The sequence below is a fragment of the Diplotaxodon limnothrissa genome, linkage group LG23 (genome assembly GCF_057381915.1).
Source record: "Diplotaxodon limnothrissa isolate DT_005_m linkage group LG23, D_limnothrissa_male_GT1.1, whole genome shotgun sequence".
Taxonomy (NCBI): Eukaryota; Metazoa; Chordata; class Actinopteri; order Cichliformes; family Cichlidae; genus Diplotaxodon; species Diplotaxodon limnothrissa.
The window spans coordinates 48,207,048-48,338,502 of record NC_140617.1 but is presented as its reverse complement, the minus strand read 5'-3'; the positions used below and the strand labels follow the sequence as shown (position 1 = coordinate 48,338,502).

General features: G+C 42.7%; 2 protein-coding genes across 2 annotated transcripts in view; both read right to left on the bottom strand.

The window, feature by feature from the left end:
• Positions 1-13,878: 13,878 nt before the first annotated feature.
• On the bottom strand, positions 13,879-68,387 carry chrm4a (cholinergic receptor, muscarinic 4a). Its single transcript, XM_085347487.1, has 7 exons — positions 68,333-68,387; positions 34,839-35,437; positions 32,778-32,932; positions 32,190-32,385; positions 32,001-32,090; positions 14,878-15,144; positions 13,879-14,124 (listed from the first exon to the last, which is right to left on the bottom strand). Exons 1-7 carry the CDS (start codon positions 68,385-68,387, stop codon positions 13,879-13,881), a joined length of 1,608 nt encoding a protein of 535 aa, XP_085203613.1.
• A 51,939-nt stretch (positions 68,388-120,326) lies between these two features.
• sonb (SON DNA and RNA binding protein b) overlaps positions 120,327-131,455 on the bottom strand; it is a 29,271-nt gene continuing 18,142 nt past the window's right edge. Inside the window, exons 13-20 of the mRNA XM_085347688.1 lie at positions 130,722-130,940; positions 127,218-127,328; positions 125,949-126,065; positions 124,756-124,903; positions 124,444-124,512; positions 123,329-123,444; positions 122,000-122,101; positions 120,327-121,295 (exon numbers count right to left, since the gene is read on the bottom strand). Of these exons, the coding sequence (XP_085203814.1) occupies positions 121,218-121,295; positions 122,000-122,101; positions 123,329-123,444; positions 124,444-124,512; positions 124,756-124,903; positions 125,949-126,065; positions 127,218-127,328; positions 130,722-130,940 (960 nt within the window). The 3' untranslated portion in view covers positions 120,327-121,217. The remainder of the gene's footprint in view (positions 121,296-121,999; positions 122,102-123,328; positions 123,445-124,443; positions 124,513-124,755; positions 124,904-125,948; positions 126,066-127,217; positions 127,329-130,721; positions 130,941-131,455) is intronic.

The following is a 131,455-nucleotide window of genomic DNA, read 5'->3' as shown; positions in this document are numbered from 1 at the left end:
AGAAAATACAGGATGACAGAAATGAAATGAAGTGAAATGAATACCACAGAATGTACATAAGGTCAGTTTCAGTCTGGCAGTGGGAGCAGTGTGACAGTTCAGCAGTATAGGAGGGAGATGGCGAGGGTCCTGTGTCGGGTGGTCCTGGTCTGCAGGCTTCTATACCTCAACTTCCTGCCGGTATGCAGACTCATCACCATCCTGAATGAGTCCAATGACGGTGGTGTCGTCTGCAAACTTTAGGAGTTTAACAGCCGAGTTCTTGGAGGTGCAGTCGTTAGTGTAGAGTTAGTGTACCATGGTTTGTTGTTGTTGTATGTGCAAAAGGTCTTTGTTGGCACACACACGTCTTCACAAAAACTGATGTATGATGTCACAGTGTCCGTGAGCTCATCCAGGATCTCAGATGCAGCTTCAAAAACAGTCCAATCAGTGCAGTCAAAACAGTCCTGCAGTTCCTGCTTTGCTGCGTTGGTCCACTTCTTCACAGTTTTGACTTCAGTTCGCGTTGGCCTGAGGAGGGATGTAAACACCGACCAACTCAATCCACAACTCACTCAGATAGTCCACTCCAAAATGCTCATGCTCACTCACACATCCACAGGAATCCAGACAGCAGGGAAGACGGGCAGGGAATCTAGAAGGCCTGTACACAGGAAAACAACGTTAGGAGGAAACTCTAGGAAATCACAAGGAATGCTCAAAAGGCTAGGCTACACTGGACTAGGTAGTGTGACGATCCAGCGAGGAAGCAGCCTCTCTTACCATCTTAAGTAGTCTGCCAGCATCAGTGTGAATGAGCCATAGGTGTGTTTTCAGGGCGGGTTCAGAGGCGAGGAATCAAGGTTCAGTTCTGCCCAGGTGGGAGAGGCGAAGACCAAAACACACACCACGACCTCTCCAGGTCTTGAGAACCATGACAGTATCTTATTTGAAGAGTTTCTATGTGCAGAAATCTCTGCCATCAGAAACTGAATTTGAATAAGTTAAATTTGAATTTGAATTGTAACTTGAATAAATGCTTTTACAAACTGAATATGAATTAGCCTAATTTGAAATTCAATTTATTGGTTTGAAAATGATCATCACTGAATTGAAATTGAATTTTATATTTTGAAAATGAATTCATTTACTTTGAAACCGTATTTTATCCTTTAAAAATTTAGCTCTCGAATAATTTCAGATTCACTTCTCACCGTTCAGTTTCAGTTCCAAAATTCAGTTTTTTGGGACTTACATCCGGTTCTGGTTCAAGAGTAATCGAGGGCAGATTAATAGAACTACATTTTACTGGCGGACTGGCGGGAATCTACAGCGTCTTGAGCTGAATTAAGACTTCAGAAGTCATTCGTCATGTCGAATGACCAGCGGATGAACTCTCAGGTTGGTAATAAATGTATTACATGTATAAGAACAAGCGTCATGTTAACAAATGATAGCCGTACGGTAACTTTTATGCTTATTGTAGCTGTTAGCTAAAAACGCTAATTCAGCTTTGACAAACAAACATGATCGACTGTTTCTAGAATTCCAAAAAAAGAAAAAAGTTACATTGAAACCAAGCACACCATTGTTTTTCTTGTGACATTACCAATAAGTTTGATGTGTCACATGGCCCTCTTCCTATTGAAAAAACAAAAGTTGTATCCAAGATGGCCAACTTCTAAATGGCCACCGTGGTCACCGCCCATCTTGAGGAGTTTGCCCCCTCACATATACTAATGTGCCACAAACAGGACTTTAATATCACCAACCATTCCCATGTTATTACGGAGTATCCATATAAATGGCCCACCCTGTAGAGCATTCAGATAATAAGGAGATTCATTTATGTTTTATAATTTAGAGATTTCTGTTAGTCATTATTATACCTCAGATTCATCGACCAACAAGTCTGAGGTAGAAATTCTTTTAAATGAAAAGTCCCTCTGTGGATGTTGACTTGGGTACTAAGTTGGAGTGGGACCGCTCAAACACAGAAATAACATCAGCGATCAGAGACATGCATAATGGAAAATTGCTGCTTTCAGGCAGAATTTTTCAAAATATTTCCAGGTCTACTCTCCTTTGTTGCTGTCTGTGTTTGTAAAATCCCTCACTGCAAAAATGATTCCCCCGTCTGTTATTTCTCTGTTGCCTAAAAAGGATACGGACCCTCTTGAATGCCCCGTTTCTCTTCTGACACAGATGTCAAAATCCTTGCAAAGGTGTTGGCACGTCATCTAGAAACGGTGGCTCCGGAAATGATCTTAAGTACGTATTTAAGTTTGAGCAATTGAGCCACTTGCAATAGACAGAGCAGAAGGAAGCATGCAGATCACATGTTGTTTTATATCAGACCCTTGTTTGAGCGCCCCTAAATTGTTGATTATTGTTTTGAAATTTGGAGAAATATTGGGTCATAAAGTTAATATTCAGAAAAGTGAGTGAATGCCCATCTCTGCATACGAGGCACATATTGTATCTAACCTTTTCAAGATTAGCCATGGAAAATGAAAATATGTAGGTACAAGGGTAGCTTTATAAGGCCAATTATCAGCATCTGCTGTCAAGGCTAAAGCAAGATTTGGACCACTGGAATAGAATTTAAGTCTGAGCTCATTTTATTGAGCTTTACTTATTACTGTTTAATGCCCAGCATCAAATTGTATAAGTCACATGTTTGTAGTGAATGTCCCCTGAACACTAATTGTTCATGAGCTGAGAAACACAGGCCTACATCTCGATTTTTCAAAAAGCATATTCAAATATTAATAACAACCATCTGAAATAAAAGGGTTGAGGTGTGTGTTATGCAGACTCTTTATTGTAATTGCACAGTCATACCTAGTGAAATGAATGGAATCGTCCCCTGTCCATAGTCGTCACTGCTTTCCTTACTAATGCATTAAACGAGTTATTAACAGCTTTTTCAAACGTCGGTACATCACACATTTTGACCAAGGGTGGTTAGCAAGAGGAAACTCATGTGTTTCAATTGGTTTACTTGCTAATGCTATGACTGCTGTCTGGTATGACAGAGAGAGAGAGATCGCTTTTGTTTTGGTACGTTTTAATTAATGTCGGTTTTTGATGATGGAACACCACTTCCCTGATGTATATACACAACCAGAAAATACCATGGCACAGTTTTAACCTATAGCTACCCTTGAAATTGAGCTGAAGTGGAGCTGACCATGTGGTACCTAATGCACTCAATGGCAGTGCAAGTGTAGCAGTTCAGGGTTTTGGGCTAAAAAGGCTTTTTTCCTAGAGCTTTGTTTGTGGTTTTTCCCTGAATGGTGTACCCCTCCCTTCCCCCCTACTCAGGTGACACTCCTGTCTCCTTTGGTGTCAGCTGGCTCCACTCAGCAAAAAGGAAAAGCTGGGGAGAAGCACTGCCCAGCCCCAGTGAGTCTTCTCTGGCAGTTTTAAGTGTCTCTTTATGATGAAAAGTATTTATTTATATAGTTTTACATTTTGTAATTATGATGTTTTTCTACAGTTTTGCTTCTTTCCGCCTGAGGATTTACTGTCAACTTTCCTTTGGTGATGGCTTTGATGAACCTAATAGCTTAGCTGTCTCTGCTTCATAACGTTTTAATAAAATCTTCTTTCCCCTTTATTTTGTTTGCTTTTTCAATCCACAGCCCGGATTCATTTTTGATAAATTGTGGTTTAGATTGAAAAAACAAACAAACAAACAAAGCTTTTTCAGTATTGTTAAGATCTTTTGTTGGGGACGTTCTCCGCCAATATAAATGTTGTCATCAGTGGTTGAGTGACCGGCGTTTTTTGTTTTCTTTTGTTTTTTGTGACACTGCAATTATTCTGTGAGACACAACACTAATATACTAGATCACACCTGTCATCTGTCAAGGCATTGACATAAAAGAAAGAAAATACGAGTCGACTTTTCGTGACTGTCGTGACTTGTAGGGTCTACCTTACAATATAAAGTAACTTCAGGCGATTGTTGTTGTTATTTAGTGCTGCGGTGAAATAAAGTGAATGGTTTGGGCTGACTGCATTTACATACAACTAAAGCCTCAGGGAGCACGTTTTAAAATCAGCCATTAAGCAGTAGCAATAAGTCCAACAGTAAGATGATGTTCCACTGAATATATTGCTCTCATTTCTAGTGCAGACCAATGAGCACATCAGAAGCCCATGTGCATCAGTTTTCTCCTCAGTATTAGTGTCTGTGACCACTAAATAAAATCATCTTTGTTTTATACTTTTGTTGTCCATAAACACAAGAAGTAGCAGAAAAATAAAAGCCATACAGTTTCAGTGTGTCCCTGAATGTTTACATGCTTTATGATGATTTGTGAATGTTAAATGACTTTATGGGTAACAATCAACTTTATGTCCATTGGATTCACTGTTTTCCTTCTGTTAACAACCTGCTCCTCCCGATCTAGGTCAGCTCTCATGTTCTGATCTCTGTGCTCCATTTCATTGAAAACAGCACTGGAATAAATTATGTGTGCAGTTTTATATGTGTGTTGCCATGGCTACAGTTTGACGTTGGCATTTTAGTGCCAGTGGGAGGGGCTAGTGCTTGTCTCCATCCTAGATGCTTGCTTAAAATGGAGGAAAGAAAATTGCATTAAAATATCACAATGCCATTTACGCGTGTAAGAAAAATGACACGTTTGTAACATCTTTGTTTTCCTTTGTCTCTGATTTGTTTTTCGTCATTGCAGCTTATAAGTACCCCTGTTTTTCTCAGCTGAGTAATGCAGGATTTTGCAGGATTTTGCAGGATTTTGCAGGATTTTGCACAACTAGTTTGGATCAGTGGTTTTCCATTGTTCAATAAGAAATGACATTATGATTGCATCAGTGAAACAGGTTTTTAGTCAGACAACGTTTGCAAATGTTCTTTGACTAATGTTCTTCTCCCTGTGTGTGTGTGTGTGTGTGTGTGTTTTGTAGTCTGGAGGAACACTTGAAAAAAACAAACACACCTCACACACAAACTGACGGATTCCACTTTTCTCTCTTTTTCCTTCTCATGACAAGCTTCACCTCAGACAGTACACATAATACAAGCTTTTCCACACCAAATGTTTATTTGCATTACAGTTCTGTATCAGCACAAATTCTTTTCCACATATATTACAGTACATTAAAAAAAAATAATGCCAACTGTGTTTTTTGCCAGATGTTACTCGACTGCTTTGAAAATGATATGGCTGTTTAAATAGAGTTGTACATGAAAAAGTAGTAAGAGAAATTACACACAGCCATAAAGCATTGTGCAGACAAAGGTTTTCCCATCACCACTAGAAACCAAGGTAACCAAAGTACTGTACATACATGTTCAGTGTGCCATTACATTATGAAGTGCTTTCATTTTCAGGACCACATACTTACCTGGTACCAATTACAAAAGGAAATACATTTCTATAGGTTCAAAGGATTTCAAAAACCAAAAAGGCAAAAGTAGGTCACTGTAGCAGTGCAAGAACACAAAACGTTTACACGTAAAAACATCCAGATTAACAGATGGAAGTAGCACGTAATAGAGAACATGATGAGACTAGCCAACCCTGGTGACAGTCTGTCCTTCAGTCTCTCTCCTTCTCCTTACTGTAAAAAGCTGGGTGCTTGATTGTCTCTTGAATCTCAGGCAAAGAGGTGAAGTGAAAAATCAGAGAGAATCAACTACCTGACGCAGCACGATCTTTAAAAAAGAAGATGTTTCTGTATCTGGTTTAAGCTTACTGGGAGAAAAACGTCATTACTGGAAACACAGCGTGACTCGTGGTCAGTTCCATCGTCCCTTTAAGAGTCATTATGTTAACAGTGTTTTTGGGAACACGGTTCTAGTTTAGCTGCAGACATAGAGAATATAAACGATGGACATGACGTCAACATCTCAGCTTCCTGGCTGTAAATACTTTTATGATGACATCATCATGGGTTCCAGGTGACAGTGAAAAACACAAGAAATTCAGCTGGTAAATTATGTTCAGAGACTCACAGGACTGTGAGCATCACAGTCAGATACACCCCTCACCCATCATGTCCAGTTTCATCACTCAGTTCAAGCTCTTCACAAACTGGTGACTAACATCAGTGTTTCCACATCCATCTTTTATACTGTTTGCAGATTGAAAGCATGTACAGTACATATACAGATGGTTACCAGCACAAAGGAAACATCATACTAAGAATTTGCACCTGCGTGTTTCCTTTGCTTTGGCGTCTATATTACATGCTCAGCTAAAAACGTAACACTGGCTGTCTTAATGCAGGTATGTATTTATTCATTTATCTATTTTTATTACATTAAAAAACAAATGTATTTGTTGATCTTCAAAATGATAGAATGTCTGCTGTCACTTAACTGATGCCACAGAGTAGAAGTTTTATAGCATTAATTTAACAAAGATAGGACAACAATTCACAATGCCTATATAGATTACATAGGTACATGCTCTGTACATTAGGAGCTAAATACAGTTAATATATTTTAACATTAAGATCATGTCTCTTTGGAATGATTCAGTATGTGAGTACGTTGTGTATTTACAGCAATGCACTGTTTTATTGTAGTCACCTTTTACTACGTTTATATTATATAGTACATTTATATGTTATTTGTATGTATATATGTAGATCTCTGAAATGTGTGAAATTAAACAAAGTATTACATTAAGTTGTTTAGCCTTCAGGTAGTTGTAGTTACATTGTACAGGATTCTTCGTGAAGTGTAAAACAGAGAATATGATCTTTAACTGTCATGGCACAATTTTTCTGTCTTGTTTGGAAAAAAAATGCTTTTGGTGAATTTTTCTAATTCAGAGGAAAGAAACAGTCACCACACAAAAACTCATTAGTCATGAAGTTAAACTTAAACATGAGACAGGCCACACGGGGCTACTACCTGAGTCTTTCTTTGGCTATTTATTGGCTAATGGCTGATAAACTAAAATCATTACAAAGCATTTGACTGCAGATCAGATAAGATGGAGAGCGAAGGTGAAAGTACAGACAGCACAAACTGTAAACACACACAAAGTTCCTTTTATCCTCACTGTGGTTGCTTGAAAAAGACTGTAATGTTGTTAAATTACAGACTTTGATATTACACATGTTGTTGTGCTTTTAGCCCATGAAGTATGAGAGAGAGGACCTCATTTCTTTATATGGGGTAAACTGCTTTCACAAATGCAACTCTGAACTGTCCTCAACACTAAATCAGAGAAGCTGATTGGTTCATATATATATATATATATATATATATATATATATATATATATATATATATATATATATATATATATATATATATATTGCAGTCACCTGGATGGAGAAATACCTGACAGGAGAGAATAGGAGATGGCATAAACAGGGTAAATATGATTAAAGACAAATGTCTGAGTTGTATTTATGGCCACAACAAAAGCATTTAACTAAATAAGGTCAATGTTTGGCACTATTATAGCCTAATTGTGTCATTTAGGTTGTCATAAAGGATGCTCAGTGAAGCAGTCAGGCTTTCAGTATAACTCCACTGTAGATATGTCAGATAACCACCCGCAGTCCTTTATGCCAGTACTTTCTGCAGGTGAGCTGTCCTTGCCAACTATTTGAATATTAATCTTTTCCCCTGTTCTCTCTCCCTACTCCGTTTCTGTGTCAGAACTCTTATGTTTTCATAACATATAAAATACAGACTCTATGCAGTCCAGTGAAAATCAAAGTACAAAGAGGGTAAGTAGCAGCCAGGTGCTGCTATTCAAATGGACGTGATAATCCGATCAACAGCAAGTGTGAGTACGTCTGTAAAAGCAAACATTTAGGCAGTTTGGAGGTCCGGATCATTCAGCTGTGTGTTAGCACAATGCCACACTGTTACCAGGAGAGCACGTACCAGCAAATTCACCCCCATCAGACCGTGCGATACTCTAAGAAACTGCAAAAAAACCCTATCTCTAAGGGAGAGGCCAGCCACCCTTCGGAGGAAGCTCATTTCCGCCACATGTATCCGCGACCTCGTTCTTTCGGTCACTACCCACAGCTCGTGGCCATAGGTGAGGGTAGGGACGTAGATGGACCGGTAAATTGAGAGCTTCGCTTTAAAACTCAGCTCCCTCTTCACCACGACGGACCGGTGCAGCGTCCGCATCACTGCGGCCGCAGCACCAATCCGTCTGTCGATCTCCGGCTCCCTTCTCCCATCACTCGTGAACAAGGCCCCGAGATACTTGAACTCCTCCACTTGGGGCAGGAACTCGTAATGACAGAACAATTAGAAAAATACTGAACAAGTATGGTTTGTTTGCCAGTTTTTCCCAGGAGAAAGCCTCCCGTCTCACAGAAAGAACAGCACAGGTTTGCAAACCAGCAAACTTGGAACAATGCATAAATGTTTGGTCATAATGCACATGTCTACCACACTGGTGCTAAACGTAGCTCTACAAGCTATTGAATCATCGTGGGTGTACTTGGGTTTTCATACAGCTGCATAGATTTATGACTGCTCGTTGTATTGCCAATTTGCTGAAGAGTGGATTGAAAAGAAACACCCCCCACACCCCTCATGAAGCTCCAAACATGGCGATAGAGTTCTGCACGTGATCTACTAACAATATGATCATTCATAAACACAAAAGCAGCCGAGTCATTCACCATAAAGTGAAGCACAAACAACGAATAACAAACAAATAAAAAACGACACAGCTGATGAAGAAATGGGTAATACAACTGCCAATGAAATAATACTCTTCAAGAGCAGGTTTTCTGCTAGTGTTTCGCTACGGGAACAGCATGCCCGTTCAGAGAGGCACCTGAAGGAAATCATTAGGATATTTGATATAAGGGGGAGTCCTTTTGTTAGAAATTGCTGGGGATTGTGTGGCCTGTGTGTTATACCTAACCTGTACAATGCATAGAAAAACACAACGTATTTATTTACTGTCACATCCTGCCCCCCCCCCCCCCCCCCCCCGTGCCTGGAGAAGGTGATGATAGACACAAAGCAAGTCTGAAGACAGTTTGTTAAAGATTTGATATGTTATATCTATAAAATCATGTTCATGAACACAGAAAGTTGTGCTTTGATTTATGAAAGCAAAAACGTACACTCTGAAAAGCAGAAGACTGTGTAAAATAAACCCAATTCAATTTCTTATTCTTTCTTCATGCTTTTGTATAGTGCCAGTTAACAACAACAGTTGTCTCAAAGCGCTGTACAACAATAGTCCACCAATTAAAAAATCTGTCATGAGCATGCACGTGGCAAAAGTAGGAAGGAAAACCTCCATTTTAACAGGAAGAGGCCACTGGCAGAAACAAGGCCAGGGAGAAGGAACCATGTACTGGAGGATTGGAGAGGAGAGGAGAGGAGAGAGACAAATGCATCAGAAGTGAGTGGAGAAGAAATGCCTAGTGTGTCATGGGAGGCCTGAAACTAAAGCCATTCTTGAGGGATGGTGGATGATCTCCGGAGCCAATCTTAGCTGGTTCCACAGGAAAGCGGCCTGAAAACTGAAGGCTCTGCCTCCCATTTTACTTTTAGAAACTTTAGAAGCTACAAGTTAATCATCAGTCTGAGAGCAAAGTGCTCTCTGGGGATAATATATCTGCTTCTTCTTGGTTCTGTACTGAGAAAGCACGGCATTGCTTTCCACTTTTAGGCTGATGACTGTCAGATCTATGTCCCTCTAAAGAAAAAACGCAGATACTTCAGACACATCTAAGCCCTGCAGAACACTGGCCCTTGAGGCCTGGAGTTTCCCACCCCTGCTGTACATGGACTCTACACCATAACACTTACCAGCACGTTTTACTGGCAGAACCTGATATCAACCATACACAGCAGAGATTTACTGGATACAAAAGATAATAAAAGTATCAACCACTTGTACAAGAAGGAGCAAAGCAAGGGCAACCGTTAACTTATAAAAGGCAAATGTACACTTTAGCTTCCTGTATGGTGGCAAAGCAAAATTGTTGTGACCTAACGTTTACATTCCAAAAGCTCCGCTGCACCTTGATTCAAAGTGATAGCACTTTTTACTGCATATCAAATTATCTCCAGTTTGCAAACACTAGCTTTCTGGTCTTTTATTTTCAGATAGTTGATAGAGGTCTTTGGGATATCATTATGTGTACTGTGGGTGCTCCTGTTGACTGATGTTCACTGAGTTTTCTCAACCAGAACTTACTGGTTGATGACTATATAGCAATTTTTGGTGCTATTGAATGCCTTCCGTGGTGACCATGCTGAGGCTACGATGGGCATTTGGCATGCAGACTGGAGCAGACTGGGATCAAACCTCTTTACTACGTGTGGAGTTTGATATAAGAAAGCAGAGTCCCTCTTTGTCCCTGGGTCGATTAATGCTTTGTCATGATTTTCTTTTTATATCCCCATATGAGCCATTTTTCTAGTTTCCCTTTATCACCACTAGGGGGTTGTATTTCATTTTATGTACTGGTTATGGTTATTTAAGGTGAAGGGCAGTGTTGGGAGGGTTACTTTTAAAATGTATCCCACTACAGATTACAGAATACATGGCCCAAAATGTATTTTGTAACATATTCCGATAAGTTACTCAATGAGAGTAACGTATTCTGAATACTTTGGATTACTTACAGTAATCTAATGTCAGTTGGTCTAATGTCTGACAGGTTCCTGAGCTATGCTAAGCTGGGACAGCCACATTATAAAAAGACACAAGTCCTTCTGAGCCAACAAGGATTTCATGCAGCTGCCTGAGCAGTCACTTGATTTCTCAGATGGGATAATGACATTTGAATTAGGCCGAGTCTTACAAAACCTAAACCTTGTGTGAAATTCTGACCCAAATTCCCTCTTCATTTTTGAAAACTCACTATCAAACACCTTTATGACTCACAAGTAAAACTCACTGTGAAATATCACAAACACATAAGTGTTACTACATTAAATAGAGTTAAAATGTATCCTAATAATATGGTGATAAATGACAGAGGTAACATCCTTACTTTTGATGAATTGTTGTGCTTCAGCCTGTGTTTCTTATTTTGTCTCCAGCATGAGAATTAGGGTTGGGAGACCAGGACTAAATCAGGGAATGAGTCCCTCTGTTCTCCTCCTATCATGCCCTACTTTTCTCCCACAAGCTCAGGATTGCTTTCTCTAATACTCTTTTCCCCATTTCTACCAGTCTCTCATTTTCATTTCCTCATATCCATGTCATATGTCTTTTCTCTCTCCTCTCTCAACCTGTACTCCTTTTTATCTCTCCTGTTATTTCAGCCATCTGCACATTGCACTGCCTTCTAAACATGGCTCTTGTTTTACCTCTGTGTGTGTGAATGTGTGAATGTGTGAATGACTGAATGTAGTGTAAAATGCCACACTACACTGAGTAAAGCGCTATACAAATGCAGGCCGTTTACCATTCACCTCTCAGTCGACCTGCTAACTGGCAAGATTTTTAGAAATTCACAAATAGTTCTGTGAAGTGTTAATTCTAAAGAAGCTGTATGTGATGACTCGTAGACACAAGACAAATCTGCAAAACTGCAGGTCAATGTGAAGCAAACAGGCGCAGTAACTGCTCGCTCTTGCTCCATAATATGGAAAATCATTAGGGGCTCTCACAGAACAAATCCTCAATCTGAGCAAACTAACTGAAATAAAGTGAATAAAATGGGGGGTAAACAGACTTAGGGATACAAAGTTGTGCAAAGTTGTTAGTGCAGTTTATTGCAAGGAGCACTTGATCATCTGTGCACTTTCTGTGTGGATTTTTTTCCACCAAGTTTCTTGTCTAAGGACATGACCAGGTAAAGTGGTGATTCTAACCTGGCCATGGGTGTGGATACAAGTACATGTACACCGGAGAGGACTAATGTCAATTAGTCTTCTGACTCTGTCTTCTGACTGGCAGCCAAGGTGCAGCAGCGAGAGTACTGACAGGGACTAGAAAGAAAGAGTGAAGTTCTCTTTATTGGCTCCATGATAAATCCAGAGCACTTCGCTCTCAGACTGTTGACTAACTTGTTGTTCCTTGGATAAAGGAAGTATGGGAGGCAGAGCCTTCAGTTTTCAGGCCCCTCTTCTGTGGAACCAGCTTCCAGTTTGGATTCAGGAGACAGACACTATCTCTACTTTCAAGATTAGGCTTCAAACTTTCCTTTTTGCTAAAGCATATAGTTAGGGCTGGACCAGGTGACCCTGAATCCTCCCTTAGTTATGCTGCAATAGGTGTAGGCAGCTGGGGATTCCCATGATGCTCTGGGAGTTTCTACTTCACTCACTCGTATCATTCACTATGTGTTTACTCTGTCACTCTGTATTTAATCATCCGTTATTATTACTCTGTCTCTCTTTCACAGCACGCCACTTTCACATAGCCCCAGCTGGCAGATGAGCCTGAGGTTTATTCCTGTTTATTCCAGGAAGTTTTTCCTTCTCGCTGTTGCAAAGTGCTCGGTCATAGGGGGTCATGTGATTGTCTAGATTTCTCTGTATCATCATAGAGTTTACTTTACCTTCCAGTATAAAGCACCTTGAGGTGATTGTTGCTGTCATTTGGTGCTATATAAATAAAGCTGCATTGAATTGCATCATTGTTTAGTGTTAAATTATCAGTGTGAGTCTGGAAGCTATTTCTGGACTCCAGTAGTTTTACTGTATCTGAAAGACGTCTGGTGTTTTGGTGCATCTTAGTTTAAGCAGGTTGGGTATGTTAAGTAAAACTCTGTTTTATGCTATATGAACAAACTGTTGTTGCTAATCTCCTGTAGCCTCCATTTGAAAGGCACCGTCCAATGAATCTCTGGTATTCATTTGTTTAATCAGTCTTGGTTACTGGCAATAATAACAGTATTTCTTCCTTCCCATTCTTCTTTTCTCCGTCCATCTGATATTTTGTGTTGTTGTGACTGTTGCTGTGTAACATCCCAGACTGATAGCAGAGTTAATAACACAGCCAGTAGCCAACTGCTCATGCCATGTCAGGGACTCAGAACTGACAGTAGGTTGAGCTCAAACTCTAGAGAATAGAGTCTAGTTTAACATTGCTTTCTTAGATATGTTAATGGTAAATGGCCTGTATTTATATAGCGCTTTTCTAGTCCCTAAGGACCCCAAAGCGCTTTACATATCCAGTCATCCACCCATTCACACACACATTCACACACTGGTGATGGCAGCTACATTGTAGCCACAGCCACCCTGGGGCGCACTGACAGAGGCGAGGCTGCCGGACACTGGCGCCACCGGGCCCTCTGACCACCACCAGTAGGCAACAGGTGAAGTGTCTTGCCCAAGGACACAACGACCGAGACTGTCCAAGCTGGGGCTCGAACCGGCAACCTTCCGATTACAAGGCGAACTGCCAACTCTTGAGCCACGATCGCCCCTTGTGTTAATACATCAAGAGATCCACCAGTCTATTTATACATCTAGCTATACATACATACATACATACATACATACGTACATACATACATACATACATATGTACATACACACAGCACAGATCAGGCAAAGCCACTTTCTCGGCCACATTCTCACGCATCACCACGCAGATCCAATCACTGACCTCTCCTTTTATAGCATCTACATCTTCATTTGAAATTAATTTCTGTGTTAGCGAAACCAAATTTCTACTCACAGTGCAATTTTGGGTAGCTTGACAGGTAAAAGAATAAAAGAATCTCTGGTTTACACTCACGTGTTGCTTGGACTGTATGAATAGGGAGCACTCATTCATTTGTAGAATAAATACATTTACTAATCTGCTCCAAGTTTCTGGTCTCTTCAGAAGGCACCCATCACCCAGTTCTGCTATTCTTCATTCAGTTCCTTCATTTTTCTTTCGCACAACTTCTTGCAATGATTTACAGCTTTGCCTTCCATCCTATCTCAAATATCCTCCTTCTATCTTATCTTGTTCCTATATTTTTATATTGGCATAGCAACAGGTTCTTGAAAGTCTTTTTAAATGTGGCATTGCACAGTGCATAACAAGCTGGGTTGATAGTAGAGTTGACATAACACAGCCAGTAGCCAATTGCCCACACTGTATCAGGGACACAGGACTGGCAGAAGGTTGAGATCAACACCATCACATTATACGGTGTCCATGTTATGATGAAAGCCAGCAGGATGGCAAAGATAGTCTTGGTTACCTATGAAGAATGGAAGAAAGGAGAGATGAAGAATAAATAAACCGGAACATGTAGACACAAAGTCCAAAGATAGATAATCTGTGAACTCTGTCAGCTCTTTGTTTCTCACACACTGCAGTGAGATGACAGTCACATAACTCACAGACGAGCTGACCATGTTAAGTATGCATAATGTGTATTATGTAAAAAACGACAGTGCCAAACCTTTTAGTATGAGCTACGTTAAAAACATGTCCAAACGTGCTAAATTGCCCTGCACCTCAATTAATATTTGCACACACAGGAAAACAGCCGCTCACTGTTAGCTTTAGATAAAACATATCTGCTCTCTGTGTCTCGGGTAATCTCAAGGGTGAGACAGCATTAAAGCGACTTAAAGCTGAGATCCCAAAAGGTTGATTCTGTTCATCTGGACGTAGCGTTTCCAGTGAAAACGCTACGTCCAGATGAACAGAATCAACCTTTTGGGATTTCCTTACCTGGATGATTGAGCGTGCACCAGGACATTAAAGCTGAGATAATAGTGACATCTGCTTAACAACTCTTCCTATGACTGTTAGAACCACTGACTTACATACGCTGGGTTTTAGCTTGAAACAAAGTGAGTGAGGGTCTTCCTGTCATATTTTATTTATTCTCCAAGACTTCTGTTCTTTGCTTGTGCAGAGGCTGAGTCCGATAATCAAATCTAAATAACGAGTTCCTCTATTATTTCCATTATATGTCTTAAACTTATGTCGTGTATTAACCTACTTTCTTTTCTCTGGCAGCCATCTGTCTTTTCTTTCTCACTTGGCTTCTAGCAATGCTTGCAAATTTTCTTGCCACAGTTCGAGGACGGCTGATTGGGATTGAATGCCTCTCGGCTCCATCTACAGGTGGAACGATCTCTAAAGCTGTGATGCATTCATCCCCAGACTGCTTTGTCACAATCTTTAACTTGGACCACCTTGAAGAGGGATTGATCTTGTGGATGGCAGAATTGGTTGTTGTCGGTACTGGAGTGGGGTTTGCTAGCACCTGTAACAAAACAGAGTACTGTTAGGACATTTCACAGCAAGTTTGACCTGTGACTTGCACAGTATCCTGTCTTCCTCCCCTTAACCCCAACCAGTTGAGGCAAATGGCTTCCCCTCCCTGAACCTGCCTTTGGTGGAGATTTCTTTCTGTTAAAAGGGAGTTATTCAATATTTAAATGTTGATTGTATTATGTAAGGTTCCCCGGCAGCTGCAGCCCAACAATGATAATAGTCCAGCGTCACCTGATAGATGCCAAAAAAAAAAGCTACATCAAAAAGTAAAGTTTTAAGCCTAATTTAAAAATGAACTGTTTCACCCATATTCATAAGGAAAGCAATATAATAACAACCACAACTTGAAGCAAAAGTTCACAGTCCTGGCAAAATTTGAGGAAAAAAGAAATCCACGCAACAAAAAATACTCCACTCCGGGTTTTCCAATGAATCCTATGACTTTTCATGACATGGTGTCAGAAGTAGTCAGTAGGGATAGGAATCGGTAAGAATTTAGCGATTCCCATGCCATTATCAATATAACTTGATTTGATTCCTTGTCGATTCTTATTGGCTCCACTTTGAGAGTCACCACCATGTCTAAGCAGCATATCATGACATTACATTCATGCAAAGTAATTTCATGCGTGTGGTCTAATGCGTGTGCATTTTAGAGGTATTTCCCCTCTTTTTTGTGTTCAGTGTTGGGGTCATTATTTAAAAGTAAAGTAAAAACGTTATTACCCGTATTACACAGAACACTTTTCCTAAAAGTAACGCAGTATTTTATTGCATACTGTCTTTGAATGTCTTTGAACAAAGACATTCATTACTCATTATGTTACCTTCATGTTACTCTGCAAAATGATCTGAAAAGCACTGTCTCATAATGGCCATTTAACAATATAAAGCTACAGTCCCACACACCAACACAAATCCCTATCCCAGTGAGGACACATGTCATCTTTGTCTTAGTATTTAGGTATGAAAACAAAGCTGACAACACAAAGCAAAGATGAAAACCAGCACAAGCAATCATTGCCGTGATTCTACTGTAGAAACATGAACAGGTAGAAATAGAAGCTGCAGCCTGACTGATCATCAGTTTGTTACAGGCTGGCTTCACCACAAATGATGGCTCACTTTATCACTATATACAGTAAGAGCAATGTCAGCATTTACTGAGCTTTAACACCACTCTGGGGTTCTTGGCTACCTTAGCGTTAGCATGCAGTTTTGCAAAAGGCGAAGTTGTGTTAACATTATAACGCAGTTGTTTCTGTCCTGGAGCAGTCGTCACTTTGCCATCTCACTCTCCATCCCTTTGTGCATTAATGATAAAAGTAATGTCCATGTCTATGGTGAAGAATGCACCATTATTTTTACTTCCGACACACGAACTGAAATCAGCTGATCTTAGTGAGAGGGCAAGAACCGATAAGCGGGATCAGTAGGCAGGCAGACTAACCATTCCAAGGAACTGGACTACTAGGAACCTATTCTTGATTCCATCCCTAGCAGTCGATCATCACGTCTCAGAAATGTAGCAGGAGAGGGAGGAAGTCTGTAGTGTTGCAGAATGTGGCATGGTGGAATAACTGAAAGAATCTCCCACTAAACATCGGGTTGGCGTTTTTGTCATTTTAATAATTGCATGCTTTGGTGTTTTTGTTTTGTGTGAGATGTGGGCCACACCCATGTAGGAGTGGTGATTCTACTTTAGAGCAGCTGCAAGCTATTTGGAGTTGAGTACAGGGAGCCGTTGAATGGTAATGATTTGAGACCTTCTCTATAAAGGAGAGAGAAAACAGGAAGGAGGAGTTGTTTTTTTGTAGGACACAGTTGCAGCAGGGAAGCCAGTTGACACTGAAGACTCCAGTATGAGAAGTGCACATTTTAAAGGAAAATAGTTTTAACCTTTTTAAATAGCAAATGGGGTGATATGATATAGTACCATATCACCCTATTAGAGCACTTCACTCTCACACTGCAGGCCTACTTGTTGATCCCAGAGTATTTAACCCTTTAAGTCCTACCATAGAACCAAGTCCGCCAGAGCTTACTTTATATTTTTACATGCTGTGGAGCCATTTTTGGGAGCATTTCAAGTTGCTATACATCAATACAACTGTTATAGCCCAAATTTTAACAATATGTATGCATTAAGTCCATAGTAATTACATAAATTGCAAAAAATTGCAATAAACTACAAAAAAAATTGAAAATCATTTTTGTTTTTTGTTTTTTACATATATTTCTACTTAGAGATATTTAAAAGGTTTGTCCCTCAAAACTTTAAATACAAAAAAGTTGCAAAAAATAGTTTCCAACCACAGGAAATTTATTTTGAGCTGGAGCCTATCCCAGCTGTCATAGGGCGAGAGGCAGGGTACACCCTGGACAGGTCGCCAGTCTGTCGCAGGGCCAACACACAGGGACAGACAACCATTCACGCTCACATTCACACCTAGTGACAATTTGGATTATCCAATTAACCTATCCCCACAAGCTGCATGTCTTTGGACGGTGGGAGGAAGCCGGAGTACCCGGAGGGAACCCACGCAAACACGGAGAGAACATGCAAACTCCACACAGAAAGACCCCGGCCTGATGGTGGAATTGAACTCAGGACCTTCTTGCTGTGCGGCAACAGTGCTAACCACCGTGCCACCGTGCTGCCTCCACTGTTCAAGCCATCATTCAGAAATGGAAGGAGTATGGCACAACTGTAAACCTACCAAGACAAGGCCGTCCACCTAAACTCACAGGCCGAACAAGGAGAGCGCTGATCAGAAATGCAGCCAAGAGGCCCATGGTGACTCTGGACGAGCTGCAGAGATCTACAGCTCAGGTGGGGAATCTGTCCACAGGACAACTATTAGTCGTGCACTGCACAAAGTTGGCCTTTATGGCAGAGTGGCAAGAAGAAAGCCATTGTTAACAGAAAACCATAAGAAGTCCTGTTTGCAGTTTGCCACAAGCCATGTGGGGAACACAGCAAACATGTGGAAGAAGGTGCTCTGGTCAGATGAGACCAAAATGCAAAACGCTATGTGTGGAAAACTAACACTGCACATCACTCTGAACACACCATCCCCACTGTCAGATATGGTGGTGGCAGCATCATGCTCTGGGGGGGCTTCTCTTCAGCAGGGACAGGGAAGCTGGTCAGAGTTGATGGGAAGAAGGATGGAGCCAAATACAGGCAACCTTGGAAGAAAACCTCTTGGAGTCTGCAAAAGACTTGAGACTGGGGCGGAGCTTCACCTTCCAGCAGGACAACGACCCTAAAATTGAGCTTAGACCTGATGCAGAACCCTACAGCATAACCACACCACGTTGTATTCCTTTTCCTATTCTACCACAAGTGGAGAAGGAAATTAAAAGGATGATGGCACTCGACATTATTGAGGAGGTAACCGAAGCCACAGACTGGTGTGCCCCAATGGTGCCAGTTATTGAGAAGAAAAGAAAGCCAAGGATATGTGTGGACCTCATGAAACTCAATAAAGAAGTAAAAAGAGAGAGATTCATTTTGCCCAATCTGGAGGATTTTGCACCAAATAAAACATACGGCACCACTATATTTTCAATCTAAGGAGCTTCGAAAGAAAAGCATCTGTAATTCTTGAAGACGTTTCACCTCTCATCCGAGAAGCTTCTTCAGTTCTAAGAGTAAATAATTAATAATTGAGTGCTCAAAGAAAGTCAGGGATCAGTGATCACTTTGTCTGTTCAAGAGATTCTCTGCGAATGTGGGAGGCCATCCAAACCATAAGAATTATAAGGCCCCACCACGTTTGTGTGTTACCGACACTGCTCTGCCAGACGCACCTAACACATTCAATGCCAAGTTTGAGACCCAAAACAACGAGCCGGCACTGAAAACCTCCCCCTCACCAGACATATGTTTATATTTTAAATATAACGAGGGTTTTTATAGACAAAAACATGGATGCAAAACATGGGCTCCCCGGTGTCACCTTTTGTAGACCAAAAGGTGACACCGGGGAGCCAAATGTGGTGGAGTGTGGCTTGGGCGCAGCTGCAAGGGAGGCTGAGACACACCGGAGCTCCATCAGCTCATCACACCTCCCCTGTTTAAAAGAGTGTACCGGGACCTAAGGTGAGCTGATAGTGAGTCTGGTAGCTCGGGTTGGTTCCTGGCCGACACCGCCGTTGGGCCCACCCGTGTCCTTCGACTGCATGGGGGAGGGAGGCAACCCCCACGCCTCCCTTCCCATGAAGGTCAGCCTGGTCAGCACTAGGCCAGCCCGAGTTCGGGGGCAGCATAACGGAGGTGCCCTTCCTACCCGAGTTGGAGGTCGCCGTGCTGTCTGGTCCAGCGGTGTCCATGCCAGAGGCAGGTGCGCCATCTGGACCTGGCTTGTCTTCGCTGCAGGTCAGCGTGCTGGCTGGACCTGCCACGCCCATACTAGAGGTCGCAATGCAGCCTGGTGCAGTGGCATCTTCGCTGGAGGTCAGTGCGGCATCTGGTCCTGCACGCTGGCCACCTGTCAAGCCACCCGTGAGCCACGGGTCATGTCCACGCCTGCTGATGCGCTGCTGCGCCGCTGCTGCCTGCCATGCGGTTGGGCTCCAGATCAGCTCCGTCACCGCCGCTGGGCACGCAGTCAGCCACTGAACACGTGGTCAGCCGATCGACCCACCTCGGCACTGCGGCTGCTGGACACGCGGTAAGCCACTGGATCCAACTCACCCCTGCTGCTAATCCATAGGCCAGGGACGCTGATGGCCATCGCCGATTTCCCCTTCCGTTTGCGAGGGGGAGGGAGAGTAGGCTAGGCCAGATTGCTCCCCGGCCTAGGTCGGGCGATATGGGTATGTGGTGGGATGTGGCTTGGGCTCATCACACCTCCCCTGTTTAAAAGAGTGTACCAGGATCTGAGGTGTTGTTGTGCGTGGGGTTGTGGCTGAAAAGCTGAAACTGAGTCTCATAAAAGAGCAACCAAAATAATAGTGTTAAAAGTGTAAACTATGTGGTTGAGTCCATCATTCCCATTAAACCAACCTTTACATGGAGGAAGTGGAAAGAATGGCTCTTGGCTCTTTTAAAGGGACAGTACCTAGCCACTGGTACAGAAATGTTGATGACACCTGGGTCAAAATCAAAACCAAAGAAGTGGAATCCTTCAGTGCTCACATCAACTCAGTGGATAAAAACAAAGTTCACCAGGGTAGACCCAAAGGATAGCTGTTTGCCATTTCCTTTTTCCTTTCCAGTCATCTTTCTCACTCACTATGTGTTAACAGACCTCTCTGCATTGAATCATATCTGTTATTAATCTCTGTCTCTCTTCCACAGCATGTCTTTATCCTGTCTTCCTTCTCTCACCCCAACTGGTCGCAGCAGATGGCCCCTCCCCACCTGAGCCTGGTTCTGCTGGAGGTTTCTTCCTGTTAAAAGGGAGTTTTTCCTTCCCACTGTCGCCAAAGTGCTTGCTCATAGGGGGTCATATGATTGTTGGGTTTTTCTCTGCATCTACTGTACAATATAAAGCGCCTTGAGGTGACTTTTGTTGTGATTTGGCGCTATATAAATAAAAGTGAATTGAATTGAATTTCTGGACTTTTCTGAATGCATTGAAGAGAATGGAAATCTCTACATTGAAGTTTACCAGAAGCCCACACACCAGGACCAATACCTATTCTTTGCCTCCCACAAGATGCATGGAGAGAAGGTCAGACACCAACTAAGGAGGATCAGAAGGACAAATGAAACAATACTGTCATCCCCTATGTAGCAGGTTTGTTAGAGAAACTCAGGAGAGTCTTCTCCAAGCATGACATCCCAGTGAACTTCAGACCCAGCCACACACTGAGACAAAAACCTCTACACTGGAGAAGCCAAACAGCCACTTCATAAACGCAAGGCACAACATAGAAGAGCCACCTCGACGGGACAAGACTCAGCAGTCCATCTGCATCTAATGGTCAAAGGTCACTCTTTCGAGGATGCCAATGTTCACATTTTGGACAGAGAAGACAGATGGTTTGGAAGGGAGTGAAAGAAGCCATCTATCTTTTGGCTCTCAGCGAAGGCGGTCGCACTTTTCTCCTCTCCTGCCCTTAGCTTCCCTGCTTAGCTTCTTATGTCCTTGTCTTGTCTTGTGTTTTTACTTTTCCCTGGAACATTCTCTCACAGTCTGTTCTCTAAAACCTAAAAGAGGAATTATGGATTGGATCAACTGGTCCCTAAATGCAATTGACACCCCTTAACGAGAGGTTTGGGCTTGGGTGAGCCTGAGTGCTGAAGATATCTACCTATTCGGAACCATGGTAACAGGGTTCTGGCTGATCGGAGCTGGCTTGGCCCTGACTTATCAAAGAATTAAGGAAGCGGAACCGGCTGTTCAAACCCCCACAAGGCTGCCCGCTGGGATTGGAATGATGGGAGAGGCGTGAGTTTCTCAAAATGGGCTCATTGAGTGCAGCACGGATAAGATCTTGGAGAGGCTACGGCTGCTGTGAATACTCAGAATAAGATCTCTGACTGCAGACTGGATACATCTCGGAAGGGCTAGCTCGGAATAACATCTCTGGGCGCAAATTGGATGACATCTCGGGGAGGCTCACTGCTGTGTGTTCTCAGAAATTGGCTCCTTGAGCACAAGAAATGACAACATCACAGAACGCAAGTATGGCGAAGCTCGCGGCTCTCCAACGGGAGATTGAGAGACCAGTGTTGGACTGTAGAACTGCTTTGAAATTCATATGAGTTGTTCGCACTAAAGTAAAAAAATACCATCACTTATGCAGATACCCCTTTGGCGCCATCAGCCTACCTTTCTGACATGTCTCCCCAATGTGATGTTTGTGTAAAGTTGGTCAGAAGGTTTCTTTGTAAGTGCGCATGCACCATTAGCGTGCTGCCTGCTGTAACCCTAATTTCCTTCGGGATTAATAAAGTATTCTGAAGGAAATTCTAATTCTGATTCTATTTCCACTGTAAACGACCATCTTTGAACAGAGGGAATAGCTTATGACACCAACTGTCTGCCATCTATAATCCAGTTTTGAGATCCCAGACGCCTTAATGCCCACTCACACCCTGGACTATTTGCCCTCGTTAAATCGCATGAAACCCCGAAACCCTGGCTGATTGTGACCTACACCTGTTTTCGCACCTTGTCTCGTGTGATTATGTAGAGGATCATTAAGGGGTCCATGTTCTCTTAGGGACCCTCCCAATAGGACTTCAATCTGGGACTCTCCAACAATTACTCTTAGAAATGAAGAAGCTTCTCAGGTGGGAGGTGAAACGTCTTCAAGGAAACTCAAAGAAGTCCAGACGCTTTTCTTTCCAAGCTCCTTAGACTACGATGACCTGGATGACTGAGAATCTTCGCAGACATATATTTTCAATCCTTGATGCCTCCAGTGGGTTTTGGCAAATACTGCTCAATGTTAAGAGCAGGAAGCTAACGCCATTCATCACGCTAGTGAGTCGCTTCTGCTTTTAAAGATTGCCCTTTGGGATAACGTCTCCTCCAGAAATATTCCAACGGCAGATTAGTACCCTTCTCAAGGGTTATGCCGGTACTGTGGTGGTAATGAATGACATCTTAGTGTTTGGAAAGGAAAAAGCAGAACATGATCACAACCGTAAGGCAGTGCTGCAGACCATCAGGCATTCTGGGCTGAAATTAATCCAAGATAACTCCAAGATTGGAAAATCTAAGATCAAATGTTAAAGACACGTCATTGTGAAAGATGGTATCAAAACTCATCCAGAAAAACTGTGTCACTGAAATGCCCAGCCCCTCAAATGTCTCTGAGCTTCGTCAGATGATATGAATGATAAACTGTCCGGGAAAATTCCTCCCAGACTTCTTCACCGCCATGCACCAAAGCTACAATTTGCTCAAATCTGTCGATGTGTGGACATGGGGGGAATTGCAGAAACAAGGATTCACAGACATGAAAGCCATGTCAACTACAACACTGGCATTAGCACATTATGACGCTAGCAGACCAACAACAGCAAGCACTGATGAGAGCAGCTCTGGTTTCACAACAAAAGGAAGTACTTCTTCAGATACACAAGGATCACTAAGGCTTCACTAAGTGCCACAGAAAAGCTAATATGACTGTGTGGTGGCCAGAGATTGGACGAGAGATCACAAAGATGGTGGAGCAATGTGAGTTCTGCCTGAGAAATAACCCCACTCAGAGAAAAGAACCACTAATCATTAATATTATTATAATCACTACACCAAATAGCTGCTGATATATGTCAACTGGACAGTAAACACAACCTTGTAGTTGTGGATTATTACTCGCGCGACATCTTGATTGTACACCTCCATTACAAGCCAGCAAGTGATTGCCTGCTTGAAAAGCCTGTGTGCCATTGTCTGTGATGAGCTCAAACGCTATCCCCCACCTCACATATTATCTCAGCAAAAACTGTTCAGTAAGACGTACAACACTGGTCACACAACTTCCAGTCCCCATTATATGCAAGCTAATGGTGCAACAGAGAGAGGCATTGCTATGGGGAGGAGGATTCTTCGGCAGCAGGACCCCAACTGGCTCTCATACGCTACCGTGCCACGCCCATCACAGCAACTGGCCTAAGTCCTGCATAACTAATGAGTGGCTGACACATAAGGACAACAGTTCTCGTTCTAGCTCAGCAGCTGCAACCTCATTATATTCATTACACTAAGGTACAACAAAAGGATCTACAGGCGAAATGAAATTATTGTATCTTCTACAACAGATGTCATTCTACACCTCACTTGTCAGAGCTGCGCCCTGGTCAACTTGTGAAACTGGATGGTTAGAAGGGTTAAAAGACACCTGCAAAAAACATTACCAAAGCTCCATAGCCTGGATCATACTTTGTACCGAGGGTTTGCTCACTTGCAGAAACTGAAGACAGGAGGTTCCACTGTCTCTCTATCAGACTCCAGAGTTTCGGGCCTGTTTGGTGTTTCACCCGACACCCTGCCCGCAAGGATCCTGTATTGGAGGCCCTGCCAACCAGCTGTGAGAGAACCTTGGACAGAGAAATCAGCTTGCTATGGGGAAACAGCTTTACCCTTTAGGTGTGTGGAAGTATGCTTTATTTAGAGTTAATGGGGAAATTGTGGTCAATTTTGATTTGTTTGGTATTCATGCTTGGATAATTGGAAAAATATATGTGTACTGTTGATCACATTTTGACCACATGTTAATTTGTGGCCCCTGTTCCAGGCTTGGCACACAGTCTGGAAGACTGAGGAGACAAACTGAGTCCCACGACTGGACAAGATGTATTTAGGCAGGCACCAGCAAGTGAAGATTTCTCTCACTAGAATCTGGGAAATCACTTCAGGCATCTCAGGAAGTGGAAGTGCTGCTGGACCTTCTTGGTGATGGAGGTGGTGTTGGTGGTCCAGGTGAGGTCGTTTGAGATGTGAACTCCCAAGAACTTGATGCTGTTAACAGTATTTAACCACTTTTCTGAGAATACGCGCTTCTTTTGGGATACGGACTCCTTCTGACATTTCTTTGGAGGTGGAGGAACACCAAAGTAATTGCTTAAAGGAGCTTCTTCGACATCTTTAAGAGTTCTAAAAAAATGTCCTCCTCCAGAAAATCTTATGTACGCAAACGCGTGTTGCACCTTCTTATCGCGCGTCTTTTATTTTGAAAGTGCATGCGCACCTGCAGACCACTTATGTGCACCCCTGTGTATAGAGTTTGCAGGATGCAAAGCGACCTTCAATAACAACTACTTCCACTGCTAATAAGAAATGACATCATTCGACCTGTGGCTTTGAATAAAAAAATTAAATAACAAAATTGCCGCGCTGAGTAGAGAATTTCTTGCCTTCTTAATGAGGTTGGGACCATCAGTTGTGCAGAAGTCAGGTTGGCGCACGGCTGACAGACCTATTAGACAACTGTTAGAATTCATATTATGACAAGAACCAATCAGCTAAGTAAAGAGAAACAACAGCCCATCAATACTTTAAGAACTGAAGGTCAGTCAGTCCAGAAAATTGCAAAACTTTGAATGTGTCCCCGAGTGCAGGAGGAGGTGTGAGGGTGTGGGGGTGCTTTGGTGGTGACACTGTTGGGGAGTTATTTAAAACTGAAGACACACTGAACCAGCATGGCTTTCACAGCATCCTGCAGTGACATGCATCCCATCTGGTTTGCGTTTAGTTGGACCATCATTTATTTTTTCAAACAGCACAATGACCCCAAACACACCTCCAGGCTGTGTGAGGGCTATTTGACCAAGAAGGAGAGTGATGGAGTGCTGCACCAGATAGCCTGGCCTCCACAGTCACCTGACCTAAACCCAATGGAGATGGTTTGGGATGAGATGGACCGCAGAGTGATGGCAAAAGGGCCAACAAATGCTCAGCATCTCTGGGAACTCCTTCAAGACTGTTGGAAAAACATTTCAGCAAGAATGCCAAGAGTTAAGAAAGCAGTAATGAAAGCAGAGGGTGGATATTTTGAAGATTCTGAAATTTAAAAAACAAAACAAAACACGTTTTATTTCACAATGTTTGTTCACTACATAATTCTATATGTGTCCATTCATAATTTTGATGCCTTCAATGAGAATCTACAATGTAAACATTCATTAAAATAAAAATAAATGAGAAGGTGTGTACAAAACCTTTGACTGGTCTTGTACACAAAAAATAATAATCAATAATCAAGTGTTATTGATGAACACATTTCCTAGTGTGTTTCAGATTGTCCATAAAAACACTTGATGTCCAAGAACAGAACAGATGTCAACATGTCCTATTTAAATAAATATAAATATAAAGTATCAAGAGTAATGTGTTCATAGTGTCATTTTCACTTAGCCTCCATCTCACCCTTCTGCTAGCATACTCTTGCCCATTTCCTTATGGTTGACTCCATGTACTTAACCTACATCACTACTTCTGCTCCACTGTTATACCTCCCGCTCCTTCACACACATGTATTCTGTCTTTCATTCCTCAATATACCTGCTGTGAATCCGTTCCAGTTCTTTCTAGCCAACCGCCTACACTGCATGACAACTGCCTAAATGCAATGCAGGCAACTGGCTTGAATGTGGCCCCAGAAAGTACTGGGTTTTTCTGAAAATTCACCATGAAATAACCCAGTAAAATGACTTACGCTGTACTTAAATTTACTTACAGTCGAATTATTTAATTGTTTCCTGTAAAAAAAGAAAAAACATGAAATTGCACATAGTTACAGAGTACATGTGCCTTAGTCACAGCTCTTACAGTGAAACATTTCACTGTTTTGCAGGTGCTGCAGGTGACTCCATAATATGACCGGCACCCCAGAAAGCACAGGGTACTTACAGTGGAATTGTTTCACTGTTTGCTGCAAAAACCTGACTTGTTGCTCACAATTACAGACATACTTGCGCCTTGTTGCCCTTACATTGCATGTAATTAAAGGGTACTTGCACCCTGGAAAATACAGGGTGTTTACAGTGTCATTGTTTCCTTGTTTCCTTCCTCATGGGACAATCTATGTATTTTTAAAAATTATTGAGTGACCTCCTAAGTTTACATTGATTAAAATTACCATGAAGAATTGGCGGCGCCTGGTGCGATGCATTAAAAACTTTGCATCGTCTCCAGTATGGTCCGAGTGGCAGCTTCCACATTGGTCCTTGGCCCTGGGCCATTTACACAACAGTAACAATGCACTGTGAAAATTCTCTTAGTAAGTGAAGCAAACGCAGGGAGACAGGTAAAACATCAGGAGAGAACAGGGATTTCTTCACCACTTTGTTACTCAACTAATTCTCATTACTATAAAGGCAGAGACCCCTGCCGAGGGCAGAGGTTCTCCAAAACCACTGATTTCCAAGTCAGAGTGTAAGTCCCGCTGCTGGAGCCAAGTCTCCTCAGAGGGATGAGGCAGGCATTTCTGTACTCAACAATGCCACCTTTATTATGTAAAGTCTCTGTTGCACTTCTCATCTGCCCCTCTGATTTAGTTCTCCAGCACTTGTTAACCATGGAAAAAGTATGTCAAAGGATTTTGCTGAGTAAGGGTCCCTGAGCTGCATGTTGCTGACATCAGGATCCTGAAGGAACAAAAGGGACTCTCGACTGTATCGAAGAATAGTCGAGAGTCCAGATGTCCAACACTGACAGATAAACATCAGGGTGAGGAAAATTAAAAACTAAAATGAGCCATAGTGACTCAACATCGACAGTCGTGAAACAAATGATTAACAAACATACACACTGCTGCTGCTGTATGTCTCCATTGTCCAGTGCCACGTAGTAACCCTCGGCTTGGCTCTAAACATTTAGAGTGAGCACTGAAGAGTCAGAGGACACAGCCAAAGTTTGGTACCATGAGCACAGCTTTTTGCAACCAACCTGCACCAACTGTGCACTTGTTTTGACATCTTCTTCTGGTTTTCCAAATAAATGAAGACTTATCCTGGCAACTATCAAGAATTAATTACTTATAATATTAAAATGTATTAAAGACATTGCACCACTCATGTTCTCATTCTGTGTAAACTGCCCTTTAATGCAGCAGTCACAATGACTATGTTACTAAAATATTATCAGGATATCTTCCAACGGTTCTGACACATCGTTCAACTGCACAGACTTTTTCCACCATTAAAGGAGGACAATTGTCTGTCATAGTATAATACAATGACATAATATCATACAGTGGGTAAAGTAAGTATTGAAGTATTGAACACATAACCAATTAGTAAATACATTTCTAAAGGTGTTATTGGCATCAATTTCTCACCAGATGTTGGTAACAACCGATCCAATCTATACATGCAAAGAAATCAAACCATGTCCCAAAGTTAATTTATGTGTAATACTGAGAAATGACACACGGGGAAATGTATTGAGCACATGAAGAAAAGAAGGCACAAAAAGGATGAAAAGTCATTAAACCAGGTGGAATCTGTCAATAATTAGAAAGTAATCCTGCCACTTATTGCAAATTAAGATTAGCTGTCAGTGATGGCCTATAAAAATGTGTCTCATTACAAAGGTGTCAGAAAAGAAAAATTTCACGATGCTCACAAATTTCAGAAGCTCTTTCAAGACATTTGCAAGTTTATTAATAACATTTTAACCCCAAAGGGACCCGACATGACTCCGTGGGTGTTTTTGCCTTTTTTTATTTTGGCACAATCAGTTTTTACTGTAGCACAACGGTGCTCTCCTCTCTCTGGCCTGGCTGCTACTGAAATAGAGAAGGCTGTGACAAACCAGCCCCCTGATACCACACCCTGAACCTGCTGCTCCCTCCTCCACCAACCACACCCCACCACAAACATATTTATGGCATTGGTTACAGAAGAATTTCTAAAGTACCATTTCTAAGGTACTACTGAAGGTACCAGTGAGTACTACTGGGGCCATAATCCTGAAGTGTGAAGAACATTTCATCAAAAACTGGACACAGAGTTTTGGACAGAGGAGTAAAAAGAATTATCAGAAAACTTGTCCAAGAGCCAAGTACCACTTGTGGAGAGCTATGGAAAGACCTGGAATCAGCAGGTACAATTGTTTCAGAGAAAACAATAAGCAGCCATGGCCTTTATGCATGCCAAACACGCAACACTTCATTGCTGGAAAAATCTCTGGCTTCATCCAAGCCTCCATCTTCATCTCCAGTCCGCACCTGGGTCCATATGTCTCGATATACGGTCTGCCTACACAGTCTGTGACAGACAGGACTTATACTAACTCATAATAAAATGGATAATCAAACACACGGTGAATGAAAAGGGGTGAGAGAGGGAGAAATGCTCAGTGCATCATGGGAAGTCTATTGCAGCATAACTGAGGGTCACCAGATCCAGCCCTAACTATATGCTTTATCAAAATGTTTTAAGCCTAATCTTAAAAGTAGAGAGGTTGTCTGTCTCCAGACTTCAAGCTGGTAGCTGCTTCCACAGAAGAACAGCCTGTTGGAGCAGCAGGAATGGAGTCTAACAGACACACTGATGGTTTGGAGGAAGTAATTACTGAAGTTATCTCAAAAAGATCAATTGGAGAAAACGTCTCTAGATGAATATCAATGGTACTGAAAGTATTGGACATAATGGTCATGTCATGGTCCCCGTGTCTCTCCGGCTGGCTCACGTTGAGCTATGGTGTTGTTTTTGTGTTTCTCCATCCCTCTCGCTCTCTCCCTCTCTTTCCCTCATTGTCCTCAGTCTGCCTGGACGGAGCTAATTACTGGGCTCCTGCTTTTGGCCTACGCACCTGCGTTGATGGTCCGCACCTGCCACTGATTAGTTCCTGTTTTCCCAGGCCAGCTATTTAAGGTTGTGTCTCAGAGCAGCTCATCGCTGGAACGTTGAACGCCCGGTGTTCATAAAGCCCCAGCTAGTCTACAAGTTGTCTTTGTAATTGCTTGCTTCTGTGTAGGTTCCCTGGACCTGTTCCCTGGACCTGTTCCTGTTTCCTGCCCTGGATCCCCGTGTGGCTGTATGACTAGAGTGTGAGAGCAGAAAGGCGTGAGTGGCAGAAGAGGAGTGAGTGCAGACTGAGGAGAGTGTCACGGAGGACAGAGTGGACGAGCTATCACTGAAGATTCGTGTGTTTGGATTTCCTTCCCCCCCTGGAGCCCTGGACCCCCGCCTGTCACTTGTAAAATTATTATTCAAGAGACAGGCAAATTTATTATAATGTTGCAAGATTATAATAAATTTGTGAAGTAATTCATGAAGTCATTACTTCCTGTCATCAAGGTTAAAGTTCTTCTTCCATACGAGACTCACTCATCCATGTCTTTATAGGCCTTGCTTTGTGTTTTGGTGTGCAGTCATGTTGGAACAGGATGGGGTCATTACTAAACTGCTCCCACAAAATTGGTTAACAATTCCTTTCACTAGAACTAAGAGGCCGAGTCCAAGTACTTAGAAACGGTGCTTGCTGTCAGACAAGTTCTCCGGTCAACTGCCAAACCCAGACTCGTCCACTGGACAGAGAAGCATGATTCATCACTCCAGAGAACACGTCTCCACTGCTCTAGAGTCCAGTGGTGGCGTACTTTACACAGCTGCACTCAATGCTTTGCAGTGTGCCTGGTGACGTAAGGCTTAGATGCAACTGCTTGGTCATGAAAACCCATCCACGAAGCTCTGCACACCAGGGGTCGACAACTTTCTGTTGATGAGTGCCATGTAAAATTTCCTCAGAAGTCAATGTGCCATATCAACCACTGCATTAACAATAAATGTGATAATGCTCAACAGTTTCACACTATAATGAACAACTTAACAGCAAAGGAACTGTACAACAGAAAATGCAAATGCTATTTAAGGTCTCATCACAACAATGTTAAGAAAAAATAAACTGGGGCAATGTGACCTGTTTGTTAATACAGAGACACGTGTTAATGTGATCCTGGTCTCCCACTCAGAGACACAGGTCTCCCACTCAGAGACACAGGTCTCCCAGTGTCCAGCATTCAGAGGCTGCCTGAGGACTCATGTGAGAGAAAACCTGCTCACACAGACATGTAGAGCCAAATACTGTCAATAAGGCCTCTGCAATGTTCTGAAGACAGTTAAACCTGTCAGGTAGTGATGTCCAGCAGGTGAACATGCAGCTCCATGAACACGCACAGCTGTGGATTCCAGCTGTGTTGGTAGTTCATTCGGATGTATCCGTGTATCTCCGTGGTGCTGATGCTGCGCTGAGCCGACAGCTCCTGAAGCTTTTGAAGAGTCGGGATGTGGAAATTTCAACATCGCTTGAAAAAACTGCCAGCCAGCAACGTCCCTCTCACTGGTAGGCTAAGTGATTTTTAGCCAGTTACAAGTTGAATCTGGGAGTTGGGGTTGTTGGCTAAGAGACCGTCATTATGCGAGCTAATTTGCGATGTGCACTGGTGGCTTGGCCTTAGATGCTTGCTTTTTAATGCACCCTCTCAAATTAATTCACTGCGTGTTGTGCCATCAGTTAACCCTTCACGTGCCAGTTGTGTCATGAGTGCCCAGGGTTGCCGACCCCTACTCTACGCACTGTTCTTGAGATAATCTGAATCTGACTCTGCAGAAAACTGCCAACCTCTATGCACTATGCACCTGAGCATCCGCTCTCTGATTTTACATGGCCTACAACTTCTTCCCAACTTGCTGTTCTTCTCAATGCCTTCAACTTTGTTATAATGGGGGTGGCTGTAGCTCAGGTAGTAGAGCAAGTCACCTACTAACTGGAAGGTGTCAGGATTTGTGTGCGGATGCGAAGAAGTGACCCAAACGCAGGACTCGTGGATAGTGATGAACAGAAGATGGTTTATTATAAAGAGTGGATGAACAGAAGATGAACGAACACTGACTGGCTGGATAACTGAGAGCACACACGGGAACGATGACATCAATGACACGAGGTGAACAAAAGGAAACTGAAGACTTAAATACTCTGAGTGATGACGATGACGATTGGAGACCGGTGAGTACACAGCTGAAAAAAGCGCTTGTGCGAATGGGTGTGAATGGGTGAATGAGGCGCTTTGAGTGCTCAGAGTAGAAAAGCGCTTTATAAGAACCAGTCCCTTTACCATAATACCACTAAAAGTCAACTGTGGAATATTTAGTAGTGAGGAAATTTCATGACCAAGCACAGGTGGCATCCCATAATGGTACCATGCTGGAATTCACCGAGCTCCTGAGGGCAACACTTTCTTTCACAAACGTTTATAAAAGCAGTTTGAGAGTAGGCTCTGATTGGAACAGCTGAATTCAATGATTTGGATAAGTCAGTGAATACTGTTGGCAATGTTAGCTATGTGCAAAGCTGTTCAGTCTTTTCACTTAATTTCTCTATGGAAATACGTATTTAAATAAAAGCAGTTGTATACATTTTAGACACAGACCTCAGATGTTATTTGGTTGTTGGAATTGTCCTTTGGTTCTCTGGGGGGAATAAAAGCTGTGGAGGAATCATTGGAGCTCTCTTTTTCTTCCTAGATAGATCAGACAGATAAACATAGTAGCCATGAAGTTTTCAACTGCTCACATGTTGTAGCCATAAGCACTCACTTCAAAGAATTAGTAGATGGTACCTGTGTGAGTCTTGGCTGTGCCAGAGGCTGAGGCTCAGCAGCTTTTGATTCATCCACTTTTCCATTCTTCACAGCATCCAGTGCAGTGGTGGTGGAGTCCAAACTGAGTTTTGGAGTTGAGTGGGGACTGGCATGAGGACTGGTCTCATTGTTGTTGTTCTGCTTCAACAGGTGACTATTCATTAGGCAGGGAGTTCTAGGAAAATGACACATACAGTAACTGTTGTATTAAACAGAAATTTAAGAATGAATTGGTTCAAAATCTATATAAATGTGATAAACATGTCTGGCTGGATACATAGATAAGTTTGACATAAATGTCTACCACTTTGTCTACATTATAAAATCCAGAATGCTTCATTATAGATTTATTTATTGTTAATACCCTCGGTTTATTTTCCATGTTCTAGATACCATCAAATTTTAGTTAAGAGCAGCTATATATATAAAAAATCCGACGATACTAGCAACCTGCAAAATTTACTTTAAAAAAACTTTCTCCATCTTGTGGCTTGCATTTTTGTTGCTCGTCTTAAAGTAATTTGCAAGATATGCGAATGAAATAATTGGATTCCTTTGATGTCTTACTTCATTCCCTTCTTTTCTTTCTTCTCCGGTTTGTGTTTGGAGACCCTGCTCCTTGAGGCCAGGGAGATATGGATGTATAACACTGTCATGATGATGACAGGGAGATAAAATGCTGCTATTGCTGTTCCAAATGTCACAGCAGGATTAGAAAGGAACTGCAGGAAGGAAAGAAAGGAAAAATGTTACATAAAGCAAGTATGGTCAATATTTTTACTACATTTACAGATACAATATACATCATGTACCAGAACTTTGATTATTGTTGTATTTGTAAACTCACAGAATTAGTTATAGCATTTCTCCATTAAAGTTAATCACAGGTAAACATTTAAGAGCTGAGGGAAAAACCACGTTAGTGTAACAATAAGAATCCTAGCTGAGGTTGACTGGGGTAGACTGAAAACAGATAACACTGTTTATAAACTCCAGACCAACATCATTATACGTTATGGAAGCTACCTCTGCCAGCTGGGGGTATTTTTACTCCCTCTTGACTACTTCCAGGTATCTGAGCTTTTATTACTGATTCCCGATTACTGAAAGGGAACTTCATGAGCAGGCCTTTTGTGGTTTGCATTATTAATGACAAATAGATGAAAATCTGTGAGGCCTCACATTTTAAACTAACAATTACTAAGGATTTTATTCAGAATAATGAAAGACCATTCAATAATAACCTTTACAAAACCTTGCAGTCATTCATTACACATGAAGTTACTGATGGTTACAGCTTCCAAAGACAAGTAGGAATCTGACTTTAAGGAACTGAATTTATCTTTCCAGGATCTTACTGGTTTCTCTAATTGCTGTAGTCAAAGGAGCTTGCAAAGAAAAGCGTCTGGACTTCTTTAAGTTGCTTGAAGACGTTTCACCTCTCATCCGAGAAGCTTCTTCAGTTCTAAGGTCAAATGGTGGAGAGTCCCAGATATAAACCTAGTGGGAGTTTCCCCCCACAGAGGGACAAAAGGACCCCCTGATGATCCTCTAATCGCCTGAGCCAAGGTGTGAAACTGGGTGTCGGTCACAATCAGCCAGGGTTTCGGGTGAGCTCATTGTGAAACCTGGCCCCACCTTATCATGTGATGTCCTGAGGTCAGATGGCCCAGGATGTGAGTGGGCGTTAAGGCGTCTGGGAAGGATCTCAAAACTGGATTATAGATGGCAGAGACACCAACTCTCTGCTTTTCTTTGCAAGCTCCTTTGACTACAATGACCTGGATGACTGAGAACCTTCACAGACATTCTGAACAAATGCAAATTCCAAGATACATTCAAACAACATGTATACAACACTGGTCAAAAGGTTTAGAACCCCCCAGTGTTTCCAGTTATTTATTGCATTTCGAGTCACTTGAGTCCAGTGAATAGCTTGAAATGGTATAAAGATAACTGAAGTGCAAGAGGTTTTAAAAAAAAGGTAAGGTTACACAGAATTAGACAAAAAGGCCTTTTTAGGGAACTCAAAATGTATTTAAAGCTGTTCTGCAGCAATGGAGGTTGATCGAGTCTTGAAAGCTGGTGCTACTAATTCCAACTTTTCTGGATTGAGCAGCAGGATTTTTGTATTGTTTAGACATTTTTTTAAACAATACGATCAGGCTTTCAAACCAAAGAACTCATTACCAGCTGTTATACTATACAGATCTGTATTTTAGTGGGTTGTTAGCCACTTTCAGTTTGTTCAGTGAGATAATGTTATTGTTCTAGTTTATCAGTTTGCATCTTAACCTTTTTATTACCAAAAACTAGAAAAGCTATCAAGACTGCCGAAATCACTGACATCTCTGGCAGTCACAGCTGAATCAAGAGTAGGCTAACAGCACACAGTGGACAGCAGGACACTTCTACTACTAATAACAAAATTAAGTTAATTATAATGATTCAATGGAGCCTTTCTGTTCGAGTAAACTTAAACTTACTCGAACAGAAAGAGTGAAAAACAAAGTCGATTTCTCAGTAACTTTGTAGACTCTGTGTTTGTTTACATTGCACTTCCTCATTCCCTGCTGTATCTGATCAATAGGATTTTATACACAACACTGTACATAGATTTTGTTGTACCTGAATATAACACTCTCCAGGTGGCACCGTTCTCTGTCCAACGATGAACTGCCAGAACAAGATGGCAGGAGCCCATAAGATGAATGACAGGATCCAAGCCGCTGCAATCATTAATCCTGCCATCTTAGTTGTCCTTCTTGTGGGATACGTAAGGGGTTTGGTCACACAGAAATATCGATCGAAGCTGATAATTAACAGATTCATCACAGAGGCGTTTGACACAACATAATCTAAAGCTAGCCACAAGTCACAGACCACCGGCCCAAGTGGCCAGTAGCCAACAATAATGTAGACTGTATACAAATTCATACTGAAAACACCGATGATCAAGTCAGCGCATGCTAATGAAAACAGGAAATAGTTATTGACAGTTTGTAGGTGACGGTTCACTTTGATGGAGAGCATGACTAAAATATTTCCTGTAACAGTCACAAAGCTCAACGATCCTGTAACCATAGCAATAAAAAACATCTCCAAAGCTTTGTATGGACTTCCTGTTCCCACTCCACTCTCAACAGCAGAACAAGATGTTGAATCATTGGTGGATATGTTGCAGGATGTGTTGGAGAACAGGTCAGTCGTTTGGTTGAGCAATGAGCCTAAAAGAAGAGAAAAACAAGAGGATCGATTGAGAGAAATATGCACTGTGCTGCTGTAAGGTAACAACAACAAAAGTTGATTTTTTTAAATGTGGGAGACGGATTTAAACACCCACAGCAGCAGCTGGGTTTGTGACAGATCAAAATAGAGAAAGAAGGCTTTGCTTTCTAAACAGGGACAGTAAGAACATTTAGATGCAAAGAGGAAAAAGTAACAAGGTGATGACATCAGGGTAGACAGCTACATATAAAAACATTTACAGCTGTTTGAATTTAAAGAACTTAGTTGTAAACTTATTAGCTTCTCAATCTCATTATCCAGTATGTTCTGTCACACACACACACACACACACACACACACACACACACACACACACACACACACACACACACACACACATCTGTATCTTGTGTATTTTTTTAATGTTGACGACCCTTTGTGTTTTTGTTCTTATTGCATCGCTTTTATTTTTGCAGCCTTTGTTTTTTCTTTCCCCTGCTGGTCACCGTTGTCATTGCTGTGTTTCACATGTTTTGAGTAATTACTTGGACCGTTTCTCCCATTCTTCTTTACAAGCTCCATCAGGTTGGATGGGGAGTGTTGGTGAACAACCCTTTTCTAATCTCTCCAGAGATAATACATTGAGTTCACATCTGCGCTCTGGCTGGGCCACTGAAAGTCCTTTGTTATCTTGGCTGTGTGATTAGGGTCGTTGTCCTGTTGGAACATGAACCTTCTCCCCAGTTCATGGTCCAGAATGCTCTTGAGTAGGTTATTATCAAGGATGTCTCTGTTCATCTTTCCCTCAACCCTGGCTAGTCATTCGCCACATCATTGTAGGGATGGGCACCACTGTCAATAAGCACCTATGACTGCACACCAGCCCACCCAACCAGCTTCATTGTCAAATATGCCTAACATCTCATCTCGCTCATGTCTGCACTTCCTCTGTGTCCTAAGCAAGAATAACCTGGACCAGAGGCTGCTGTCCTTCTATCGCTCCTCAGTGGAGAGCATGCTCTCCTACTGCCAGGGTGCTTGGTATGCATGGGTGACTACTGAGACAGGAAAGCTCCACAGAGGGTAATTAACACTGCCCAAAAAATCATTGTCTGCCCTCGGGTCAATCAGACTCACAAACAGCTTCTTTCCCTGGGCCATTCGGACTGTTAACAAACACTAACCTGCCACACCCCTTCCCTCCCCACCCGCCTCCCCAATCTGACCCATGATCTGAGTAACCGCCGTTACTCGGGCCACACACACTGACTCTATTCGGACCAAGTCTTTTTTTCTTTGCACTACTTTCACACACTTTGCAACCTGTTCTCTAATGTGTGTCCGTTCATCATGTGCCTTTCTTTTATTTTTGTATACATTCCTCTTGTTTTGTATATATTTCTCTTGGCTGTTATTTATTCCTGTCTACTATTTATATTTTATTCCAGCACAGTTGGTGTGGAGCAACCTCAATGTCATTGAACATGTACAATGACAATAAAGGGCTATTCTATTCTATTCTATTTTGCTAAGTGGCATTTTATACCTGAAATTAGTTAAAGGTTTTCAGAATGACTTTTTTGTCTACTCTTTAGACATTAAACATTGTGTCCCACAGAAAGAAAGCAACACTGAAAGTTCTGCCCAGCTTTGTCCAGGAAGATAAAACACACAGTTATTCATGAAGGGTTTGATCCATCCAGCCACAATTCTTTAAAAGAAAAATCATTTATATGGGTTTGGGTTGCAGGGACAGCAGCAGTCTTAGGAGCTTATCTGGGTGAACATCGAGATGTTCCCAAGCCCCCCCAGAGATATCATCTCTTCCCTAGTCTGCCCCTGGACCTCCTTCCATTTGGACACCTAGGAGGTGCATTATCCAGAGGTATCCGAGTCAGATCATGGAACCACCTCAACCGCCTCCTTTCAATGTGGAGGAACAGCAGTTCTACTCCAAGTCCTTCTCGAATGACCGAACTCCTCAACCTATCTCTAAGAAAGTGCCCAGCCACTCATATCATGCCTGCGACCCGATTCTACCCAGAGCTCATGAAGTAAGGGTAGGAATGTAGACTGACCAGTAAATCGACAGCTTCACTTTTATGCTCAGCTCTCTCTTCTGCAAGTTCCTACCTCATGAAGCCAACAGAACCACATCATCTGTAAAAAGCAAAGATGAAATCCTGGGAGACCCTCCACCACTTGGCTACCACAACAGATTGGCACAGCATATGCATCAGTGCAAGTGCCACCCCAATCCACCTGTCAATCTGTGTCTCCCTTGTGAACAAGACTCTTGAACACCTCCACTTAGGGCAGTACTTATACCTGACCCGGAGTGGGCACGCCACCCTTTACCGGCTGAGAGCCACCATTTTGCTACGCCCAGCAATTCTGTCCTTAAAAATTATGAACTAAATTGGTGACAAAGGGCGGCCATAGTGGGTTCAAAACCACCGGAAACGATGGGTGCTGACTTAATGCCGACAATACCAACCAAGTTTCTGCTACCGTTGTGCAGGAACTGAATGGCCCGTATCAAAATACTTGACAACCTATACTCCCGAAGCACCACCCACAGGAATCCCCCAGGGACCCGGTTCTTCTCCACAAAACTACAAAAAACTGTTTGAGCAACCCCCACCCACCCTGAGCCAATCCCTCAACATGTTTGTACTCACTGCTGATATTGACGTCATATTAAATAATGTTTTGCTTTTTAAAGTAGTTTGAGAACAATTTGAGAGCCACTGCACCAATCCTGATTCTGAATGCACTGATGAGGTGGTCAGCTGTATCAGATGCTGCAGTCAGGTCTAAAAAGAGTACTAACAACAACACTACTACACTGCACTTATTAAAATGTCATTCATACCTCTCAGTAGAGCAGTTTCTGTACAGTGCTTCCCCCCTACAGTCAGAATGAAATTATAAAGTAAGTTGTTGCCTTTCGTGTTAATAGACTTTTTTTGTATATAGCACTTTTCTACTCAAGCATCTCACTTTTACACAAGTACCCAGTTTTCCTTCTGTGCCTAAGTGCTTTCTATCTAACATTCACACTGCGATTGGATGCAACTTAGGTTTCAGTATCTTGCTCAAGGATAATTTGGCATGACCAAGACACGCTGACTACACTGGATTAAGCATTTATGCAAAATTACGAACACTATAATAGTTTTATTTGATTTTGGCGAGAAATCAAGTCAAGCTGATCTAGAAAGTCTTACAAATCAGATAATCTCAGTACGACTTCAAATTTCCCAGTGTGAATCCTATTGGCAAATCTCATATAGGGTATGCGATTTAAGCTGTTTCAGCCTGCATACAGATGCTGCTCCCTCAGTAGGCTGTTTTTGCCAACCAACCTCCTTTCATGCTAATCATGCTGTTTCTGACTTAATTTTTTTCTGCTATCATGGATGCAGACTGTGTTCTGTGAGGGAGTCTGCTATCCTATCCCCGCATTAAGCTTTCCATGTATGCCTGCAGAAAGGGAGGGGGAAGGTCTCTGAGGCAAGCTGACAAAGGGAACACACAGCTCAGACGCTACAGTCAAATAATGTGTGTGGACAGAGCAGATTGTTGTTTGGTGAGTTCATGTTCAATTTGGCATTGTTGTTTAAAAGAAATAATATATTAACATGTGTATTAGTTGTATGTTAGTAATCTAGCTAACAAATTAACAGTACAGAGTGAAGCTAGATGACTAGAAATCTAAGAAGCCAACATGTGTGTGAGTTCTGAGGGACCACTTCAGCTCTGCGCTCCTCACGGGGAGAACATTGACAGCATGATCTCATCACAGACTACATTTCACTTCTGTGTGGACAACACTGTGCCCCTCTTGAAGGTAGAGTGTTTCTCCAATAACAAGCCCTGGATAAGCCCTGAAATAAATGCACTCCACAAGGAAAATAAGAGAGCTTTTAGATCAGGAAATAAGGAGGAGGAACTGAGAAGGAAGAAAACACCTACAGGAAGACGACGGAGGACCAACTGCTGCAGAATAACATCAGTGGGATTTGGAAGAGGCAGGAAATAATTTTAGGTCACAAAGCAGCCAAACGCAGTATGTGAGAACACAGGGCTGTGTCTCTGACGGGCTGGTCTGCTGTACTGGGGCCCTGCAGGAACGGTGCTGGGACCCTCTACACTGCAGACTTCTCCATCAGGCTGCTATCTACAAACGTTTTCCGATGACCCTGTCATAGTTGGCTTCATCACAGGTGAGGACGATCAGAGTACTGATGGTAGATTCAGGACTTTGTGAACTGGTGCCAGCTGAACCATCTCCTGATCATCACGGGGAACCCACCACATTGAGATAGTAGACTCTTAGAAGTACCCGGGTGTTCACCTGAGCAATAAAGTGACTGGAGTCACAACATGGATGCTCGTTACAAGAAGGGTCAGAGCAGACTCTACCTGCTGATGAGACATCTTTTGGAGAGTTGGGATGTGCTCCTAAAGACCTTTTTTGACTCTGTGGTGGCGTCAGCCATCGTTTATGGCATTGTCTGTTGGAACAGCAGATTATCTACAGCTGAGGGGAAGCGGTTGGATAAGCTCATCAAAAAGGCCAGCTTTGCTCTAGGATGCCCCCTCGACCCAGTGCAGGTGGTAGAAGACAGAAGAACTATATTTGAAGAAGAAAAATAATATCTCTCTTGGACAATGTCTCCCATGGGATTCATGAAGCTGCAGCAGACCTGCAGAGCTCCTCCAGTGACAGACTGCTGAACTAGATGCACAAAGAGGCATGATCATATAGCAGCTGTTAGACTTTATAACCATCACTGCTTCCAACACACACAAAAGGTTGTTTACATCCCACATTGTAAATATATGATCCTATTTATTTTGATATTTGTACATATAGTGCCGCAGAGCTGTGCACCTTTCTCCTCTTTTTTACACGTCTGCTCCTAATCTTATTGTACATGTGTATAGTGACAATAAAAGGCATTCTATTCTATTCAATTCTATTCTATCCCTGCTCTTATTTGCAGTTTTTCAATTTTCTTTAAATAGTCTGTCTTTGTTGTTTTTAAGCACAAATATACAACACTTTTTGTACATCTTTTTTTTTAAGTATCCTACTCAGATGCACATTTCTTTGAGTCTGAGCGTGGTATTTTTAATACTGTACAGTATCTTTCTTGCTTTTTTCCCTTATGTTGTAAGTTTGCCCTGTACAGTCTCTTATTTCTTGTTTTTTATTTTAAAATCTTCACTTTTGTGTGAACCTGCATGCTTGATAGGCCTGTCACTTTGCTGCTGGAACATGTGAATTTCACCAAAAAGGATATTTCTATTGTGTTCTATGCACACAAAAGAACAAAATAATCTTGAAATGTGCACAACAGGCTGATGAGAGGTATTACGACGGATTTCATCACTACCATCTCACACACTCATATATACATAAACAGCATTCCTGCAACGAGGCTCCAGACAGAAAGCTGCTGCGACTCTTGAACACAGGCGCACACATATGCATTCCACTAGTAGCAACTATCAGAATTCCTTTTGTATCAATGCTGAAATATTCATCTAAAGGAATTTATATTAAATTATACAAGCACAGCTGTTCACTGGTTTTATTCCTTATGTGCCTACAGCAGCTGCTGTATTTGACAGGAAATCTAAATATATATTCCATAACACTGCGTAACATTGTTTCAGGCTGACTTTTTAAAAATTGTTATGGACAGTCTATGTACAGCTGTACAGAGTACAAGCTTTGATCATTCAAACAAGGACAACACTGTCAAATAATATGGATAACTTTTCTTATTTTGAACGTGCAAATTAAAAGTTGCATCTTTCAATGGCAATGACGCCTACAGTGTGGTGACCTTCTGAATCCAAGTACTTCCATGGCTGGTATACCATTTAATGTCTTCTCTATGTTTCATGTAAATGTGCTTTCATGTGGTTCTACATATAACGACTTTTGCAGGCGTCTCACGTAAATGCTATTAGTATACATGAAACAAACAGGGGTAAAAGACAACCAGAATAGTCCAGAATAGTGTCCCAACACCTTCAATTATTGGAGACAGTTTAAATTAATTTTGTGAGCAGGACCACACATCATACGTTCCCCTTCTAGTTCTTTGTCTGTAGATATTCTCTTGCATTTGAAACTGTTTGTTCTCCTATCGACAACTAATCCTAGAAGAATCCTACTTACCCTTTTAATATGCTCACTATTGTCCCTCAGACCATCTGGCGAAGAACTCCATAGCCTATTTTCATCTCTTTCATGCTGTACATGAAACCTAACAAAACCTCTGACCAACAGGCCCAGGATGCAGCAGAGCGGCAGAACACCACTCCTGACACATTCTCACTGCCTGAGAACATCTTGTTGCATTGTTTGGCCTTGTTTCTCCTGATGCGACGCCACTGACATGTTATAACTTGTCATAAGACAAGGCTGCATAGTGGTTGGAGAGGCTATACCCTGGTGGAAAAGCAACACCATTCAAATCGCTCTTGAGCAAACTGGCAACCCTCTATCTCTCTCCTCGTTTTCTTCTTTACAAAATACATCAACAGACATTCCCAGCACCGGAAGGCCAATTTCTTTCTCTTCAGTCCCTTCTTTATAGAATTCCTCAACTAATATTCACCCCAGCTCAGGATACTTCACAACCCAAAAACTGCACATCCACTCTCACCTGCTTAGCTCCAGCTGCTCCTCCAAAACCCTAAACTACTGAGCCCACACTATCTCTAGTTAGGGTGCCTGTCGGGATGACTGTTGTTGTGATTTGGTGCTGTATAAATAAAATTGAATTGAATTCATTGACTTTGGATGTTGCTACTTTCAGTTCTGTTCTTTCTGTAGATGTGTCCATCCCCGCCAAATTGATCACACAATCCAACTCGCCCTCAGTAACTACCTATCCCGTTTCAGGCTTCAGTGCCCACGGGGAAACTCATTTGTGTAAATCTCCTCCTCCAAAATTTACTCTGCCTTTTTGCACCAAACAATAGCTGCTCCCTCTTTTTGGACACCTCTGCAGTGCTCTGCCCATAATTCCTCAAGGCTATTCTTTAATTTCTCACTGATTCCAACTGATTCCAAATAGCTTTTCCCAGTAAAAATCTGGCTTTGACAACATCTCCTTGAGGTAACTGTTGTTTGGATTTGGCAGAATATAAATAAAATTTAATTGAAATAAACTGAGAATCTCACCAGCTTGAATGACATCACCTTCCATGATGATCAGCTGTCAAAAGCTGATAGTCTGAGCCCTAATGCTGCACCTTCTGCTGGTTTTAAGTGTTATCAGGGTAAATGGCCTGTATTTATATAGCGCTTTACTAGTTCCTAAGGACCCCAAAGCGCTTTACATATCCAGTCATCCACCCATTCACACACACACATTCACACACTGGTGATGGCAGCTACATTGTAGCCACAGCCACCCTGGGGCGCACTGACAGAGGCGAGGCTGCCGGACACTGGCGCCACCGGGCCCTCTGACCACCACCAGTAGGCAACGGGTGAAGTGTCTTGCCCAAGGACACAACGACCGAGACTGTCCAAGCCGGGGCTCGAACCAGCAACTTTCCAATTACAAGGCGAACTCCCAACTCTTGAGCCACAATCGCCCCTAATAGGCGATATACAGAAGCCTTTTCCTCTAATAGGCTTCTGTATATATTTTGTGCTCCATTTTCGCCTCCCAAGACAAAACTGTCTCCCATCACCTTTGTTCATTTACAAAATCTAACCAGCTGCCTCACCTCACAAAGAAGGTCAAACTAACCAGCCAGGCAGCTCCATTTCCATATTCTATTTTAAGATAAACTCGTCCCTATGTCCTTACAAGGCTCCGTCCATTATCCTCATCCTCAAAGATTCCAGCAAACAGATCCTTTGTTCATCACAAAGTCTGGGCACGTCACTGCCAGATTTTTGTTCTTCTCACTCTTTCATCAAGTTTTCTCGCTGCCTGGAAATTCTCATGATCTCTTCTGTGGCCCTTCCTTCTGCACTGATGCCACCCAGATCTCATGAAGGCATCCTGATCAAGGTCATGGGACATATGGGTCATCACAAGCCTATCAGTTATATATTTGCAACAATCTTCAAGACCTTTGTAACGCGCAATCATCACTGCTTCTAAGGAATGCCTTTTTTGATTTGGATTTTGTTTGAGGTTAGCGCTGTGCAGGGTATACCCCAACTCTCATCACATGACAGCTGGAACAGCCTCTACCCTTACCACAGAATTAGATAAGTAAGTGAAATGAATTTTAGATAGAAAGTTGGTGTTAGAAATATGTTCATTTGTGTACAAAGTCACAAAGCCTAGCCTATTTTTATCAGACTTGACTGAATCTTCTGTATATGTAGATTTTTATGTTCCCTTAAAATTTGAAATGAAAATACATAATGTTTTAAAATATTTGTACAAATAAGCTCATTTTAATATGGCTGCTATGGCTGTTGAGTAATGAGAATGTTTTATAGGAGGGTTCAGATTTCAAGCCAATAGCCCATCAAGTGAGGGATTTACCAAGGAGATGCTCTGTCCCCATAGGCCTGAACCCCCTCAGTGAAATCATTGACAAGACTGGCTATGGATACAGAGTATAGAATGGAGCAACCTTTAACCACCAATACAAGGATGACATCAAGGTGCATGCCAGGAGTGAACGTGACATTGGTTCACTGATCCACACCACAAGGATATACAGCAACGGCATCTGAACGTCATTCAGACTGAAGAAGTGTAGTCAGATGGTAACAAAGAGAGGGAGGGTAGTCAGAACTGAGGGCATCACACTACCGGAAGGCAACATTGCAGACATCAAAGACAACTACAAGTACCTGGGCAACAGGCAAATGGAAACCACAAAGAGGCCGCTTGGAAAACTGAAACCACCAAGTACCTGCAGAGGGTAGGCAAGTCCTGAGGAGTCCGCTGACTGGTAAGAACACCTGGACCACACGGTGATCAGACACCTTGATGATAATAAGCTGACTAAAGGAGGAGATAGAAGCCACTGACATCAAGACAAGGAAGCTCCTTACCATGCATGGAGGGTTTCACCTCAAGTCCAGCAACCTGAGGCTGTACACTAAGTGAAAGGAAGGAGGACGGGGACTAATGAGTGTCAGAATCACTGTCCAGGATGAGACGATGAACATCCATGAGTACATCAGGAAGATGGCCACAACTAACCACGTGAAGAAAGAACCCCGAGAAAGAAGAGCAAGAGGAGGAGCCATCATGGAAGGACAGGCTCCTGCACAGTATGTACCACCAGTAGACAGGAAGTGGCTGACATACAGAAATCCTACCAGTGGCTGGACAAAGCTGGACCCAAACACAGCACAGAGGCACTAATCATGGCAGCACAGGAACAAGCTCAAGACTCATTGAGGCTGGGGTCTATCACACCAGGCAAGACCCCAGGTGCAGGCTGTGTAAAGATGCCCCTGAGACAATCCAGCACATAACAGCAGGGTGCAAGATGCTAGCAGGCAGGGCATACATGGAACGCCATAACCAAGTGGACGGCATAGTGTACAGGAACATCTGTGCCAAATATAGCCTGGAAGTCCCGACGTCAAAATGGGAGGCGCCCCTTGATAATGACCGAGCTAAGATCCTGTGGGACTTCCAGATATAGACGGGTAAACAGGAACATCATCTAAGACAGGGACTCTAATCTCAGGTGTGATTTCTGAGGCTGGTGACTCGGATTAATTTATCCTCAGTAGCAAAGGTGACTCTTGGTCTTCTTTTTCGCCATGTCTCAGTGTCAAATTTGCATCTTTGTGAATGTCTCGTTTCCTGCTTTACTTTGGGGTGGGGTGGCTGTAGCTCAGGAGGTAGAGCAGGTCACCTACTGATTGGAAGGTTGGTGGTTCGATCCCTGTCTGCATGCCAATACCATTGGGCAACCCCAACTAACCCCAAGTTGCTCTCCGATACAGTGTGAGTGTGTATGAATGTTAGATTGGGTGAATGAATTAGTTGTAGTGCTCTGAGTGCTCAGATAGAGTAGAAAAGCTCTATATAAGAACCAGTCCAATTACTTTGACAGTCGTGTTTTCAGTTTTCCTTCCTTCCCGTCTTCTTATGTCAGATTAGTCCCAGTTGTGTTTCCTTCCTGTTTCCCATTTCCTCGTGTTGTTTTTCTTAGTCTGTTGTCATTATATATCCCATGTGCTATTATGTGCTCTGTGTTTCTTGTGTCCCTGGTAACGTCTAGATCCCTGTTTTCTAGTCTCTTATTTCTCAGTTTTCCGGTTTCCAGTCTAGGTTTAGTTTCCTGTTTTGGTTTTGTTTGTTTTCTGCTAATAAAGTTTTTGAGTTTACGTCTCTGTATACGAGTCCTGCATTTGGGTCCTTTATCCTGCCTGCCACAGCACTAAACATGACAATAATAAATAGCATCCCTTGGAAATGTTGCACTGTTTTTCTCTCCTATAAACTTTGTAATAAATTGCTTTACTCTCTCGTCCTCAGCAGTTGTACTGTCATCAGTTTCAAAAGAAACATGAGGCCGCCTTCATAATCCATCCGCCTTTCTGGGGGTCAGCAAACCCAAGCACTGGTGCAGATGTCAACTTCTCAATGAGGGTCTTGAAAGCTTCCTCACATGAGGGAGTCCATTTCTCATTAAAAGGGCGGTTCAGGTTGCTGTTTGATGGTGATTTGTGGTATTTCAGCTTCCTGGCAGGAACATAACCAGCTGTCAAATCATTCAATGGCCTTGCAATTTTAGAATAATCTTTGACAAACCTGCGATAATAACCGGTGAAGCCTAAAAATGACTTCAGTTCTGACAGGTTTGTGGGTCTGGGCCATGTAGTGAGTGCAGAGATTTTATCAGGATCTGTCTCCACTCCCTTTTCTGAGATAATGTGTCCTAAATACCTCACTGACTTTTCGAAAAAGTGACATTTTTCAGGTGAAAGTGTGAGACCAAATTCTTTCAGTCTGTTTAGAACTCTCAGGGGCCTTTCTTCGTGTTCCTCCAAAGTATTGGAGAATACTATAAGATCATCAAGAAAGACCAGTACTTCCTTGAGGTTCATGGAGCCCATGCATTTCTCCATAACTCTTTGAAAAGTGCTTGGAGCATTTGTGACTCCTTGGGGCATCCTGTTGAATTCCCAAAACCCAGTGGGTGTGACGAAAGCTGTCTTGTGCTTATCCTCTTCTTCAACCTCGACCTGGTAATATCCAGACTTTAAATCCATAACAGAAAACCATTTGGATCCTGACAGATCTGTAAATGCCTCTTCTATATTGGGCAAGGCATAAGCATCTTTGATTGTCTGGTTGTTCAACTTTCTGTAATCCACACATTGGCGGATCTGCCCATTTTTCTTTTTCACAACTACAATTGGTGAAGCAAATGGGCTCTCGGACTCTGTAATAATGTTGCTGTCGCACAGCTGCTCCAAATGAAGGCGGACAGCTTCATAATCAAAGGGATGAATGGGCCGTGGCCTTTGTTTGAAGAGTGTTGGATCAGAGAGCCGATCCTGTCTTTCCACTCGTTTGACAGGGGTGAGTCACCAAAATCGAACTGAATTTTGTCATTTTGTGGGTGGTGTAACACTGAGCATGTTTCTGCTCTGAACTTCCAGTTCGATTCCTACATTCAGACCTTGCAGGAGAAACTGAGAGTGGGACAGATATCTCTGTCAAAGGTCAGTGAGCTGGCAGAATGATATTGTGAGTTGTCTCATTTTTTTAGGAGAATGGGAACTTTAAAGGATGTGGGCCGTGACTTTGACATTACATAGCTGGAAAATACCTGCCAGAGAAGCATGCATGCAGATTTCTAATGAGAGGGGCATAAGTACAGTGCTCAGGAATGGTCATTTGCTTATTGAAGTCCTCATACAAGATGTTGAGGGCATTTGTACCAGTGAGGACTGGAATCTCTGAATTTGCTCTAATATCTGGGACAATTAGGGCTAGAACAGTTACAACTTTATCCTCCCAGTGAAACTCTGTGGGAAAGTGATGTCAACTTCCCCAAGATAAGGGACAATTTGGCCTGCAGCACCTTAAACCTCTAACAGATCATCTAATGGCAAAAGAAGATGAGAAGGTAAGTGGGTCAACTGAAATGATTTAGAAATTGTGGTAACCTGAGACCCTGAGTCGATGAGGCAACTATGTGGTAGTTCCCCAATCTTAACCTCTGCAAGAGACCTTGATCTGACTAGTCCATTTGGAAGGTGATTCGGAATGGATTCAACATGTTGTCGTTTACTTTGACATCTCTGTTCTGACTTGGGACTCTTTTGAATGTTCTTGGTTCCCGTATATCCCATTACAGGAAACTGCTCCAGTTTAAAGCTTGACCTTGGGGTGGCTGTAGCTCAGGTGGCAGAGCAGGTCAGCCACTAATCAGGAGGTCGGTGGTTCGATCCTAGGCTGCCTCCTGGCTGCATGCCAAATATCATTGGGCAAGATACTAACCCCATGTTTGCCTACTGGTGGTGGTCAGAAGGCCCGGTGGCGCCAGTGTCCGGCAGCCTCGCCTCCGTCAGTGCGCCCCAGGGTGGCTGTGGTTACAATGTAGCTGCCATCACCAGTGTGAATGTGTGGATGACTGAATGTAGTGTAAAGCGCTTTGCGGACTAAGTAAAGCGCTATACAAATGCAGGCCATTTGACCTTGCTGCTGGGCTTTCCATTCTTCCTGTCTGGCTTTTTAGTTCTTTGAACTTTTGATCAGCCACAGCCTTGTTTATAGCATTTTTGCAGTTCCTGGCTATGTGACCGTCTTCACCTAAAACAGAACCAAGCCATAGGCTCAGCTCTCACTGGGGTTTGTGGTAGAACTTGGAGTCTCAACCACAGGTGCGGGTGGCTCTTGTGTTTTTTCCATTGCTATAACTTGTCGCTTTCTTTGCTGTTTAGGTGGTTTTGTTGTCAGTTCCAGCTGCAGTTCTGCAACCTGCTTCTTTAGACTCTCAGTTTTAGAGATATAGGCCTGCAATACACTTGCACTTGAGTCAGTGTGATGTGGGAAGTCAGGAACAGAATGCATGTGCACAATAGGTTTTGTCTTACTAGACACAAAATGACGTTGCATCCTGTCCAGTTTAGAAGCCCTTCTGTCTTCCTCAGTCCTCAGCTCTAGCAGAATCTCTGCAAACTCAGGTGTGGTCTTTTATTTTTGTTCCAGTTGCAGGACCAAGTTATGGTCCCAACAACCCCGTTTGAACTGCTTTAGCAAATGTCGACTTGCATCTGCTTGAATCACACCCTTCCTGCCTACAGCAGTGTTAAGGAGAGCTTGCAGCCTCTGTAGATAATCAGATGCTTTCTCGTCTGGATTTTGATTTGTGTTCAGGAACCTGGCAAATATCTCCTCACCATCCTCCATAAGACCACATGCAGAATCTAGCAGCTTGACATATTCTCGTGGATGTGCTAAATAACCAAGTTGCTTCACAACATCTGATGCTGGGGGAAGAAGACTCTCTAGTATTTTCCTCCGCTGAATGTCAACTGGAGTGCCATCACTGAACATTAGTTCAACATGCAAACACCATGTTTCGAAATCCACTTCTCCTGGGGGTTTTGGCACCCAGCCTGAGAATAAACGTAACCATTTGGATTGGCTATCTGTAGTGACAGAGTAATTTCTGATTACATGTTCCACTACTGTATGCTGTATCTCTGGTGGGTTAGTTACTTCATCTGTCACCACTGGAAGACTGGTTGGAGTAGTCTTTGGTTTAACAAATCTACAAGACTGAGATTTAGCTGAATGGGTGACTGGCTGGGATGTAAGGGGCCGTCTGTGGTCGTACTTCAGCTTTGCTGTCTTTATCAAGGGTGTAGTACTGTGGTCAGAATAACCGTCAACGTCAGTTTCATCACTTGAGTCAGTCAAAACAGGGTCTGACTCTGGAGTATGATGCAGTTCTGACCTTTCAATGCGACTAGCCTGCCAGTTTACATTCTTGTTGGTCACATTTTCAATCTCAAGGGGAAATTCTGACTCGTTATCACCCATCGTAATATCTGACTCAAACTCAGCAATAACAGTTTCCCCACACTCTGTTTATGCATTTGGGACCCTCAGATTCCTTGTTACCACCCCATACTTCTCCAAGGAAGCAATAATATCAGTATCAGAATCTAGACTAGTAACTCCAGTAATACTGATGGACCGTTTAACATCCACCCCGTAGTTCTATACCAAATCCATCTTATTTCAATGTTGTCTTAATTGAAAGCTTATCACAATAATCACACAATCCCAAATTGAACTAAAGTGTGCAGAATCCTGTAATTTCAATATTAGCTGTACCTTTTCGTGGCTGGCTCACCACAAAAAGGTACTATGTAACACACGATACTTTACCACTACAGAATGTAGAGAAAGTTAGGATCTTAGGCTTATGTTCTCTAGGAATCGGCTAAGGAGCGAATGACACACAGCTAAAAGAACAGTCAACATTTATTCAAAACAAAACCATAAACAGTCATTCAACAGTTCACAACAGTTCCAGTAGTCCATATTTGTCAGTCCGTGTATTCAGTTTCATAGTCCAGACTTCAGAGTTCAGGATTCTTTTTAGTCTTTTCAGTTCAGGTGTGTGAAGTGTGTGTGTAGGGTGTTAATGTTAGTGGTACTACCCTGGTAGTGTATTGTTTTGAGATCTCATAAGCTTATCTGTCAAGAAGTAACACAATTGTCACTTCTTGGCAGGCTGGAAACCTTCCTGCATCACAGCTGGGGATCCTGAATCCTGGTTCGCAGCAGGTGAATTTACTGGCCTCGCTCTCACAATTTTAGACTCCAACAAAAAAACAACCGGAAATGAACAGAAACCACAAAAACAGAGGTACATCGGCATCAACAAAAAGTGTCCGCGTTTCCCAACAAGCGGAAAAGTAAAATCCAATTTCGTGTCTTCACTCATAACCTTTTTTAAACAAGGATTAAAGAAAAACTCTCGGTGAGTAGCTCCGACCAGCATACGTAGCCTTAGCGTTGTTCTCCTTCTCTACATCAACTCAAGTTCACAAGCACTAAACAATCTCATAGTGCCACCTACTGACATTCTTTGGGAACAGCAGTTCATTTTCATGAGGCAAATTTTAGGTGGGTTGCAAACACAAACTGTTAAAATCCTTGAAGTGCAGGCTGACGAGGAGAGGCAGCGATCAGTGGTTTAAATAATTTAAAATCCTTACTCTTATCCATCCTTCTTGAAAAAAAAATCAGAAAACAGTTTTATTAACGGCAGTTTAATGTCCACCTGGTCCTCACTCAGTTTTTAATGCAAATGTGCTATCGTTTTTTTCATCAGATTTTGGGCTTAGTTCAGATAAAATAATTACTGTAGCTGATAAATCCCACAACCGCTTCCGTCAACATGTTGATGTCATCAGAGCTGCGCCGAAACATGTCCCAGTCTGTGTCATCCAGTGTATCTTGCAGCGCGGCCACTGAGTGGTCCATCCAGCGTGCGACTTCCCTCCTGATTGGTGCTTGCTGCTTTAACCTTACTTTGTAAGCAGGCATAATCCACCCAACCAGAAGCTGTGGGTGGATAGAAACATCCACGACACTCTGAGATCGCACACCGCCGCCTACAATGAAGGGCTCCGGTAATATGGACCAATACAAGGCTGCATCTTACAACGTGCGCAGCGCGGTCAGAAAGGCAAAGTGGAGCTACGGGGAAAACTGGAGTCACAGCTACAACAGTGCGACTCTAGGAGCCTGTGGAAGGGACTGCGGACTATAATGGACTACAAACCAGCTTCTTCAGTGATGAATGCAGACGCTTCACTGGCTGTTGAGCTTAACATGTTTTATGCTAGCTTAGACGCTGCAGCAATTAAAACAAGAAATGGCTCAGCGAAGACAACACCTTCATCCTCACAGAGCATGCCATGAGGAAAGCTTTCAGGAGGGTGAACACGAGGAAGGCACCAGGACCAGATGCAATCCTTGGTCGGGTCCTGAGAGCCTGTGCTGACCAGCTAGCACCGGTATTCATGGAGATCTTCAACCTCTCCCTGGCCCAAGCTGTGGTTCCCACGTGCTTCAAAGAGTTCAACAACAGCCCGCTTGCCACAATGATTACCGTCCAGTAGCACTGACTTCAATTGTGATGAAGTGTTTTGAAAGACTGTGAAGAGATCACATCATTTCTTCACTTCCTGCCACCATCGACTCACTTCAGTTTGGACTAATCGATCCACAGACGACGCCATAGCTCACCTGCTCCACACATCCCTGAGTCACCTGGACACTGGCAGAGGGAATTGTGTTAGGATGCTGTTCGTGGACTACAGTTCAGCATTCAACACAATAATTCCCTCTAAGTTTTTCACCAAGTTGAAGGATCTAGGACTCAGCTCATCACTGTGTCAGTGGATCCTCAACTTCCTCACAGACAGACTCCAATCAGTGAGGGTGAGGAAGTCTCCCCCTCCATCTCACTCAGCACTGGAGTGCCCCAGGGCTGTGTTTTAAGCCCCCTGCTGTACTCACTGTACACTAGAGCAGGGCGATATGACCAAAAATATTCATCACGATATACATTTGAAAATTTGCGATAACGATATAACTGACGATATAATTGACACGAGACAAAATACTTTACAACTCCACAACTTTATTAGTGCAAAAAAAAAACCCCATCAATGTATTTTCACTTAAACAAGCAGCTGTTTTTTATGTGCATTAAAGTTATATACAAAGTTATATAAAAATTTAACAGTGCAAATGCAAACTCCTCGCTGACAGTTTAACCAAAAGGCGTTTCCAGTGGAAACTGGCCGACATATCCTCAGCATAACCATGTATAATATCCACTAAACTTAAAAAGAGGTTATACACACACAACACGGTAACATTATGTTGACGCACAGTACGTATTATTGCACGAGGCTCCTGACTACGATAGCTGTAATGCTCCGACAATCCATCAAGCGGTGCGGCTTCGTAGCTTAGCAAAGTCGTACTGAAACATTTGACAGATTTTCGAGCGCCGTGTACATAAAATCGTTTCGAGGTCAGTAAACACAACCAGAGTTCATACATAACGCACACGGGATTATAAGGGGCTCTGTCGACTTTCAGAGAAATCAAAGGATTGATTTTAAGTGCGCCGTATTTTCCAAACAACACGGTAATAACGACGGCCCGCTAGCATGCTCTGCCAAAAATAGTGCTTTGTTGTGTATCTAACGGACGAAAGCTAAACCAGTTCCACACCACTGAAGTTGCAGCATTTTTACAAACCAGTTCTGGTTCATCTGTTTCATTCAACGATCCACTTTCGCCTTTCTCATTCTCCGTCACCGCCATGCTTTTTCTGCCATGTGCGTATGAAAACAAAGACACTGTGCGCGCGTTTTACCCATATTCTATTTTACTCATAACGTTGCCCAACATTATAGCGGTGTTACCATGAACGGTTTGATATGGCCCAGCCCTACTGGCAGTGTTGCCAACTCCTCAGTAAGGAAAATCGCTATTGGTTGTCCTAAAAGTCGCTAGAAGTCGCTAAATGACGTCATTGCCTGATTTGCATAATTGATCATGCTAATCTAATTGTAACCTACGTTGTTGGAAAGAGAAATAACATCGTGGAAGAGACATAAAGTGAGTAAAAAAACGTCCTAAATGCATTTAGAGTTTATTTAGAACTACAAATTAAATTTCTTTTAGCAATTATTGTTTTTTTAATGTCACAATTCCAACCCTGCTCCTTTACCCGGGCTTGGACCGGCAAAAGTGACCCGAAATAGGCACTCTGGTGGAGTTACTTTGTGTGTGTGCGCTTATAAGTAGTTTTAAACCTTGTGATCCACAAAATAGCATAAGAGTAAAAGAGTAAAAGAAGAACTGACTGCGTTGCAGCACCCGCTGCTTGTTGAGAGTAAAAGCGATACGCGCTTTCACGTCTTTTTCAGGGTCTGAAAACTCGCTAAATATAGCGACAAAGTCGCTAAGTTGGCAACACTGCCTACTGGACACTTATGACTGTGTAGCCACATCGGACACCGCCTCCATTGTCAAGTTTGCTGACGACACTGGGAAGGACTTGCGCTCCCTTAAGGCCAAAACAGAGCAAATGAGGAGGAGCTTCTTCCCCCAGGCTATTGGGGCCCTGAACCAGGTGTAGGACTGGACTCTTTCACACACATCACATCACCACACGCACTCTGGTTTTTCTTTTTGCACACTTCTTATGATTTCTAATTTCTTTTTATTAATAATTTCTTACGTAAACTGTTATTTGAACATTTTTTACTGTAAATTTCTAAGTTAAAATCTGTAAATTTTTGTAGTAATCTGTAAATCTTTAAATCCTACCGTCAATTCTTACTGTCATTTAATGGTCGGGCATTGCACAGCAATCAGCATTTCACCTCATGTCACACTCTGTATGGTTGTGTGTGTGACAAATAAAATTTGAATTTGAATGTGATTTTGAAAAAGAGGTTTTTGATCTCAACGGGACATTCCTGGTTAAATAAAGGTTAAATAAATAAATAAAAAATTTAACATTCATCTAGAATAACGACTGAAATGCTGAAAACAATTAGACTCAACTGGCTTTTGTTAAAATGGAAAGGAGGCGACTCCTTGGATTAATCATACGCTAGGTCTTGTTTTGACATGTGGCATAAGACACTGAGCATTTAACAGTATTTCACAAAAACCTTCTTTTGTCTAATCATTTCTTAATAACATTTAGACTACACAGAACTGGATAATTGATGTCATTACAGTAGATGTCTTTCTGAAAGGGCGCTAAGTTTAAGGAAATAATTCATCTACTGTTGTCATGTGCCAAAACAATGCCGAGCAGCCACTTAAACTTTACGCACACAGATGTGTATTATCTTGTTAATACTGTTGCATAGTCACTACAAACAAAGCTGGACGCTGTGGCTGTACTGTGGCAAATCACAGATGGTTGACTCCCTGGTATAATTCAAACACATGTGCCTTTAAAGCAGATATAGTCTCCAAAGTGCTAATTAAACAAACATGTAGGACAGCCTTTTTTCACATGTGTAATATTGGTAAAGTGACACTGAACGAATGCATTTATTACACCTTGGAGTACTCTAATTCATTGTTATCAGGATGCTCTCACATTTCCTTTAAAAGCCTTCAGTTGATCCAAATGCTGCAGCGAGAGTACTGACAGGGACAATAAAGAAAGATTTGTGTGTCATCATTAATAACTGCTAAACTCGGCCCCTCTCCCAGAGTGTGTTTTTGCTTTTAAAAGACATTTCAAAAAACAAAAAAATCGTTATACATGCTATATTTCTCAACAGTAGTTCCATCCAAATATGACCTAGTGTGTGGAGGCTGGGGGAAACACATGTAAAACCACCTATCTGCTACAGAGGTGTCATAGTGTCTGGGTCTTTGACTCGTGGTTTTGAGTTTTTGTTATGGACTCATGAGCCTTTCTTCTTGATATATGAAGTTATTTAAGTTATAGTTTCATATTGTTTAGTCTTGAGCTTAGTATTTCATAGTGCCTCTGAGTTATGTTATCTGCATTTCTAGTTTATGGTTTCTTGTGTAATTATGTTAGTTCTTTTTCATTGTGTTTTGTCATCAGCATCAGGTCCTTGCTTTGTTCTGTCAAGTTCATCCTGACCTGTTACGTCCCATTTTACTGTGATGGTCCCCCATCCCATCATCTGTGTTCCCTTGTGTTTCCAATCTCCAAACTTAACTCAATTATTGTCTCACACCAAAGAGCTGATTCTGTTCTAACACTTTATCATTGATCGATGGCACTGATTAATAGCCATTGATCAGTGCCATTCACAGAGTTGGGGAATGACTGCAATCACAATGTTGTGAAAATGCTACATGCAGATGAACCGAAACATTTTGTGGTTTACTTACCTGGATGATTGATCATGCATCAAGACAATTACTGTCTCAAATTTCCCTGCTTTTTGCTACTTTCTCCCACTTGCTGTATGTCTCATGTGTTTCTTGGGAGTTTTTGTGCATTCCTAGTTTTTGCCTGGTCAGAGTTATTTTGTATTATGTATTTACTTTACTTCACTGTAACAATAGAGCTACTTTTTAGTTTATCCTTTGTTCCTGAGTCCTGCATTTGGGTCTTACTCTGCCTCCACTACTGTCCCTGAGAAGAAGAAAGCTTTAAGAAATCTAAATGGATCAGATTATTATGGACAAACTAATGAATTATTCATTTAATTTAATGCCTTAAAAATAACAATTTAATTGAGCTTCGCACTGAACTAATATTGTATAAATCAGCAATTTAAAAATAAAATAAGTTCACATTGAATTTAATTCTGTCTAGTGAATCTTTATTTGTTTAGTCATAAAAACTCATTTTGTTGTTTTGACATCAATCAAACATAAAACTAAAGTTCTTATCTTAACTTCTGTTTGTTTCCCAGAATCTGTTGTTGGACTGACTCCAGACTCCAGTACAAGAACCAACAAGGATTTCTGCAATCACATTCAACTCTCCATCACTTGACTGAAAGCATTCTACTGATGTAGTAAAACTCAAGTACAGAACTAAAGTACATTTACTTGAGTGATGTCATTATGTCAGATTTTGAGGTACGTGTATAATAATTTCCTGCTTTTTTAAAAATAGGCCACTACATAACGTACTAAACTAAACATAAATATAACCCACTAAACACTGGATGTTGGACAGATGCTCAGATTATGTCTATATTGGCTCCTTTGGTCCATGACCAATTCTGGAAATCGATGTCCACACTAGGTCCACAATTTGAATGTCCAACATTGACCAAACTTGGACATCCATGTGATGTGCAACATTTGAACATTGAACTGGGTAATTCTGTGGATGTCATGTGGACGTCTATGACAGGTGTAGGAAATTTACATGAATTCTAAATGTAATATTGTTTTATTTAAAAATATCAAACATTTTTATTTATTAAAATTTGTTGTATGTATGTATTTAGTAAGTTTAAAAGACCATTTGCATGATATATATAGTTTATTTTTACAAGTATCCTGTTTAATTGTGAAGAGCTCATGATTGTAAGACGAAGTGAATATGGCTATGATCAGTAGCTGGACTGAGAGAAGTTGCGACGGAAAGTACGCAATTATGGGCAAGCGTGTATGTATGAACTGCATTATATGCTTGCAAGTCTGTGCCGACACACACATTTGTAAACTGCCTGTGAGAAGCTGGGGACATGCTCAAAAATCCACCGTGCAGCTGTTCACTATTATTTTTGCATCAAGACATCTTGGAGATGTCCGCTGACTACTCTGCACTCCTTCACACATGGAGGACGTGCTATCGGCTCCAGATCATTTGATTGCCCCAGTCTCAGATGATTACTGGAGAATCATACAGTTATAAAGGTGTAAACAACAGTACAGAAAAATTAACTGGTAACCTATAGAAAACATGTCCACCCTCTGGAAACTTGGGACTACAGAGCCCATAGAAGCAGTATAAAAACGACGTCTAAAATACTAAAGACATTTGGACAAGTCAACACTAATCACTCAGTGGATGTTACAGAACAACCCCTTCAGTGGACCAAAACTGGACATCAGAAAATGACATATAAAAGACATCACTCTGACGTCACTTTACACAGCTGTTACTTTTAGGAATATTTGACACATGCTTTTAAAATCCCACATACACTATGGGTCAGAAGTTTTAGAACACCCCATTTTTTCCAGTTTTTTATTGAAAATTATGCAGTTTAATATCTCGTCGCAGTCTGAAATGAAAGCACAGTACAAATAAGCAATTGGAGTTAAAAAAGAAATCATGGAATCGATTTATTGACTAAAATGTATTCTAACCTTTGACTCATCAGTAGCCACCTTGGGCAGATATAACAGTTGAACACACACTATTCTACAATAGAAATCAAATATTCTCCCATGTCTGTTGCAGAAGTTCCCATAAATGTGGACCTTGTAGGTTGCCTTGCTCTTCTGACAGTTCATCCGATGGGATTTAAGTCTGGAGGCTGTGCTGGACTCCATGTTTTCAAGCTCACCATCTTGTTCTTTTTCCTGAGGTAGTTCTGGCACAGCTTGGACTGATGTTTTGGGTCATTATCTTGCTGTAGGTTCTGCATGGTGCTGCAGAATGCTGTGGTAGCCACTTTGGTTCAGGGTGCCTCTTACTCTGTACAAGGGTGGATCCAGGGTCGGTGACTATCACACAAGCTGTTAACTCTCAGAAACCTGTCCTCTGATTCAGCTGTTTTATAACTTTGGGTCTGCCAGGGAGGCTGGCAGGGCAGCTGGGAGCAATTTACTAATCACACCCTCCCTATTTTAATAGGACTGGAGAGGGGAGCTAACTGGAGACAAGGCAGCTGGAAAGCTGCGGGAGCTCACGAGTAGATGTCACCATTGTAAATAAATGACCACTGCATGTTATCTAATGCAGCATTTCTAAACAGCTATGATAACATTTCATAAGCCAAAACATGACTGTGTTTATTGGAAAATCAGCAGATCAAACATGATGCTCAGAGCATTGTCGTTTATTTCTCCTTCTTTTTTTCTTAATTACATTTAGTCACATCTGATGCTGTTTTTACTTTTTTAAAAACCACATTGACCAATACTCATGTCGTGGTTACAATATCTGACACTAGATGAATTTATTAGCATTACAAAGGTTTAGCTGGTTATGATGACTAGAAGAATGAAGAGAAACCTTCCTGTAAGTATTGTTCTTCCATTTAAACCATAATTTGCCACGGCAATCATACCAGAATAAAATTAATGCTTTTAAAATCTTTATTTTGTGATCAACATCAGTACTCTCAATCCCAAGTTGTAATGGAACATAATGGAATGAGTGTTGTTTGATTTTGTCAAATACAAAGGGCTGGTGTTATCTGCATCCCATCCAGGATGTAGATACGGTCTGATCCAGTTCTGGTTACTGAGAAAAAGGCTCTTTGTTCTGTCTCTATCAGTGCATTAATTGCCTCTCCTACATAATTATGTACTACACATTATTTTACACCAACTGATGTTCAGACGTCTCCAATCTGGAAAACATTTAATCTTATTAGAATGTGTTTGTCTTTGTAGAAGACATGTCAGGTAACAAAGAGGCTTAGTAAACAAAAAACAGTAAAAAAGATTCATGGCATTATCACTTCCTGCCATATCATTACTGTTTCAATGAGCTGCCATACTATGTGTAAAGTACTGTACATTACACAACATCAACACATATTACATATTAACAAATAGTTTTAAATTTAAACAGAAAAAGAAGGCAAGATTAAGCAGCTATTACATATTAGTAAATCTGAAGCACTGTTCTGGGCCCCTTGCACACATCCTCATCGGCTTGATGCCAAAACCCTGTCCTCTAATTCCACTATCACTCATTTTGATAGCAGCTTACTGGGAATGTACCAGTAATAATATCTGCAGTTAAAAAAACACTCATTCAGACACAAATGCACAGCCTGATGCAACATTGTATAATCAAAAGCCTGTAAAAAGTAGGCCATTACAAAACAGAAGTGGTGTAGCTGCTGTTCACAATCTGACAAAATAAATAAATAAATAAATAGTTCCAGTACTTATTTATCATAAATACTTGAAGTAATATCAGTAATGTCATGCAGTGACAGTAGGGTTAGTGTGGAAACTCTAAATTGCCCACAGGTGTGAATGTGAATGCGTGTCTGTGTCTGTGTGTTGGCCCTGTGACCGACTGGCGGCCTGTCCAGGGTGTACGCTGCCTCTCGCCCTACGACAGCTGTAATAGGCTCATGCCCCCCGCGACCCTGAGAAGGATAAGCGGAAGAGGATGGATGGAATTGTAAATTACTTCTTGGCCTATAATCTGTCAAACAGATCTTCTCGAGCTCCTCTCTCAGCCCTCGGTATTTCTCTGGCTTCTTGTGTTCATTTCCTTGATGTTGGTATAGCCACATCTATCACTACGGCCGTCTTCTTCTGCTTGTCCATCACCAGTTTGTCTCTTTGTATCTGGAAGTCCCCCAGGATCTTAGCTCAGGTCTGTCTCCAGGTTTGTCCAGTCACTGGTAGGATTCTTGATGTCAGCCATTTCTTCTATCTGATGGTGGTCCTGTGCAGGAGCCTGTTCCTCCCAATAGTTCCTCTCTTTGTTCCTCTTCTTTCTCGGGTTTCTGCTGCCAGATGTATTGACTAAGCACATGATCAGTTGTCCATCTGGCTCATGAATGCTTGTTGTCTTATCCTGGACAGTGGATCTGACACTCACTGGTCCTCGACCTCCTTCCTTTCACTTGGCGTACAATCTCAGGATGCTGGACTTACCCTCCATAAATGCTATATATATATCTCTATGTGACTTTTGTTTTTACACCGAGAAACATTGTAAATGACTTTTTGACAGGCAATGGCTTTTTGGCACACTAGCAGGAGGAGGAAAATAGCAGAGTGGTCTACAGCTTTTGAGAAGTGGAGATACGGAAATTACTTTTATTATATCACAAAAGGACAAGAGCATGATGGTAGGGTGGAAACTGTGTCCATGACAGAAACTTCAGCGTGCTACTTATACAGCTTCTGCACAGATAGCTTTGCTACCACAAAGCTAGCCAAGAACCCAGAGTGATATATGAAAGCTGAGTGCATGCCAACCCAAGCCCAGCAGCCATACTCAACAGGTATTAAGGCAGCAATGAGCAGTCAAGCTTGCAGTGTTGTAAGAATCACCGTGGTGTTGGTCTATTAGTCTATTTGGGCTGGTTTTCAGTTTTGGTTTGTGTTGCTGAGTTTGTGTTCATATGTAAAACCTAAAAGAAATATTGTCCTTGTGTAGGGATTTGTTTCAGTGTGCGCGACTGTAAACCAACGTTTATACTGTTAATTGGTAATTTTGTCATATTATGAAACAATGAAAAAGTAATTTAATAAATAGAGTAATAAATTCCTTTCTTTGGCAAGTAGTACATAATGAACTGCATTACTTTTAAGAAAAGTCACAAGTAATATGTACTTTTGAATTTTGTGAACATTTTCCTGAAAAGAAGCTCATTGGAAATCCTCCTCAAGTGACTGATTTAAGAATAACAACTGAGAACAGGGTATGGACTCATCAGATGGCTATTACTCCACCAGTAGTGTAGTTTAACAGTCTAATGCCAATGTGATCACAGGATATCACACTAATTTTGTTCCTCTTTACAGTACTGATGCTTTGTGGTCAGCAAGACCAAGAGCCAAAGGCTTTCAGGTTTACAAATGTGTCAACTTTCTAGAAACCCTTGAACATTTTGTCAAGAAAGAGGAAGAAAAAGAGAGAGAAATGTTCTACTGTTCTGTTACATTTTCAGTCTTAATTGGTTTAATCACATGCTCTAAATGGAGGCAAGATCCTGCTACACTTGGACACCACTCAGAACCACTCTAAATCTGTGAGAGGATGACTGATTTTTGATGTGTATGTACATTTTCTCCTCTTGGATTAGAGAAATTTAAGCAAAACTCAAGAGATAGTAACAGGAAAGCAAAGAGAAGGAACTGAATGCAGAGGACCCAGCCGTGCAGATTGCTACATTCTGTTTTTAAATGCAACTATAAGCATTTAGGTTGCTTGCTACACAAGCAGGAAAGGAATTTGAAATCTAGGGACCAAACAAAGGAAACACAGGTATGATTGTTGTATAATGCCGGGATAATGTTTGTACCTGGGCCGTTTAATTTTGATGTCTATCTCAACATCAATGGGACTCAAAATGAGCAGGTAAGGAGGGTGTGTGCAGACAGGTGAATGGAAAACAATGGAAAACTGAGGACATCTGGTGGGTGGACAAGGTGAGACAAGATGTACGGGGCAAAATAAAAGACAAAAGCAGGTCTCATGACTGAGAGAGTAGAAATTCTGCAAGTATTTTCTACATGTAATTTGCTAAAATTTGCTAAAATATTTATACATTCACAAAAATACATCTTTTTTGACTGTGTCTTGATGCATGCTCAGTCATCCAGGTATGTAATTTCCAAAAATATTGATTCTGTTCATCTGGATGTAGCATTTTCAGTGGGAGAAAGTCCATTGTTCATTCAGTGGGCTGTTTGTCATTGTGCAAATGTACTGTTTGTAAAGTTGAGGAAACCTGCAGTCAGCTGAGACTGAAGAAGTCAGTTGGATGAGTGTTGATGTGCCATCTCCTCCAGGATGGCACATCAACACATGCCACTGGCCCAAGGTTGCTGTGTCTCCCAGTAACGTCTCAAGAGCATCGAAGAGATTGTAGGAGAGCTAGACAGCAATGGAAAATCATTAACCATCTAACATATTCAGTATGACTGGTTTGGTCAGTGATGGTCTGGGGAGGCACATCCATGGAGGGACGTACAAAACTATAGGCTAGGCAACGGCACCCTGACTAGGGGAACCCAGGACAAGCTGCACCAGCATGGGGTCTCACAGTATGTCCAAGATGCATAATAATACCTGGAGGATGAAGGAATTGATACCACTGACCGGCCCCCCACACTAGCCTCACCTAAATCCAATAGAACAGCTTTGGGACATGTTTCAGTCCATCTGACCCCCCCCCCCAGCTTACAACTCAGATGATCCAGGAGCTCAATGATGCCCTGGTCCAGATCTGGGAGACCCCCAGTACACAACTGCACAACTGATTGTCTCATTAGGAGAATGCCCCGACTGGGCATGCATACAAGTACGTTGCAAACTACTGAGTAGTTGGTATGAATGTCTAAATGTAGCATTTTGAATTGCTGCGAGGAAATTCAAAATGAATGAGCTTGCCTCATCATTCTTCACTTCATTATTTGGGGTGTCGTTGAATTCAGTCCTCTCTAGGCTGATAATTTTCATTTCTGTCAATCAATGTGGCCTCTTCTTACTTCTGTTTGTGTTGAATTCCCTCCTAAAGTATTTTATTATATTCATTAAACTGACTATGAGTTGCTGTAAGCTGTTTAGACTGGTTAAGTGGTATAATTCTGCATATTGCTGCATTTCATCATAAAAATAATAATATATCCTTTACATATAATTACATTTATTGTTATTCATGTGGTGCGTTATAATTCTATTCAGTGCCATATCCCCTACAGTAGGTTCATTTCCCCACACTCACTTCCAGCTCTGGTAGATAACGCTGGTAAACTAATTTAATAGAAGTAGAGTGATTTCAGCTTTTATGAATGATAAATCTTCCCACATTCCAATTTTTAGAGAGCTTCTCACATAAACATTAGCAATGATCTAGTAGGCCTAGAAGCATCTTTTCTCAGTTAGTTTGTATTGTTTAGTCAAAGGATAAGTATCACTGCTCACCGACCAGTTTTAGGAGATGAGATCAATCTTTTATACCCAAGAATAAATTTGGAAGTACATGCTATGACATTTTAGACAATATGATCTTCATAAAAAAACCCAATATATTGAAATAAATACACAAATGAAAAAAACAACAAAACAAGGGATCGAGTTAAAGTAAAAATCACTGCTCGGGGTAATTAAATATCAAAATTGTGTAATATGTAAAGAAAGCTTTGATGCTGATTCACTACAGGAGGAGAAAAGTGCCTCGGACACATTTATTAAGATCGTGTACAGCATAAGCTTATCTAGCTTCTCATGTGGAATTACAGATCTTAGATTACTGGTATATTTCTTCCCATAAACTCGATTCTGTTCATCTGGACGTGGCGTCTTCAGCGGGAGAAACGTTTCATCATCCAGGTGACTTCTTCGGTCTCAGCTGACTGCAGCAGTTGTCCTTCTTCTCTCCTGGATCACCTGGACCTTTCTTCCCAGCTTTGACAAACATTCAGCTTAGATAACCACATTTACTCAGGGCCTGTTTGATGGGATTTTCTGGCTGCTGTGTCTGTGGGGATGGTGTTCGCTCTGTGCTGTAGCGTCCTGATGACACCCATCAGCTGCTCCAGTCGAGGATGAGAGTCAAACCTTAATTACTGATCCATACGCGTCGGCTAACAGTACACATCAACTTTTAAATGCCCCCCATCACTGATGGAAATCTCATGGAAATGTGGGGTTGCTGTTGTGGTTCTATTTCAAAGGCCTGTATTTTCAGATCATTTATTACATTACATTACTATAAAGGGTGTTTTCACACTAACGTTTAGTTCTTCAAAAGTACATTTTACTGCTTTCATTTATCACAAATTGTGTTTTCTTTTACCTGATTATACAGGATACTAAATCTGAGTTGTTTCTATTTCTTTAGCTTCTCACAGTTGCCTCAAGGCCTCAGCTTTATTTGCTAAAGAAATGTCATTTTAGCTTGATTACTAAGGCAGTTAGTAATCAGACTTCTTCTGTCACTGCTGTGTGTGGCTAAGAACCCCCAACGTCAGGCAGGGCATTGCCACAAAGCATGCTCATATTTCAGGTAATTTCCCAAAAGCACACATTACACTTATTGTCTCACATAAGTTTTGTTTGGGGGTTTTGGGGTTTTTTTTTTAATTTCAACATATTTTATTATGTAACATGTATTTACATAATACATGTTACATAATATATGTGAAAAGTGTTGCCCCTTCCTGATTTCCTAGTGTTTTCCATATTTATCAAATCTACATGTTTCAGATCATCAAACACGTTTTAATATTAGACAGAGATCATCTAAGTAAATACAAAATGCATTTTTAAGTTTAAGCATTTCAGTTTCACTAAACACACTCAGGCCTGACTACTGGCAGACCTGTTGAATCAAGAAATCCCTTAAATAGAACCAGTCTGACAAAATGAAGCAGTGAGAGCCCCACTGGCTCTCTCACTGAACCACGGTGAGAGCCATTATCCACAAATGGCGAAAACATGGAACAGTGGTGAACCTTCCCAGGAGCGACCAGCCAACCAAAAGTAACTCTACGAGTAGGGCTGCTCAATTAATCGAATTTTAATCACGATTACGATCTGGGCTTTCAACGATCATTAAAAATGACTGAGCCGATTATTAGCCCCTCCCTCATTTATCCGCGACACCTTAAAGGCCAGTCCGTGAAAATATTGTCCGTGGCGCAAAAAAGGTTGAGACCGCTGATTAAGAGGACCCGAAGGAAGTTCGGAAAGCTAAGCAGAAGTTATTTAGAGAGGAGAGTGACGGCCGTTGGTTGAAAAGAGGTAAGAAAAAAAAACAAAAAAAAAACTTCAGTGGTGTTGCACACTATTTTATATTATTTTTTAAAGTCATTATTCAATACATTGTTATCCCTTTAAAGCCGGTCAGAGCAGCACACTGTTTTGTGTAACTATTTTTAAATCCCTGTAGAACCTGAACCGTGTAAGCTAGCACAATAATTTGTTTTGCATATGAAACTTACATCTTATGTCATCAGCTTGTCCTCGGTCACGGTTTCCTTCCACATAAACTGCATAAAAAGCTCTTGCAGGAACAAAAACATAATATTCCAGAAACACGCTTTGCCGATCCGATCAGCTGTTCGTAACACTTCGCACATTGAAACAGACTCACCGCTAACTATCACATGTCCGCCATTTCCTGCCCGAAACCGGAAGTGATGTCATTTTCGCGGAAAATGTCGTTTTTTTTTTTACTTGTAGGCCTTAAAAGCCTATACTGGTCATGTTTGACTTTTCTGAATAGTTGCTGGGATGCTTAGAACTCGAATTGCACTGCTGGAAATAGTTTATTTTGATGCACCTGCTGTTTTCTTTGCAAATTTGCATCATAGGATTGTTTTTCGTTTTTCCTGCAGTATATAAAAATTGGTGTATCTCCAAAATAAAACTATGAAGACACTCAAAATAAATTTCCTGTTGTTGTAAACTATTTTTTGCAACTTTTTTGTATTTAAAGTTTTGAGGGATAAGCCTCTTAAATTTCTCCAAGTAGAAATATATGTTAAAAAACAAAAACAATTTTCAATTTTTTTGTAGTTTATTGCACTTTTTTGCAATTAATGTAGTTACTATGGACTTAATGCATACATATTATTAAAATATGGGCTATAACAGTTGTATAGCAACTTGAAATGCTCCCACAAATGGCACTACAACATGTAAAAAAAAAAATATAAGCTCTGGCGGACTTGGTTCTATGGTAGGTCTTAAGGGTTAAATAAATATCGTCAAATAATCGAGATCTCAATTTCAGTGAAAATAATCGTGATTATCATTTTTGCCATAATCGAGCAGCCCTATCTACGAGCACAACGATGACTTATGGAGGTCACAAAAGAACCCAAGAACAACATTAAAGAACTGCAGGCTTCACATGTCTCAGTAAAGGTCAGAATTCACGATTCAACAATAAGAGAGAGACGGGGTAAAATGGCTACTATGGAACAGCTTAAAGAGAAAACCATTGCTGACCAAAAAGGACACAAAGGTCTCACATTTGCAAAAAAACCATCTCGATGATCCCCAAGACTTTTGGGGAAATATTCTATAGACTGGTGAGACAAAAGCTGAACTTTCTGGAAGGTTGAGTCCCATTACATCTGGCATAACTCTAACAGCATTTCAGCAACATTAAAAGATGGTGGTTGTAGTGTGATGGCCGGGGGCTGTTTTGCCACGTCAGGACCTGGAAGAGTTTTTGTGGTAAAGGGAAACATGAATTCTGCTGCCTCCCAAAACATCCTGAAGGAGGATGTTCAGCCATCAGTTGAAATGCATTTGGGTTCTGCAGCAGGACAATGATCTACACCAACACCACCACCTCTGAATGTCTTGATGCATGGTCGATCATCCAGGTGAGGAAATCACAAAAAGTAGCGTTTCAGTGGGAGAAACATTTTGTTACTCAGTGACTTGGTTGGGGAAACCTGCAGTCAGCTGAGACTGATGAAGAGACGAAATGTTTCTCCCACTGAAAACGCTACGTCCACATGAACAGAATCAACGTTTTGGGGTCCACCTGTTGGAGTTTCCTAGTCCTGACCTGAATCTGACTTATCCCTCCACCGTGTTGTAAAGAACTCATTGCCGGTTACATCACTGTGGCTGTTGCTGCTAAGGGTGGCCCAACTACTTATTAGGTTTAGGGGGCAATCACTTTTTCACACAGGGCCATGTGGGTTGTTTTCCCCCTGATCATAAACACCTTTTAGAAACTGCATTTTGTGTTTACTTGTGTCATCTTTGTCTAATATTTACATTTGTTTGTTGGTCTGAAATATATAAATATATTTCAAAATATACAAATAAATAGGAAATCAGGAAGGGTGCAAACAATAAACACAGTGGTGTGAAAAGACCACACTGTATTTATTTGTTCAGTTTTTGTTTTGCACGCATGCTTGTCAATATGTAGCAGTACTCAGCTTTACCTAAGGAGGTAAGACTTTGTGTTTTCTACGGTGTATCTGAAGATGTTGTGAATTGTAACACTGGTAACGTTTTCCCTCACTGCATAATAACCTATCAGAATAACAAAGGTCTTTTCACACTAATTCATATAACTACAAACGCATAAAAACAAAAGCTTTCTTTGTTAATCGCTTAAGCAGTAGACACATCAAAGCAATAAACATTCTGTACCACTGCTGAAAAACACAAAGATTTTTCTCCAGTTTACGCACACTGTCTCTGCTTACATAGAACCTTAAGTAGGTCATAAAAGCACTTTATTTTACACAAAATGTTTGCAGTCACCAGCAACCTGGGCTTTAGTATCTTGCTCAAGGGCAACTGGCACTAGGAGATGCCAGGAAGCAAACAGCCAACCCTGCAATTAACAGATAACCTGCTTCTTTTATATGAGCCACAGCCACCTTTGTGCATGGCTACATGTACACACACACAGACATATTCTAGTTAGTTTTATCTACATGTCAAATACAATGTACATGCATATAAGCAGAACAAAGACTCCCCCCTCTGTACAGTGTAAATAGGACAGATCGGGAAAGAGAGAAGATATGAGAAGCAAAAAGAAGGAGAAGATCAGATAACTTACTGATGGGGGGGAAGTTGATGGGATAAACAGGAATAAATGGTGAGGAGAGGGGTTGTTACATCGACCCCCTGATGTTTTTATCAGGAACTAAAAGCTGTCAATTGTCTTATTATATTTATATTGGAACTCTTTTTGCATTTGAAATGCTGTTCTGTACATATAATATAATATATAGCAGCATAAGCACTCAGGAAAGAGTGCTTATGGATATGAACCTGATAACAGCATTTCATTAAATCTAACCTCCCCCTCAAGGATGTTCATGTGAATATTAAATCACTTACCTGCTGATCAAAGCATATTTTATTAGTTGAGTGGGCATATTACTGATAATAGAAAAATATGAAAGCATAAATACAGCTCTTATTTATTTACTGCAGTTCAGTCGCACAGTGTGTCCATCCTTAACAGTGTGTGTATGTTAGTCGTGGAATTTTGCGATGTTATATTAATTATTAAAATGTTTTCATTTTTGTTCCTTCATAAATCAAAAAAACATACTTGTCATTGCACATTAATTCACTGACTTGTATTTCTGATACGTATTTTCTTTACATTTACCAAAGGACTGTGTTATTGTTATATGCCTTACCATATAAAGCGCCCTGTTGTCATTTGGCGCTGTATAAATAAAACTGAGAATAATTTAGCGGGTCTGGCTGTTCAAACAAGGCTGCTGTCGGCTTTTTCGTATCTGTATAAAATCCATTTAAATTACGCCCAAGACGTCCTTAAACTCACTTCACCCACCTTTTCAGGAAGGCATAAACCGCTGTGACAATATTTCTTTACAAGTCAATGGACTGCACAACTGATGACATTTATATGGAAGACCTGTATAGTTTTTGTCCTGTAAGTCATTTAACATCACACGCAAGTGAACATACTCAAAGCTTATTGGCAAAGCAGAAAAATATTCCCAAAAACCACTCACCATTGATGTTCCAGAGAGGCTGAAGCCCTCCAACTCCGTTACTGTCGTTACTCATGATTCATGGCGCTGAACCGACAACAGCCAAGACGAGACTTTTCTCTCCCTCCTTTTCTCTTTTTGCTCTCGTCCACGTTGTTTTTCTTTCTCCAAGTTTTCTACCCACTGTCACCCTTGCGTAGATGATGTTATCCTCCGCTCCGCTTTTCTGTCAAGCACACTCACAGTTCACATTATGTTTCTCCTGCTTGTGTGGTGTTTTCTCTTTAACCAGTTTTCATAGTGTAGTTTCCCTCCCTGGATGCGTTTTCTAATAATAATAATAATAATAATAATAATAATAATAACGGCGACAAAAATAAATTAACAGCTGTTATAGACTTAACACCTATCCATATCCCAGGCTTCGCTCATTGATCGCAAATCCAAAACGTGCCCGCTCAGCTTCAGCCACAGGGTTCTCGTTCTCGCGCGCACCGCACGTTCGTTCTCTCACAGCCTGTAAAGAAGGAGCGCGAGAGAGGAAGAGAGACGAGGAAGGACTTGTGATGTCATGTCCTTCAGCCAATCCCGGTAAATAACTTGGCATTGAACGTTGACTCACAGTGCTGTTGTACCAAAATGTTAGTTTAGGGATGCTAATAAGTCACTCCTGAGAATTAGCAGGTTGATATTCTCTAGTCTATGTGAAATACTTTAATTTAAAAACATGAAGTTCAGCTCAATGCATCTTTTTTTACTAAATTTGTGGTTAAGTTTGCAAAAGCTGGAGATGGGAAAGCAGAGAAAGGAGAGCTGTGATAAGAGCAGAGAGGAGTGGGGAAATGCATTTTCGTGCATTCAGCAAACTAAAGAGTTTAGAAATGAGGCTGTTTATAACCAGCAAGTAAAAACCAAATGCTATGTTATCAGTTTTCTTCCACAAGGAGTGAAAATCATTTGCAAGAAATACTGCTTCGAGCCATAAACTACCATAAACCCTTCACTATATCAACCAGCTGTCTTTGTTTCACTCATCTGAAATGAAATAGGTCCTACCCTTCAAAGGAGCCCAGCTGATGTTAAGCTGTCACTGTCAGCACAGTAAGTAGCTTTAATTGTGACAGAAAAAAGAAACACACATAACCTACTGGTGTTGAAATAAATGAATCACTAAAATATTAGACAACAAAAGAACATGTGCCCCAAAAGTGGCCTCTTTCTCTGCTCCATCACCTTTTTCTGAGCAGTTCTGAGCATCTCAGCTGAACGACTGAGGTGGGCTGCTAATCACAAGGAGAGTGGAAATAAGAGAAATAATGACGACCAAGCTTTACAGCTTGATGAACTAGCAACTCGTGGAAATGACAATGTTACAAGTGAAATACTTCAGCACTCTGGTAAGCCAAGTTAGCACATTAGAGCATATTCTATTAATAAAATGGTAATTTTAGATCCCTTCCAGCTACAGGATATTAATGTTTTAAAGACAGACACTGCAAATGATGACACACCTTCCACGAACCAGCAAATGCTGGAGAAAGCACTGAGATGATGTCGTTAAGAGGTTAGACTGAGAGGCTGATGTCTCAAAATGCAGAGGGCAGTTATGTGATAAAGGGAAAAATACAGAGAAACAAAAACAAAACAACACTGCTCATGCTGTGCAGCACCCACAGCCTAAAGTTAATTATTGCACGTTCCAAAATTACAGAGCAGCGTTTGAGTCTCTTTGCGGTGCTTATTTAAGTCTTATATATAAATATATACACTGCCAGTCAAAGGTTTGGACACACCTTCTCATTTAATGGTTTTTCTTTATTTTCATGACTGTTTACACAGCAGGCATCAAAGGCATCAAAACCATGAATGAACACATATAGAATTCTGTGGTAAACAAAAAAGTGTGAAGTTCCTCAAAACATGTTTTATATTTTACATTCTTCAAAATAGCCACCCTTTGGCATTCTCTCCATGAACTTCATCCCACATACCAGATCACACAATGTGCTTACACATGGCCCACATACCGGAAAGAATGACGGCCCTTTGGTAGCCCAGATCTGGTTTGCCAGAGATGGCCCACACATGGACCAGTTGCATTCACACTGGTGGTGCTGTGCTGGCCCAGAACAGCTTCAACACTGGCCACAGATGTGAGCCTAATGTGTACCTTAATCAAGCCATGTAATAACAAAATGTGCCGGAACATAATAGTGCAACAACAGCATGACAGAACCCTGTTCACACAGTGAATGGACTGCTTCTTATGTAGCACTTTTCTACTCTCCCAGGTTACTCAAAGTTCTCTATACAACATGCCACATAGACAAACTTTCTCTAAGCTGAGTGCTTCCTAACTACATTCATACTCTTGACATGCAGACTGGAGGAGCCAGGAATCGAACCACTAACCTTCTGATCATTTGGTGACCTGCTCTACCTCCTGAGCTACAGCCACTCACTGGCAAGCATGAGTAAACCCTTACTAGGGTTTGGATAAAATGTATGTTTCCATATTTAAGTCACAACTCAAAACACATCTGTTTAAACTGGTTTATTCGCTTTAGTGCTGATTTTATCTGTTGTCAAGCTCTGTTTCGCAATTTTAACTTGTTTTATGTATTTTATGACTGTTGTTCCTTTTATTAATGTTGTTCTTTGTAAGGTGACCTTGGGTTTCTGAAAGGCGCCCTCAAATAAAATGCATTATTATTATTATCATTATTATTATCATTACACCCACAAACCTGTCAAACCTGCATTTGAAACGTTGGCTACCATAGCAGTATAGTATTGCAACATGTCATTTGGGTCTTCTAACTAAAATAGGAAAATAGGAACTTAAATAGTGCCTCATTGCCAGACCTGGCCCACATCTGGTTGACATGCACCCTGCCATGACACCAGTCAGTCAGAAGTGCCAGCTTGACGTTGGATCCGGTTTAGACCTGTTTTCTATGAGCCTGGGCCACATACACCAAACCACAATCAGGCCAGATGTAGCATGCCATCACATAAGCAGTGCCATCTACGCCAGGCCTGGCCCATGTCTGGATGACAAACCACTTACCATGCCAGAAGTCAGCCAGCAGTGCCGGCGTGACACCAGATCCAGGCCAGACCCGTCAGCTATGTGGGATGAGGTCGTCACCTGAAATGTTTCTCCAACAGTCTTGAAGGAGTTCCCAAAGATGCTGAGCACTTGTTGGCCCTTTTGCCTGCACTAGTCCGTCTCATCCCAAACCATTGGGTCAGGTGACTGTGGAAGCTAGGCCATCTGGCGCAGCACTCCATCACTCTCCTGGTGTTGAAAATTAAATGATGATCCAACTACACACAAACCAGATGGGATGGCATGTTGCTGCAGGATGCTGTGGTAGCCGTGCTGGTTCAGTGTGCGTTCAAGTTTGAAATCACATCTCCTCCTCCATGCTTCATGGTGGGAACCATGCATGTAGAGACCATGCGTTGACCCTTTTCTGCGTCGCACGAAGACACTGCAGGTGGAACCAGAGATCTCAAATTTGGACTCACAGACCAAAGCACGGATTTCCATTGGTCTAATGGTCATTCCTTTGTTTCTTGGCCCAAAAAATCTCTTCTGCTGGTTGCTTTTCCTTTGTCCTGGTTTCTTAACAGCTCTTTGACCATAAAGGCCTGATTCACACAGTCTCATCTGTCTCCACTGAGCAAGCACACCTGTGATGTTAAAAGTATTTCATCATGATTCTCACTGAGCCAAGGGTTTGCAGCACTGTCAAAAGGCAAAAGCTGGCTACTTTCAGGAATCTATAATATAAGACATATTTAGTTATTCATCAATTATCTCTTTGCTACATAATTCCATATATCTTGTTTCATATATCTTATTCTTTCATATATTAAATGTCTTCAGTTTGTATCTACAATGTGGAAGGTCGTAAAAAATGAAGAAGAACCATTAAATCAGAAGATGTGTCCAAACTTTTGACTGGTAGTGTAAATAATTATATGATCAACAATGAGATGAGAGACTTTTTGTCATGGCTGGGGCAGCAGACGTGTGGTGGAGTTAAATGAGGACCCAAGATGCAGGAAACGGCTAGATGCAGGTGAGTGTTTGTTTACAAAGGGTGAAATATAAACAGAAACAAGGGTGGCGAGGACTGCACAAAGACACGAACCTAACCTGGGAAAAACTAATGAACCTGGAACACGAGATGAGAACAGACAGACACGGAGTAATACCAACTAACACAGAGTAATGCAGACGACGCGACAAGGAACACAGGCAGACACACACTATAAATACACACGAGGTAATGAGGGGAATGACACACAGGAGGGGAGCACAGCTGAACCACAAGACGAGACACAAACCTTCAAAGTAAAACAGGAAACACACAGACTGTTTTACAATACAAACTTGGGGACACGAACAGAACAGAGGAAAGACACAGGTAGGGCTGGTAAAACACTAAACACCAGATTCAACCCTAAGAACTAATACAAAATCAGAATTAGCACAAAACACAAGATGAAACCAAAAGGAAACACAAAACGCTGCGACCATGACACTTTTAGATGACAATGAAACCATTTCTGCAGTAAGAGGCCTAAAAAAGGAGATAAGATCATGAAAATCCCTTCTAACTGTGGTCATTCAGTACAACATGTGTCTGCCCAGATCCCAGAAGTGGGAATTAATGAGGTATAGCATGACTCTGAATTTCATCCAGAAAAAACCCAAAACTCCATCTTTCATCAGCCCAAAGGGATGATCGAGATATAAGACTTGGAGATGACACTTCCCTTTCTGCCACATAAATCTGAAAAGCAAATCACCAATTTCAGTATGAGTCTAAAAATGCAGACTTTCCCCTGGTGGTAACATACACTGAACAGTTCAAGAGAGATATTCTCCTCCCTCTTGTGAACTCAGTACAGACATTAGGGAATGCTCAGTTTGATGGAGTAATTTCACACACTGTTGGGGATTAAATATGGAAGTGGGGACATGAAGCAGGCTCTCCGAAACCACTTAAAGATGGGCACAATATTTGGTGATGTGGATATTAAGGAGCATTTGACCAAAGTACAGTACTGTGTCTGTGAAGGAAACCACTGGTCTGTATGGTCTTAGTTTTTTCTACAGCAGCAATTTAGCTGAACTGTATCCCAACCTCAGCTCTGACGTGTGACTCAAAGCAAAAGCTCAGAAATGCATCTGAGGTCAGGAGCATCTATCACCTCTTGCCCAGATTTATTAGATATTCTTGATATTCAAACACACGAGGGTGCAGTAATGATAATATTAAGTTTTTTAAGTTATTAGTAAAATATTTATTTTACTCAGCATGTGTAACCTGCCTAATTTCTTTCCCTCAGCATTTTGACATGTCCCATTCTTCTTTCGGGTAGTCAGTGAACTGTCCATGGTGCTGAAGTTTATAGGCAATGACTCTTTCACTTACTTTAAATTTCAAAACACGGACAAACCACCAGAACACAAAAGTAGGAAAATGACGAGGCGTCCCCTCATTCTATTCCAAAAACAGCATTGTTTTAGTCAAGGCAGTTGGTGTCATTTGTTTGTTATGCTTAAAGCTGTTACCAGCTTGAATCCTTTCCCTTTTTTATTGGGGTGGGGTGCATATTACCTCTTTAAACAGTCCCCCAAACGCTTAAGGTCAGTACTGGTTATGGCAGTAGTAGTCTCTAATGGTGCACCAACAGCCACGACCCAGATCACAGAGGAACCTCAGATTTGGGGAGTTTAGTCAGCAAGTGTCCTGTGAACAATAATGCAGCTCTCAGTTATAGCTGTATCCAGTCGTCTATATGGATATAGACATATTGGATACTGCTGTACACAGTTAGAAGATGTGTGCTTGCTGGTAGTAAGAATAGAATAGAATAGAATAGAATAATCCTTTAATTGTCCCACAAGGGGAAATTTGGTTGTAACAGCAGCCAGAAAGACACAAATACAAACAACCAGGACACAGAACAGAAACATACACAATTTTTCTTACATATTTACATCAAGGAGAATGGTTACTATAAACAGAGTACTGTACAGTTATTAAATTAAATAAAATTAACTACAGATAAGAGGCAAACTCAGGTTGTAGTGATTAAATTATTGCAGTTACAGCGCAGACGTAAACATGTACAGTGGGGCAAAAAAGTATTTAGTCAGCCACCGATTGTGCAAGTTCCCCCACCTAAAATGATGACAGAGGTCAGTAATTTGCACCAGAGGTACACTTCAACTGTGAGAGACAGAATGTGAAAAAAAAAATCCATGAATCCACATGGTAGGATTTGTAAAGAATTTATTGGTAAATCAGGGTGGAAAATAAGTATTTGGTCAGTAACAAAAATACAACTCAATACTTTGTAACATAACCTTTGTTGGCAATAACAGAGGTCAAACGTTTACTATAGGTCTTTACCAGGTTTGCACACACAGTAGCTGGTATTTTGGCCCATTCCTCCATGCAGATCTTCTCGAGAGCAGTGATGTTTTGGGGCTGTCGCCGAGCAACACGGACTTTCAACTCCCGCCACAGATTTTCTATGGGGTTGAGGTCTGGAGACTGGCTAGGCCACTCCAGGACTTTCAAATGCTTCTTACGGAGCCACTCCTTTGTTGCCCGGGCGGTGTGTTTTGGATCATTGTCATGTTGGAAGACCCAGCCTCGTTTCATCTTCAAAGTTCTCACTGATGGAAGGAGGTTTTGGCTCAAAATCTCACGATACATGGCCCCATTCATTCTGTCCTTAACACGGATCAGTCGTCCTGTCCCCTTGGCAGAAAAACAGCCCCATAGCATGATGTTTCCACCCCCATGCTTCACAGTAGGTATGGTGTTCTTGGGATGCAACTCAGTATTCGTCTTCCTCCAAACACGACGAGTTGAGTTTATACCAAAAAGTTCTACTTTGGTTTCATCTGACCACATGACATTCTCCCAATCCTCTGCTGTATCATCCATGTGCTCTCTGGCAAACTTCAGACGGGCCTGGACATGCACTGGCTTCAGCAGCGGAACACGTCTGGCACTGCGGGATTTGATTCCCTGCCGTTGTAGTGTGTTACTGATGGTGACCTTTGTTACTTTGGTCCCAGCTCTCTGCAGGTCATTCACCAGGTCCCCCCGTGTGGTTCTGGGATCTTTGCTCACCGTTCTCATGATCATTTTGACCCCACGGGATGAGATCTTGCGTGGAGCCCCAGATGGAGGGAGATTATCAGTGGTCTTGTATGTCTTCCATTTTCTGATGATTGCTCCCACAGTTGATTTTTTCACACCAAGCTGCTTGCCTATTGTAGATTCACTCTTCCCAGTCTGGTGCAGCTCTACAATACTTTTCCTGGTGTCCTTCGAAAGCTCTTTGGTCTTGGCCATGGCGGAGTTTGGAGTCTGACTGTTTGAGGCTGTGGACAGGTGTCTTTTATACAGATGATGAGTTCAAACAGGTGCCATTCATACAGGTAACGAGTGGGGGACAGAAAAGCTTCTTACAGAAGACGTTACAGGTCTGTGAGAGCCAGAGATTTTCCTTGTTTGAGGTGACCAAATACTTATTTTCCACCCTGATTTACGAATAAATTCTTTACAAATCCTACCATGTGGATTCATGGATTTTTTTTTCACATTCTGTCTCTCACAGTTGAAGTGTACCTCTGGTGCAAATTACTGACCTCTGTCATCATTTTAAGTGGGGGAACTTGCACAATCGGTGGCTGACTAAATACTTTTTTGCCCCACTGTATGTTTGCTGGGAGCAGTTCTGGTTGTACAGTCTGACAGCTGCAGGGAGGAAGGACCTGCAGAAACGCTCCTTCATGCATCGAGGATGCAGCAGTCTGTCACTGAAGCAGCTCTGCAGTTCAGCAGCATTTACATGCATGGGCTGGGAGACTCTGTCCATCAGAGATGTTATTTTGGCCACAGTCCTTCTGTCTCCCACCACCTGCACTGGGTCCAGGGTGCATCCCAGAACAGAGCTGGCCTTCCTGATGAGTTTATCCAACCTCTTCGTCTCAGCTGCTGATAAACTGCTGCTCCAACATACCACACTGTAAAAAATGACAGATGCCACCACAGAGTCATAGAAGGTCTTTAAAAGCGCTCCCTGGACTCCAAATGACCTCAGCCGCCTCAGCAGGTGGAGTCTGCTCTGACCCTTCCTGTAAAGAGCATCAGTGTTGTGGCTCCAGTCCAGTTTATTATTCAGGTGAACACCCAGGTACCTATAAGAGTCCACTATCTCAATGTCCACTCCCTGGATGTTCACCGCTGTCAGTGTGGTGGGTCTGCGTCTCCGGAAGTCCACCACCAACTCCTTGGTTTTCCCGGCGTTTATCAGCAGGTGGTTCTGCTGACACCAGTCTACAAAGTCCAGAGTCCACCGTCTGTACTCGGAGTCGTCCTCACCTGTGATGAGGCGACTATGGCAGAGTCGTCAGAGAACTTCTGTAGGTGGCAGCGTGGGGAGTTGATGGAGAAGTCTGCAGTGTAGAGGGTGAAGAGGAACGGTGCCAGCACAGTTCCCTGTGGGGAGGGAGAGGTGATGAGCTGTATGCCTCCTTGGTGTTGGCATACAATAAGTCCAATGTTTTATTGTCTCTGGTGTAGCAGGTAACATACTGGGTGAAGGTGGGGAGAGTGGAGGACAGGGAGATGTGATTAAATTATGTGTATAATGATGTTCTCATTTGGGCTGCAGGTACCTGTGATAACATTACACATCAACTATTTTTTTGATCAATGCATAACCAATATATATCAAAAAATAAACTGTTTTTTCACACATTTTCTGTATATGAATTTTACTTAAATCTTTAGTTTAAGAGGATGACGTGAATACATGAGAAAGAGATGGCATGTCATGAGAAATGTACCACTACACACCAAAGACAAGAAGGCAATCACTTAAACATCAACCAACATGCTCTGGTTGGACATATATGTATGCATTTGCATGTATGTATTTCTCTTTGTCAGTTTAACAGTTTCTGTTGTGCCCGTCACTGCTCCCTGTCTGTTTTCTTACCTGCTTCTTCCTGACCTTGTACTTTCTCCTCACGTTCCCTCTTTCCTCGCTCCCTTTGCACTGACAATCATACACAAATAGATTGTATGCAATGAGATGAAAAATTACATTAATATGAAAAAAATTCTGTTAAGATCACTAACAAAAAGTCCTCTCAGTGTACTTTCAACCAAAAGGCAAATAACCAAACCATATGAACATCTAATAAAAGATATAAACATTGATACACTGATCCAACATTATTCTTGATTGACGGATCATTTGATCTTACACTTTTACCTGATGTGGCTCCTTTTTTTGAAAAAACGTCCTTATATCCATTATGAACCTGGCTGTCTCTCTGTACACAAACACACACGCACACAACAGTTATAAGGTTAATGGGCATTCAGTCAGTTAGCATCCATTTCAAACAGGACAGTGGTAACAACAGCAGGCTGCGGACAATCTAAAGTTTTAGATTTTAAATAGGCTGTATACATTTCAATGAGAGCAACAGGACGGGTCAAATGTCGCTGAATTTACTACAGAGTAGGACGGATTGTAGGGCAGCAAACATCGTCGGAAAACACGTTTTCAACACTGCAGGTTACCTGGTGTAATGCTTTTCAGCTAAAAAGAAACATGGTCTGACTCCTACCTAACTGTAGAAAGAGTAACTGAAGGTTAAATGCAGCTAACATGCCCTGTTTTAAGCCAGGCACTTACACCTCTGCACCGCTGCGTCTCAGCCACCATCGCTCTGGCAGCCAGAGCGCTAGAGTCAGAGTAGGGGAGAGCTGGAACAAACCATTTTGGGAGGGGGGGTTATCTATACTTTTGTTGTTAAAATATTACGCCTCAAACAAGTACAGTACTGTATGCTTTTTATATTTTTAGTAGTGTGTCACACAAACAGCAAATATTCTCAAAAAAGTAAGAAATCTTTGGGGGTGCTTTGATTAATTTCGCACAATTACACTGTGCTATCAAGTTGCTTGACCATTACACAACTTAAATTTAGTCCCAACTTATCACATATGATTAGGTGGTGTATTTGTGAATCAATACAAGTTTGTGACATGTTCTTTTAAACGACTCAACCTAATAAATTAACAAGACACTGTGCTACATGGAGAAATATAGAAACCAGGTAACCAGGTACTGCTCAACAGTAGCCGGGGGTGGAGCTTAGCAAATGCGTCAGATGCGTTCTGTTCAAATGAATGTTGTCATAGCATTTATGGAAAAAACACATTTTGAAAAATGCTGGCAGAGCTGGTACATGCACTTTGGATTACAGAGGAGAAAAAGAGAGGAGAGGAAAGAAAAAGAGATTATTTTTTAAGGTAAGGACCGCTCGACAAGTGACATTTGCTAAAGTGGAATTATTAAGGGGACATGCAGTGTCCACGTTTATGTTAAACTTTTCTAAACACAGTGTGGAGGGACCTGTACATGTGTTGGTCTTCTAATGCTGGGCAGACACTGTGCGATTTTTTTCAGCTCCTGCTCAAACTGTACGGTTGACTCGCAGGGGTCATAGGTCACGATGCAGGGTCTCACACTATACCGCCCGATGCTCTGATGCGACCTGAGTGCTCACACTGTGCCTCCATAAAATGAAGGTTATAACAGACAATCTGTCGCTCGCTCTCTCTGTCTTTCACTCACACAGACACACCACCACCATCAACTTTGCTAAATTGCTAATGAAAAACATTGATCAGCTGTGATTGAGCAGCAGTGTAGATCCAACTATTTTCACGGTTGTTGTGGTCGTGATCATTTTGTGAGGCCACATCGAAAAGGCTCGGATGAGCTTTCCAAAGTTCTACAAGTTGTTCCTCCATCGCTTGTGTCCAGATCACACGCTGCACTGCTGTGCTGCTCCGTCTTTTTCGCTGACATTTGTGTTTGCGCGTGCGCAGTGTGACAAACTGCGGTGACACCCTCACGACGGTCGCGAGGGTCGCTCACGACCAAGCGATTGATGATCGGGAGCTGGTCGTGAGGGGTTAATCGCGTCTCGTTACCCCACGTATACTATACGATGCATGACGCACGATGAAGGCCAAAATCGGGCCGATCGCCAAAACGGTCGCACGACTCAAAAATCGGCTCAAAATGGGCCAAAAATCGCACAGTGTAAGCCCAGCATAAGGCAGCGGTCCCCAACCTTTTTTGCGCCACGGACCGGTTTATGCCCGACAATATTTTCACGGACTGGCTGTTCTAAGGCAGCGGTCCCCAACCTTTTTTGCGCCACGGACCGGTTTATGGACTGGCTGTTCTAAGGCAGGAGTCCCCAACCCCCGGGCCTCGGACCGGTAGCGGTCCGTGAGTCGTTTGGTACCGGGCCGCGAGAGTTGAGGCTCAGGTGTGAAATGTCTGGTTTTCAGGGTTTTTATCGGTTTTAAGCGTTATTTTGTTATCGTTTTTATTGTTAACTCGGTTTTCCTGGGTCTTTTCACATGTGTTATGAATAAATCTTCTTTTTTTCGATACTGATACTAGTTTTATTTTGTTGTATTTATCTGAGACACTGGTCCGTGAAAATATTGTCGGGCATAAACCGGTCCGTGGTGCAAAAAAGGTTGGAGACCGCTGTTCAAAGGTACCTTCTTGCTGCATAAATGCTTTAAAGCACCCATGTACATGCTGCATGCATGTACATGGGTGCTCACATTTTGTAATTTCTTTAGTGTGATATAACCAAGCAAGTACTATCTTACAGCCTGTTCTTAGACAAATCATGTTTGTGTTCATTTTCCTGCCTACCGCTAGACTCTGAGTAACTGCTAAAATCTAAGAGGAATGAAAATGTTTGTATCTTAGGATCTGTTATCTTTTGTTTGGCTACAGAAACTGTGTGTGTGTGTGTGTGTGTGTGTGTGTGTGTGTGTGTGTGTGTGTGTGTGTGTGTGTGTGCTTCTCTTTCCTAAAAAAAAAAGTGAGATTTGTGCCATAAATCAGGTCGATTATTTTAATTAGAATGTGTTTTGTTCAAATGAATGTTGTCATATTATTAATAGATTGAAACCTTTTGAAGAGTGCAGTAAGGACCGCTCAGCAGGTGACATTTGCTAAAGTGGAAATGTTAAGGGGACATGCAGTGTCCACGTTAATGTTGAACTTTTCTAAACTCAGTGTGGAGGGGACCGGAGTGTTTTTGTGGCGTGGGTGTGGTGTGATCCTGTGCGCGTGCAGGAGTAGCTCGGAGTGACATAATCTGGTGCGCGTGCGAGAGGTGGCCCGGATTGAGTGGTGGCTGGGTGTGGCCAACTCTCGTGCGCGTGTAGGAGGGGCTTGGAAGGGTGTAATCTTGTTGCGAGTGCAAGAGTTTGTCCAGTGTGACACTCTCTTGCGCACGTGCAGGAGTGTGAGGTTCAACGCTGGAACGTTGAGCCTCCTCCCCCCCACTTCCGGACCAGGTTATGGATCGTTCCTCAGTGGGTTTGTGAGAGGTGGCCCAGATTGAGTGGTGGCTGGTTGTGGCGTAATCTTGTGCATGTGCAAGAGGTGTGTAGGAGTAGCTCAGAGTGTGAGGTTCATCTGTAGAACGTTGAACCTCCTGAATCCCTCCTCCCGGACCAGGTTATGGACCTTTCCTAAGTGCACATGTGAGAGGTGGCCCGGATTGAGTGGTGGCTGGGTGTGGCCCCCTCTCGCACACGTGCAGGAGGAGCTCGGAGTGGTGTAATCTGGTGCGCATGCGAGAGGTGGCACGGATTGAGTGGTGGCTGGGTGTGGCCAACTCTTGTGTGCGTGCAGGAGGAGGTTGGAGTGTTCAATGTTCCAGCGTTGAACCTCCTGAATACCCCCTCCCGACCAGGTTATGGACCTTTCCTCAGTGCACGTGCGAGAGATGCCCCAGATTGAGTGGTGGCTGGGTGTGGCCAACTCTCGTGTGCGTGCAGGAGGAGCTCCGAGTGGTGTAATCTGGTGCGTGTTTGAGAGGTGGACTGGATTGCGTGGTGGCGTGGGCGTTGCGCACTCTTGCAGGAAGGGCACAGAGTGGGTAATCTTGTGCAGGAGTAGCTCAGAGTGACATAATCTGGTGCGCGTGCGAGAGGTGGCCCGGATTGAGTGGTGGCTGGGTGTGGCCCTCTCTCGTGCGCGTGTAGGAGGGGCTTGGAAGGGTGTAATCTTGTTGCGAGTGCAAGAGTTTGTCCAGTGTGACACTCTCTTGCGCACGTGCAGGAGTGTGAGGTTCAACGCTGGAACGTTGAGCCTCCTCCCCCCCACTTCCGGACCAGGTTATGGATCGTTCCTCAGTGGGTTTGTGAGATGAGCCCAGATTGAGTGGTGGCTGGTTGTGGCGCCATCTTGCAGGACGAGCTCCGAGTGGCGTAATCTTGTGCATGTGCAAGAGGTGTGCAGGAGTAGCTCAGAGTGTGAGGTTCATCTGTAGAACGTTGAACCTCCTGAATCCCTCCTCCCGGACCAGGTTATGGACCTTTCCTAAGTGCATGTGTGAGAGGTGGCCCGGATTGAGTGGTGGCTGGGTGTGGCCCCCTCTCGCACACGTGCAGGAGGAGCTCGGAGTGGTGTAATCTGGTGCGCATGCGAGAGGTGGCACGGATTGAGTGGTGGCTGGGTGTGGCCAACTCTTGTGTGCGTGCAGGAGGAGGTTGGAGTGTTCAATGTTCCAGCGTTGAACCTCCTGAATACCCCCTCCCGACCAGGTTATGGACCTTTCCTCAGTGCACGTGCGAGAGATGCCCCAGATTGAGTGGTGGCTGGGTGTGGCCAACTCTCGTGTGCGTGCAGGAGGAGCTCCGAGTGGTGTAATCTGGTGCGTGTTTGAGAGGTGGACTGGATTGTGTGGTGGCGTGGGCGTTGCGCACTCTTGCAGGAAGGGCTCAGAGCGGGTAATCTTGTGCGCCCAGATTTTATGTGGGAGCAGCGCCCTTTCGCACATTAGCGAGAGGGCGCTGCTCCCACGCGTTTTTCCTGTCCCTGCAGGAGCAACAGGAACTGAAGGAGGAGCAGGAGCGGCTGGAGATGCGACAGGAGTAGCAGGACCTGCCGGACGAGCATGAGCAGCATTCTTCACCTGATGGAAGAGACAGGAGCAGCAGCCATCATTAATAAATGCAACATCATATCAAAATAATAAAATCAATCAGTGTCATTCATAAAGTTGAAGTTGTGTCACTTCAGTCTTCAGCACTTCCTCAAAACATGAAGAAATCCTTTCTCCTTACAAATATCTCTGCCTCACATGATTCTTTGATTAAAACTCATTGTTTAAGTTTATTGGTAAATATTGACACTGATACACACTGTGAATGTGTATGCCAGTGTTGGTGGTCATCTCAAGTTCACTGTACAGATAAATATATATATACGTATACATAAATATATGTAAATACGTATAAAGTATGCATTTTTAATGTGCCGTGCTCAGTTATGTTGCAGCGCTGACTCTACAATGTGGAAGGTCGTAAAAAATGAAGAAGAACCATTAAATCAGAAGATGTGTCCAAACTTTTGACTGGTAGTGTAAATAATTATATGATCAACAATGAGATGAGAGACTTTTTGTCATGGCTGGGGCAGCAGACGTGTGGTGGAGTTAAATGAGGACCCAAGATGCAGGAAACGGCTAGATGCAGGTGAGTGTTTGTTTACAAAGGGTGAAATATAAACAGAAACAAGGGTGGCGAGGACTGCACAAAGACACGAACCTAACCTGGGAAAAACTAATGAACCTGGAACACGAGATGAGAACAGACAGACACGGAGTAATACCAACTAACACAGAGTAATGCAGACGACGCGACAAGGAACACAGGCAGACACACACTATAAATACACACGAGGTAATGAGGGGAATGACACACAGGAGGGGAGCACAGCTGAACCACAAGACGAGACACAAACCTTCAAAGTAAAACAGGAAACACACAGACTGTTTTACAATACAAACTTGGGGACACGAACAGAACAGAGGAAAGACACAGGTAGGGCTGGTAAAACACTAAACACCAGATTCAACCCTAAGAACTAATACAAAATCAGAATTAGCACAAAACACAAGATGAAACCAAAAGGAAACACAAAACGCTGCGACCATGACACTTTTAGATGACAATGAAACCATTTCTGCAGTAAGAGGCCTAAAAAAGGAGATAAGATCATGAAAATCCCTTCTAACTGTGGTCATTCAGTACAACATGTGTCTGCCCAGATCCCAGAAGTGGGAATTAATGAGGTATAGCATGACTCTGAATTTCATCCAGAAAAAACCCAAAACTCCATCTTTCATCAGCCCAAAGGGATGATCGAGATATAAGACTTGGAGATGACACTTCCCTTTCTGCCACATAAATCTGAAAAGCAAATCACCAATTTCAGTATGAGTCTAAAAATGCAGACTTTCCCCTGGTGGTAACATACACTGAACAGTTCAAGAGAGATATTCTCCTCCCTCTTGTGAACTCAGTACAGACATTAGGGAATGCTCAGTTTGATGGAGTAATTTCACACACTGTTGGGGATTAAATATGGAAGTGGGGACATGAAGCAGGCTCTCCGAAACCACTTAAAGATGGGCACAATATTTGGTGATGTGGATATTAAGGAGCATTTGACCAAAGTACAGTACTGTGTCTGTGAAGGAAACCACTGGTCTGTATGGTCTTAGTTTTTTCTACAGCAGCAATTTAGCTGAACTGTATCCCAACCTCAGCTCTGACGTGTGACTCAAAGCAAAAGCTCAGAAATGCATCTGAGGTCAGGAGCATCTATCACCTCTTGCCCAGATTTATTAGATATTCTTGATATTCAAACACACGAGGGTGCAGTAATGATAATATTAAGTTTAAGTTATTAGTAAAATATTTATTTTACTCAGCATGTGTAACCTGCCTAATTTCTTTCCCTCAGCATTTTGACATGTCCCATTCTTCTTTCGGGTAGTCAGTGAACTGTCCATGGTGCTGAAGTTTATAGGCAATGACTCTTTCACTTACTTTAAATTTCAAAACACGGACAAACCACCAGAACACAAAAGTAGGAAAATGACGAGGCGTCCCCTCATTCTATTCCAAAAACAGCATTGTTTTAGTCAAGGCAGTTGGTGTCATTTGTTTGTTATGCTTAAAGCTGTTACCAGCTTGAATCCTTTCCCTTTTTTATTGGGGTGGGGTGCATATTACCTCTTTAAACAGTCCCCCAAACGCTTAAGGTCAGTACTGGTTATGGCAGTAGTAGTCTCTAATGGTGCACCAACAGCCACGACCCAGATCACAGAGGAACCTCAGATTTGGGGAGTTTAGTCAGCAAGTGTCCTGTGAACAATAATGCAGCTCTCAGTTATAGCTGTATCCAGTCGTCTATATGGATATAGACATATTGGATACTGCTGTACACAGTTAGAAGATGTGTGCTTGCTGGTAGTAGGAATAGAATAGAATAGAATAGAATAATCCTTTAATTGTCCCACAAGGGGAAATTTGGTTGTAACAGCAGCCAGAAAGACACAAATACAAACAACCAGGACACAGAACAGAAACATACACAATTTTTCTTACATATTTACATCAAGGAGAATGGTTACTATAAACAGAGTACTGTACAGTTATTAAATTAAATAAAATTAACTACAGATAAGAGGCAAACTCAGGTTGTAGTGATTAAATTATTGCAGTTACAGCGCAGACGTAAACATGTATGTTTGCTGGGAGCAGTTCTGGTTGTACAGTCTGACAGCTGCAGGGAGGAAGGACCTGCAGAAACGCTCCTTCATGCATCGAGGATGCAGCAGTCTGTCACTGAAGCAGCTCTGCAGTTCAGCAGCATTTACATGCATGGGCTGGGAGACTCTGTCCATCAGAGATGTTATTTTGGCCACAGTCCTTCTGTCTCCCACCACCTGCACTGGGTCCAGGGTGCATCCCAGAACAGAGCTGGCCTTCCTGATGAGTTTATCCAACCTCTTCGTCTCAGCTGCTGATAAACTGCTGCTCCAACATACCACACTGTAAAAAATGACAGATGCCACCACAGAGTCATAGAAGGTCTTTAAAAGCGCTCCCTGGACTCCAAATGACCTCAGCCGCCTCAGCAGGTGGAGTCTGCTCTGACCCTTCCTGTAAAGAGCATCAGTGTTGTGGCTCCAGTCCAGTTTATTATTCAGGTGAACACCCAGGTACCTATAAGAGTCCACTATCTCAATGTCCACTCCCTGGATGTTCACCGCTGTCAGTGTGGTGGGTCTGCGTCTCCGGAAGTCCACCACCAACTCCTTGGTTTTCCCGGCGTTTATCAGCAGGTGGTTCTGCTGACACCAGTCTACAAAGTCCAGAGTCCACCGTCTGTACTCGGAGTCGTCCTCACCTGTGATGAGGCGACTATGGCAGAGTCGTCAGAGAACTTCTGTAGGTGGCAGCGTGGGGAGTTGATGGAGAAGTCTGCAGTGTAGAGGGTGAAGAGGAACGGTGCCAGCACAGTTCCCTGTGGGGAGGGAGAGGTGATGAGCTGTATGCCTCCTTGGTGTTGGCATACAATAAGTCCAATGTTTTATTGTCTCTGGTGTAGCAGGTAACATACTGGGTGAAGGTGGGGAGAGTGGAGGACAGGGAGATGTGATTAAATTATGTGTATAATGATGTTCTCATTTGGGCTGCAGGTACCTGTGATAACATTACACATCAACTATTTTTTTGATCAATGCATAACCAATATATATCAAAAAATAAACTGTTTTTTCACACATTTTCTGTATATGAATTTTACTTAAATCTTTAGTTTAAGAGGATGACGTGAATACATGAGAAAGAGATGGCATGTCATGAGAAATGTACCACTACACACCAAAGACAAGAAGGCAATCACTTAAACATCAACCAACATGCTCTGGTTGGACATATATGTATGCATTTGCATGTATGTTTTTCTCTTTGTCAGTTTAACAGTTTCTGTTGTGCCCGTCACTGCTCCCTGTCTGTTTTCTTACCTGGTTCTTCCTGACCTTGTACTTTCTCCTCACGTTCCCTCTTTCCTCGCTCCCTTTGCACTGACAATCATACACAAATAGATTGTATGCAATGAGATGAAAAATTACATTAATATGAAAAAAATTCTGTTAAGATCACTAACAAAAAGTCCTCTCAGTGTACTTTCAACCAAAAGGCAAATAACCAAACCATATGAACATCTAATAAAAGATATAAACATTGATACACTGATCCAACATTATTCTTGATTGACGGATCATTTGATCTTACACTTTTACCTGATGTGGCTCCTTTTTTTGAAAAAACGTCCTTATATCCATTATGAACCTGGCTGTCTCTCTGTACACAAACACACACGCACACAACAGTTATAAGGTTAATGGGCATTCAGTCAGTTAGCATCCATTTCAAACAGGACAGTGGTAACAACAGCAGGCTGCGGACAATCTAAAGTTTTAGATTTTAAATAGGCTGTATACATTTCAATGGGAGCAACAGGACGGGTCAAATGTCGCTGAATTTACTACAGAGTAGGACGGATTGTAGGGCAGCAAACATCGTCGGAAAACACGTTTTCAACACTGCAGGTTACCTGGTGTAATGCTTTTCAGCTAAAAAGAAACATGGTCTGACTCCTACCTAACTGTAGAAAGAGTAACTGAAGGTTAAATGCAGCTAACATGCCCTGTTTTAAGCCAGGCACTTACACCTCTGCACCGCTGCGTCTCAGCCACCATCGCTCTGGCAGCCAGAGCGCTAGAGTCAGAGTAGGGGAGAGCTGGAACAAACCATTTTGGGAGGGGGGGTTATCTATACTTTTGTTGTTAAAATATTACGCCTCAAACAAGTACAGTACTGTATGCTTTTTATATTTTTAGTAGTGTGTCACACAAACAGCAAATATTCTCAAAAAAGTAAGAAATCTTTGGGGGTGCTTTGATTAATTTCGCACAATTACACTGTGCTATCAAGTTGCTTGACCATTACACAACTTAAATTTAGTCCCAACTTATCACATATGATTAGGTGGTGTATTTGTGAATCAATACAAGTTTGTGACATGTTCTTTTAAACGACTCAACCTAATAAATTAACAAGACACTGTGCTACATGGAGAAATATAGAAACCAGGTAACCAGGTACTGCTCAACAGTAGCCGGGGGTGGAGCTTAGCAAATGCGTCAGATGCGTTCTGTTCAAATGAATGTTGTCATAGCATTTATGGAAAAAACACATTTTGAAAAATGCTGGCAGAGCTGGTACATGCACTTTGGATTACAGAGGAGAAAAAGAGAGGAGAGGAAAGAAAAAGAGATTATTTTTTAAGGTAAGGACCGCTCGACAAGTGACATTTGCTAAAGTGGAATTATTAAGGGGACATGCAGTGTCCACGTTTATGTTAAACTTTTCTAAACACAGTGTGGAGGGACCTGTACATGTGTTGGTCTTCTAATGCTGGGCAGACACTGTGCGATTTTTTCAGCTCCTGCTCAAACTGTACGGTTGACTCGCAGGGGTCATAGGTCACGATGCAGGTCTCACACTATACCGCCCGATGCTCTGATGCGACCTGAGTGCTCACACTGTGCCTCCATAAAATGAAGGTTATAACAGACAATCTGTCGCTCGCTCTCTCTGTCTTTCACTCACACAGACACACCACCACCATCAACTTTGCTAAATTGCTAATGAAAAACATTGATCAGCTGTGATTGAGCAGCAGTGTAGATCCAACTATTTTCACGGTTGTTGTGGTCGTGATCATTTTGTGAGGCCACATCGAAAAGGCTCGGATGAGCTTTCCAAAGTTCTACAAGTTGTTCCTCCATCGCTTGTGTCCAGATCACACGCTGCACTGCTGTGCTGCTCCGTCTTTTTCGCTGACATTTGTGTTTGCGCGTGCGCAGTGTGACAAACTGCGGTGACACCCTCACGACGGTCGCGAGGGTCGCTCACGACCAAGCGATTGATGATCGGGAGCTGGTCGTGAGGGGTTAATCGCGTCTCGTTACCCCACGTATACTATACGATGCATGACGCACGATGAAGGCCAAAATCGGGCCGATCGCCAAAACGGTCGCACGACTCAAAAATCGGCTCAAAATGGGCCAAAAATCGCACAGTGTAAGCCCAGCATAAGGCAGCGGTCCCCAACCTTTTTTGCGCCACGGACCGGTTTATGCCCGACAATATTTTCACGGACTGGCTGTTCTAAGGCAGCGGTCCCCAACCTTTTTTGCGCCACGGACCGGTTTATGGACTGGCTGTTCTAAGGCAGGGGTCCCCAACCCCCGGGCCTCGGACCGGTAGCGGTCCGTGAGTCGTTTGGTACCGGGCCGCGAGAGTTGAGGCTCAGGTGTGAAATGTCTGGTTTTCAGGGTTTTTATCGGTTTTAAGCGTTATTTTGTTATCGTTTTTATTGTTAACTCGGTTTTCCTGGGTCTTTTCACATGTGTTATGAATAAATCTTATTTTTTTCGATACTGATACTAGTTTTATTTTGTTGTATTTATCTGAGACACTGGTCCGTGAAAATATTGTCGGGCATAAACCGGTCCGTGGTGCAAAAAAGGTTGGAGACCGCTGTTCAAAGGTACCTTCTTGCTGCATAAATGCTTTAAAGCACCCATGTACATGCTGCATGCATGTACATGGGTGCTCACATTTTGTAATTTCTTTAGTGTGATATAACCAAGCAAGTACTATCTTACAGCCTGTTCTTAGACAAATCATGTTTGTGTTCATTTTCCTGCCTACCGCTAGACTCTGAGTAACTGCTAAAATCTAAGAGGAATGAAAATGTTTGTATCTTAGGATCTGTTATCTTTTGTTTGGCTACAGAAACTGTGTGTGTGTGTGTGTGTGTGTGTGTGTGTGTGTGTGTGTGTGTGTGTGTGTGTGTGTGTGTGTGCTTCTCTTTCCTAAAAAAAAAAGTGAGATTTGTGCCATAAATCAGGTCGATTATTTTAATTAGAATGTGTTTTGTTCAAATGAATGTTGTCATATTATTAATAGATTGAAACCTTTTGAAGAGTGCAGTAAGGACCGCTCAGCAGGTGACATTTGCTAAAGTGGAAATGTTAAGGGGACATGCAGTGTCCACGTTAATGTTGAACTTTTCTAAACTCAGTGTGGAGGGGACCGGAGTGTTTTTGTGGCGTGGGTGTGGTGTGATCCTGTGCGCGTGCAGGAGTAGCTCGGAGTGACATAATCTGGTGCGCGTGCGAGAGGTGGCCCGGATTGAGTGGTGGCTGGGTGTGGCCAACTCTCGTGCGCGTGTAGGAGGGGCTTGGAAGGGTGTAATCTTGTTGCGAGTGCAAGAGTTTGTCCAGTGTGACACTCTCTTGCGCACGTGCAGGAGTGTGAGGTTCAACGCTGGAACGTTGAGCCTCCTCCCCCCCACTTCCGGACCAGGTTATGGATCGTTCCTCAGTGGGTTTGTGAGAGGTGGCCCAGATTGAGTGGTGGCTGGTTGTGGCGTAATCTTGTGCATGTGCAAGAGGTGTGTAGGAGTAGCTCAGAGTGTGAGGTTCATCTGTAGAACGTTGAACCTCCTGAATCCCTCCTCCCGGACCAGGTTATGGACCTTTCCTAAGTGCACATGTGAGAGGTGGCCCGGATTGAGTGGTGGCTGGGTGTGGCCCCCTCTCGCACACGTGCAGGAGGAGCTCGGAGTGGTGTAATCTGGTGCGCATGCGAGAGGTGGCACGGATTGAGTGGTGGCTGGGTGTGGCCAACTCTTGTGTGCGTGCAGGAGGAGGTTGGAGTGTTCAATGTTCCAGCGTTGAACCTCCTGAATACCCCCTCCCGACCAGGTTATGGACCTTTCCTCAGTGCACGTGCGAGAGATGCCCCAGATTGAGTGGTGGCTGGGTGTGGCCAACTCTCGTGTGCGTGCAGGAGGAGCTCCGAGTGGTGTAATCTGGTGCGTGTTTGAGAGGTGGACTGGATTGCGTGGTGGCGTGGGCGTTGCGCACTCTTGCAGGAAGGGCACAGAGCGGGTAATCTTGTGCAGGAGTAGCTCAGAGTGACATAATCTGGTGCGCGTGCGAGAGGTGGCCCGGATTGAGTGGTGGCTGGGTGTGGCCCTCTCTCGTGCGCGTGTAGGAGGGGCTTGGAAGGGTGTAATCTTGTTGCGAGTGCAAGAGTTTGTCCAGTGTGACACTCTCTTGCGCACGTGCAGGAGTGTGAGGTTCAACGCTGGAACGTTGAGCCTCCTCCCCCCCACTTCCGGACCAGGTTATGGATCGTTCCTCAGTGGGTTTGTGAGATGAGCCCAGATTGAGTGGTGGCTGGTTGTGGCGCCATCTTGCAGGACGAGCTCCGAGTGGCGTAATCTTGTGCATGTGCAAGAGGTGTGCAGGAGTAGCTCAGAGTGTGAGGTTCATCTGTAGAACGTTGAACCTCCTGAATCCCTCCTCCCGGACCAGGTTATGGACCTTTCCTAAGTGCATGTGTGAGAGGTGGCCCGGATTGAGTGGTGGCTGGGTGTGGCCCCCTCTCGCACACGTGCAGGAGGAGCTCGGAGTGGTGTAATCTGGTGCGCATGCGAGAGGTGGCACGGATTGAGTGGTGGCTGGGTGTGGCCAACTCTTGTGTGCGTGCAGGAGGAGGTTGGAGTGTTCAATGTTCCAGCGTTGAACCTCCTGAATACCCCCTCCCGACCAGGTTATGGACCTTTCCTCAGTGCACGTGCGAGAGATGCCCCAGATTGAGTGGTGGCTGGGTGTGGCCAACTCTCGTGTGCGTGCAGGAGGAGCTCCGAGTGGTGTAATCTGGTGCGTGTTTGAGAGGTGGACTGGATTGTGTGGTGGCGTGGGCGTTGCGCACTCTTGCAGGAAGGGCTCAGAGCGGGTAATCTTGTGCGCCCAGATTTTATGTGGGAGCAGCGCCCTTTCGCACATTAGCGAGAGGGCGCTGCTCCCACGCGTTTTTCCTGTCCCTGCAGGAGCAACAGGAACTGAAGGAGGAGCAGGAGCGGCTGGAGATGCGACAGGAGTAGCAGGACCTGCCGGACGAGCATGAGCAGCATTCTTCACCTGATGGAAGAGACAGGAGCAGCAGCCATCATTAATAAATGCAACATCATATCAAAATAATAAAATCAATCAGTGTCATTCATAAAGTTGAAGTTGTGTCACTTCAGTCTTCAGCACTTCCTCAAAACATGAAGAAATCCTTTCTCCTTACAAATATCTCTGCCTCACATGATTCTTTGATTAAAACTCATTGTTTAAGTTTATTGGTAAATATTGACACTGATACACACTGTGAATGTGTATGCCAGTGTTGGTGGTCATCTCAAGTTCACTGTACAGATAAATATATATATACGTATACATAAATATATGTAAATACGTATAAAGTATGCATTTTTAATGTGCCGTGCTCAGTTATGTTGCAGCGCTGACTCTACAATGTGGAAGGTCGTAAAAAATGAAGAAGAACCATTAAATCAGAAGATGTGTCCAAACTTTTGACTGGTAGTGTAAATAATTATATGATCAACAATGAGATGAGAGACTTTTTGTCATGGCTGGGGCAGCAGACGTGTGGTGGAGTTAAATGAGGACCCAAGATGCAGGAAACGGCTAGATGCAGGTGAGTGTTTGTTTACAAAGGGTGAAATATAAACAGAAACAAGGGTGGCGAGGACTGCACAAAGACACGAACCTAACCTGGGAAAAACTAATGAACCTGGAACACGAGATGAGAACAGACAGACACGGAGTAATACCAACTAACACAGAGTAATGCAGACGACGCGACAAGGAACACAGGCAGACACACACTATAAATACACACGAGGTAATGAGGGGAATGACACACAGGAGGGGAGCACAGCTGAACCACAAGACGAGACACAAACCTTCAAAGTAAAACAGGAAACACACAGACTGTTTTACAATACAAACTTGGGGACACGAACAGAACAGAGGAAAGACACAGGTAGGGCTGGTAAAACACTAAACACCAGATTCAACCCTAAGAACTAATACAAAATCAGAATTAGCACAAAACACAAGATGAAACCAAAAGGAAACACAAAACGCTGCGACCATGACACTTTTAGATGACAATGAAACCATTTCTGCAGTAAGAGGCCTAAAAAAGGAGATAAGATCATGAAAATCCCTTCTAACTGTGGTCATTCAGTACAACATGTGTCTGCCCAGATCCCAGAAGTGGGAATTAATGAGGTATAGCATGACTCTGAATTTCATCCAGAAAAAACCCAAAACTCCATCTTTCATCAGCCCAAAGGGATGATCGAGATATAAGACTTGGAGATGACACTTCCCTTTCTGCCACATAAATCTGAAAAGCAAATCACCAATTTCAGTATGAGTCTAAAAATGCAGACTTTCCCCTGGTGGTAACATACACTGAACAGTTCAAGAGAGATATTCTCCTCCCTCTTGTGAACTCAGTACAGACATTAGGGAATGCTCAGTTTGATGGAGTAATTTCACACACTGTTGGGGATTAAATATGGAAGTGGGGACATGAAGCAGGCTCTCCGAAACCACTTAAAGATGGGCACAATATTTGGTGATGTGGATATTAAGGAGCATTTGACCAAAGTACAGTACTGTGTCTGTGAAGGAAACCACTGGTCTGTATGGTCTTAGTTTTTTCTACAGCAGCAATTTAGCTGAACTGTATCCCAACCTCAGCTCTGACGTGTGACTCAAAGCAAAAGCTCAGAAATGCATCTGAGGTCAGGAGCATCTATCACCTCTTGCCCAGATTTATTAGATATTCTTGATATTCAAACACACGAGGGTGCAGTAATGATAATATTAAGTTTAAGTTATTAGTAAAATATTTATTTTACTCAGCATGTGTAACCTGCCTAATTTCTTTCCCTCAGCATTTTGACATGTCCCATTCTTCTTTCGGGTAGTCAGTGAACTGTCCATGGTGCTGAAGTTTATAGGCAATGACTCTTTCACTTACTTTAAATTTCAAAACACGGACAAACCACCAGAACACAAAAGTAGGAAAATGACGAGGCGTCCCCTCATTCTATTCCAAAAACAGCATTGTTTTAGTCAAGGCAGTTGGTGTCATTTGTTTGTTATGCTTAAAGCTGTTACCAGCTTGAATCCTTTCCCTTTTTTATTGGGGTGGGGTGCATATTACCTCTTTAAACAGTCCCCCAAACGCTTAAGGTCAGTACTGGTTATGGCAGTAGTAGTCTCTAATGGTGCACCAACAGCCACGACCCAGATCACAGAGGAACCTCAGATTTGGGGAGTTTAGTCAGCAAGTGTCCTGTGAACAATAATGCAGCTCTCAGTTATAGCTGTATCCAGTCGTCTATATGGATATAGACATATTGGATACTGCTGTACACAGTTAGAAGATGTGTGCTTGCTGGTAGTAAGAATAGAATAGAATAGAATAGAATAATCCTTTAATTGTCCCACAAGGGGAAATTTGGTTGTAACAGCAGCCAGAAAGACACAAATACAAACAACCAGGACACAGAACAGAAACATACACAATTTTTCTTACATATTTACATCAAGGAGAATGGTTACTATAAACAGAGTACTGTACAGTTATTAAATTAAATAAAATTAACTACAGATAAGAGGCAAACTCAGGTTGTAGTGATTAAATTATTGCAGTTACAGCGCAGACGTAAACATGTACAGTGGGGCAAAAAAGTATTTAGTCAGCCACCGATTGTGCAAGTTCCCCCACCTAAAATGATGACAGAGGTCAGTAATTTGCACCAGAGGTACACTTCAACTGTGAGAGACAGAATGTGAAAGAAAAATCCATGAATCCACATGGTAGGATTTGTAAAGAATTTATTGGTAAATCAGGGTGGAAAATAAGTATTTGGTCAGTAACAAAAATACAACTCAATACTTTGTAACATAACCTTTGTTGGCAATAACAGAGGTCAAACGTTTACTATAGGTCTTTACCAGGTTTGCACACACAGTAGCTGGTATTTCGGCCCATTCCTCCATGCAGATCTTCTCGAGAGCAGTGATGTTTTGGGGCTGTCGCCGAGCAACACGGACTTTCAACTCCCGCCACAGATTTTCTATGGGGTTGAGGTCTGGAGACTGGCTAGGCCACTCCAGGACTTTCAAATGCTTCTTACGGAGCCACTCCTTTGTTGCCCGGGCGGTGTGTTTTGGATCATTGTCATGTTGGAAGACCCAGCCTCGTTTCATCTTCAAAGTTCTCACTGATGGAAGGAGGTTTTGGCTCAAAATCTCACGATACATGGCCCCATTCATTCTGTCCTTAACACGGATCAGTCGTCCTGTCCCCTTGGCAGAAAAACAGCCCCATAGCATGATGTTTCCACCCCCATGCTTCACAGTAGGTATGGTGTTCTTGGGATGCAACTCAGTATTCGTCTTCCTCCAAACACGACGAGTTGAGTTTATACCAAAAAGTTCTACTTTGGTTTCATCTGACCACATGACATTCTCCCAATCCTCTGCTGTATCATCCATGTGCTCTCTGGCAAACTTCAGACGGGCCTGGACATGCACTGGCTTCAGCAGCGGAACACGTCTGGCACTGCGGGATTTGATTCCCTGCCGTTGTAGTGTGTTACTGATGGTGACCTTTGTTACTTTGGTCCCAGCTCTCTGCAGGTCATTCACCAGGTCCCCCCGTGTGGTTCTGGGATCTTTGCTCACCGTTCTCATGATCATTTTGACCCCACGGGATGAGATCTTGCGTGGAGCCCCAGATCGAGGGAGATTATCAGTGGTCTTGTATGTCTTCCATTTTCTGATGATTGCTCCCACAGTTGGTTTTTTCACACCAAGCTGCTTGCCTATTGTAGATTCACTCTTCCCAGTCTGGTGCAGGTCTACAATACTTTTCCTGGTGTCCTTCGAAAGCTCTTTGGTCTTGGCCATGGCGGAGTTTGGAGTCTGACTGTTTGAGGCTGTGGACAGGTGTCTTTTATACAGATGATGAGTTCAAACAGGTGCCATTCATACAGGTAACGAGTGGGGGACAGAAAAGCTTCTTACAGAAGACGTTACAGGTCTGTGAGAGCCAGAGATTTTCCTTGTTTGAGGTGACCAAATACTTATTTTCCACCCTGATTTACGAATAAATTCTTTACAAATCCTACCATGTGGATTCATGGATTTTTCTTTCACATTCTGTCTCTCACAGTTGAAGTGTACCTCTGGTGCAAATTACTGACCTCTGTCATCATTTTAAGTGGGGGAACTTGCACAATCGGTGGCTGACTAAATACTTTTTTGCCCCACTGTATGTTTGCTGGGAGCAGTTCTGGTTGTACAGTCTGACAGCTGCAGGGAGGAAGGACCTGCAGAAACGCTCCTTCATGCATCGAGGATGCAGCAGTCTGTCACTGAAGCAGCTCTGCAGTTCAGCAGCATTTACATGCATGGGGTGGGAGACTCTGTCCATCAGAGATGTTATTTTGGCCACAGTCCTTCTGTCTCCCACCACCTGCACTGGGTCCAGGGTGCATCCCAGAACAGAGCTGGACTTCCTGATGAGTTTATCCAACCTCTTCGTCTCAGCTGCTGATAAACTGCTGCTCCAACATACCACACTGTAAAAAATGACAGATGCCACCACAGAGTCATAGAAGGTCTTTAAAAGCGCTCCCTGGACTCCAAATGACCTCAGCCGCCTCAGCAGGTGGAGTCTGCTCTGACCCTTCCTGTAAAGAGCATCAGTGTTGTGGCTCCAGTCCAGTTTATTATTCAGGTGAACACCCAGGTACCTATAAGAGTCCACTATCTCAATGTCCACTCCCTGGATGTTCACCGCTGTCAGTGTGGTGGGTCTGCGTCTCCGGAAGTCCACCACCAACTCCTTGGTTTTCCCGGCGTTTATCAGCAGGTGGTTCTGCTGACACCAGTCTACAAAGTCCAGAGTCCACCGTCTGTACTCGGAGTCGTCCTCACCTGTGATGAGGCGACTATGGCAGAGTCGTCAGAGAACTTCTGTAGGTGGCAGCGTGGGGAGTTGATGGAGAAGTCTGCAGTGTAGAGGGTGAAGAGGAACGGTGCCAGCACAGTTCCCTGTGGGGAGGGAGAGGTGATGAGCTGTATGCCTCCTTGGTGTTGGCATACAATAAGTCCAATGTTTTATTGTCTCTGGTGTAGCAGGTAACATACTGGGTGAAGGTGGGGAGAGTGGAGGACAGGGAGATGTGATTAAATTACGTGTATAATGATGTTCTCATTTGGGCTGCAGGTACCTGTGATAACATTACACATCAACTATTTTTTTGATCAATGCATAACCAATATATATCAAAAATAAACTGTTTTTTCACACATTTTCTGTATATGAATTTTACTTAAATCTTTCGTTTAAGAGGATGACGTGAATACATGAGAAAGAGATGGCATGTCATGAGAAATGTACCACTACACACCAAAGACAAGAAGGCAATCACTTAAACATCAACCAACATGCTCTGGTTGGACATATATGTATGCATTTGCATGTATGTATTTCTCTTTGTCAGTTTAACAGTTTCTGTTGTGCCCGTCACTGCTCCCTGTCTGTTTTCTTACCTGGTTCTTCCTGACCTTGTACTTTCTCCTCACGTTCCCTCTTTCCTCGCTCCCTTTGCACTGACAATCATACACAAATAGATTGTATGCAATGAGATGAAAAATTACATTAATATGAAAAAAATTCTGTTAAGATCACTAACAAAAAGTCCTCTCAGTGTACTTTCAACCAAAAGGCAAATAACCAAACCACATGAACATCTAATAAAAGATATAAACATTGATACACTGATCCAACATTATTCTTGATTGACGGATCATTTGATCTTACACTTTTACCTGATGTGGCTCCTTTTTTTGAAAAAACGTCCTTATATCCATTATGAACCTGGCTGTCTCTCTGTACACAAACACACACGCACACAACAGTTATAAGGTTAATGGGCATTCAGTCAGTTAGCATCCATTTCAAACAGGACAGTGGTAACAACAGCAGGCTGCGGACAATCTAAAGTTTTAGATTTTAAATAGGCTGTATACATTTCAATGGGAGCAACAGGACGGGTCAAATGTCGCTGAATTTACTACAGAGTAGGACGGATTGTAGGGCAGCAAACATCGTCGGAAAACACGTTTTCAACACTGCAGGTTACCTGGTGTAATGCTTTTCAGCTAAAAAGAAACATGGTCTGACTCCTACCTAACTGTAGAAAGAGTAACTGAAGGTTAAATGCAGCTAACATGCCCTGTTTTAAGCCAGGCACTTACACCTCTGCACCGCTGCGTCTCAGCCACCATCGCTCTGGCAGCCAGAGCGCTAGAGTCAGAGTAGGGGAGAGCTGGAACAAACCATTTTGGGAGGGGGGGTTATCTATACTTTTGTTGTTAAAATATTACGCCTCAAACAAGTACAGTACTGTATGCTTTTTATATTTTTAGTAGTGTGTCACACAAACAGCAAATATTCTCAAAAAAGTAAGAAATCTTTGGGGGTGCTTTGATTAATTTCGCACAATTACACTGTGCTATCAAGTTGCTTGACCATTACACAACTTAAATTTAGTCCCTGTAGCTGTGTAGCTGCCCACTTGGAATTACCACTCGTGACGCAGAGAGCTTCGACTGATGCAACTTTATTCTCTCCTCTTTAAACCACCGACAATATGGCACCTTGAAAACTCTTTCTGCTTCCAAGGGTGCTAATCATGCTGAATCAGCTAGCCAACCTCCTCCATGCACATCTCTTAGCCAGTTCTGAAGCAACGTGTTTGCGTCGCCTGACCGAGAACAGAACAGGAAGTCTGACACAATAAAAGAGGAAGTGCTAAGGTACTCTTCAAAATAAAGGTGCAAAGTAAAGTGGCTTTGCCGGCATTTACACTCCCACCAAATCCTGATACAATGAACGAACAAATTCACAAAGCAAGTGAGTTGTACAGGATTTCTTATACTAATAGATGGATGACTGAATTGAACTATTAGAGGTATACAGGTAAGTGTACTTTATGCATTGAGGTAGTGTATAAACATAACTATTATTGTCTTAACATATTTTGTTTTATTTAATTCTCAAGGAGTAGTACTAGTTTTTGGATTGGTCTCTCAATAATTGAAGGTTTAGAAGGGGCATCTTGCTTTCTTTGAGGCTTTCTCTCTCCAACTCGCACTTTAACTCGACGGACTAAGCCATCATGGTCTTGAAAGGTCTCCACAACTCGACCTAGTTGCCAATGGTTTCGTGGGAGATTGTCGTCCTTGATAACAACGATATCATTGACTTTGAGGTTACGCCGAGGTAAGTGCCATTTTTGCCTTGTTGATATGTTGAGCAGATACTCCCTTTTCCAGCGGCCCCAGAACTGTTCAATAAGGTATTGGACTCTTCTCCATCTTTTTGTAGCATACAAATCTTCTTTCATGAACACTCCGGGGGGTGGAAGAGCAACCTTTGTTTTCATCGTGATGAGATGATTCGGCGTTAAAGGTTCCAGTGCATGAGGATCGTTGATTCCGTCAACTGATAATGGGCGACTGTTGACAATAGCCATGGCTTCATATAGCAGCGTTCTGAGGGAGGCATCATCAAGCCGACCTGGGCACTGTGCGAAGGTTGCATTCAACACATTCCTAACCGTTCTTATTTGCCTTTCCCAGACACCTCCTGCATGGCTGGCAGAAGGGGCGTTGAAGACAAATTCGCACTGTTTTTCAGATAAGAAGGTCTCCAATTGCTTGGCGTCGCATTGCTTAAGTGCTTCCTTGAATTCGTTCCTAGCACCAACAAAGTTAGAACCTTGGTCACAGTGTAATTGTTGGACAGCTCCTCTAAGACTGATGAAGCATCTCAATGCATTGATGAAAGAGTCTGTTGACAAATCTTCAAGCATCTCAATATGGACAGCTCTTGAATACAGACACGTGAAAATCAGACCATATCTTTTGTGTTCTTTGCGTGCTGTCTTCACAATGAACGGGCCAAAGCAGTCCATGCCGCTAAATGTGAAGGGTGCTGAGGCTTCAAGACGTTCTTTAGGGAGTTCAGCCATTCGCTGGCTCTCTGTAGGTCGTCGAAGTTTCCTGCAAAGCACACAGGTGTGTATCATTTTGGCCACCAGCTTGCTCCCACCAATGACCCAGAATCCATTTGCTCTAAGCTCCATTTGTGTCTGGCTTCGACCTTGATGGCATGTCTTAGCATGGTAGTGGGACACAATGAGCTTGGTTATATGACTGTTGCTTGGTACGATGAGTGGATGCTTCACTTTGTGGCAAAGAGACGACCACTTTAATCTCCCACCAACGCGCAAGAGTCCATCAGACCAGATGGGGTCAAGACTGAAGAGAGAGCTTGAGTTTGGAAGGTCACCTTTGGCTTGAAACGTTTTTATTTCATGAGGGAAGGCGTGCTGCTGTACGATCTTTATCACTGCTTCAGCAGCCTTCTCACGCTCCTCGATCGTCACATGTTCAGTATGCTTTTGTTGAGATCTCAGTCTTTTGATTCTTGCAACCACCTTTATGAGTTTTGTCCAAGATGAAAACTGATTCAGACGATCGAGAATATCATTGAAGGTACTGACGTCAGTTGCGAGCACCTGAATTGTCTTGACTTCGGGATCACCAACAAGTAACTCAGCTGGAGTGCTAGGTGTTAGACGTAACTCACGTTCCCAGAGAAACTTTGGTCCTTGCAGCCAGTTTGTAGAGTGGATGTCTGAAACATGAAGCCCTCTGGATGCATGATCCGCTGGGTTTTCTGAGGTGTCCACATAATACCATTGATTGGGATTGCTGTTGTCTCTAATGAGTTGAACACGGTTTGCGACAAATATGTGGAACCTGCGAGCGTCATTGTTGATGTAACCAAGTACCACTTGGGAATCGGTCCAGAAGAATTCATCATCAATTTTCATGTCAAGCTCAGCCTTTAACAGGACGCTTACTTTTGCAGAAACCACCGCTGCTGCGAGTTCAAGCCTCGGGATACTTGTGACCTTTGAGGGTGCCACCCTTGCCTTTCCCATCACAAGGCTGCAATGAACCTCGTCTTTGTCATTTTTATATCTCAGGTAAGAACATGCACCATATCCTAAGCAGCTGGCGTCCGAAAAATGGTGTAGCTCTACTCTGACAATGTTTTGGAAGTCGTGTGGGTGGTAACATCTTGGAATTGAGACCTCCTTCAACTTGAAAAGACCATTTATCCATTTCTCCCACCGTGGCTTCACATCTTCTGGGAGTGGGTCGTCCCATCCAATGCCTCTGTGACAAAGCTCTTGTAGGATAAGTTTTCCACTTAGGCTGAATGGAGCGATAAATCCAAGTGGATCGTAGAGTGAGGCAATGACGGACAAACAACCACGGCGAGTCGAAGACTGATCTTTCAGGCTGATGTTAAAACTGAAGGTGTCGTCCTCTATCGACCACTGAATGCCAAGAGCGCGTTCTGAAGGGGATGGGTCAAACCCACGAGGTTCAATGGTTGCTGCTCTTTCAGAAGGGTCTAAGTTGGAGAGAGCAGCTTCTTCATTTGAGTTGAATTTGTGAAGGCGCAGGCCTCCTTTTCTGCACAACTCTTGTGACTGAATGATCAGTTCTTTGGCTTCCTCAACTGATGAAACGCTGGCTAATCCATCATCAACGTAGAAGTTTTTCTCCACAAAGGCTGATGCTAGAGGATAGTCGGTTTGATGTTGTCGTGCAAGATGCTTTAAACCGAAATTGGCGCATCCTGGAGATGATGCAGCTCCAAACAGATGAACTGCCATTCTGTACTCCTGAGGTTCTTTCTCCAAATCACCTTCTTTCCACCAGAGGAATTTCAGATAGTTTCTGGATTCAGGGGTGACAGCAAATTGATAGAACATTCTTTCAATGTCACAGATTACGGCCACGGCTTCTTTCCGAAATCTGCAAAGCACTCCAACCAGAGGGTTGATAAGATCAGGTCCAGTTAATAGGGTATCATTCAGAGAGACACCATGGGATTTGGCCGAACAATCAAAAACAACTCTTAGTTTGTCCGGCTTCCTGGGGTGATAGATTCCATGATGTGGTAGGTACCACTCGGTCTGCCCCTGAGATGCTGTTGGAGCAGGCTCTGCATCACCCCTGTTGATGGTTTCTTCCATGAATGTTCGGTACTGATCGTAGTATTGTTTGTTGGCCTTTAGTTTTTTCTTGAGACACTGTAGACGTACCGTGGCTAACCTCTTGTTGTTTGGCAGGTTGGGTGGGCTGTTCCCTTTGAAAGGGAGAGGCATTTCGTAATGTCCGTCTTTCCTTTGTGTGATGTGATTACTGAGGAACTGTATGAAATGGACATCTTCTTGGGACACATATTTGTTCTCATAGGTTCTCTCAGCAAAATCTGATTCCAGGGCTTTTAGAACATCTGTCGCTGATGGAACAGGCAACTCTTTTACTGTGAGCCGATGCACAAAGCTTTGGTTTCCTTGTCTGTCTAGGTGGGGGTTTGATGAGCCAATTATACTCCATCCTAGTTCTGACCTTTGTGCGAAGGGTTCATGCTTGTCACCTATGATGACTTCAAGAGGAGCCAGCGCAGATGGACAGTCATATCCAATCAGGAGCCCTACATCACAATCTTGGAGAGGCGGCAACTTTTCCGCCAAGCTTCTGAGATGAGGCCACAGTAATGCTGTTTCCTTTGTTGGGATGTACGACTTGTCCACTGGGATAAAGTCGCGGCTATAAGCCTGTTGTAGTTGGATACAACTCTCAGAGTGGAGTCCTCTAACTTGTAAACCATGAACACTCTTACTCGAGATGACTGTGTCAATAGTCGTCATGGTACTGAGTTTCAGTTTTACTGGTTGGACATCCACATTCAGCTTATCAAGTATGTCCTCCAAGACAAATGTTGAGTCACTTTGTGTGTCTAGCAATGCATAGGTGAGTATTTCTCTCTGTGGTTCTTGTACAGAAGACACAAAGACTGGGACAATACTTGAGGTAGCCGAAACGCGTTGTGTTGATGTATGAGACATGACCTTGTGTGTTTCCTGGTTTACAGGTTCTTCCTTGGGAGTGGAGCTATTTGTTACTGCTTCTGCAGGGTTTCGCTTTCTGTTTTCGTGCAAGCAGGTTGGATGACGACGTTCACAAATGTTGCACGTGTGTCGCCTTTTGCAATCTTTGGTGATATGACCTTTTCTTAAACATCCAAAGCAGAGCCGGTTTTCATGGATGAATGCCCTTTTATCTTCAACACTCTTAGCTGTAAAGATGGGACACTTTGAGATTCCATGAGTTTCACTTTTACAAACAGAACAAGGTGATTTTGGTTTACTAATGTTTGTGTCTTGTTTCTCCTGAGCGGAACTCTTTGGTTGCATGTTTGTGTTGAAGACTTTGGCTCTCTTTGGGATTCGATCATCTACAGGTTTGAAATTCATCAACAGTGGAGAAGCTATCGGGTTGCAAGCTATCCGTGCTTCTCTACTCAGGAAGTCTGTGAAGCATGCAAGATTTGGATAGGTGCCACATTCGTCAAGTTCATCTACAACAATTCGACTCCACTTGCGCACGATCCATTCTGGCAGTTTTTTGAGCAATTTGTGATTTTCTTCACAATCGTTTAGGATAGCTAGTCCTTTGACGTGTGGGATTGCTTCAGAGCATCCTTTGAGGAAATCAGCAAACTCTCGTAGCGCTAGTGGGTCATTTGCACTGATTTTCGGCCATCTCATGAGTTTATCACGAAATGCTTTCTGTATAATGAATGGGTTCCCATATCTGTCCTCTAAGACCTTCCATGCTCCCTTGTATGCATTTTCTGAATCTTGGTAAAAGAAACCTTCTACCGCTTTGCGTGCTTCTCCTGCGAGATAATTTTTCAGATAAAACATCTTCTCGCTTGCTGGAAGGGGTTTTCGGTCAATCAGATTAATGAATGACATTTTCCAATCGGTGAACTGCAAAGGGTCCCCACTGAATGTGGCAGGCTCAGGGACTGGCAAGCGATTCATACTTAATGAGCTAGCGATTGCTTGTGCTAAGCTGACAGACTCCTGGGTCATTGTCATTTCTGGAATTGCTTGGTGGGGTTGGAATGATGCGGCATTTGGATTCAGCTGAGGTTCAATTTGCCTTCTGTAGCAAGCAGAGCTAATTTTACTATCAATTTCCCCGTTGTGGTTCTCAAACCCTTCAAGGCTGTTGTACGCCTTCACGCGAGCTATTGCTATAGCAACTTCTTTGTCTGCTTGTAACTGCTGTAGTTTTGCTCTTTCTTGTTCCAACTGTTGTTGCATTTCCACCTCTTTTAGTTTAATTTCTGACAACATTTTTGCCTCTTTGAGTTTCCATTCACTTTCTAACTTGTGAAGATGTGTTTGCTGTGCTCGAATTTCTTCCATAGCCTTTGATTGCTCCAGCTTGGCAGCAAGCTCTGCTTCTGCATCTACTCTACTGCTGCGGGTACAGGATGAGCCAGAGTGACGGCTCAATTGCTCTGACAACTCTATAGAGCTTGCAGTTTCCGTTATGCTGTCGCCAAAAACAGACCTATATTCGTTCTTGCTTAACACTTCTCTTACTCTTTCTTTCTCAAGATGGTTATTATATTCCTCATGAACAGTCTTTAGACGGTCACTTATGAGGTTACATACCTCCTTTGTTAGCGTAACACAGGCGTCCATTTTGTTGACAATGTCAGGTGTGGTGTTACTGTTACGCAGGATAGGTTCATACTGTGAACTTACAGCGTCGTGCTTTGCTTCAATGTTTTGCTGCAGTTTATTAAGGTTTTCTGCTGAGCAGAGGGATTTTAGTTTTGTTCTAGTTTCCCTTGCTACGAGCTTCCAAGAGTTATAAGTCTTGTTGAATGATTTTTCACGCTTTCTGATATCGTGCTTTTGCATCTCTAGGCCTTTCTCTGTTAATTTTCTCTCACGTGAGCTAGATTTGCATGGTGCGTTTATAGGGTTGTCTGTTTCTTCTTCTGATGAGCTGGATTCACATGGTGCGTTTGTGGGGTTGTCTGTTTGCTCTTCCGGTAGTGACATTTTGTTTCTGTAGCTGCCTTAAGTCGATTGTAGCTTTGATTGCCTTACTGCCTGACTATACTTTAAAGCTGTAGTTAATCTTTACCACAGAGTAACGCTGTGTCAAACATTTACTGATTATGGACATTCAAAGGTATGTTTAGCGTAAGACAGCAACAACAAATGTTCATAAATTAGCTAATGAGCTTCACCTTTTAAACCTTTTCATAAACAGACATCCTGTGAATTATTATTCCACAAAAAACACATTTCGCTCACCAAGAAACATTAACCAGATTCAGGAATATTATGTGTTGGCAGTCCATGAATTAATTTGGCCTCGTAACATTATTTAAAGAGTTTCTAGTTATGCATTAAGCTTGTGCATGTGTGTAAGCAGTCCCGTGTTTCTTCTTGGTAGTCAATGTCTCTTTCAGTATCTGGAGTCTTGAGTTTTAGTATGCTGTTCTTTCTAACCTTGCGAGTGCAGTTTGTGGATGCGAGTGGAATCAGCTGGCTGGTAACAGGTTGGTAGCTGGATCTCTGATGAAATGGTGTCAGGTTCTCTGCAGGGATGGCAGGTCTCTTGCAGTCAAGGAGTTTTCACTGTAGCTGCCCACTTGGAATTACCACTCGTGACGCAGAGAGCTTCGACTGATGCAACTTTATTCTCTCCTCTTTAAACCACCGACAATATGGCACCTTGAAAACTCTTTCTGCTTCCAAGGGTGCTAATCATGCTGAATCAGCTAGCCAACCTCCTCCATGCACATCTCTTAGCCAGTTCTGAAGCAACGTGTTTGCGTCGCCTGACCGAGAACAGAACAGGAAGTCTGACACAATAAAAGAGGAAGTGCTAAGGTACTCTTCAAAATAAAGGTGCAAAGTAAAGTGGCTTTGCCGGCATTTACAGTCCCAACTTATCACATATGATTAGGTGGTGTATTTGTGAATCAATACAAGTTTGTGACATGTTCTTTTAAACGACTCAACCTAATAAATTAACAAGACACTGTGCTACATGGAGAAATATAGAAACCAGGTAACCAGGTACTGCTCAACAGTAGCCGGGGGTGGAGCTTAGCAAATGCGTCAGATGCGTTCTGTTCAAATGAATGTTGTCATAGCATTTATGGAAAAAACACATTTTGAAAAATGCTGGCAGAGCTGGTACATGCACTTTGGATTACAGAGGAGAAAAAGAGAGGAGAGGAAAGAAAAAGAGATTATTTTTTAAGGTAAGGACCGCTCGACAAGTGACATTTGCTAAAGTGGAATTATTAAGGGGACATGCAGTGTCCACGTTTATGTTAAACTTTTCTAAACACAGTGTGGAGGGACCTGTACATGTGTTGGTCTTCTAATGCTGGGCAGACACTGTGCGATTTTTTCAGCTCCTGCTCAAACTGTACGGTTGACTCGCAGGGGTCATAGGTCACGATGCAGGGTCTCACACTATACCGCCCGATGCTCTGATGCGACCTGAGTGCTCACACTGTGCCTCCATAAAATGAAGGTTATAACAGACAATCTGTCGCTCGCTCTCTCTGTCTTTCACTCACACAGACACACCACCACCATCAACTTTGCTAAATTGCTAATGAAAAACATTGATCAGCTGTGATTGAGCAGCAGTGTAGATCCAACTATTTTCACGGTTGTTGTGGTCGTGATCATTTTGTGAGGCCACATCGAAAAGGCTCGGATGAGCTTTCCAAAGTTCTACAAGTTGTTCCTCCATCGCTTGTGTCCAGATCACACGCTGCACAGCTGTGCTGCTCCGTCTTTTTCGCTGACATTTGTGTTTGCGCGTGCGCAGTGTGACAAACTGCGGTGACACCCTCACGACGGTCGCGAGGGTCGCTCACGACCAAGCGATTGATGATCGGGAGCTGGTCGTGAGGGGTTAATCGCGTCTCGTTACCCCACGTATACTATACGATGCATGACGCACGATGAAGGCCAAAATCGGGCCGATCGCCAAAACGGTCGCACGACTCAAAAATCGGCTCAAAATGGGCCAAAAATCGCACAGTGTGAGCCCAGCATAAGGCAGCGGTCCCCAACCTTTTTTGCGCCACGGACCGGTTTATGCCCGACAATATTTTCACGGACTGGCTGTTCTAAGGCAGGGGTCCCCAACCCCCGGGCCTCGGACCGGTAGCGGTCCGTGAGTCGTTTGGTACCGGGCCGCGAGAGTTGAGGCTCAGGTGTGAAATGTCTGGTTTTCAGGGTTTTTATCGGTTTTAAGCGTTATTTTGTTATCGTTTTTATTGTTAACTCGGTTTTCCTGGGTCTTTTCACATGTGTTATGAATAAATCTTCTTTTTTTCGATACTGATACTAGTTTTATTTTGTTGTATTTATCTGAGACACTGGTCCGTGAAAATATTGTCGGGCATAAACCGGTCCGTGGTGCAAAAAAGGTTGGAGACCGCTGTTCAAAGGTACCTTCTTGCTGCATAAATGCTTTAAAGAGTAGAATTTGATATTCGCTGCATGCATGTACATGGGTGCTCACATTTTGTAATTTCTTTAGTGTGATATAACCAAGCAAGTACTATCTTACAGCCTGTTCTTAGACAAATCATGTTTGTGTTCATTTTCCTGCCTACCGCTAGACTCTGAGTAACTGCTAAAATCTAAGAGGAATGAAAATGTTTGTATCTTAGGATCTGTTATCTTTTGTTTGGCTACAGAAACTGTGTGTGTGTGTGTGTGTGTGTGTGTGTGTGTGTGTGTGTGTGTGTGTGTGTGTGTGTGTGTGTGTGCTTCTCTTTCCTAAAAAAAAAAGTGAGATTTGTGCCATAAATCAGGTCGATTATTTTAATTAGAATGTGTTTTGTTCAAATGAATGTTGTCATATTATTAATAGATTGAAACCTTTTGAAGAGTGCAGTAAGGACCGCTCAGCAGGTGACATTTGCTAAAGTGGAAATGTTAAGGGGACATGCAGTGTCCACGTTAATGTTGAACTTTTCTAAACTCAGTGTGGAGGGGACCGGAGTGTTTTTGTGGCGTGGGTGTGGTGTGATCCTGTGCGCGTGCAGGAGTAGCTCGGAGTGACATAATCTGGTGCGCGTGCGAGAGGTGGCCCGGATTGAGTGGTGGCTGGGTGTGGCCAACTCTCGTGCGCGTGTAGGAGGGGCTTGGAAGGGTGTAATCTTGTTGCGAGTGCAAGAGTTTGTCCAGTGTGACACTCTCTTGCGCACGTGCAGGAGTGTGAGGTTCAACGCTGGAACGTTGAGCCTCCTCCCCCCCACTTCCGGACCAGGTTATGGATCGTTCCTCAGTGGGTTTGTGAGAGGTGGCCCAGATTGAGTGGTGGCTGGTTGTGGCGTAATCTTGTGCATGTGCAAGAGGTGTGTAGGAGTAGCTCAGAGTGTGAGGTTCATCTGTAGAACGTTGAACCTCCTGAATCCCTCCTCCCGGACCAGGTTATGGACCTTTCCTAAGTGCATGTGTGAGAGGTGGCCCGGATTGAGTGGTGGCTGGGTGTGGCCCCCTCTCGCACACGTGCAGGAGGAGCTCGGAGTGGTGTAATCTGGTGCGCATGCGAGAGGTGGCACGGATTGAGTGGTGGCTGGGTGTGGCCAACTCTTGTGTGCGTGCAGGAGGAGGTTGGAGTGTTCAATGTTCCAGCGTTGAACCTCCTGAATACCCCCTCCCGACCAGGTTATGGACCTTTCCTCAGTGCACGTGCGAGAGATGCCCCAGATTGAGTGGTGGCTGGGTGTGGCCAACTCTTGTGTGCGCACAGGAGGAGCTCCGAGTGGTGTAATCTGGTGCGTGTTTGAGAGGTGGACTGGATTGCGTGGTGGCGTGGGCGTTGCGCACTCTTGCAGGAAGGGCACAGAGCGGGTAATCTTGTGCAGGAGTAGCTCAGAGTGACATAATCTGGTGCGCGTGCGAGAGGTGGCCCGGATTGAGTGGTGGCTGGGTGTGGCCCCCTCTCGTGCGCGTGTAGGAGGGGCTTGGAAGGGTGTAATCTTGTTGCGAGTGCAAGAGTTTGTCCAGTGTGACACTCTCTTGCGCACGTGCAGGAGTGTGAGGTTCAACGCTGGAACGTTGAGCCTCCTCCCCCCCACTTCCGGACCAGGTTATGGATCGTTCCTCAGTGGGTTTGTGAGATGAGCCCAGATTGAGTGGTGGCTGGTTGTGGCGCCATCTTGCAGGACGAGCTCCGAGTGGCGTAATCTTGTGCATGTGCAAGAGGTGTGCAGGAGTAGCTCAGAGTGTGAGGTTCATCTGTAGAACGTTGAACCTCCTGAATCCCTCCTCCCGGACCAGGTTATGGACCTTTCCTAAGTGCACGTGTGAGAGGTGGCCCGGATTGAGTGGTGGCTGGGTGTGGCCCCCTCTCGCACACGTGCAGGAGGAGCTCGGAGTGGTGTAATCTGGTGCGCATGCGAGAGGTGGCCCGGATTGAGTGGTGGCTGGGTGTGGCCAACTCTTGTGTGCGTGCAGGAGGAGGTTGGAGTGTTCAATGTTCCAGCGTTGAACCTCCTGAATACCCCCTCCCGACCAGGTTATGGACCTTTCCTCAGTGCACGTGCGAGAGATGCCCCAGATTGAGTGGTGGCTGGGTGTGGCCAACTCTCGTGTGCGTGCAGGAGGAGCTCCGAGTGGTGTAATCTGGTGCGTGTTTGAGAGGTGGACTGGATTGTGTGGTGGCGTGGGCGTTGCGCACTCTTGCAGGAAGGGCTCAGAGCGGGTAATCTTGTGCGCCCAGATTTTATGTGGGAGCAGCGCCCTTTCGCACATTAGCGAGAGGGCGCTGCTCCCACGCGTTTTTCCTGTCCCTGCAGGAGCAACAGGAACTGAAGGAGGAGCAGGAGCGGCTGGAGATGCGACAGGAGTAGCAGGACCTGCCGGACGAGCATGAGCAGCATTCTTCACCTGATGGAAGAGACAGGAGCAGCAGCCATCATTAATAAATGCAACATCATATCAAAATAATAAAATCAATCAGTGTCATTCATAAAGTTGAAGTTGTGTCACTTCAGTCTTCAGCACTTCCTCAAAACATGAAGAAATCCTTTCTCCTTACAAATATCTCTGCCTCACATGATTCTTTGATTAAAACTCATTGTTTAAGTTTATTGGTAAATATTGACACTGATACACACTGTGAATGTGTATGCCAGTGTTGGTGGTCATCTCAAGTTCACTGTACAGATAAATATATATATACGTATACATAAATATATGTAAATACGTATAAAGTATGCATTTTTAATGTGCCGTGCTCAGTTATGTTGCAGCGCTGACTCAAAACTCAAAAGAAACCCTTCAGATTTTTCAGCAATGTCTTCAAACCTGGTTTTTTGCTCTTCAAACATGGGAATTCCATTTAATATCACATATAATTGTGGGAGCCAAACTTAAGGTGCCAATGCTGTAATCCACAAACCTATGGGTGATGTCAGGGTGGCTGCATCGATCGTTTACATACAGTCTGTGGTTAAGATGCAGAAGTGCATCTTTTGTACCACTCTAACATAAACTGCATCAAGAAAAAAACATAAATCTATTTTTAAGTAAACTGAATTCACACATTGATCACACTTTCTGCTTCTTTTACCTGCACTGTTCACTATTGTCTGCAATGGATATTTAATCTCCTTTGTTTCAAGGCTTGAATTAGTCCAGCAGAAACTTCATTTAGATGAGAAAGAGAGAGAAAGTTGAGGGGTGATGATTATCCGATTGTTCAGTCTGACGTCACTAGCCGTGTCTGGGTCTAAACTCTGCTGCAGGTCCATATATCAAACGATCACTATGGCATTACTGAGAGTTGAAAAACTGTCTAAAGTCTTTCATCTTTAATAAAATGATCAGCGTTCTGCTCTACCAGGTGTAACAATTGAGTTTAACATCCAGGCATCCATGAAAACGGAATTTATGACATTTAACAGAGTTAGAAGTTAGCAGGGAGTTAGCTCACTAGCTTCTATCTAAATACAATATAGCATGTCCTGACTGCGGGGTTTTGGAAACAAATTAAAACGTACATCTCTGTTATCACTTCCAACATAAATGAAGACAGAAAACTAAACAGCAGTGACGTTTGTAGGGTTACTGAAGTTGGGCTAGCTGGTATATAATGATGTGCTACGTGACCGCTAGCGACACAGCTATGTTAGCATAATATAAACAAGCTAACTTTTTTTCCACTCGATAAAAGTTAACGTGAGTGTTCTCGGTGGTCAGGAACAAATGTAATCGCATGGCAGGATGCTGTAAAAGGACCAAACTTCAGCCAGGAGAACAACTGAGATAATCCATCCACAATACGAGGTTAGTCATTCATATACTGCTGCATGGGCTGGGCTGTAGTTACATCCTAAGGTTTTAAAAACTGAGCTTAAATAAATGATTAGCGGTAATAAAAGCCGAGGGAGGTCAACAGGGATCACTGACTGTTTTAGGAGCTTTTTGAGATCAAATAGAAGAAAATACAAAACATTAAACATGTTAACAACACAAAAGCCGAAGCTCGCTTCTGTCAGACTGCCCCAGGGCAGCTGTGGCTACAACCGTAGCTGCCTCCACCAGTGTGTGAATGTGAGAGTGAATGAATAGTGGCATTGTAAAGCGCTTTGGGTGCCTTGAAAAGCGCTATAAAAATCCAATCCATTATTATTATAACTCTGCTTCCTGGGGCCCGTTCTTCGTACGTCGCTCACTACATCCAAGATCAAATGACACATCCAAGACCAAATCATCGCGCTAACCGTGAACTCGCTAATCTGGTTCTCCGAACACACCTGCTGTTGACGATTAGTACAGCTAGATGAAGTAATCACTGGGTGTCGTAAAAGGGGCTACGCATCGATAGTAGAAACATTGATCGGCAACCTTCTGATTGGTCGGCGAAAATGTTGAAGGAGCGCGCTCGGTATTTGTCGGCAGCAGAGCAAGAACTCTTGAGTGAGGGATTTCAGGAGTTTCAGAGTTTAATCAGAACGCAAGGGAACACTGCAAAGGCTGCAAAAGCAAGGAGAGAGGGCTGGCAGAAAGTTGCTGACAAATTAAACTCGTAAGTAATTTAATAATAACAATAATAATGGAGTGGATTTATATAGCGCTTTTCAAGGCACCCAAAGCGCATGACAATGCCACTATTCAGTCACTCTCACATTCACACACTGGTGGAAGCAGCTACAGTTGTAGCCACAGCTGCCCTGGGGCAGACTGACAGAAGCCAGGCTGCCATATCGCGCCATCGGCCCCTCTGGCCAACACCAGTAGGCGGTAGGGTAGATTTATCATATCACACTAAATATAGTGTGATATGATAAATATATCACAAAAATATAAATATATCCAATATTATATTACATCATAGCTTTGGTCTACAGCAATTGATTCATTTTGCCAACTTACTCCAAGAGCCATATTCTTGATATTATCTGTTGTTCTGGTGTTACTCCTTCAACCTCTCCATATCTGATCTCAAGCTGGTATCTTTTGATGTCAATTTAATATTATCTAAGTCAAATTATTTTCCCTCTGTTTCATATCACAACATAACTCGGGCGTCAGAGGGAGTGCTCGCCCAGGGCGCCAAACAGGCTAGGACCGCCACTGCTTGGAACACCTTTGCACAAATACTAGTCTGAGGATGTGTCACTAACAGATGTGACAGTATAAGGATGCTCTCTCTGCAGCCAAATCTGAATATTATGCTGTTCTAATCAGGTCTGGTGAAGGAAAGGGTCAGACCCATCGGTCTACTTTAAACTGCATTCTTCAGTCACTTGACAGTTTTCCACCCCGGCTTCACTGGACTGGGCAGTGTAATATTTGTATGACCTTTTTTAATAGTAAGATCAGTAATATCTACTAACAGCTGGCTCTGGCACCTGCAGCGCTGTGCTCTGAAGCCCATTTCATTTCAGTAGTTGGGACAGTTACAAAGCTTTCTTCTTCATGAATAAGCAATACATGTTTGTTTTAATTTATTAAACATAATACAACACAAACTATTGTAGAGGATACAAAGTCAGAAAGATAGAAGGACCCTGTGTATCTAGTGGACTTAGAGCGAACACACAAATGACGTGTAGGCAGGGTGCAGCCTACAAGTTCCTTTGCTCTGCGGTCAGTGCAGCACATGCACCGTCCTTTGTGAAAAGGCCTTTAGGTCCCCTTCTATTTATTATTTATCTTTTACCCTTTGATGACATATTTAGGAAATTTGGCATATATTATCACTCTTATGCTAGTAATACCCAGCTCTGTCTGTCCACTAAGCCTAATTAGGCTCTCCCACCACCTTCTCTCACTTACTGCCTACGCGAGATTAAATCATGGTTGTCTGCTAAACTTCTTAAATTAATAAACACGGACAAAACAGAGGTTCTTCTGGTAGAAACTAAAATCGTTTTAGACAAAAGTGAAAGATTCTCGCTGTGCACTGACAATTTTCAAACGTCTTCCTTCCAGGTTAATAATTTAGGTGTTGTTTTTTAAGCTCCTTAAATTTTGGAGCACATCAATATTATTACTGTCTGCACATTTCCACTTACGTAATAGTTGGCTGTGCCCGTCCCTTACAGCTAACAGTACTGCTCTTCTTGTACATGCTCTGGTTATAACCCGTGTTTATTACTGTCATTCTATCCCCTCTGTCTTTGTATGCAGATTTCTTCACAGACTTGGTCTAAAATGCAGTCGCTTGTGTCATTAACAGAAACCCTTCTAGTACTCCTGTCCTTCAACAGCCTCACTGGCTTCCTTTAAAACATCGCATTCATTTTAAAATTCTGCTTCTTACTTTCAAGCCTCTTCATAATCTCGCACCTCCATGGCTCTGTTTTTTTGCACAGTGTCACTTCTGCCCATACTTTCCCTATCTTTAAAGCCGTTCTTAAAACACATCTTTTCTGTTTGATTTTAGTTTATGATGTTAATTCTATGGCGTCTTGCCACTGTTATTTTATCTATGCTATGATTTTTGTTTATTTGCTTGTAAGGTGTCCCTGAGTTTCTTGAAAGGTGATTATGAATGAAATGTTGTGTCTACATGGGAAACTCTTCACTATCATTCGCCTGCACTCAAAAACCAAGGTCAGGGCGGTCCTCATCCACGAATTGCTGTTGCAAACTGCACAGCACTGATGTCACACAGAGAAGCTGGTTTCCAGCAGGGACATGCGAATTATACTTCTGCCAGGCACGTTGGAGGCATTAGAGCTCCAAACCCACCCACTTCCTCATGCCAGAGGAGACGAGGCTCCGCGAGTAAAATTAAGACTGTGTTCACTGTTCCTGAGTTGGCTGGTAATAAGACTGTGTTTTCTGTTCCGATGTTAAAGACATGAAGACAGTAGTCTCTGCTTGTAAGCTCTCTGTGAGCTGGCTAAGAGACTTTAAGTGTTTCTGAGACGGCTGATCAGGTTACGTTTTGTGTTGCTGGCCGGTATTATAATAAAGAAATGAACTGTGTGTCTGGTTCGCTGAACTTAAAGACTGTTTTTGAAGGCTTAGACACCTCAGTGTGAGTCTAGTCGACATGCTTGTGAACAATGTATGTTACCAAAATGTTCTTGTGTATGAAAGACTCTTAGGTTTGAGGATAAGCCTTCTTTGTCACCAGTTTGTTACGCTCATTCTCAACCATCTCCTTGTGAGCCATTGCTGACCTGATACCTTTTAACGGACTCAAATTTTGCTCACTGTGAGCCAAAGCCAGCTTATTCAGACATTTCATGCATCCAAACCTGTTGCTCCATGCACTGCTTGTGGTCATTCTCTCTGTGTGCAGGCCTTGGCAATAAGTGTTTGTGTCCCAGCCTGCACCTTAAAAACTGATTATGCTACAGGACCAAAACGTCCCAGCTTACTGTGTCTATATGCCTATAATGGCACTATTTATGCACCACAGCCTGCACTCCCAACAACTATTGCTCTTGAGCCCCTTTTCAGTGATTTGCATCCTGAGGACTGTTTTGCTCCACAGCCTGTGACTTCAAAGACTGTTGCTAGTGTCCACCCCTGAGCCTATTACTCAACCTGTTCCAGTTCCCCAGGACAGACTGGCTAGGGCCCAGCTAGTCCCCTGTCTCTATTCCCAGGGAAGGTTGGGTCCAGCTTTTCCCAGCAACCATTTCAGTTCCTGGAGTAAGGTTGGTTAGGGCCCATCTGGTCCCTGTTCCAGTTCTCAGAGCAGCTAGGTCTCCGCCGCTCAGCTGCACCTGTTCCTATTCCCAGGGAGAGAGTGGCCAGTCTTCCTTATCAGCCTCAGCTATCAGTGGATGCAGCTAAGTGCCCTGCGCATCCCCAGTCGCAGCACCCAAAGCAGATTGAGCACCCTGTGTCTGGTCCTGTTCCATCCCAGCTAGAGGTCTTCATTTAGTTCTAGGAATCCTCCTGGGTCCAATCCTTCCTTGCTTCACACAGCGTACATGACAGTTTGGCCCAGGATCTCTGCCCTAGACAACGTACCTCACCTACCTAACTCTGGCGATTCTTGTACTCTGTCTGAGAATGAGAATCGCCAAAGCTGTAACCATCATGCCAAGACTGAACAAACCCGTGTAGAGCAAGAGCTAGCTGACTTAAGACACCAAGCGGGAACAAGGCTATGGCATACATGGACAAGGGAGAGAATAGGGGACTGCTAGAATGCTGCTACACATGTAGCCTCAGTTAAAGGGGTTACATGAAGAGGATGTGGGAACTATGGGTTCTTTGACACCCAACTTCTACAATAACATCAATACAACTAGTAACTCATTGTTAAACATCCAGCACCCTGAGACTGTAGGCTAAGCTGAAGAACGGGGCACATGGACTAGGCCGTGTAAGAACCACTATAAAGGTCGAGACAACAAAGATCCATGAGTACATCGGAAGATGGCCACAACCACTAATGCGCTTAGTGAATACCTCAGGCGGAAGACACCAGAAAAAAGAATAGGAGCAAAAGGAGGCATTATGGAAGGACAGGCCCCCATATTCAATGTACCACCAGCAGGGAGAAGAAGTGGCTGAATAAAGCTGAACTAAATAACAGCACAGAGGCACTAATCATGGCAGCACAGGAAGAAGCTCTGAGCACAAGATCCATAGAGGCTGGGGTCTATCACACCAGGCAAGACCCCAGGTGCAGTAAAGATGCCCCTGAGACCCTCCGCTATTGATTTGGGACCCCTGGCAGAGTATTTTAAATCTGTTGTTACAAACCTGGGTTTTAAGATGGACAGTGATTTTAAATTAGAAAGTCAAATTAGGGGTACTGTCAAGTCCAGTTTTTATCATCTAAGGCGCTTGGCAAAGATAAGACCTATTTTATCCAGGCCGCATATTGAAACGGTAATCCATGCTTTTATTTCATGTCGTGTAGATTACTGTAATGCACTATATTGTGGAGTTAGTCAGCATCTTCTCTCTCGTCTGCAGCTGGTCCAAAATTCTGCTGCACGACTTTTAACCAGAACTCGTAAAAGAGAGCAAATAACTCCCGTCCTGGCTTCACTCCATTGGCTGCCTGTATATCTTAGAGTTCATTTTAAAATTCTCATGTTTGTGTTTAAATGGTCTTGCCCCAACTTACCTCTCTGAGCTTCTGCATCCTTACTCACCCCCCAGGTCTCTCAGGTCAGCTGACAAGCTGCTCCTGGAGGTACCCAGGTCCAAGAGGAAGCTCAGAGGGGACAGGACCTTCTCTATTGTTGCTCCTAATCTGTGGAACAATCTTTCCCAGCACATTAGAGAGGCCCCTCACTGTCCACTTTTAAAACACGTCTTAAAACCCATTTTTACTCTTTGGCTTATGACACAGTCTGACCCTGATTTTATTGTTTTAAATGTGTTTTTATATATATATATATTTTACCTATCTTATATTATTATTACTATTTTTCTCATTTTTTTAACATGCTCAATGTATCATGTTTGGCATGTCAAGTGTACAGCACTTTGTGCTCAGCTGGTGGCTGATCTGAAAGCGCTATATAAATAAATTGCTTGCTTGCTGAGACAATCCAGCACATAACAGCAGGGTGCAAGATGCCAGCATAACCAAGTGGCCGGCATAGTGTACAGGAACATCTGTGCTGAGTACAGCCTAAAGGTGCGGAGGTTAAAATGGGATATGCCCCCCATGGTGGTTAAAAAAGACCAAGTTAAGATCTTGTGGGACTTCCAGACAAACTCGCAATGGCTAACAAACCGAACAATGCTTGTTGGTTGGCAAACAGTGGAAGAAGGCCTTAGTGATAGATCTAGCTATACCAAGTTAGAACAACATCAGGAAGAAGAGAAGCTGGAGAAAACAGCCACCACCACTCATTCATGTAAGTATCTAATCAGACAGTCAAATGGTAACAACTTACACATGATAAAGATGACGTGATGAAGCAGTGACTTTGAATGTGACAAGCTGTTGGTGTAAGACAGGCTGGCCTCAGAAAATCTGAAACTGCTGATCTACAGGGACACACAGACATCCTCAGGGTTTACAAAGATGGTAAACAAAAGAGAAAATAGGCCGTGAGCGTCGGTTCTGATGAAAATGCATTCTTGATGCTGGATTTAGAGAAGACTGAGTTTGAGCTGATAGGAAGGCAACAGAATCAACCACTCATTACAACCAAGGCATGCAAAGAGAGTATCTATGGATAAACAACACATTGAACCTTGAGGCAGATACACTGCAGCAGCAGAAGACCAAGCTGGGTGCCACTCCTGAAAATCCCTGGATGGTCTAGTGATGAGTCTGGACTCAAGGGTGATGGTGTAATGCTGTGGGAGGATACTTTCTTTCTTTGAATGCATTAGTCCTAATTAAGCGCCGTTCAATTAAGCACTTGTGATTCAGATTAAGGTCGGCTCAAATTACAGTGTCTGTCTCTGCACGTGTACACTGCTCTACAGTTTTTACTGAGGAAATTAGGATTCATATACTTTACAGGTGTTTTTGGATGTAATGCTACAAGAAAAAGTGGAACGAAATGATGCTTCTTGAATTCACTGAATACAGCAGTAAGATGAACTGTGTGCTTGTGTGTGTTTGATACAACAAGCTTACATAAGGAATTCTACTCAACCTCATCTCTGACTTGCACAAAAACACACTGCATGTGTCATTATGAGTTGAAGTGGAGCAATTTTGGCTCAGCCATTATCTGCTTACACAACCCACTACAGTGAGGAGAGTCTTGATGTGTGCTTGTGTGTGCGAGCACTAGCTGGTTTTTGTAGTGTACAAGGACAATGTCCACCACACGTTTTATATTACGAGGACTGGGCCGGTGCCCTCATAACCCACCTCCACGATTTCTCCAGATGTCATCATGGCTCAAAATAACTCAGCTTTTGTTTCAGGAATCTGAAATCTGTGTATTTAAACAGTGCCCCTTTGGTGGGCGTGTATTGGTTTGTAGCTCTTAGTTGGCAGCCTCATCAAGTAACCTCTTCTTTGATCCTCAAGCCCTATGTTGACTGCTTCACTCTAGCCCAGCCAGCTGCTGAGCTATTCAGATGGCATTCATGACTGCTCTTTGTTGTTAAGGTAACATTCTGTGATAGAGCTGAGTAATGAATAGCATCCCTCTCGGGACACAGCCCAGGGTGCAGTTATTAAATATTCTGTGGTTACAGAGAGAAACAGCACAGCCTCTGGCCATTTTCCTGTGTCCATGAAGGCGAAAATAGAAGAGGAACTATGTGCTACATGAAAATAAGGTGTTTCCTGCATGGGAAAAACAGTGTTGAGCATTCGAGAGCTGTGCCACTGCAGATATTACCAGGAAATACAGAAGAAGCCTTACATAAACATGCCTTTGGGACTGTGCAATTAGGGAAGAAGGGAGACCTACCGTGTGCTATTTCAGTAGTACACACAGACTGCATGTTAGTACTTGTGATTTAGTTGTGTGAGAGACGATGTGAAGCACTACTCTCGGTCATATCAAAACCCTGTGACTGCTGGCTTGTTGACTTCTTGTCTGCTAGAGGTCTGTGCTGCCACTGCTGTCCCTGGGATGTGAAATTCTGCCTATTTGTGCATGTTGCCCATTTTCTCACGAGCACATTGTCTAACACAGGCCTATGTCACAAGCACTGACATGCATTATTTCAAACTGGATAAATCTAGCTAGTTACAATGTTACTGTAACCTTTCCTGAGCCTGCTACCCCAGACCTCTGAGGTCATCAAGGGTAACCAGCAAAAATATACATTTCTAATTGGACTGGCATCTAAAATAGCAGTGTTTTTACACTAAAACCCAGTCTCTAAGCAGTTTTATATATAACAGCCCCAACATTAATGCATTGGTTTCACAAGAAATGCTAATATAGATTAACATAGACCTGCATTACAATTCAAAGGTTTGGACACAACTTCTCACTTAAGTTTTACTTTATTTTCATTTTCATTGTAGATTCTCACTGAAGGCATCAAAACTATGAATGAACACATATGGAATTCTGTAGTAAAGAAACATGTGGGGAAAAACTCAAAATATGTTTTATATTTTATATTTAGATCCTTCAAAATAGCCACCCTTTGCTTTGGTTACTGCTTTGCACACTCTTGGCTCCCTCGATGAACTTCATGAGGTTGTCACCTGAAATTATTTTCCAACAGTCGTGAAGGAGTTCCCAGAGATGTTGGCCCTTTGCCCTCACTCTACGGCCACGGCATGTCACTGCAGGATGCTGTGGTAGCCATGCTGGTTCAGTTTGCCTTCAGTTTTGAATAAATCCCCAACAGTGTCAGCAGCTCCTGCACTGGGGAACACATTGACTGAGAAACTGTCATTTCTCTTTAATTAGCTGATTGGTTCTTGGTATAATATGAATTCAAATAGCTATCAAATAATGCTTTCGGCTGTGCACCAACTTGACTTCTGCACAACACAACTGATGGTCCCAACTCCATGAAGAAGGCAAGAAATTCCACAAATGAACCGTGACAGGCTCACCTGTGAAGTGAAATGTATGGTTTTCGGGGTTTTTAACGTGAACTCTGTCTTTTCCCGTGTTGTAGCTGTGCATCTTATTTTGAAAGAAATATTTACGCGTTACCATAGCGACCAGAGAGCATTATGGGGCAGAGAGGAGGATGTTACTCTCTGTCGTTGGTGCATTTCAGGAGGACGCTGCTAACAACGTTGCACAATTACACAGTGAATTTGTGTTTATTATTATATTTACAAAATACCAGTTTCTGTCTCGGCCGTATGGTTTTATTTTGCTGTATTTATCTGCAACAGCTTAAAGGCCGCTCCGTTAAACTGGTCCGAGGCGCAAACAAGGCTGCGGAGCGCTGCACTAAATGTTACTAAATTATATTATAAAGTCCCACATTTCACCTCAAACGAATTCTTTATACAGAAACAGCATTCATATTTAAAGCTTTAAATCACCATTTATCCTCATGATACTGATTTAATTTGTTCAAATACTGACTTAGTTTGGTGAGCAGTGTGTATTTTACAGTGATGTCCTCAGGCTAAAATATCAGCATAATCTGTCTCCATTTAGGTCTATTTTTAGGAGGTATAATACCATGTTTATGCCTCAGCAATACCATTACACAAAGCTCTGATTAAAAAGTGTGTGGAGCACCAGTTTAGGTCCAGGTGTGACTCTGAGCGGAGGTCTCCCCCTCCCCTTTCTCCCTGCTTTCTTGAGTCACTAAAACTATTTAACAAAGGTGACAAAAATCTCCCCCAAATCAAAGCATCTTCTGCCATTTATAGTACACAGTTTAATATGAACGATCAAACGGTTCTTTGCCTGACTGCATGTAATGTGTTGACATTTAGACAATATGTTGGTGTTCATGTTCACGGCAATTTAGCAGGATAAGTTACACTAAACATCAGGTCGAGACTCCAGAACAACGCCACCCTCATTAAAAATGTTGGTCTGAAGTCAAAAGTGCTAGAGTGCTGGTATAGGACTCTGAACAAAGAAAGACAATGCAGTCCGTCTACTAAATAACATAAATATAATCTTTATTTCTGTATACATATGTTTAGAAGGCCAGAATAAAAGTTTAACAGCCTTGTATGAGAAACACTTTTGTTTAAATTTAGGTCATCAATGTAACACAAAGACTAACATTAGCTGTCATTCACAGATACAACTTTTCACTAACAGTCCAGTTTGCTTCTGCTTTTGTGTGACTATGAGAAATGTCCTGCAGACTGTCGGCTGTGTGTTAGACGTAAGTGTTGATCAGCTAATAGAACATAGGGCTAAACTGCTACTAAACTATACATTTGTCATACATATGTACACACACGCATGCACACATCGTCCACTTTTACTATGATCACTTTTTACCACTCCTACCCCTACAAAAACAAACAAGGTGATCATTCAAGTACCTTTAGAAAAGGTGTGATGTCTTATAGGCATAACACTGGTCACGATCAGCACTCTGAACCTGCTTTCATTGTTCTCATGTTATGTGCCAAAGGTGGTAGTTCTTGAAATATAAATGAGCCTCCAGAGTGGAAACACTGGTTAATCACTGGGACTGAAACAAACAAAAAAACAACATTGGTGACAAACTAAAACTATCTAAACCACTCATGGAAGACCTTGTAGCAGTGCTGTGGTAGCTGTCGTTACTTCACAACAGTTGGTTCCCCTTTTTGTGTGGCATTTTCTTCAGGTGTTCTCTAACAGTACAAAGACACCTGAGTCTGTTTTCAGGTACCCTGTGTGATTGGTGTACCTGTGCCTGTTACCCAATGGGTGGGAGGACAGGGCCACATGACCCTGGTTGATTAAGCAATTAAGGAGCCAGGTAGACACTGTGACACTGGGAAAGTAGATGGACCATGGCACAAACCACAGGACCAGCTTCAGAGCTCTGGGCTTTCCTACTGTGACAAATCAAAATGTTTGCCTTGAACAGGGTCCATATTACATTTGTAATGTGTGCATGACTATGTAGAGAAAAGCGGGCCTGTAGAAGCAGCAGTGAAGACAGGGCCAGTGTAGAGTCCTGGTCCATCCACAGGAACCTTTGGATAGAAGAAAATAAAAAATTAATGCAACCTTGCATTTTTATTATTGATTATGCCACCAGGATTTAAAAAGCAATAAAAGCTATTTAAATTCTATGTGTAGTACAACTTTCAGAATGCCTTAATTACATTACAAAAACATTTACGTTAGTCTTCAAAATAAAAGGAATTTTATCATTTTAGTCTATTTTCCTACTGTATCCTATAACGTCTTTAGATTGTTGATTCTGTGCCAAAGGTTTTGGCTCCTTTAAGGACGCAAACAGAAGTGATTACGTTCACGGTTCATACTATCCATCTGTATATGTTTAAATAAAATCTTTTTGATGTGTTTTCTTTGTTGATTTAAGCACATAAAGACATTCAGAAGAAGTGCCCTTCAACTGCACACTATCACTGCTCTGTGAGGCTGAACCTGCACGGTGACATAAAGGTTCTCGATCATTTCAGGGTCACAGCACACAGACTTATGACTAACTACATAAATAAATGCTACATTTATTTATGTAGTTAGTCACAACTACATAAGCAATAGATTCTTTGAATTGTGTCAAAACTTGTTGAGTTATTACAGCAGCCAGTGTAGACTGAAGGCTCTCGCTGAGCAATCAGTTACAGCGGATCCACTCTTTTCTTTGTAGTTACACACTTGCAGGGTGACTTATATTAAAAGTGACGTGACTGTCAGAGCTGTGGGTTACCTCTCCCAGAGCTTGCAGGGCAACTGTGGCTGCCATGGCCTTGGCGTGCTTCTTATTGGGACTGGCTGTCTGGGGTTGGTAGTCCACACCATTCACTGTGACCTGGAGATAACACAACACATAACTCTGTTCACTAACAACATCCAACAAACACAGGTCCAGATTAACAAAATCCACTTTCTGGGATCGTAAACAACACGTGAATCTGATGCATTTATTAAAACACATTTTTAGCAGTTTTTTAAAAGGTTTTTAATTACATGCACTCTCAAGGATTTAGCATGAGGGACAATAACACGAGCTAGGAAGTACACCTGTGTGGTGCTCAATCATCTTTGATCAAATAGATTGAAATAAAAAAGTATCACATATACAAAAACATGTGTTTAAGAGTTGGCAATAGGGTCACAAATGAAGTTAAATAAGGCCAAAATGCATACGAGAGGAATAAAGAGCTGGCTGTATATAACAGAATCAGGTGCTTCCCTTTGTGACATACATTTCTTGGTACATCTTTACAGTCACATTGTACCACTACAGTAACATCTTTGAAACTGACACCACACCACAACAACTGGGAAGCAGCAGAGACTCCAAACTCCCCCTGAGATGCTGGATATTACGAACACAGATCACTATTTATAATTTTCATTTTCTCAGATGCACCTGTAAGTTACCCAAAAGTAATGAGATTACTGTTACTTTCCCATAAGCACGCTGCGTTACTGCGTTACTAAACCGTGGTTTGTTTGTGAGAGCGTCTCATGACAACGACGTACGAGCGTGCGACGCCCGTGGCAGCAACAGACGTGTGCAGATCAACAATGGATAAAATAGTGCAGAGAGAGTACATGCAGCGTTCAACGCTTGGAAGTAATCACATTACTTTGAGTTTGATTCTGTAAAAATCCACTGTTCACTCTGCGTGGGAAGAAAACTTTCTACAGCGAAAAATGAAACTTCAAATGTGAGCGAGCGGCGAGTGGCGAGCGGCGAGCATGCTGCCACGGGAACGCGACGCTCACAGAGAAACCCCTGAATGCGTAAATGAGTAAACAGTAAACTAATGGGATTACTTTCTTGGAGAAGTAATCAGTAATTAGTAAGTAATTACTATTTTCAAGGCCAACACTGTTGGTCATATAAGGTGATTTACCCACCACCAGCAGTAATGTGATTACTATCGTCAGATGATTTTTGTTGCCTCTCGATTATAAAGCCCTGCAGAGCAGGAAGCTCCAGCTGCACAGAGTGACTGTGTGGGGTTTAATGACGTAGTGGAGAAGGTGCAGATTGTCGCCAGCTTCACGCAGAATGAAAATGACCCACCTTGAAAAGAAAATTCTTGCGGTGGTCAGGACCACTGTGATGGACCATAACAAAGTCTGGCTGCATTATCTTTCTCTTGTTACACAACTCAATGAGAGCAGACACCGGGTGCTTCCCTGCACACAGATAAAAGGACATCGTTAGATTTGGACAGCGCTCAGAGGAAGAGATGTTCTACAGAAGCATTGATATTTATGATGAATATTTTTTGTCCTTGTTTATGTTTGACATGCAGCTCAGACCCTTGCAGGAGCTTTTGCGGTTTACTGCAGATTTAGAAGTTACTATTCCTGAAAAAAGATCGACTGCAAAAACAGTTCAGAGAATTCTGTTTATTGTTTATGTGAGATCGCCATCTTGTGGAAAATATCAGTACTGCGGCTTGTTTGTTCTTGTTTTTGCACATTTTATATGTTGGAGTGGCAGAGCTGCGTAAGTATGTTGCACATAATCACGTATATCTGCACCTTTGTTCTGATTCACATCACTTTGCTGAGGATAAATTACACACACTGTTCTGATGCTACCGATACTTTGATCCTGTGGATGAAGGCTGAGAGCCAGACTTACAATGCAAACTGCACGTTGGAAATGAAAAGTTACTTCCTGGATTTACCAAAGACGTGCAGCAGCATGTTTGTAATTGACAGGCATGGTTGTTTATTGTTTATGTATTTGTTGGAATTTTCCTTTTAGAGGTGAATGCCTAAACATGTAAGTGCTGCTGCGTTTATGGACTTAACAGTAACTTCTTTAACATGCAAATTGGTTCGTTTCTGGACACAAATACTGTTTTATCTTCTTCTGTCAATCCTAAATGTCAGCTGATACACACGGATTTCAGATTTGGTGGAGTAATATATTCATTCTGTCAGATTTCTCCAGCTATCACACCCTCACAGATGACACTCACGCAGCAGAAACCTCTAACAGCAGGGTCTGATTCTCTGCCTCTCACTGGTCCTAAGCACCATCGTTATCATAAAGAAATGCATGTAGAACAAGTTTACTCTGTATTTGCTCCTGTGGGTCTGATTGGGTTTTTTTGATGAGCTGCAAGACTAAAGGTCAACAGTATCACCATCTTTAAGGAAACAAATTCAGGTGTATTTTACCCATTAGGTCCTTGGTTACTACCAGTCCACCAGTTTGCTTCTGTAGTTTCTCTCCTTCAGCAACTAGACCTAAAACATTAAAGTCAACATCAATAATGTGGTATTATTTATAATATCACCCATACACTTCCCTAAAGAGTGAAATGTGAGAATCGTACTATAAACTAATATTTGTGGCCAAATAACAGTAAATCCATGCAATATGACACCATATAGATCCCACTGCCTTCACTATCACCGTCTTGCAAAGCTTGTGTGAGCATCTATTGTCGAGACTCAGCAGCAAAAAGTGCATCACTTGGTTTCTCGTACCTTTGCGGTCAACCTTAAAGTCAATAACGATGGGTTCCACGGTACCCTCGCGGTTCCTTCCGAGCCCTTCGCCTGTCTTCCACCCCATCTTTCTCATCAGGAACTCCCCGACACCCCCTGACACTGGAGCTGCCCTGAGAAACTGGTCCTAGTCAGAACACAAACAACACAGTAAAAAGTCAGAAGGGAGAAAAGAAAGAAAACAACATCTACACGAGCGCAGGGATGGACAGGATGTGTTATCACATTTTCATCGCAAACATTTTCTTCTCATGCTCCTTGTCACAGTCGCAATTGTGTGGTGTCTCTTTAAGACAGCCTAAGGTGATGTTTTGTGATGTCACAAGTATGCGCTGCTGCCCATGCTGTGGGAGAAACATGCTGCACATGAACGCTGACTGAGATGAACCTCGTATCTTTACCTCCCTAACTCAAAGCAACGTTACGGGTTGTGTGAACACTGCTCGCTTCATATATGATGAGACAGCAGCCGTTCAACCGGGCCGTGTAAGGTTGATGAAGAGTGTGTTTATTAACGGACGAGCACTGTGGAATTCCCAGTGTGGTCGTGAGTTTGTGACCGTCCTGCCGAGTGTTTCTGCCGCCTCCTCTCAACCACTGAATACAACCCACGTTGCAGCATGCAGTGAAGTACACGCAGGTTAAATGTAGGTAACACTTAACTCGAACTGAACGTGAACCAGCGATCGATTAGAGCAGGCAGATACGTCTTCTTCATGTTTATGCTTTGAGAACATGCGATTCGATAAGACTCCAAAGGTTTTGATCACGACAGCAGTGATGAGTGCGGCTGCTGTCTTAAAAACACACTGTTTGTATTCCAGCTGTGTCAGACAGGAAGAAGAGGCTGCACAATAACTTACACACTTCTTTGCTGCTGTTGTTGAGAAAAAAAGGGTTGAATCTTGCATCACTTTCTATTTGCACTCAAGCTTTTGGATGTATATTACAGTACGCATGTGATGACACGGCTGCACTACTGCACGTCTTTTCTTTTATATTCTCTAGAAGAGTTATAACCTCTGCTTTCTAACAGCCTCAGATGTGAGGCTCAGTGTGAAAATACTGAGTATAGTATACTAGACGTGGTGCAGAGCTTCACTAGGAGATGACTACCAGGGGGTTAAAACTAAATCAAGCTTGATTTTTGCGTTGAATGCTGTGTACATTACCTTCTTCAGCCATGCTTGTGGTCCACTGGTCGAGAGCTCCTCAGAGCTGAGGACCTGGGCTCCAGTTGAACCAGTGAAAAGACCAGGAACCGTGTTGGATTGGGCCCAAGCATCTACCTATTGAAAAAGGACACTTCTATAAAATAAGAGCGTTTAAGCATGTCTGTATTTGTCTGACACAACTGTCAGTATTCCGAGATTAGCTATCCCCATTCTCTGGGCTTCACGTTTGCTACCATGGGTGGGAATGCAGATTTGATTTGGCAGGTTTTCTGACAGATCCACAGGCCTCTGGCTGCTCTTTTTGATTTTATAGAAGAAACACTGTCACATAAATCATTAAGACTAATTTCATTCACGAAGCGTCTACAAAACATCTGCTTCCAAACAGATCAACTGCAGCTGCTGCAGTCAGTATCAAAGTGGCAGCTCCACCTCACACTCATGACAGCCGCACAGATATTTATGAGGCTCAGTCACCACTTAATCAAAGCCTAATGTTTTCCCAAGTTTACGCTTTTGTGAAATTGTATAATACGCATAAAATACTATAACACTCAGAATTAGCTGTGAACTCACCAGCTACAACATTATACAAGTATTAATATGTGAGTAACGTCTCAGCAGTGGTACACCAGGGACAGATCACCTACTACCAGTGTGTGAATGTGTGTGTGACTGAATGTAGTGTAACGCACTTTGGGGTCCTTATGCACTGAGTAAAGCGCTGTGCAAATACAGGCCATTTACCATTTTTACCATCTACTAATCAGAAGGCTGGTGGTTCGACCCCCATCTGCTCCGGTCTGCATGTCATCCTTGGGCGACATACTGACGCCAAGTTGCTCGAATGTGTGTGACTGTTGGGTAGAAAGCACTTAGAGCGCATGGAACAAAGTGCTTGTGCAAATGTGTTTGAATGGGTGAAGGAGGCAAGTTGTGTAAGCAGCAAAGCACTCTATAAGAACCATTTACACTGAACATGAAATGCTTTTGTATCTTTTGTCCATTTTCCTGTTTTACAAAATGCTGACCTGACAAAATGAGAAAAGCCATGTTTTGTTTTTATTGAAAAAAGATGATATTAGGAGCTGAAACCCAGAACAACATATACATGCTGCACCTAAAACTGAGGCTGCCAGAGTGGTGATACAGTGTGATTATGCTGCTATTATAGCATCTTCATAGTTTCACACTTGCTAATAATATAAAGTTTTTATGGTGAGCACGTTAGCTGCTTTAAACGTTTATTCTTTTGAGACTTATTACCTGCTCTTGTGCTCGGGTGAGCATGCGGATGGCACTGATGTCATAGGGGTTCTCAGCCAATCGCCTCTGAGCTTTGATTCGTTCAGTTACAGCCTGGGTGATGTCTACTTGCTGGAGAGACAGAAAAACAGAGAGAGTCAGACACAGGTTTGAGGGTTAAGAAGGAGAGAAGACCCAAACTAGAGTTGTTTTAAACTCTTACAGTCTGAATAAGTCCGTGATACAAAAATATCTTAAACCATTCAATTGTTTTGCAGCTAGTTTATCCGTTTACCTGTAATTTGGAGAAAAAAGCAAACTGAATAAAAAAACGAAGCTTCCTCCAAAACCCTAAATACAAGCATACTGGGTTCATTGGTAACTCTTAACTGGTCAAAGGTTTGGCAGCTGTGTGGCTGAGACTTTGTGTTAGCCCACTGCTGGCTGGTTCACACTCCAGGGCCCCACTTATCTAGAAATCTCTGCTCACCTGTTTGTTCATAAACACTTCACTTTACTGATGATTACCTCGTTAAAGACTAAAGCGTTGGGAAGTGTTTTCAAGAAACTGTTTAAATTCCATTTTCTCATTTTATATGTCAATAACAACATTACAAATTCAGCCACTTTATGTGCAGAATTGTGGTTTCCAAATCAATCCATGCCTGCCACCAAATCTAGTGCTTATAAATCAGAAGGTGTGGAAACACAGCAGTTCAACAATTCAGAGAAGATAAAATCTCGAACCACATAAAAAAATTGCACCCTATGTTTCAATTACATACTTCATTTAACTTTTGTAAAGCATTTAAACAATGTTTCCCACAGACAGGCAGTGTAAAAATAAGAGCTCTCCCACACAGCAAGACAAAATATCCCCAGAGATCCTTCCAGGAAAATTCATGTCAGCTCTGCCTTCACCACACAAAATCTGTTTCAACGCTGATATTGTCAAAGTTGAACATTAATTAGCATCTCATTAAGCCGCATTTTAAAAACAGCGACCTTTCCAGTCCAATAAAAGTAATGTCTCTGTGCCTTCCCTCAGAGCACGTCTTTGGTGGGACGGGAGTAATCTTGTCCCATCACTGTAGACAAACACTGTCAAATCACGGTCCAGGCAAATGGCAACAACATACTGTTTGGATCGTTTTGCATTTTATGTTAAACGAAACCTTCTTTGGGGAAACACATGAGGAAGGACGCATGAAGGAAAATGCAACAAAGAACAGAAGCAAACTGAGGGTTTAAATATGGGAAGAGTGAAGAAAGACAGAAACAAACAGCGAGAAAGACACCAGAAGGTAGGGCTGCTCGATTATGGCAAAAATGATAATCACGATTATTTTCACTGAAATTGAGATCTCGATTATTTGACGATATTTATTTAACCCTTACGACCTACTATAGAACCAAGTCCGCCAGAGCTTATATATATATATTTTTTTTTACATGTTGTAGTGCCATTTGTGGGAGCATTTCAAGTTGCTATACAGCAATACAACTGTTATAGCCCATATTGTAATAATATGTATGCATTAAGTCCATAGTAACTACATTAATTGCAAAAAAGTGCAATAAACTACAAAAAAATTGAAAATCGTTTTTGGTTTTTTTTACATATATTTCTACTTGGAGAAATTTAAGAGGCTTATCCCTCAAAACTTGAAATACAAAAAAAGTTGCAAAAAATAGTTTCTCACCACAGGAAATTTATTTTGAGTGTCTTTATAGTTTTATTTTGGAGATACACCAATTTTTATATACTGCAGGAAAAACGAAAAAACAATCCTATGATGCAAATTTGCAAAGAAAACAGCAGGTGCATCAAAATAAACTATTTCCAGCTGTACAATTCGAGTTCTAAGCATCACAGAAACTATTCAGAAAAGTATAGAGTCAAACATGACTTATAAAAACACCAGTATAGGCAATTAAGGCCTACAAGTAAAAAACTACATTTCCGCGAAAATGACGTCACTTCCGGTTTCGGGCAGGAAATGGCGCACATGCGATAGTTCGCGACTTCCAGTGTTGCCAACTTTGTCGCTATATTTAGCGAGTTTTCAGACCCGCTAAAAATAAAGACGTGAAAGCCCTTATTGCTTTTACTCTCAACAAGCAGCGGGTGCTGTAACGCAGTCAGTTCTTCTTTTACTCTTTTACTCTTATGCTGTTTTGTGGATCACAAGGTTTAAAACTACTTATAAACACACACACAAAGTAACTCCACCAGAGTGCCTATTTCGGGTCACTTTTGCCGGTCCAAGCCCGGGTAAAGGAGCAGGGTTGGAATTGTGACATTAAAAAAGCAATAATTGCTAAAAGAAATGTAATTTGTAGTTCTAAATAAACTCTAAATGCATTTAGGACGTTTTTACTCACTTTATGTCTCTTCCACGATGTTATTTCTCTCTCCAACAACATAGGTTACAATTAGATTAGCATGATCAATTATGCAAATTTGGCGATGACGTCATTTAGCGACTTCTAGCGACTTTTAGGACAACCAATAGCGATTTTCCTTACTGAGGAGTTGGCAACAGTGCTGACTCTGTTTCACTGTGGGAAGTGTTATGAACAGCTGATCGGATCGGCAAAGCTTGTTTCTGGAATATTATGTTTTTGTTCCTGCAAGCGCTTTTTATGCAATTTTTGCAAAGCTTTATGTGGAAGGAAACCGTGACCGAGGACAAGCTGATGGCATCAGATGTAAGTACAACTCCTCTGGTTTCATATGCAAAACAAATTATTGTGCTAGCTTACACGGTTCAGGTTCTACAGGGATTTAAAAATTGTTACACAAAACGGAGCGTGCTGCTCTGACCGGCTTTAAAGGGTTAACAATGACTTTAAAAAATAATATAACATAGTGTGCAACACCACTGAAGTTTTTTTACCTCTCTTTTCAACCAACAGCAGTCACTCTCCTCTCCAAATAACTTCTGCTTAGCTTTCCGAGCTTCCCTCGGGTCCTCTTAATCAGCGGTCTCCAACCTTTTTTGCGCCACGGACCGGTTTATGCCCGACAATATTTTCACGGACCGGCCTTTAAGGTGTCGCGGATAAATGAGGGAGGGGCTAATAATCGGCTCAGTCATTTTTAATGATCGTTGAAAGCCCAGATCGTAATCGTGATTAAAATTCGATTAATTGAGCAGCCCTACCAGAAGGCACAGGGAATAAAGGGAAGGCATAGTAGGAACAACAAGAGAATATAAACAAACTAGATAATTCAACTAAGGAGAACTAAGAATACAAACACTCCAAAAAACTCAGCCTAAGAATTTTATCTCCAACTTCCTTTCAGATAAGTGGTAAATCCACCTCTTGGAAGAAGAGACCTGGTTGAGCTTGCTAGCATTAGTACAGGATATCCAGTGGATTTTGTCCAACTAAACACTGTAATGCCTGGCATAGTGGAATCACACAATCACATTTACTCCATGCACTGTTCACCAGCATCGCCCAAATCATCTTTAAAAAGGTGAGAGGTGTTCACTTCTGTTGTATCTCATTTCTCACCTGCAGTTGTGGGTCAGGAAAAACTTTGTCACTGTTTGTCACAAACGCTGGCTGTTCAATAACTTCCTGCAAAACCGCTGCCGTTTCCCCTGATGATGATGAGGAGGAGGAGGGTGCTGCTGACAGAACATTTGTTTGGGCCTTTGTTGTAACAGCAGCCTTCTCGGTTGTTTTGTCAACTGGCACCCATTCTCCATAAGCACCCAGTCCCTCTCCTTCCTGTAACACATTACATTAGATAAGTAACTATGGGTTTATATTAAAAGACATTTTCTTTGATAATTACCTGCAATTAATCCGTTTAAAGGGAGACATTTATTCTGTGGAATACAAAGTGCAGCTCAAAGAATAAACTGAAGCTAGAATTGTTTCAATGCTTACTGTTCATATAGATCAGATTCAGATCATTTTATTGATTCTGACAATTCATTTGCAGCTTAGCCACAACCTGCTCATGCAATCACAGGCAAAAATAGAAATGTGTCCACCAACGATCATACAAAGAAGTCAATCTAAGTGTGTCAGAGTTAAGTGATCTAATAGCCAAGGGAATAAAAGATTTGAAGTATCTGTTTGTGTTTCACTGGGAACGAGGTAATGGTGACCTGAGAGGAACTTCCTGAACTCAAATGACGAACATGGTCAGGACAGCTGATTCTTTGGGGGGTATTGAGAGGTGCCCTGCTCCTGTGGATCAATCAGGATGCAAACTGACATATCTAATGCACCACCAG

Excerpts from the sequence above, each read along its gene's own strand:
- chrm4a (XM_085347487.1), bottom strand. The coding sequence starts at position 68,387 with ATGAGTAACGACAGTAACGGAGTTGGAGGGCTTCAGCCTCTCTGGAAC. Across the intron at positions 32,933-34,838 it reads CTGGAGAGTGTTATATTCAG|TTCCTTTCTAATCCTGCTGT; the intron begins GTACAACAAAAT and ends TCCTTCCTGCAG. Across the intron at positions 15,145-32,000 it reads ACAACCAAATAACATCTGAG|GTGCTAGCAAACCCCACTCC; the intron begins GTCTGTGTCTAA and ends GTTTTGTTACAG.